General features: G+C 42.6%; 3 protein-coding genes across 3 annotated transcripts; 2 read left to right on the top strand and 1 right to left on the bottom strand.

Moving 5' to 3' along the window:
- The first annotated feature begins 7,924 nt into the window (after positions 1 to 7,924).
- Positions 7,925 to 49,099, top strand: pmpcb (peptidase, mitochondrial processing subunit beta). The gene is made up of 13 exons (XM_084331134.1): positions 7,925 to 8,022; positions 8,686 to 8,823; positions 9,346 to 9,432; positions 11,749 to 11,878; positions 14,306 to 14,504; positions 19,305 to 19,384; positions 23,305 to 23,417; positions 28,754 to 28,897; positions 34,247 to 34,407; positions 39,735 to 39,820; positions 44,812 to 44,900; positions 46,886 to 46,961; positions 48,611 to 49,099. The coding sequence occupies exons 1-13, from the start codon at positions 7,945 to 7,947 to the stop codon at positions 48,673 to 48,675; spliced, it is 1,446 nt and encodes a 481-aa protein (XP_084187260.1). The 5' UTR covers positions 7,925 to 7,944; the 3' UTR covers positions 48,676 to 49,099.
- Positions 49,100 to 49,121: 22 nt separating this feature from the next.
- dnajc2 (DnaJ (Hsp40) homolog, subfamily C, member 2) lies at positions 49,122 to 92,563 on the bottom strand. The gene is made up of 16 exons (XM_084331133.1): positions 92,382 to 92,563; positions 91,654 to 91,844; positions 89,778 to 89,853; positions 89,366 to 89,464; positions 87,086 to 87,308; positions 86,412 to 86,477; positions 86,199 to 86,290; positions 84,521 to 84,642; positions 76,850 to 76,999; positions 69,113 to 69,201; positions 66,257 to 66,326; positions 56,732 to 56,913; positions 54,958 to 55,058; positions 52,801 to 52,911; positions 50,927 to 51,075; positions 49,122 to 49,259 (listed from the first exon to the last, which is right to left on the bottom strand). Exons 1-16 carry the CDS (start codon positions 92,434 to 92,436, stop codon positions 49,194 to 49,196), a joined length of 1,842 nt encoding a protein of 613 aa, XP_084187259.1. The 5' UTR covers positions 92,437 to 92,563; the 3' UTR covers positions 49,122 to 49,193.
- Positions 92,564 to 110,242: 17,679 nt separating this feature from the next.
- Positions 110,243 to 125,150, top strand: psmc2 (proteasome 26S subunit, ATPase 2). The gene is made up of 12 exons (XM_084330815.1): positions 110,243 to 110,388; positions 110,885 to 110,922; positions 111,023 to 111,104; positions 112,060 to 112,159; positions 113,029 to 113,160; positions 113,357 to 113,429; positions 113,816 to 113,911; positions 116,067 to 116,231; positions 116,845 to 116,932; positions 117,510 to 117,712; positions 119,356 to 119,452; positions 124,703 to 125,150. The coding sequence occupies exons 1-12, from the start codon at positions 110,319 to 110,321 to the stop codon at positions 124,858 to 124,860; spliced, it is 1,302 nt and encodes a 433-aa protein (XP_084186941.1). The 5' UTR covers positions 110,243 to 110,318; the 3' UTR covers positions 124,861 to 125,150.
- The last annotated feature ends 1,750 nt before the right edge of the window (positions 125,151 to 126,900 follow it).

The following is a 126,900-nucleotide window of genomic DNA, read 5'->3' as shown; positions in this document are numbered from 1 at the left end:
TGGCTGGATGTACCATCTCCCCACTAGCCTTGACCATGGCAATGGAAGTGGTCATTCGAGCTTCCAAGTGGGTTGTGGGAGGAGAACGTCTGCAATCTGGACAGCGTCTACCTCCTATTCGCGCCTACATGGATGACATGACCACCTTGACCTCAACCATAGCATGCACCAAACGTCTGCTGGGAAAGCTTCATGCCAACATTACATGGGCACGGATGAAGTTCAAACCCAGCAAATCCAGGAGCATATCCATCGTCAAAGGAAAACTCGTGGACCAGAGGTTGCACATCAAGGATACACCCATTCCTTTGGTGTCAGAACTGCCAGTCAAGAGCCTAGGGCGATGGTACAACGCGAGCCTCAAATACTAGAGTGATCAGCTGAGGGAAGAAACCATCAAAGGTCTTATCAGCATAGACAAGACCTTGCTCCCTGGAAAGTTGAAACTGTGGTGCCTGCCGTTTGGATTGCTCCCCCGCCTGATGTGGCCTCTAACGGTCTACGAGATCCCCATGACCAAAGTCGAGAAGCTGGAGAGGACAGTCAGTTCATACATCAAGAAGTGGCTTGGCCTCCCGCGTTGCCTCAGTATGGACACGGGGCCCTGGAATTGCCTCTCTAGCCTCATAGAGGAGTTTAAATGCACCAAAGTGAGGCTGAACATGACCCTGACCGAGTCTCAAGATGAAGTGATCCGAGCGGCTGCTCCCAGACTGGCAACTGGGAGGAAATGGATCCCATCTGAGGCCGTACAGCAAGCTAAATCTGCTCTCAGGCATGGAGACATTGTAGGACAGGTGCAGCATGGAAGAGGTGGGTTTGGACTTGGGACAAGTCGACCCACAAGGCAACATCAACCCAGAGGAGAAAGCTGGTGGTGGCTCAGGTTCGGCAACAAGAGGAGGCAGACCGATGCGCAAAGGCAGTCTCACAGTCCAAACAGGGCCAATGGACTAGCTGGGAAAACCTGGAGCATCGTAAGCTCACATGGAATGATCTTTGGGAGATGGAAGGAAGCCAAATCAGCTTCATCATCAGAGCCACCTATGATGTTCTCCCCACGCCCAAGAACCTAAACCAGTGGTTTGGAGAAGATCCTTCTTGTGCGCTTTGCCAAACCCCCGCAACACTGAGGCACATCCTCACCGGCTGCAAAACCAGTTTGTCCCAAGGGCGCTACACCTGGAGACACAACCAGGTCCTAAGACAACTGGCAATCACCCTGGAAGGAAGGAGAACTACCAACAATGCCCTCCCTCCCCCAATGCCTCAAACCAACTCAAACTCAAACACCACTTCTTTTGTAAGAGCAGGACAGCTCCCAGCAAAGCCATCTGCAAGAGTGGAGGCAACCCTCCTGGACACTGCCCGGGACTGGAGAATGCAGGTTGACTTGGACCAGAAACTAATCTTTCCGCCTGAGATCATTACAACTAACCTCAGGCCGGACCTGGTCTTGTGGTCAACCTCCCAGAAGTCTGTATTCATTGTGGAACTAACTGTACCATGGGAGGCTGCAGTTGGTGAAGCATATGAACGTAAACGACTGAAGTACTCTGACATAGCAGCCGAGGCAGAACGCGGCTGGCGTGCCCAGGTGCTTCCGGTTGATGTTGGATCTAGAGGATTTGTTGCCATGTCCACAACCAAGCTTCTCAAGGGGATGGGAGTGCGAGGACAGGCGTTCCGACAAGCTGTCAAAACACTGTCAGAGGCTGCCGAACGAAGCAGCAGATGGCTATGGATTAAGAGAAAGGACCCCAACTGGGCTGCAAAATGACCATCAATGGGTAAAAGCAGAGGGGGGCACACCTGGGACGCCAGGTGTTGCCGTTGAGCCCTTCGGAGGTGTCGTGGGCCTGTCAACGAAACACCAATGAAGGAGGGTGCCCACCTGAAGACCCCAGTGAAGCTTTTACCACTACCCCATTCAATAAAAAGTGTTGATTATCTAAGGGATTGTAATATCTAGTCCTATAAGCTCAACTGTTAGAGCACGGTTATCAATACAAGTGCTATTCGTATTAATTTATTTTTTATCTACTTTTTCTCCCATTTTCTATTTTTCTCCCATCCCAATTTCGTATTGTCCAATTCTACCCTCCCCTGTCTCGAACGCTGTTAGGCCATGCCTCCCACAGGCCGGCTGCAATGTGGACGAAGCCTTGCATCACGTGTCCCCTCCGGTACACGAGGAGGCAGCCGTCGCATCTTTTCACCTGAACAGCGCGATCTCTCAGCGGCGAGGGTCTGCGTGGGAGGGTCACGCCGCCCCCGTTGCTTCCTGATTCTGCTGCGCAGGCGCACCAACCGACCTGTAGGAGTCGCTGTCCACAACGTCCGATCCCCACCCACCAGCTTCCCACCCTCTAATACTGCCAATTGCGTTAGTATGAACGAACAGCCAAGCTGGTAGCAATGTCGAGAGCTGGGCTCGAAACCCAGCACCTCCTGCATTAGTGGCGAGCGCCTTGCCCACTGCGCCACTTAGCCGCCCTGCTATTCGTTTTTTGTGATAAAATGTGATATAATCAAGACATGAATAAGTCATGTTTATCTTGGAAAAATTATGAAACAAGGTGGAGGCAGACAGTGAAGGAACACAGTGAACCTTTTTGTTTAATTTTTATCACATTTACTTGACCTGAACACCACTATGTACTGTATATGTAATATAAATGTGTAGGGGGGGGCACAGTGTGCACTCAATGAAAATGTGTTCTTTTATATGTTCTTCACATAAAATGAGCCACAAGGTCAATGAGTCTCAGGTTGAAAAAAGTATTCATTGTATCATTTCTCTTTTTAGTAAACGTTGAAAATGGGTCCCACAGACCAGAACACCACACAAGGGTTAATGGACAGCATTGTCCTTCTACGTAGAGAGTTGGACGTTCCACTGACAAACATCTCCGGTCAAAGAGGAAGTAAACTAACCAGTGCTGCCTTTACTCATATTATTATCCCTTAATGCAGTGTTTCCCATTAATTACCTAGACTGTGGCGGCCAAAAATAAAGCTTTATAAAGTTTTATAATGAACCGAAAATATAAATTTTATTATTACATTTCTTAAAAAAAATAAAATGTATATAAAGTTTGCCAATAGGGATGTATCAGTAATATTGGCAGTGGTAGTAGTCGTAATAGTAATCCAGTATATATCTTTGAATTTTCTAAAGAAATAAACATCAACACAGGTAACCACTTTTGCTTCATTTCTTTGATGGCTCAAATGTATGCTCTAGTGACGATTTTGTGTTTTGAGCACAAAGTTCATCATAGATCTGGGCCCTATTCCCCGTACCTGGTTCAACTAAGTCGATCAAAAGTCCCATTATCCAGATTCAATTAACCCGATGTTTGAATCCAGGCTTTCCCTGTTCCTCGAACGCTGATTCAGTCTCGTTAATTCGAACCAGACTTGATACTCAGGATAATTGCGCGTGGCCGCCTCACCTGAAAAGGCGTCATATGTCGATCGCAGAAATCCTGATTTTCTAACGGTATTGATTGATTGAAAACTTTATTAACAGATTGCAGAATGGGTACAATACAGTACGGCTCAATAGCCTCGCCGACAAGTTAAATGCATAATCTATAGGTTAATTTTAAATCCCTCATTACCCCAATCAATCAGATTATATTTCTTTAAATGTGCCTGCTGGCAGTAGGCTTAATGGAATGAATAATCGAATCCCTGCGGGATTCACATTTGCAATGCTCCAACGTTATTAAAATAACCACATAGTGTGTATATCGCACCTCGCGAGCGCCGTATATATGACGTGCATTATTTAGAACAAAGTAAATCCATAGGCTGAATATGATTTATTATCAGCATTTTAGGTATATTATTTTACATTTCAAAAGCCCCCTCTAGAAAAACGAAGCACAAAAACATAATTCAGAATGGTATAATGGGATCTAGACTGTGAGAATTATTTCAGGAAGGGAGCTATGATTTCTTTGCGAGGGCGTGGCCATGGTTTATCCAGCTAACTGAACTTAACCCTGCCCTCGACCAGGTTCAAACTTTTTGATCTGTTGCCATAGTGATTTAGAAAATCGCACGTCGGGGAACCGAAAGGTCTAGTTTAAGTCAAGTTATCCTGAAAAGTATCCAGCTAACTCAGTTAGCTAGGTACGAGGAACAGGGCCCTCTTTATTTTGCTCTCAAAGTGCACCAGATTGATGCATTTAACTTTAAAATGTACCAAAAAAATAACAATTCCGAGGGACCATGCCCCCGGACCCCCCTAGAGGGTCAGAGGTTCACCCACCACAGTCTCACAAAATCATGTGGGAAACACTGCTTAACGTATTGAATAAATAACATTATATAGTATACCTATTTCTTTGTCTGTGTCCATGGAAAACGACAATGGACCTCATTCTCGAACATGTCCGTAACTATCTTCGTAAAAAGTTTGTACTAACGGATGCCTGAACGCGTGAAACGGTCTTCGTAAAGTGGGCAAAGTGACCGCAGCTGGGTTCCCATGAATGAAGAACGTCACTCATTCTTAAACTGGAAGCACGTTCTCGTACACCTGAATTTGCATACAGACACGCCCCACCAGCTCCTTATAAGGAGAGGCTAACCATTGTGTCTGGGGGAAATATTCAACAGGTAGCGCGAAAACTAATTTACGACTGATCAAAATTAGATTAGATTCAAAATAATGTATTATTATCAAGTACAATACAACGAAAAGAAGTTTGGCATCCAACCAGAGTGCAAATGTTACACACAATGTACAGGTGATTAAACTGGTTAAAGGCTTCATTTGGGATAAATCATGGTGATTGTGTTCACTTCGATTCTACAGACATCCTCGGAATTAAATAATTATAATAATAATAAATACGACAATATTTGATCGAAAAATTATTCATACGACAATATTTGTATCATTAACAATTACGTTTTAAATGTATAGTCATGACTCAACGAGGCATTGTGAGCACTACACGAACACTGCAAATGACAGTGAAAAAATAAATAAGAACTTGTTCTAATATTGTTATTATTTATTGTTGGTTTTATTTATTTCTTACATTGCTTATTGCGCACATTGTAAGAGCCAGTGGAGAAACATCTTATTGTTCACGAGTTGAACCCACACAAATGACAGCAGACACAAAGGATAAGTAACTAATTCCATATAAATCGATAGCTTATTAACGATGCAGCATAAATGCAGATGAATACGGAGCTGTGCACTGGCCACCTGCGCTCAGCGAGCACACACACATACTGTATACCATCATGTGCATAATGAATCGTTCCAGCAACAGTAGGCTTCTATTATTCTAATGACTTGTTTTATTAGGAGAGCTGGGTTTTGTTCTTATTTATTTATTCACTGTCATTTGCAGTGTTTGTGTAGTGCTCACGATGCCTCTTGAGTCATGACTAAATGTAAAACATATTGTTAATGATACAAATGTTGTCGTATTTATTATTATGATAACTCTTTTTCCGAGGATGTCTGTGTAATCGAAGTGAACACAATCACCAATGATTTCTCCCAAATTAAACTGTTAAAAACACGGACGCACACCAGACTGTCCAACTTACAACTGCCTTTTCGAGTTTGTAAATCCTGTTCGTAGCTATCGAGTAAAATCGAGTTACAAAGAAATTTGTTGGTAACTTTCTTGTAAGTCCGTTCGAGAATGAGGTCCAATGAATGCAGCCATAAAGGTGTGGTTTCCTTACGCAGAGACGACAAAACCATAGTCTGTTTACTACATCACTGCATAATTAATTTGGTCATGGGTGTCCACATTTGGTAAAGATTTTGTGTCCTGGGCAGAGGTGTTTAACATGTTGTAATGTACAGATGTAGAGACAGAGGTGTTTAACAGGTTGTGATGTACAGGAGTAGAGACATAGTTTAGCATGCTGTGATGTACAGGCATAGAGAGAGAGGCGTTTAGCAGGCTGTGATGTACAGGCGTAGAGAGAGGTATTTAGCAGGCTGTGATGTACAGGTGTCACTGTAGAGACATAGTTTAGCATGCTGTGACGTACAGGATTAGAGACAAAGGTGTTTAGCAGGCTGTGATGTACAGGCGTAGAGACATCTCTGCGTAGGAGTGTGAATGACCAGTAGCCATGGTAACCTCATCATCAGACCCTTCAGTTCCCACCAGTCTACTCTTATTTTAGGGCTGTGACTCCAGAATCACAGGTAGTATATTGGTTCCAATGCACTGTTTTTTGTTATTTTATTGTGGCCTTTTCACCAGTTATGACGTTTGGTTCACTGTCATGTATGCATTATGTATTCATGGTGTCTCAACCTCTGCTCCTTTGTTATTTTGTTCCTTTGTGTCCCAAGTTGTCATACAAGCATTAAAAGAACATTAAAATGTTTGAAAGAAGATTTATTTCCATCTGTTGTTTCCTGCCCCCCCCCCCCCCCCCCCTCTCTCTCTATCGGTCTGTCTCTCTCTTTCTCTCTCTCTCTTTAACTCTCCTCTCCCTCCCTCTCTCTCTCTCTCTCTCTCTCTCTCTGTCTCTCTTTCTCTCACTTTGGGTTGCAATTCTTATAAAAGAAAGGTGCTATACAAATAAAGTGTATTATTATTATCAAGGATGGATGACATGAAGCATTGATGTATTGATGGCCGAAAGGCAAACTCGGTGCAGAAAGACGGAGCTGGCAGCAGTAAGGCTGTCTGTGTAGAGTAGACGCAACAAGCATGGGAGATGCAAGTCAAGTCAAGAGTTTTATTTGTCACGGCATACAAGTATACAATGAAATGCGGGTGGTTTTGCCCGCAACGATGTGCAATACAGTAGTAACAACATAAATAATAGAATCCAATAAAACAATATTGTGCAATAAACAGGTAACATAGTAGGGCATATCGGTATTTGTACATAAGTTATTTACAGAGCATGGAGGACATGCTAGGTCCTTTGGTAGTGCAATACACTGTTACTATACTATTTTTAAAGTGACCTTTCCTTAGTGGCCATAAGTGTGGGCGTGTGCAGCATGAGTGTGTGCTTGCTCATGTTAAAGTGGCTGCTAGTGTGCGAGCGTGTACAGCGTGCATGGTGTGTGTGTGGAGAGTTCAGTGGTCAAGGCTCTGATGGCCTGGGGGAAGAAGCTGAGCCGAAGTCTCTCTGTCCTAGTAGCTGGGGTTTGCAGGCGTCTGCCTGACCTCAGCAGCTAGAACAGGCTGTTGTTGGGGTGGTAAGGGTCTTTCATTATTCTGCAGGCTCTGGATTTGCACCTCTTGTTGTATAGAACCTGCAGGGGAGGTAGTGCAATACCCGTGGTACGCTCGGCTGAGCGCACCACTCTCTGTAGGGCCTTCTTGTCCTGTGCCGTGCTGTTTCCATACCAGGCAGTGATGTTTCCGGTCAAGATGCTCTCTACAGCTCCTGGGTAGAAGGACTGGAGTATCTTCCCCGATACTCTGAACTTCCTTAACTGTCTCAGACCGGTAGAGGCGCTGTTTCGCCTTCTTTACTGCCTGCCTACTGTGTCTATGTGTGTTGACCATGTCAGATCCTCTGAGATGTGGACCCCCAGGTACTTAAAGCTGCTCACCCTGTCCACGGTAGCCCCGTTAATCATCAGTGGTGTGTGTGTCTCCTGCTGTCCTCTCCTATAATCCACGATTTGAAGTTGTCTTTGTGGACGCCTAGGTTCTTGTAGTATGCTCAGTGTAACAGTCTGTAAAATGATAAAACAACACAGATCCATAATGACATGATAATATATTCCACGACAACACATAGCTGAAAGGGAAAAACATACGGCCGTGTGCTAAATGTGTGTGTACTCTTGTAATGTTATTTGTGCGTATCTATTATAATCATTATGCGTTTATAAAGCATCTATGGGTTTTACGGTAAATTGCGTCATCACACTACTGCACTTGCGCACATTGGTCGTTCGTTGTGTGTGTGACAAACAATATGGCGGCGTCCTTACAGCGTCTTACCGGGAGATATCTCCTAAAAAGGAATCTATTAAAGACAAATGCTTTAACGAGGGTAAGGATACATTTACAAGATGATATTTATATTGATTGCCTGCTAAATAATTACCCGTGTTGTCAAAATGGAGTCTAGAAATGATGTGACAATACAGAGCATGGCCTGACATGGCGAGTTATCTAACCTGGTTCAGTAACTTTCCAGTCTGTTAAATTATTCTTATAGCTAACCAGCTAACATTAGCTAAGCAAGCAACATGTATTAATCTCTCTGTTGGCTTTGCTTAATATTGTCATGATGACAAATGAACTGTGTGGATGAGGATCAATTCACTCTTGATTTGGCCGTGACAGAATGATGTATTTGAAAAGTCACTGACTCATAACAGTACTGTATATTTGGATATCATATATGTCACAAGTGTAACAGTACTATATACCTGTATGTCATGTATGTCCCTATGCCATAAATGGCATGTATGTTGTGTATGTCATAAATGTCACTATGAATTGAAAATGGGGGACCCTGATGTAAACAGACAAACGTCTTTCTCTGGTCTGCATCCCGTTAACAATTGTGTGTATTGAGCCGTACTGTATTGTACCCATTCTGCAATCTGTTAATAACGTTTTCATTCATGCATTCATTCATTGTCTGCCAGGCTCCAGCTAGTTAGCTAATATACAGTATATATATATCGTTTTGTCATTCGCCCTGTAGTCCATAGTTGGATCACAAAGGCTGTTGTCAACTCAAGCTGCCCACCAAGTGGTCCTCAATGTCCCTGAAACCAAGTTGACAAATTTAGAAAATGGACTACGCGTTGCTTCTGAGGACTCTGGTCTCTCCACCTGTACAGTAAGTCGATACCTTCTCAACTCTGAAACTGCTTGAGATTAGATTCGATTAGCACAAGTACAGTACAATGCAAATAAATTTGGAATCCAACCAGAGTGCAAATGTGCAATAGTAATATACAATATACAGGTGATTAAACTGGGTATAAAATATATAAAGTAGTGCTAATCAGATGTATGTACAGAGTTGTAGTATTAATAGGTATAAACTAAGACACTATGGTTGTAAGTTATACTGGCCAGCAGTGTAAGTAAGAGTACAGATATAGATATAGTATCTACAGATATGTAAAAATGATTCTATGCAGGTATGTATATATATATATATATGGTAAGAATACATATATAGTATATACAGCATTGTTGTACATGCAATCATACAGAGTTATATGCAGGTGTACAGTATAAGTAGGTATATAGAAGGATTATATGCACTGCAGGTATATTCAGACTTGATGCGTCATCCTCCAAATCATCAAGTCTGATCAATATTGAGAGTTTTCCCTCTGTTGCTGATTGACAGGTGGGTCTTTGGATCGATGCTGGCAGTCGTTATGAGAACGAGAACAATAATGGCACCGCCCACTTCCTGGAGCACATGGCATTTAAGGTGAGATAAGATATTCCTTTATTGATCCCCTTGGGGAAATTCTGGCATCATAGTAGTATGGGGGAGGGGAGGTATGGGCAGGGTAATAGTAGAAAGACATAAATATTATAAGCAATAAAATTGTATCTAAATATAAATATATATATTAAATTTTTTTTATTTTCCTTTCTCATGAAAAAACAATATAGTGTAAACAATATAATTAACTCTGAATATAAACATTTGAGAAAAAATAAACAGTATAAACAAAGGTGCAGATGAGGGTCTGTATGTCCTATCAGTTATATTATACGTTACTCTCAATAAATATAGGCAATAAATCATTTGAATCTGAATGTATACTATGAGTCAAAGTAAACAGTATACACACGGTACCCTAACTGGCATGATATACTGTACATCATATGTTGTAGTCTGTGCAGGTTTTGGTGGTTAAGAGTCAGACACACTTAAGTGGTCAGACATTCCAGAGCACTAACTGCTGCTACTGATTCAGATAATTTTATTGTTGCACTTTTTTTTTTTTTTTATCCACTTTTTCTCCCATTTTTCTATATTTTTCTCCCATCCCAATTTCGTATCATCCAATTCAACCCTCCCCTGTCACGAACGCTGTTTCTTGCCTCCCACAAGCCGGCTGCAATGTGGACTAAGTCATACATGGCACAAGTCCCCTCCGGTACTTGAGGTAACAGCAGTCGCATCTTTTCACCTGCGCAGCTCGATCTCTCAGTGTCGAGGAGTAACGCGTGGGAGGCTCACGCTGCCCCCGACACTTCCTGATTCTACTGCGCAGGCGCACCAACCGACTTGTAGGAGTCGCTTGTTCACAACGCCCGATCCCCACCCTTCAGTTTCCCTCCCCGTAATACGGCCAATGTGTATTACTGCGGACGACCAGCTAAACTGAAAACAATGTGGAGAGCTGGATTCGAACACGCGAATCCTAGCGTCTCCACACTGGTGGCGAGTGCCTTGCCCACTACACCACCTAGCCGCCCCTATTGTTGCACCTTTTTTAAATGTACATAGATTCAGAAAAACGTGAGATGCTTGTTTTTCCCGGCTCCTCAACCATAGTAGATTTGTAAACATAATACACAACATATATTCTATCTATACAAACTATAACTATAAACAAAATAAACTATAAGCTATAAACTAAAACTATAAACTAAACATAATACACAACATATATTCTGTCTTTACAAACTATAGAATACAAGGTATATGTTTCTTGTTTTTTAAAACAAGGTAAAAAGCAGCGGATAAATGAGTTACTTACTTAATTACAGTGTACTTACTGTGCACTTTAACCTCTTAAGCCCTAGCCATATTTTCTGAAAAATTGCCTAAAAGTACATACCCAAGTAAATGGAAGATTGCTTCATTAGCATGTTCTTGGTATCTAGGGACATCTATGGACCTCGGGGAATGTATTCCCAGTGTCAGAAATATTGTGTCTGCTACTTTGCTTGAGTAAATTGTAATGAACCAAAGGAGAATATAAATTATTATTATATATATTTATTTTTTCATATTTGACGGTGAATAACACCATGCTAACATTGACCAGATGTGAGAAATTGCCACTGAGCTCATTCAGCACCTTCTTGAGATCGAGTATACTAAAACTCTAAGCAAATGAATAAAGGGCAAATGATTTACAGGGTTTTTTGTAGATACAGTACTGAATTTTGCCATCCGGACACATGCAATTTGAAATATGAATATAGAATATCAGGCATATATTATGACCAAGTCATACATCGGGCCAAATCTCCTCTTTCCAATGGCAGAGTTAAATCTGGATTTAGTATCACCACGCCCGTTACAGGGCAGCAACGACTGTGAATGAAATCTACTGTAAGTACAGTTACTTTTGTATAATGTCCATAGCTCCGCCATTTTTCACCGGATTGTGACACTTTTTATTTTCTAGACGTTCACAGAAAGGTAAAGGAACAATATACGTTGTATTTTATGGCAATAACGTTGAGATTTGTTCGACCCGTGAGATATAAACATGAAAATCACCTCAGAAAAATTACGTGGAAAATGGTTGGACTTCCGTTTGTCGGCGGCTGGTGTGAGCTGGGTAGTGTAGTTTTATGAAATTTCGATGTCCATCGAAAGCCCTGGGTCTAGTTAGCGTTTAATCACGCAGACCTCCTCATAGACCAGACAGAATAACCATCATATAGCAAGTGCTCACTCCCTGAATTGATGTAACTGAACGTGAATTCAACGGACCCCTCGCTGGTTATTCTGTAAATATTCCTGATGTAACCATCACCCGTCTGTGTGTCTCGACAGGGTACAAGAAAGCGCTCGCAGCTCGATCTGGAGTTGGAGATAGAGAACATGGGAGCCCACCTGAATGCCTACACCTCGCGTGAACAGACCGTCTACTATGCCAAGGCCTTCTCCAAGGACCTTCCAAGAGGTGTGATGGAAGAGCTGTTGTTTTGAGTTGTGCACGAGGGAACTGTATTAATGCCGCATTCTGTTTAAAATCGGGAGGTCGGAAGCTCCCAGGTGTGCGATGGGAATAGAGACCCCAGTGCGTTCCAGCGCCCAGCTTGAAAAGAAACGCTGTTGCGGCAACATGTAGGCTGTCAGAAGGAGTATAAACCAGGGTTCGAACACAAGGTCCTTAAAGTGCTTGATTTTTGACAAAGAAAAGTCAAGGCCTGGAATTCCTTGAAAACAGCAATTTTTTAACAAGGTGCTTAAAAAGTCCTTGAAATTCAAATCAACCATTCGCATTGAAAGTTTTGTTCATCCAGGATAAATAAACACGAATAAACACGTTTTTGGGATCAATATTTAATTTCTTCGCCATGGCATTCATAATTCATCCAGCCTCCCTCCGGGACTGCAGCTGGACCCTGTCTGATATTGCAACGCCTCAATACCGCCGCCTGGTGGATGATCGGGCGAGTTACACTCCAAGCCAAACCGGAAGTGGCGCTGGTGCATCGAGGAAATTCCTCCGGCAGTAATATCTTGTAACGTGGGTCTAGAATGATACACACTCGAGTGCATGGGATCGCTTTCGAAACGCAATAATATATATGATTTCGGCGTTTATTGCGTCATACAAACGGGAAATGGATCTAGCAGATCGACTATTATATTATTATATATATTTTTCCTCCAGTCTCATCGGCGAACGGTAAGAGGAATATAACGTTATTTTCAGCCCGATTGTTTATTAATTTCACTGCAAACCATCTGATCAACATATCAACCCATATCAACCCATACTAAATAAAGCCGTTACTGACGATCAAGGAATTATAAACGACCCCCCCCCTTTCCTTCACGCATGATGAAGGATAATGTATACCGATCATATACATTTGAATTTTTTAATATAGCGTGTATAGGAAAGAAACGGCAATCGATAGGGCGGTTAGGTGGCCGAGCGGAGATTGCGTTCGTCACCAGCCCCGGAGCTGTGAGCTGGATTCGCCTGTTCGAATCCAGCTCACAGCTCCGGGGTTGTCACCAGCTTGGCTGGCCGTCTGCACTAATACAATTGGCTGTATTAGAGGGTGGGAGAAGCTGGCGGGGTGGGTCCGGGTCGTTGTAAACAGCGACTCCTACAGTTCGGTCGGGGCGCCTGCTAAGCGCGGATAGGACTCGAGGGGGATAGTGTGGTCCTCCCACACGCTACGCCCTCTCGATGAGAATCCGCGCTGCCAGGTGAAAAGAAGCGGTGATTGGCTGGACGTGTGTCGGAGGAAGCACGTGGTAGCCTCCACTCTCCCAGATGATCTGACTGTGGGGGGTAAGTGCGCAGCGACCAGGAAGGGACTGGGAATTGGCATACGACTAACATTGGAATGGGAGAAAATCGGAGGAAAATGGAGGGGGAAAAAGACAAAAAAAAAAAAAAGAAACGGCAATCGATAATCTATCATTATGCTTATAACTTGCGTTTTTGGAATTACAGCAGAAAACCTTAAAAACATACTTATATTCTCAACGGTATTAACACAACAATGTATGAATGAAAAAATATAACGTTCCCACATCCGGAACGATAGATACCCGATGTTTAATGGGCCATAGTAATGTCGATATAGCTATAATATTTAAAAAGTTATAGCCCTGCAAAGAAGGTAAACATCTCCATAGGGTTACAGCGCTGGCAGACTGGGCATAAGGATGGGCATACTGCGTGGCAATCAAAGTGTTAATTGACCTGCCTGGTAATAGGTAAATAAAGGTTGGTCACACCGACCTGCCCTATTTTGTAGTCCCATGTTCACGCTTGTGACACAGAAACAACTTACTTCCTGCCTAGTAATAGTTGAGCGAGCTTCCTTTGTGAGGGAATATAGAAGGGGTACATGTACATAATGGTGGGGGTGGAGCTAGACTCTCTGGCGGTGGGGTTGGAGAGGAGGACTTTCCACGCCATCATGGACAACCCCTCCCACCCACTACACACAGACTTGGTCGATGATTGAAGGAGCACGTTCAGTGTTAGACTCAGACTCCCAAGATGCAGCACTGAACGGCACAGGAAGTCCTTCATTCCGACAGCCATCAGACTGTATGACGCCTCACTGAGCACAGAGTAACAGTATAAATCCATGTATATCTTCCTGTACATTTTTATTTACATTTTACTGCACATTCTACTGTATAATATTGCTGTATATTTTAGAATGTATATACATATTTTAGAATTAATAAGGACTTTGTTCTTATTTGAGATTTTTGACTACCTAAATGTTTATTGTGAGCGATCTGTGGTGCTGAATTTCCCCCGGGATCAATAAAGTACTACTATTCTATTCTATTTTATTCTATGGTGTTTTAATTTAAAAAAAAACTACCCCCCCCCCCCCCCCCCCAGCTGTGGAGATCCTGGCCGACATCATCCAGAACAGCATGCTGGGCGAGGCCGAGATCGAGAGGGAGCGAGGGGTCATCCTCAGGGAGATGCAGGAAGTGGAGACCAATCTGCAGGAAGTAGTGTTCGACTACCTCCACGCCACGGCCTACCAGTCCACCGCGCTGGGCCGCACCATCCTGGGCCCCACGGAGAACATCAAGTGAGACGGCTTTCCCTTTCACGTTGGCTGCATTTACTCTATTGGTTAACACCCTTTCACTGCCACGCTACCAAAGGGTTAACCCGTTCACTGCCACACTACCAAAGGGTTAAAACCCTTTCACTGCGACAATACAGACGGTTAACCCTTTCACTCCCACACGACAAAGGGTTAACCCTTTCACAACCACACTACAGAAGGTTAACCCTTTCACTGCGACAATACAGATGGTTAACCCTTTCACTTCAATGGGACAAATAGTTAACCCTTTCACAACCACACTACAGAAGGGTAACCCTTTCACTACCACACTACAGAAGGTTAACCCTTTCACAACCACACTACAGATGGTTAACCCTTTCACTGCCAAGGCGACAAAGGCTTAAAACCCTTTCACTGTGACAATGCAGACGGTTAACCCTTTCACTGCTATGTGACAAAGGGTTAACCCTTTCACTACCACACTACCAAAGGGTTAACCCTTTCACTGCGACAATATAGACGGTTAACCCTTTCACTGCCATGCGACAAAGGGTTAACCATTTCACAAACACACTAGTATATGTGTACGTATGCACTAGGGCTGTCTTAAATACTTCGAAGCTTCGAAGCTTCGTTCGATGGCACAAGCTATCTGATTCTCTCTCTCGCTCTGTCAAACCCCGTTTGGTGCGCTACAACCACAGAGCCAATCGGATCACTGTCCGCTTACCCAGCGCCACACGACGTCAGCATGCGCCTCAAATCAGAATGACCTAATTAAATTAGCAGGAAATGGTCTGAGCTGAATGAGAGCAATCCGCCAATATGGTATTTAGACACAAAAACACATTGATACTAACTCCTATTACTATAATACAATGCTAGAGATTGAAAAATGACATTTATAATGCATGTTACCTTTAATTAATTAATCCAATCCACTTTATTTATAGAGCACATTTAAAAACAACAATGTGTACCAAAGTGCTGTACAAGTCCCACAACATAAAATAAAAAAAAATATATATATTATTACATTTATTTTGATTTTTTGATTTTTCTCGAAGCTTCGAATTAAAATTGAAGCTAGGCCCGAAGCTTCGATTGCCAAAAAAAGCTTCGAAGGTCAGCCCTAGTATGCACGCTGGGGCCGCGAGCTGAAAATCGATTACCTCATTTCCTCAACATCACACACACACACACACACATGGGGGACACGTTGATATCTCAGCAAATACAACTCTGATTATCCCAAGACTGGTCAAATAGATTCCTTACCTCCGATCGGATGTTCTCCAAAAAGATCATTCCAATTCCTGATCGCCATTCCAAAAGTCGATCACTACTGTCTACTATCGATTGGCTACTGTGAATATATATTCCAGGCTGATTCCCATCCCGCGATCACTTCCATGTTGAGCAGACGGCTTGCCAGCTCCAGGGAGCCAGCTGGCCCCGCCTCTACATATCACTGATCCCAGGTCAGTCTAAGCGTCTGACGTGCAGTTTTCAGGGATAGATGATAGGGGGTGCTTTTTTTCCATTCTGAGCTGCTGATGGGGCTGGTGTACAAACGGGAGACTCGGTTGATGAAATATGAATTCAGAACGCTAATAAAAAAATAAAACGATAATTAGCGTCGTGGGCATTCAGGGGGGGGCTGATAAAACGTTATATCACATCGTGGGCACTGAAAGTGTTAAAGGCCAACTTGCAGGTTGTATTTTTGTTCAATAAACAATGTGACTAGGCCAACGGTGACTTTCATGAAGAGTTTTTTTTTTTCTTTTCGAAATTGACCCAGTTTTAGCGTTTTTATCAAACATTTTGTCGACCCAAACACAACCACAACGCACGTGGATATTTTAATCCATGGTTCATAACGTGCGTGTGTCATCTTAATGATGACGTCACATCAGGTGCAGGGCAGCGAGGGGCTCTGAGAGTCACAGGCAGGTAGTGGCAGGAAGCAGAGAGCCTTGCTACTACTAGCCGAGGAGTGAATGAATGAACATTTTTAAATGTATCTGTTTCACCTAACACTATTGCTCCGTGATCATAGCCATTCATCTCTAAAGCTAACCACTATTTGTAAAAGCCACAACTACATTACCATATTTGTAATAATGTAAATCATTGTGTCGTTGTACATATTGTGTGTATATAACGTTAGTAGCTAAGTTAGCTAGCTTGGTAGCCAGCATTCTCGAAACTCCTAACATGCCCCGATTTAAAATGGTTCTCTCCTCTTTGTATACAAGTATTCTGCCAGGGAACTTATGGACACGACAATAGTAGTAGTTATAAGGTGTTTGAGCTTGTAACGTTAACGTTAGTTAGCTAATAGCTATTGTGGTAGCCCGTTTCGTGACTGTGATGCACCGAGTGCTATCCGAGGGGCTACTATCGTATCAACATGCCGTGACGTGTAGCTTGCTAGCCGGCATGATGCGTGTGCAGTGCTTTGCCCCACAGGTCTGAGAAGAGGACCTGCACATTTTACTCGTTCCCAAAACTCTTTTACATACCCCGATTTAAAATGGTTCACGACAGTAGACATAATGCTAACGTTAGCGGGGTAAACCATATAGCCAGTAGTACTATGACCCGGACGGGCATAAGGCATAAGTCGCCTGAAGTGACGTCACGGCCCTGCTAGCGTCTGATAAGCTTTTTCATTTGCTCCGTACATGTTATTCGTGCGTGGACCTTTTTAACCCTTTCTGAGTGGCATTTCCGGCGTCAAATGGAAAAAAATAAATAATGAAATTAGATACCAATGATGTAAACTACCCATAATTGAAGAGTATGGTTTAACCTGCAAGTGGCACTTTAACACTTTGATTGCCAGCAGGGGGTGCGTTATTTATCGCTTGAGTGCCAGCGCTTTAGTCAATGAGAGGACGGGGATATTTGCGAATGCATAAACTATATCTTAAATTATGGCTATGTGTAGGGGTGGGAATCACCAGCTTCATCACGATACGATACGATATCGATTCTTTGGACAACGATACGATATTTGCCGATATCACAGTCTGCCACGATACGATATGATTCGATTCAGGTGCCTGCGATCGATATGAGACGATATTATGTGCCCATTTAACACAATAACGTGAGGCTGGATTGATGAAAAATGAATGGATATCGCTAATAAAAGAAATAACGGCCATGGCACTCAATGTGTTAAAAGACTCTGCAAGTGGTCTTTTCTTAAGTGGTCTACATGTTAAAATAAGTGGTCTACATGTTCAAATAAGTGCCTACATGTTCAAATAAGTGTTCTACATGTTAAAATGAGTGGTCTACATGTTCAAATAAGTGGTCTACATGTTAAAATAAGTGGTCTACATGTTAAAATAAGTGTCTACATGTTAAAATACGTGTTCTACATGTTAAAATGAGTGTTCTACATGTTAAAATGAGTGTTCTACATGTTAAAATGAGTGTTCTACATGTTAAAATAAGTGGTCTACATGTTAAAATAATAGCTCTACATTCTGACTGAGACCCATGTTACTGACCAGACACTCTACATCAGTGATGACTGTCTACCGCAGAGCGGAGGGACTGGGAGACCCATGTTACTGACCAGACACTCTATATCAGTGATGGCTGTTTACTGCAGAGTGGAGGGACTGGAAGACCCATGTTACTAGCCAGACACTCTACATCAGTGATGGCTGTTTACTGCAGAGCGGAGGGACTGGGAGACTCATGTTACTGACCAGACACTCTACATCAGTGATGGCTGTTTACTGCAGAGCGGAGGGACTGGGAGACCCATGTTACTGACCAGACACTATACTAGTGATGGCTGTTTACTGCAGAGTGGAGCGACTGAGGGACTGGGAGACCTATGTTTTAAATTTTACTCTCTTGCTAGCTTTTATGTTCTTTTACAATGTAGCGCTTTTGGATTTGCTCCACAACTATAAAGCGCCCTACAAATCAAATATTATTATTTTATTATTAAAGCTAGTGCTCTGGTCATGCATCCACTCAACTCATAGAAAATACAGCATCAGGCTATTCTAAAAGTATTGATACTGATACTAATAAAAAAGAGTATTGAACTGTTTTTAACAGCTGGGTATCGAGATACCTTTCTAGTATCTTCTGTATCATGCAACACTAGTAAAGACATTTATTTCGACATTCTGATTTAAGAACTTTCTAAATAAAAGTTAATTTATCTGACTGCTTGTATTAATTGATGAAAAAGTAGCCATGTGCAGTAATATAGATTATAAAATTGAGGATGTAATATATTATTGAGCTGCATCGAGATGCATCGTAGAATCAAATCAAATCGAATTGCGGACAGCTGAATCGTGATCGAATTGTGAGGCCAGTGAAGATTCACAGCTCTAGCGTGCATCCCCGGAGCAGAAAGGAACGTAATCCTGGTCAGAACAATGGGGCAGACTACAATATATTTGCATTTGTTAGCCATGCTAGCGATCTAAACAATCAATCCATGCCAAAGCTATATGTAAAAGGTGAAAGACTAGTCACAACTCACAGCCATGCTGATTTGGCAAAATGACATTCAGCCGTTTTCGTTTGAAACTACTTTTAGTCTGGGGAGTGTCATGGTTTCTCCATAGAGCCGCATCGTATTCTTTTAGTGCAGCAGCTCGCGCAGGTCCGGGGCAACTTAGTCACGTGACTGAGTTGGTATTGCTGATTGGCTCGAACACGGTGTGTTTGTATACAGCGAACGGGTCTATAAAACTAGCTGCTGCCCTCCCACCACTCACACTCCTGGCTTGCTGTATGTTATATCGTATTTTGTTCTGTGTGTCTGGTCAGGTCCATCAGCCGAGGGGACCTTGTGCAGTACATCACCACTCACTACAAAGGCCCCAGGATCGTGCTGGCTGCAGCAGGAGGTGAGAGACATGTATTAGAGTTTATTCTAAAGGCTGTCTTCTCCAGAGTCTGACAAGAAGATGGAGACCAATTTCCTCTCTGTGCATTGAGTACGTTTACATTTAGTCATTTAGCTGACGCTTTTATCCAAAGCGATTTACAAGTTCTGTACGACAAGTCATCAGGAAGGGCACAACTCTATCAGCTGAGTAACAATGTTCATCAAAGTGTTGAGTGCTACAGTGTAGGTTAGTTTATTAGGACAAGTGCATGACAGTAAGGTTAGTTAGGGTTAGATATATATATATATTTTTTTTTTTTCTCCCCATTTTCAATTTTTTCTCCCATCCCAATTTCGTATTATCCAATTCTACCCTCCCCTGTCTCGAACGTTGTTAGACCATGCCTCCCACTGGTCGGCTGCAATGTGGACGAAGCCTTGCATCACGTGTCCCCTCCGGTACACGAGGAGGCAGCCGTCGCATCTTTTCACCTGCACAGCGCAATCTCTCAGTGGTAAGGAGTAACGTGTGGGAGGCTCACGCTGCCCCTGATACTTCCTGATTCTGCTGTACAGGCGCACCAACCGACCTGTAGGAGTCGCTGTCCACAACGTCCGATCCCCACCCACCGGCTTTCCCACCCCCTAATACTGCCAATTGTATTAGTGTGAACGACCAGCCAAGTCGGAAGCAACGCCGAGAGCTGGGCTCGAACCCAGCATATCCTGCGTTAGTGGCGAGCGCCTTGCCCACTGCGCCACTTAGCCGCCCTATATATATATTTTTTGAAATTATTATTTTTTGAAATTCAGATAATGGTTGAAGAAGTGCGTCTTTAGTCGACGGCGAAAGATTGGACGGGTTTCGGCTGTCCTAACTGGGGTGGGTAGTTCATTCCACCATTGTGGGGCAAGGACTGAGAATAGGCGTCTTCTCTTTGATGATCCTCCCGGAGCTTGGATAGGAGTAGGTCTGAGGCGGCCAGAAGATGCAGAGCGTAGGGGTCTTGAGGGTGTGTAGTTAGAGACCATTGACCGGAGGTAGGCGGGAGCGATTCCCTTTGCCGCACGGTATGCTAGGTCGAGGGCCTTGAAGCGGATTCGTGCAGCAATGGGGAGCCAGTGCAGGTCCCTAAGAAGTGGGGTGACATGGGCCGACTTCGGTAGGTTTGAGATCAGGCGGGCCAATGCGTTCTGAATGAGTTGAAGAGGCTTGGTGGCAGTGGCCGGGAGGCCAGCGAGCAGGGCGTTGCAGTAGTCGAGGCGGGAGATGACTGTTGATTGGACGAGGAGTTGGGTGGCTTCTTTTGTCAGGAAGGGGGCAGATCCTTCTGACGTTGCTCAGGAGGAATCTGCAGGTTCTGGTTGTCGCTGCGATGTGAGCAGAGAAGTTCAACTGGTCGTCGAGGACAACACCAAGGTTCTTGGCGGTCGGGGACGCGGTCACAGCTGCATTCTCGACTGTGATGGAAAGGTCGGTCAGGGGGGAGGATTTGGCTGGCAGGTGGAGCAATTCTGTTTTGCTTAGGTTCAGTTTGAGGTGGTTGGTCGTCATCCAGGCGGAGATGTCGGACAGACAGGCCGAGATCCGCGCCGAGATGTGGATATCTGAGGGAGGGAAGGAGAGGAAGAGTTGAGTATCGTCGGCATAACAATGATACGAGAAGCCATGAGACGTGATAATGTTACCCAGTGATTTAGTGTAGAGGGAGAAGAGAAGGGGTCCTAGAACCGAGCCCTGGGGGACACCCGTCCGCAGGGGGCGGGTGGCCGTCTGGCCGACAGGGTCCCTCTCCATGACACTTGGTAGGAGCGGTCATTGAGGTATGATGTCAGCCATGTCAGCCATGTCAGCGCAGAGCCAGCCACTCCCATTCCTGCGAGGGCCGCGAGGAGGATCTGATGGTTGACTGTGTCGAAGGCTGCAGATAGATCTAGGAGAATCAGGACAGAGGAGAGGCCTTTCGCTTTAGCTAAGTGAAGTGCCTCTGTGACCGCAATGAGGGCCGTTTCTGTGGAGTGGCCAGTCCGGAAGCCAGACTGATTAGGGTCTAGGAGGTCATTCTGTAAGAGATAAGCAGTAAGTTGGTTGGATACAGCACGTTCAAGTGTTTTAGAATTGAAGGAGAGAAGAGAGACAGGACGATAGTTGCCTATGACGGTGGGGTTCAGGGTTTTTTTTTTTATGAGTGGCGTGACTCTGGCTTGTTTTAGGGTGGTGGGGACCACCCCCTAGTTGAGTGAGGAGTTGATGGTTGCAGTTAGGAATGGGAGGATGTCTGGTGCTATGGTCTGGAGGAGTGGGGAGGGTAGCTGGTCCAGCTGGCATGTAGTCGGACGGTTCGACGTTACCAGTGTCAGGGTCTTGGCTTCTGTAATGGGAGAGAAAGATGACAGAGTGAAGGATGAGGTTCTCGATTCAGCATTTGGAATGGGTGGGGGTTGGGAGAAGGAGCTACGGATGTTCTCCACTTTTTCCTCAAAGAAGATCGCGAAGACTTCGGCAGAGAAAGATGAGGGAGGAGGGGGTGGGGGGGGTGAGGAGGGAGGACATGGTAGCATGCAGTTTGATTCTTGGCAGAGGCCTCGATCCTATGGTGAAAGAAAGAAGCTTTGGCATTAGTATATGGTTTTGGAGAATTTTAACAAGAGGTTGTGATATGTGTCGATGTCGGCAGTGAGGCGTGACTTTCTATACTTCCTCTCAGCCGCTCTCAGTACCTGTCTTTGTTCTCTCACTGGATCTATCAGCCATGGACTGGGTGGGGAACGGCGGGCAGGTTTCTCAATGAGGGGACAGAGCGTGTCGAAGGAGGTTGCAAGGGCTGAGAGGAGGGTGGAGGTTGCCATCTCTGTGGGGAGAGCAGAGAAGGTGTCACTCAAAGGTAGAGCGGATAGTATGTCAGAGGAGAGGGTGGAGGGGGATATGGAGGGCAGGTTGCGTCTGAGTGAGACGGTTTGAGTTGGGGTGAAGACCTTTCGGTTAAGCATGAGAGTTAGTGAGAAGGATATGAAGGAATGGTCAGATACATGTAGGGGAGTTACCGTGGTGTTAATGATGCTGGGGTTATGGGAAAATATGAGATCCAAGGAGTTGCCTGCTTTGTGGGTGGGAGGCATGGCAGTGGGAGTCAGGTCAAACGATTGTAGGAGGGAGACCACTATGACCGACTGAGATGAGTCAGGCAGGTTGAAGTCGCCCAATAGAAGGAGAGGGGTACCATCTTCCGGTAAGGAGCTTAGAAGCATGTCCAGCTCATCTGTGAAGTGATCGAGCGGACCTGGAGGGCGATAGAGTGTAACAATGGTGAGATTGAAAGGATTAGAGACGGATACTGCATCATATTCGAGAGAGGAGAGTGACAGTTCAGGGAGTGGTGTTAAGTTTGTAGCCCATGAAGGAGATGTCATGAGGCCAGTGCCTCCACCCCATCTGGAAAGGAGTAGAAAGCCGTCCGGCTGCAAGCTAGCCTAGCTTAGCACAAATTAATGGAAGCGGTCACGAATACATAAGACTGGCTATGACCACCAAGGTAGGCTAGTGGTCCTTATCCACTTCCATTAATTTGTGCTAAGCTAAATTAGCTTGCAGCCGGATAGCTTTCTACTGAACGTCAAGAAATCACATTTTCTTTCTTTAAATGTATGTTTCAACCTCCAACATAACCTTCCCCAGAATTGTGATTTCACCACTGGTTTGAGGCTTATATTGTACATTATTTTGCAAGCAACTGTTGGCTTTAGACTGAGTATATTTATATATATGTATATATATATATATGTATATATGTGTGTGTGTTCAAAGTGTGAACTTCAAGTTAATGAAAGCAAGTTAAACTTGCTGTTAGCAGTTAAACCTGGTGTCATGAGGCCAGACCACAATGTCACATGAAACAGAACATGTGAAGTTTAAACCATGTTTTATGTTTGTTTGACCAGGGGTTTCACACAATGAGCTCATTGATTTGGCAAAGTACCATTTTGGGAAACTCCCTTCCCGGTACAAGGGAGAGACGCCGGCCCTCCCAGCATGCAGCTTCACAGGAAGTGAGGTAAGGGCTACGAGCAGGAAGTGAGGTAAGGGCTACGAGCAGTAATGCAGCTTCACAGGAAGTGAGGTAAGTGCTACGAGCAGTATTGCAGCTTCACAGGAAGTGAGGTAAGGGCTACGAGCTGTAATGCAGCTTCACAGGAAGTGAGGTAAGTGCTACGAGCAGTATTGCAGCTTCACAGGAAGTGAGGTAAGGGCTACGAGCTGTAATGCAGCTCCACAGGAAGTGAGGTAAGGGCTACGAGCAGTATTGCAGCTTCACAGGAAGTGAGGTAAGGGCTACGAGCAGTATTGCAGCTTCACAGGAAGTGAGGTAAGGGCTACAAGCAGTAATGCAGCTTCACAGGAAGTGAGGTAAGGGCTACGAGTAGTATTGCAGCTTCACAGGAAGTGAGGTAAGGGCTACGAGCCGTAATGCAGCTCTATAGGAAGTGAGGTAAGGGCTACGAGCAGTATTGCAGCTTCACAGGAAGTGAGGTAAGGGCTAAGAGCAGTAATGCAGCTTCACAGGAAGTGAGGTAAGGGCTAAGAGCAGTAATGCAGCTTCACAGGAAGTGAGGTAAGGGCTACGAGCTGTAATGCAGCTTCACAGGAAGTGAGGTAAGGGCTACGAGCAGTAATGCAGCTTCACAGGAAGTGAGGTAAGGGCTACGAGCAGTAATGCAGCTTCACAGGAAGTGAGGTAAGGGCTACGAGCAGTAATGCAGCTTCACAGGAAGTGAGGTAAGGGCTAAGAGCAGTAATGCAGCTTCACAGGAAGTGAGGTAAGGGCTACGAGCAGTAATGCAGCTTCACAGGAAGTGAGGTAAGGGCTACGAGCAGGAAGTGAGGTAAGGGCTACGAGCAGTAATGCAGCTTCACAGGAAGTGAGGTAAGGGCTACGAGCCGTAATGCAGCTCTACAGGAAGTGAGGTAAGGGCTACGAGCCGTAATGCAGCTCTACAGGAAGTGAGGTAAGGGCTACGAGCAGGAAGTGAGGTAAGGGCTACGAGCAGTAATGCAGCTCCACAGGAAGTGAGGTAAGGGCTACGAGCCGTAATGCAGCTCTACAGGAAGTGAGGTAAGGGCTACGAGCAGGAAGTGAGGTAAGGGCTACGAGCAGTAATGCAGCTTCACAGGAAGTGAGGTAAGGGCTACGAGCAGTAATGCAGCTTCACAGGAAGTGAGGTAAGGGCTACGAGCAGTAATGCAGCTTCACAGGAAGTGAGGTAAGGGCTACGAGCAGGAAGTGAGGTAAGGGCTACGAGCCGTAATGCAGCTCCACAGGAAGTGAGGTAAGGGCTACGAGCAGGAAGTGAGGTAAGGGCTACGAGCAGTAAAGGCCACTTTGTGCTTAGGGCACTCCACACTTTTGACCACTTTCGCTGAGATTAGGGCCTTCAGGTCATTCATGTATTAATATTAACCCTTTCACAACCACACTACAGAAGGTTAACTCTTTCACTACCACACTACAGATTGTTAACCGTCTGTAGTGTGGTAGTGAAAGGGTTTGATTGATTGATTGAAAACTTTATTAACAGATTGCAGAATGGGTACAATACAGTACAGCTCAATACACACAATTGTTAAGGGGATGCAGACCAGAGAAAGACTTTCGTCTTGTTTACATCAGGGTCCCCCATTTTCAATTCATCAGGACATATATGACATACATGACATACAGATATTCAGTACTGCTACATCTATACATTTATGACATACCAGATTTGCAAATACAGTACTGTTTGTGATACAGAAGTAGTCAAGAAAAGGGAGTATATACATTTGACGTAGAAACTGTACATTGGAGGAGGTTGGGTGGGGTTGTGTGGGGGGGTTTGGGTACATTGGGATATTGTCAACCATACTGGGTAATTTACATTGGAGGTGGTTGGGGGGGGGGGGGGGGGGGGTTAAACTGTATTGTCGCAGTGAAATGGTTAACCCTTTGGTAGTGTGGCAGTAAAAGGGTTAAATGAGGAATTGTGGTCCTGTGTAGTCTACTCAGTAAAGTGTGAGTCTTGCACTGCTGTGGTCAGGTTTGAATCCTTTGGAGGGCACTCATTAAAGGGGCACGAGGTCCAAGAGGCCTCAACAGGAATACAAAACAAGTAAAAAATATATATTAATAATTAAATAAAAACACAGTTAAGAATAAATGTGTATGCAAACAGATGTGTGTGTATAGGTACAAGTATGAAGATGAATGAGTGCTTGTATGTTGTGTGTGAGAGGGTGTATGCAAGTGTGAAACTGAGGTATCAGTAAGAGCAGGAGGGATCTACTAAGAGCGTGTTCAGTATATTGTAGCAGGACGTCCAGTCGAGCAGAGTTGAAGAGACGGTTGAGGGAAGAGTGTCTGCTCTCTCGAGGTCTGCTCTCCTCCCGGTGACGCCACCCGGAGGAGGCTCTCGGTAGAGCGGTCGTCTGGTAATCCGGGTTTGATTCCCGCTGTCCTTGAGCAAGACACTTAAAGGAAAACTCCAACATTTTGGGAAATTTGCTTATTTAACATCTTCCCTGGAGTTAGACAAGAAGATACATACCTTTTTTGTCTCTGTGCATGCATTAGGCTTAGGGAACAGACGCTCCGTTAGCGTAGCTTAGCTTCATCCCTGGAAGTGGGTCAGAGTTGTAGCCTGACGTTCCCTACAGTCACGAAATACACTCCAAATACAACTCCAAAACGTTCCTGTAAACATGTTGTGACCTGTGTATTTACCACGTGGAGAAATAAAAAATAATTTAATTCGACAATTACGTTTTCTAAGCAAATATACTCTGAACTATTCTTTGCCTAACCACTCCTAGTCTGGGCGCAGTCAGTGATTTCAACGTGTCGCCGTGTTTGTTGACATTCTCATTCATTCAAAGGATCCGAACCGATTGAAGTTTATGGATACCATGACTTAAAATCCTCTTACCTTGACGATTAAAAGCCTCCCCAATTTAGAAAACAGTATTCCAATGGCTGGTCTTGATAGGCTGCTAGCTAACGGAGCTAACCAACAAACACAGAACCGGGCGGACACTAAAGTAAATAACGAGAGCAATGACTTCCTTTCTGGGGGGTTTCAAAATAAAAGAGCGACGTCTATAGCAGCGGAATACGTTTATTTTGTACATTATCTAACGTTAACACGAACCTAAACTAACTTTAGGTTAGTTGTAACGTTAGTTTAGGTTCGTGTTAACGTTATATAATGTACAAAATAAATGTATTCCACTGCTATAGATGTCGCTCTTTTATTTTGAAACCCCCCAGAAAGGAAGTCATTATATTTGCTTTAGTGTGTTTGTTGGTTAGCTCCGTTAGCTAGCAGCCTATCAAGACCAGCCATTGGAATACTGTTTTCTAAATTGGGGAGGCTTTTAATCGTCAAGGTAAGAGGATTTTAAGTCATGGTATCCATAAACTTCAATCGGTTCGGATCCTTTGAATGAATGAGAATGTCAACAAACACGGTGACACGTTGAAATCACTGACTGCGCCCAGACTAGGAGTGGTTAGGCAAAAAATAGTTCAGAGTATATTTGCTTAGAAAACGTAATTGTCGAATTCAATTATTTTTTATTTCTCCACGTGGTAAATACACGGGTCACAACATGTTTACAGGAACGTTTTGGAGTTGTATTTGGAGTGTATTTTGTGACTGTAGGGCACTGTAGGGAACGTCAGGCTACAACTCTGACCCACTTCCAGGGATGAAGCTAAGCTACGCTAACGGAGCGTCTGTTCCCTAAGCCTAATGCATGCACAGAGACAAAAAAGGTATGTATCTTCTTGTCTAACTCCAGGGAAGATGTTAAATAAGCTAATTTCCCAAAATGTTGGAGTTTTCCTTTAACCCCCCCTAAAATGAGCAGGCCTTTGCCATCGTTGTGCATGTGAGGAACAAAATTGTAAAGCGCTTTGGATAAAAAGAGATATTATAAAATGCACCATTTTTCTTTTCTTTTTTTAAGACGTTCGTGAGTGTCTGATTATCACATGGCCTGATTATCACATGTCTGATTATCACATGTCTGATTATCACATGTCCTGATTATCACATGTCCTGATTATCACATGTCCTGATTATCACATGTCTGATTATAACATGTCTGATTATCACATGTCCTCATTATCACATGTCTGATTATCACATGTCGTGATTATCACATGTCTGATTAATTTAACACATGTCTGATTATCACATGTAACACATGTCTGATTAACACATGTCTGATTATCACATATCTGATTATCACATGTCTGATTGTCACATATCTGATTATCACATGTCTGATTATCACATGTCCTGATTATCACATGTCTGATTAACACATGTCTGATTATCACATGTAACACATGTCTGATTAACACGTGTCTGATTAACACATGTCTGATTATCACATATCTGATTATCACATGTCCTGATTATCACATGTCTGATTAACACATGTCTGATTGTAACACATGTCTGATTAACACATATCTGATTATCACATGTCCTGATTATCACATGTCTGATTAACACATGTCTGATTATCACATGTCTGATTATCACATATCTGATTATCACATGTCTGATTATCACATGTATGATTATCACATGTCTGATTAACACATGTCTGATTATCACATGTCTGATTAACACATGTCTGATTATCACATGTATGATTATCACATGTCTGATTAACACATGTCTGATTATCACATGTCTGATTAACACATGTCTGATTATCACATGTCTGATTATCACATGTCCTGATTATCACATGTCTGTTTAACTCATGTCATCCTGATTATCACATGTCCTCCTGGCAACAGAACCATAGACTTAACCTGTTAAGCTGTAGACCCTGCTGTTTGTCATAAATCGATCAATACAGATTACAGACTATATTAATTAATGTTGTGTGGCAGATTTTCTAAAAATAGGGCTGCAGCTTAACAGGTTAAGGTTGATCATTGGGGGTTGGATAAAATAAGATGTTCCTTTATTGATCCCCTTGGGGAAAATCCGGGCGTCATAGCAGCATGGGAGGGGGGGGGGGGGTAGAGGTATGGGCAGGGTAATAGTAGAAAGACATAAATATATAATAATACAATTTGACTTGAATATAAAGATTTGAGATGAATACACAGTGTAAACAATAAAAGGTACTCAGAATATAAAAATGAGAAAAATAAACAGTGTAAACAATATAATTTACTCTGAATAGAAGGATATGAGAAAAATAAACAGTGTAAGCAATATAATTAACTCTGAATAGAAATATGAGACATTTTTTTTTAAAGTTTAAACAGGTGGATTATATCGTGCTGTAATGAAGAGGTTCTACAAATCCGAATGTTCTGTTGCTCCTCAGATCCGTGTCCGTGATGACAAGATGCCCCTGGCCCACATTGCCATCGCGGTGGAGGCTGTGGGCTGGTCCCACCCCGACACCATCCCCCTCATGGTGGCCAACACGCTGATAGGAAACTGGGACCGCTCCTTCGGTGGCGGAGTGGTGAGTTAACCTCTTATTAACAGTCCTGCAAATCTTGCATAAAACGCCTGTCGATTTCCATACCCAAAGTCATTTGAAAGCTATTCTTTTTATTTTTTTTTATCACATTTCTTTTTTTGATCAAACACAATATCTACATCAACAGTAACAACAACAATAATAATAATAATGAGAAAACAATAAGGAATAATAAATACAGATCTAAACTTAAAGGGGAGATGAAGCGTTAAACAATATGAGCCTAGTTTGTTTGTTGTGTACCTTGGGTAAGACATGGTCCTATAATCAAATGTGAAATCCTGCTTATTTGTCTGAAAACTCAAATGTAATTTCCCCGTTTTTGCCATGGGCGCCGCCATTTTAGATTTAGCTGGATGGTGACGTCACGGTGATGGTTTGGGCTGGGTCCCGGTTTACAGTGCTGGTTAGATAGCTACGTAAATATGGAGTGTCGTGAAAGTCAGTCAGTAAATTGTCAACCAAATGTAACGTTACCTACAGAAAAAATATATATTATATAATTATACTATTGTATTAGCTGTGAGACATCCCCCCTCCACAGTCTGAGTCAGAGCGATAGTTCAACTTGACTAACAGGGTGAAGTAGATATCAGTTTCCTTTTTTTCCTTCCTCAATAATGTTATTTATGTACGTTATCATTATGTAAACAAATGCACATATGGATTGTTTGCTGCAACGTTTCTGAATGAATTGAAGCATTAATAAATAAGCAGATAATTAAATTAGATGTCCATAACATTTGTGTTTTTAATTAGCATAGCCTAAATAAATATGAATTCAAGAAGTTAAATACTGAATTAACGACACATTTATTAACAGGCTGAAAGTTAAAACGAATAAAAAAACAATTAGCCTATTTAATAGGCTAAACACTGCGTAAAATATAGGCTAAGGGTGGTAAAAGGCAACTTTTATTTTTTAGGCTATAGCCTTCTAAAACAGGCTAAACTTCGTTTTGGCTTCTTGAGTTCACATTTCTTTGGTTTGCAGTAGTGCATCTTCCAATTTATTGTTCGCCCGTATATGCTCCTTGTATCGCCGCTGCTTACAGCGCGCATTGGAACAGAGACAAAGTTATACCGTTAGGTTTGTATACAGCCGAGCCACTCAACACATATTGAACGGAGAAAAAGATAACCGTTAGTTGACGGCGACGGGCAGGGGATAACAGAGACAGAATAGACCTTTAGACTGAGTTCGGTTGAGGCTGAACTCATATAGCAACCAACAGACTTTAGGTGATAGCCTAATCTATACCTTTATGTTGCACTCATTCTAATTATTAATCTGGACCTTCAGAACATGCAGTATTATTAATTTGCTCAAATGTCGTGGCCTCACACAGTGCCAATTGCAGGTCTCGCCATCTCAGGTGCCAACTTCAGGTCTCGCCATCTCAAAGATGACAGAGCATACATATGCAGCATCCCCCTGTTGGGGTTGCTTAATGCTGTAAAATATTACATAAATGTGTTTTTATGAATAACGATATTTGAGGAGCCTAATAATATTGCTACAGCATGCAATTCTCTGAGGTGGGAGGCTCCGCCTCCGGGCGAAACCATCTCCGTGATGTCAGCAACAAAATGGCGGCGCACATGTTTATTTATGCTACATAAATGGACATAACAAATCGTTTTTTCTTAAACACCTTATTTTTATAACATGATTTTTTTCTGTGGTTTATCTAAATACTAATTTGATGCTATGACTATGTTTATATCGCTATGCTTCATCTCCCCTTTAACTAATAAATACAAAATACCAATCTACCAAATAAAAATTTAAAATAAAACACACCACAAACACAAAAGACATTAGACAGACATTCTCAACAACCCCCCCCCCCCAATACCGCGCATTCCCCAGGACCAACACCCTACCCCCACTCCACCGCTTCATGGAACCTTTGATCAACTCGGCCGCCGCAGTGCACATTTCAATACCCGCCTGTCCTACCCCAACCACCCAAGCAGTTGATATATCCAAATAAATAATGTCCAGCAATGTCAGGGACCGGATTTGAAAGCTATTCTTGAACCATTTATAGCACATGCGTGAGTCTGGCCTCTTTTGAAAGGAAACATTCTGAATTTCCTTCCACAACAGGAAGAATCACTCAGGAGTCTGGTCATATAACCCGCAATTGGAAGCACACAATAGGCCAAGTAGGGTGTCAACCAAACTGCCATTTTAGCTTTCAACCGATGTTATACAAACCTGACCTTTTTGTTTTCTTCATTTGATGGATTATTGTTTTATTACCCTCGTAGAATTAGCCCCTCGCAAAGGAATAATCGGTATCAAGAAATTAGTCTGAGGTAGGTTACATCTTCTATCCTGCACTCTTCCACCAAATCATCTTCCTTGTCTATATTACTACCTACTATATTACTAACATGTCTCTACTACTACGCACTCAAGACTGCAGCACACAAGTTTCAGCACTGTTTGATGATCATTGTTACCCAGCTGAAAGAGTTGTACCCTTCCTGCTGACTTGTTGTACAGAACTTGTAAGTGGCTTTGGATAAAAGCGTTCAGCTAAATGACTAAATGTAAACGTTACATTATACTGTGTCAATGACATGCTTTTACCCATTATCTGGGACACTCTAGCTTGTTTATTCTGACCCTGAGAAATCTGAGTTTCATATAATCTTTTATTTATATTGATTTTGCTGGTCAATGTTGTTGAAGGAACGCGCCAACATTATGGGAAATGTTCTTACCGTCTTCTCCAGAGTCAGACAGGAAGATGGATACCAATTTCCTCTCTGTGCGTTCAGTAGAAAGCTATTCGGCTGCAAGCTAGCCTAGCTTAGCACAAATGAACGGAAGTGGTCACGCATACAGACTGGCTAGCTGCCAAAAACACCAAGTGTTTGAAAGTGGTCCTTATCCACTTCCATTAATTTGTGCTAAGCTAGGGTAGCCTGCAGCCGGATAGCTTTCTACTGAACGCACAGAGAGGAAATTGGTATCTATCTTCCTGTCTGACTCTGGAGAAGACTGTACGCCATAATGTTGGTGTGTTCGTTTTAATACAAGAGTTACATAATCTTGGGGTGCCAGGGTGGCTACACGGCCGTCCCGGGTTCGACTCCCGGACCCGGCGGCGTGTAGCTTATTGCCAGCGGAAGAGTGCAAGAATGCTTCCGCATTCGTCACCGCACGCCAGTACGGTAATGCGCATTTCCTTTTCCTTCGCCCAGGTGCACCGGCGTGCTCGCGAGGTGCCAGCGAGGTGCTCGCGCCGCGCGTACATTAAATATAGTAAACTACCTTTTATCAAAATATTAACCATTAAATAAAGGTTGTAATTCCTTCATAGTTAAAGACAGTAGAGGTTATACTTTATTATCTAAACATGGTAAGTTAGAGTGCTGTGTTCACTCATAGTTAAATACAGTAGAGGTTGAATACTTCATTATCTAAAGATGGTAAGTTAGAGTGTTGTGTTCAGTCAGACAGTAGACAAGTAGAGGTTGAGTACTTTATTATCTAAACATGGTAAGTTAGAGTGTTGTGTTCACTCATAGTTAAATACAGTAGAGGTTGAGTACTTCATTATCTAAACATGGTAAGTTAGAGTGTTGTGTTCACTCATAGTTAAAGACAGCCGAGGTTGAGTAGTTTCAATCTGATATCACTTTCAAACTCCAAGTGATTTAGATCCAAAACATTTTCTAACACAGATTCATAATGGTTCTTCAGTGCAAGGGTTCAATTTACAATCAATAATCCATTGTAGGAAAATCCAGAACACTGTTTAGTCTGTGACGACGCGTCGCGATAATATCCATGTATTCCATAGTAAAGTACAGTTGACAGCTGCGTTAACGTTACAATGTGTTGTGTTCACTCATAGTTAAAGACAGCCGAGGTTGAGTAGTTTCTTCTGATATCACTTTCAAACTCCAAGTGATTTAGATCCAAAACATTTTCTAACACAGATTCATAATGGTTCTTCAGTGCAAGGGTTCAATTTACAATCAATAATCCATTGTAGGAAAATCCAGAACACTGTTTAGTCTGTGACGACGCGTCGCGATAATATACATGTATTCCATAGTAAAGTACAGTTGACAGCTGCGTTAACGTTACAATGCGTTGTGTTCACTCATAGTTAAAGACAGCCGAGGTTGAGTAGTTTCTTCTGATATCACTTTCAAACTCCAAGTGATTCGTTGCAATGTACGCGGAAATGCTGCGTTGTGTTGCAATGTACTACATGCATTTGTCTGAGCGGGGCGAAAGGAAAGGCGCATTACCGTACTGGCGTGCGGTGACGAATGCGGAAGCATTCTTGCACTCTTCCGCTGGCAATAAGCTACACGCCGGCGACCTTTGCTGAATGTCTTCCCCCTCTTATCTCCCATACTTCCTCTCTTTCTGCCGGACTGCCAGGAGAAAAAAAAACTATAAAAATCAATCCAAAAATGGATTGATTTTAAAACTGCAAATACACAGGCTGTCCGAAATTATTTCAAAACAGACTTATATGCAGTGGTGCGTTATTGAAATCATCTGGGCTTGCACGCACCACGTGCATGCGCGCTCCCGGCGCGTGCGCACGCTCCTGCGAATGCGCATTTAATGTCCCCTCGCTTGAGCACAGACTAAAGACAGTGCCTAATTGCTTCTACGAATGGAATGTAACACATGTCTTCACAACAAGTTAGGTGTGAATGTATCTGAGAACGTATTTAACACACCTGACGACCGGCGCTATTGATATGCAAATAGCGAGTACTTATCTGGGGTTGCAACCCGTCCCATGAAGAACGCATGCCTGCCTATATGGTTCTTCAGTGCAAGGGTTCAATTGTCAAGTACCTGTTATATAACATATCCTTCATCTAAGACTGACATTATGATCTGTGGTTACCATGGCAATTGGGGTACCCTGTGTATACTGCACCATGTGCATACTCCCTGTGTACTTTTACTCATAGTATATATTCAAATTCTTTATTGCCATATTTATTGTAATTTGTCTAATTTCCCTCTGGATTATTAAGGGATTTCTATTCTAACATATAATATAACCGATAGGGCATACAGACCCTCATCTGCACCTTTGTTTACACCGTTTTTCTCATCTTTTTTTATTCAGAGTTAATTATATTGTTTACACCGTTTCTTTTTCTAATATTTCTATATTCAGATAAAATTGTATTGCCTATATTTATATCTTTCTACTATTTACCTGCCCTTTGCAAATTTCCCCAAGGCCGGGGATCGATAAAGGAATATCTTATCTTAATCTAAGACCGATCTGTGGTTCCCATGGCACCTGTCATAAGAGTCTCTCTCCTTCCCAGAACCTGTCTAGTAAGCTGGCTCAGATGGCCTGCCAGGGGAACCTGTGCCACAGCTTCCAGTCCTTCAACACCTGCTACACGGACACAGGCCTGTGGGGTCTGTACATGGTGTGCGAGCCGGGCACCATCAACGACATGATGCACTTCATGCAGCTGGAGTGGTGAGGAACTTCACAGGCTTAGAAACGCTTGTGTTAAATTGTATCTCTCCGTCAAAATTGAAAGTGTATATCTCCTCAGCTAGCTACGGAGATATCCACTTTCAATTTATTTATTTATTTGATTTATTTTAGCATTTTTACAGCTTTATTCTGGTCAGACATGACCGACAGAGCAGAGGAGAGGAAGAACGGGAGAAGATATTTCTCTGAATATTTTCACACCGCCAACAAAGTAGCCTACTGGGTCCATTGTCTCGGAATGGATTTGGTAGCCGTCATTTCAGCGCGTCTGTCACCTGAGACTGAAAGTACTCAGCCCCTCCCCTACGACACAACTGTAGTTCTTTAAAGGAAAACTCCAACATTTTGGGAAATTAGCTTATTTAACATCTTCCCTGGAGTTAGACAAGAAGATACATACATTTTTTTGTCTCTGTGCGTGCATTTAGCTTTGGGAACAGTCGCTCCGTTAGCGTAGCTTAGCTTCATCACTGGAAGTTGGGAGCCTGACGTTCCCTACAGGGTCTTACAGTCACCAAATACAACTCCAAAACGTTCCTGTAAACATGTTGTGACCTGTGTATTCACCACATGGAGAAATAAAAAATAATTGAATTAGATAATTACGTTTTATAAGCAAATATATTCGGAACTATTTTTTGCCTAACCACTCGAGTCTCTGGGCGCAGTCAGTGGTTTCAACGTGAAGCCGTGTTTGTTGATATTCTCATTCCTTCAAAGGATCCGAACCGATTGAAGTTTATGGATACCATGACTTAAAATCCTCTTACCTTGACGATTAAAAGCCTCCCCAATTTAGAAAACAGTAATCCAATGGCTGGTATTGATAATATAATACTAACTACTGCACGCTCGGAGCTAACCGGAGCTAACACAGAACAGGATGGTAAAGCAAATATAATGACTTCCTTTCTGGGGTTTTCAAAATAAAAGTGCAACGTTTATAGCAGCGGAAAACGTTTATTTTGTACATTATCTAACGTTAACACGAACCTAAACTAACTTTAGGTTAGTTGTAACGTTAGTTTAGGTTCGTGTTAACGTTAGATAATGTACAAAATAAACGTTTTCCGCTGCTATAAACGTCGCACTTTTATTTTGAAAACCCCAGAAAGGAAGTCATTATATTTGCTTTACCATCCTGTTCTGTGTTAGCTCCGGTTAGCTCCGAGCGTGCAGTAATTAGTATTATATTATCACAACATGTTTACAGGAACGTTTGAGTTGTATTTGGTGACTGTAAGACCCTGTAGGGAACGTCAGGCTCCGGCCCCCCCCCACTTCCAGTGATGAAGCTAAGCTACGCTAAAAGAGCGACTGTTCCCAAAGCTAAATGCACGCACAGAGACAAAAAAGGTATGTATCTTCTTGTCTAACTCCAGGGAAGATGTTAAATAAGCTAATTTCCCAAAATGTTGGAGTTTTCCTTTAAACAACGAGGGAAATGATATGGCCGGACAAGTTAACAATAATTAACACATTTACAAGTCGTATTAAGTTTTGCAAAAAAGGAAACAGACGGAGAACACTTCAAAGCACAAAAAAATGCCAATATCTCTATTTCGACCTATTTCCGAATCGCGCAACGTTTTTGGCTTTTCTGAAAAATCTTCTTTGCCAGCACAATCCGACCTAGACTGTGCCGAGCGAGCCCAGCAGTTCGTGGCACAAGTCTCCCTCTTGTCATTTCAGACTTTCTTTTACAGATTATGAAAGTACAGAATGTAAACTTTTGAATGATGTGTCGTAAAAAAAATTAAAAAAAAATTGAAGATATATGCTTATTTGAATCTAGTTAAACCTCAAGTCTCAAGAAAAACTGAGAAAATCCAATCTAAAGTTTGGCTGCATTTTTAACACCTTGGCAGTGGTCAGTTAGTGTCACAAACTGCCTTTTTTAAACAAAGGTTTTTACTATTTAGAGCTACTATAACTGTTAGCTATTATAGTAATTATGTTCTTAGACATTCAAACTGTAATAATATGAAAAGAAAAACATTTAATAAATTTTCTCGCGATCTGACTTCCATACATGAGTCTCTGACCGCTGGGCCCGGTCACATATAGGCGACACAACTGTATAGTCTGAAGATGCTCCGTGGTGCACAAATTAGTTAAAGGAACGCGTCAACATTGTGGGAAATGCGCTTACATACCCTCATCTCGCACCTTGTTGCCCATATGCGGATGTCCAGAGTCAATTATATTGTTATATTGTTTACGCTGCCTTTTATTCTATTTTTATTTTTAATTCTCCACTGTACTATAATTCTGTGACCTGTACCATGTCTTCTAAAACCTGTACCTCCCATCCCCCCTCCCCCATGCTGCCTGAATTTCCCCAAGGGGATCAATAAAGGAATATCTTATCTTACCGTCTTCTCCGGAGTCTGACAAGAAGATAAATACCAATCGCATACAGCTGCAGAACTCCAGGGCCCTCATTTATCAATGGTGCGTACGCACAGATATGTGCGTAACCCGTGCGTACGATCATTTCTAAGCAAAGTGTGTGACTTATCAATTTGACGTGTGCTTGACTTTGTGCGTATATTTACGCACAGCTCAGAGCATGCGTACCTGGCGCCCAGCGGTAGAATATGAATATTGCAACGCGGAAATAAGCTTCCGTGCATTAGTTTCAACACTGGCGTGTTCTGTACGACCCGTAATTCATTATAGTAAATTGTAAAATAGCGACAGTAGTGTAATTATAACAGGCTCACGCGCAAACAAGAGGTTGGCCTGCTTGTTTGGCACGGGGGCAGACGCAGAACACCCACCTCCAAAACGTGATTAAATATTGTTTAAAATAAAAAGCTAAATACTATTATTTTGTGTGTCATGTTTCCATATAAGATTGGTCACAACGAAATGCTTTCTACTTCAATTTGTTGGTTAGAATAGATGACCTCTGTTGAAACTTCACTGAGACTAACAGTCTATTTGTGAGCTCCCGCACAGACATGATTATAATAATAATAATATAATAATAATAATAATAATAATAATAATAATAATAATAATAATAATAATAATAATAATAATAATAATAATAATAGCTTCATTTTATATAGTGCCTTTCAAGAGACCCAAGGTCGCTTTACATAGGGGGGGGGGGGGGGGGGGGGGGGGGAATAACAAAGTAACAAACATAGTGGACAGACACAACATATACGTAAATATGATGATGGAATTCAAGTTCGCGTTTTTATTGATCACATAGGCAGGCTATACATGGCGTAGGCTACATGGCAGTGAGATTCATTGTTCTTGTACTCTCGTATTATTGTTTAGTATATGCTATTGTCAAGAAGGGAGTACATTATTTTCAATCGTGGCTTTAATTCGTATAGCCGAGAAGCAGTCTCCTATCAGCTTCATTAATCCCGACCCATCTCAGCCACAGCATAACTGAGACCGGCTATGGAAACAAATCATAAATACTGTAAATAAAATAGCCTATCACACCCCCACCCCCTCCTAATACAGTCTCCTCCCCACCGCATGTATTCTCTCCCCACCGTATGTATATTTCTCTCCCACCCACCCACCCCCTCCTAATGTACAGTCCCCTCCCCATCATACTCTGTCAGGATCTATGGGTAACAGTACTGTATATTTGCATATCGTATATGTCACAAATGTAACAGTACTAAATACCTGTATGTCATGTATGTCCCTATGCCATAAATGTCATGTATGTTGTGTATGTCATAAATGTCACTATGAATTGAAAATGGGGGACCCTGATGTAAACAAGACAAACGTCTTTCTCTGGTCTGCATCCCCTTAACAATTGTGTGTATTGAGCCGTACTGTATTGTACCCATTCTGCAATCTGTTAAATAAAGTTTTCATTCATTCATTCATTCAGGATATAGGCTATAGCAGGGGTTCCCTTTCTTCCCCGAGCCCCACGATTCCTTGGAGACATATAGGAATATGATATAGGCTATACATGGGTCCGTCAACGGAGATTTAGCCATTTGATAGGCTATGGCCAAACGAGGGCCTATAGCCTATAAATATTATTAAATGTTTTCATAAGCGTAAAGATACAAGGACAACAGTTATATTAACGATAAGTTAGTTTGTTTGCAGGCTTCGCGGGGCTCCGTGTGACATGTCTGTGCCATGCTGCGTTATGCGCAAATTACTGTTGCATAATGTAGGCTATGCATATATAATTTATATAGGCTATACCTAATACCGACATCAAAATAGATTGTATGTCTCTACAAATCATATTAAACCATGCAGGTAGAAAATTGACGGGAAATCCGTCGCGATTTGGAATCAAATTGACGGAGAACTTTAATCCCTGGGTATTAATCGAACGAAACGGAAAAAGGCAGTCATATTCCAGCATGGTTATTAATGACACCAACGCCAAACAGTGGTTAACGGTCTTTATTAGTGTTTGCGCTGCCCAGGCAGCAATGGTTTTTAGGAAGTTAATAGATATCATATCCGACATATCTCCCATAACACGCTTCGCCCGGCTTAGTCCACTTTTCCACATTTCATGGGGGTGTTTCATTACCGTATATGGTTAATTACGGGCGGTGCTATATGCAAATACTTAAAATCATGCACGAGCGTGGAGCGTAGAACAAATGGCATTTATCAACACTGAGTGTGCGTAGAACCTGTGTACGCACGTTTGATAAATCCAGATTTTTCTGTGCGTAGAGACATTCTAAATTCTGTGCTTAAGAACGAAAATAGAACACTTACTAAGCATTGTGTGTCTGACTCTTAACCCACTAAAACCTGCAACGTATGACGTATATCATGTCAGTTAGGTTACCTTGTGTATTTATCTCTTATATTCAGATCTAATATCTAGTCTTTCTACTATTACCCTGCCCATACCTGTACCTCCCCTCCCCCTCCTATGACGCCTGAATTTCCCCAAGGGGATCAATTAAGGAATATCTTATCTTATTTCCTTTCTGTGCGTTCAGTAGAAAGCTAAACGGCTGCAAGCTAGCCTAGTTTAGTACAAGTGAATGGAAGCGGATACGGACCACTAGCCTAGCTTAAATCTCCGGGTGTTTCTGGTGAACAGCTAGGCTAGCTGGTCCGTATCCACTTCCATTAATTTGTGCTAGCTTGCAGCCGGATAGCTTTCTACTGAACAAGAGGAAATTGGTATCAATCTTCAGAGAAGACGGTAAGCGCATTTCCCATAATGTTGCCGTGTTCCTTTTAAGACGCGTAGGTCGTCTCACCGTGCAGGCTGCCGGTATTTTAGCCAAACAGACTAGTTGTTTAATGTCCGTCGCTGTCGTTCACCACAGGATGTCGCTCTGCACCAGCGTGACGGAGAGCGAGGTGGCGAGGGCAAAGAACCTGCTGAAGACCAACATGCTGCTGCACCTGGACGGTAAGGTCGGCTTTTTAACCATTATTTTGCCAGATACAACATTAACCCTTTCGTCTTTGTCTCGAGTGTAAAAAAAAGATTCTGGGTAGAGGAGCCATAGCCTGAGACGGGAGAAGAAAGGGATGGGCAAGAGCGAGTAATTCAGAACTGTACCTTAGAACAGGGGGAAAAGGTAGAGTATACGAGAAAGATCCATAGGACTCTGACAGCTCTAAACATTGAAATTAGGGATGTTAGATATTGGCTTTTTTACCGATATACCGATATTGTCCAACTCTTAATTTCCGATACCGATATCAACTGATACCGATATATGCGGGGTTTCCCCCCCCAAAAAACACAACATTATGCATACTTTTCACAATAAATAAAATAATAATTTGTTCTTACTTGCTTGCCTGGGTAAATAAAGGTTAAATAAATGTAAAAACTTTTTTTTTAACCGATATTACCGGTACATTTGAACCCTTTAATCGCCAAGGACGCCGTAACACGTCATTCTCCGCCATTCGTAATCTGCCAATGACGCCGTAACACGTCATTGAGATCAATATTTAAAAAATCTGTGATGGCAATCTCCCAAGGTTCAAGAGCGCCATCTGGTGGCCGATCGGCGGATCGCCCAAACAGCAAACCGGAAACAGAAAGTGGTGCTCATCCAAATTCGGTCCGACCACTCGCTATAGCTCCCGGGGCTCCATCTCGACACACTGGATAATCAATCGCTCGCCCTAACTCAATAAACAACGTTATTTGGACGTATATAGTATTATACAACCTGGAAATGGTTCATCTAGATCAACATCCCATAATAGCAAAATGTCTACTCCAAGCTGATCGCCCAACGGCCCGAGGAGACTGGGGTAAGTTTCAGCGTTTATTATTACCGTGTTCGATACAAACTGCTCTGATGATCATATCACCCACACTACATGAATCATCTAACGTTGGCCACGGAATTATAATCTAATCTGTCTAATCTGCCTGTCGTTTATCAATGACTTGTTTGCAGTCAACATTGTCGAAACGGATTGTTTTTTTTAATCGGTTCATTTTCGTTTGATAGCATTTTGAAAAGCCCTCATTTTTCAGGAAAATATATACCGTACTTTTCGCACTATAAGCCGCACCTGACTATAAGCCGCAGCAGCTAAATTGAATGATGTGTACATATATAAGCCGCACTGGACTATAAGCTGCACGTGTTTTAATGTTTAATTACCATATGTAATTAGCATTGGGACACAATACTGTCGGACAAATAACAAGAATTAACTCATTTACAAGTTGTATTAAGTTTAGCAAATAAGGGAACAGATAAATAACATTTCAATGCAGTCAAAAAAGCAATATTTTGATTTTTACATTTTCGGGTTTGGTCACGCTGAGTCACATATAAGCCGCACCGTTATATAAGCCGCAGGGTCGAAAAATGGGGGGAAAAGCCGCGGCTTATAGTCCGAAAAGTACGGTAGATTCCGTGATAAAAGACATTTACTGGAATATTCTAGCATACACAAACGTTATCATTTTTCGGCCTATTTATGAATCGTTTTCAAATAAACGCTAGATTATCGATATGTGTACTTATGCACGCTATAGAGGCGGGCTGAAAAATCGATTCTCTCATTTCCTCATCAGCGATAACAGCCACACACACACACACACACGCATAGGGCATACGCTGATATAGATATAGGTGAAAACAGCTCTGATTATCCTAAGACTGGTCAAATAAATTCCTTACCCGAGATCAGATGTTATCCAAAAAGATTATTCCAATTCCTGATCGCCATTCCAAATATCGATCACGCTTATTGATTAGTGTTGGTACTGTAAATACATAATCCACGCGTTTTCCGGGCCGGCGAGCACGGAAAAGTAAAATGAGGAAACTGGCCACCCCCCCTGCATCAGTGTAAAGTAATGGGGTGCAGTTACACAGGGAGAGACGATAGGGGGCGGTATCTTCCCAATTGAGCTCAGAGAGACTCTGCAGCACTAACCCGAGGCTCGATTGATGAAATATGAATTCAAATCGCCAATTAAAAAAAAACGCCAACGCTATATAGCGTCGGGGGCACTCAACGGTCGGCATGAACTAACGACAAAACGCGTCCGTGGCACTCAATGTGTTAATGCCAAAATCGGCCGATAATATCGGACATCCCTAATTGAAATGTCTGTTATGTGTATCAGTGATAATTTAAACGTAAACAAAGAGGCCCATTAACACTATGGCGTCCGTTCACGAGTATATACGTGTTTCGAAAAAGAGCGTTGTGGACCAGAGCCACGTATATACTCGTGGCAAGTTGTTATTGTTTTATTCCATATTTATACCGCTTATTAGGTACCCGATCCACTAGCAGGATCTTTTCACATATTTGATTTTCGAAACATGCAGTACCGGCCAGATCCGCTTAGGAGCGCCATCGCTCCACTGCAGTATCATTGATGGGATTTAAAAAAAAAAAAATGCAAGTACAGTTCTGTGGGCGGATCATAGATCCTTGATTCCAAAAGAAGACCCTCCATCTTGGATAAGCTTGCCGAACGTTTTTTTTCAGCGTGGAATAATGGGATTTATGATTAGCCAATGTGCATATCGATCTACCAGAATCCGATGACTGGTGAGGAAATGCTGCCGGTGATCACATGGCCTGACGGTAGGATAATATTACCCCAAATTACAGCTGGATTGGACATTGTTTTATAACGTAACGTGATCGATCAGTGAAAATGCTATATTGAATGCACACTGTATTGCTAATCAATAATAGTAATCGGTGTTCCCCGCCGCCCCCATTTCATCCATAGATGCTCTGTAATAGTCCGGATGCTACGCAGTTTGTTTTATTTCATTCGTATATATACAGCAGAAATGGCGTTTGATATAACGGCGCCAACGTTTCGCCTTTTTTGCAGCCTCCTGCAGAAACGCCTAGACGAAAAGCGCGATATACCTTATATTCACGACGCTATAAAATGACAACCAACCGATGGATTTTTATTTTCTTGAAGCCATTATGAAGGCACGGTTTATGCACTCAAGTGACAATGAGAATGGACAGATAGCAATACTATAAATGATATATAAAGCTCTTAGAAAGTACATCGGTTTGTTTACAATCCGCTGTCCTCTGAGGCCTAAATCGCCGCGCCCCGCCGGTCGCCATAGTGTTAACACATTGACGACCAGCGTGTCGCGCTGATTTATAGGCCAGAGGACCGAGCGTTGTCAACAAACCGATGTACTTTCTAACAGCTATATATATACTTTATAGTATTGCTATCTGTCCATTCTCATTGTCACTTGAGTGCATAAACCGTGCCTTCATAATGGCTTAAAGAAAATAAAAATCCATCGGTTGGTTGTCATTTTATAGCACCGTGAATATAAGGTTTATCGCAGTTTTCGCGTAGTCTTTTTTCTGGGGAGCTAGATAATAGGCTAAAGGCTAGTCACGTTATATCAAGCGCCATTTCTGCTGTATATATACGAATGAAATAAAACAAAGTGCGTAGCATCCGGACTATTACAGAGCATCTATGGATGAAATGGGGGCGGCGGGCGACGCCGATTACTATCATTGATTAGCAATACAGTGTGCGTTCAATCAGCCATTTTCACTGATCGATCACGTTGCGGCTGTAATTTGGGGGAATAGTATCCTACCGTCAGCCCATGTGATCGCCGGCAGCATTTCGTCAGTAGTCATCGGAATCTGGTAGATCGATATGTCCATTGGTTGATCATAAATCCCATTATTATTCCAGGCTGAAATCTGCGTTCGGTAACGGGATCAAAGATGGAGGGTGTTCGTTTGGAACCGAGGCTCATATGAAACGCCCAGACAGTAAATATTTTTTTCAATCGCCCTCAATGATACTGCAGTGGAGCGATGGCGCTTCTAAGCGGATCTGGCCGGTATTGCATGTTTCGAAAATCAAATATGTGGGTAGGTCCTGCAAATCGATCGCGGACGTTAATAGCGTTATTAATATGGAATAAAACAATAACAACTTGCCACGAGTTAACTCGTGGCTCTGGTCCACAACGCATGGCACCGAAACACGAGTTAACTCGTGGCTGGTCCCTATAGTGTTAACACATTCCCTGCCACGCTTATATCCATCAATGTATGATCACTGCCACCAGTCTAAGCCTATGGAGATGTTTACCTTCTTTGCAGGGCTATAACTTTTTAAATTGTATTGCTAAATTGACATTACTATGGCCCATTCAACATCGATTATCTATCGTTCAGGATGTAGGAACGTTATACTTTTTCATTCATATATTAATACGAAAATACCGTCTAGAACAGGGATCGGCAATAGGCGGCCCGCGGGCCGAAATGGGCCCGCCAGCAAGTTTTTATCGTTTTCTGCAGTAATTCCTAGAACGTGAGCTATAGGCCTAAACGCATATATAGATTATCAACTGGCGATACACGCTATATTAAAAAATTCAACTGTACATGATCCTAAACGTTATGACTTATCATGCGTGGATGAACGGGGGGGGGGGGGTCGTTTATAATTCCGTGATAGTCAGTAAATGCTTTATGTAGTATGGGTGATATATTGATCAGAGCAGTTTGCATTGATAATAATAAACAAACAGGCTGACGTCAGCGTCCTCTTACCGTTCGCCGATGAGACTGGAGGAAAAAGATCCAACTTATTTGACGGCGATCTCCTAAATCCATTTCCGGTTTGTATAATCATAATAAACGCCCAAATCGTACCGTTTCTGGCGGTGGATGTGTTAAGATGTTAGATCCTAATATGAAAAACGATGTGATGTTCTATGCCTTACCTTGACTTTGTCTATTTTGCTGCTGTCTATTTTATGCTCGTTTTATACTTAAATCTGCCAATGTTGGGCTCATTTTGTGCCCATCTTTTGTACTGCTGTGAAGCACTTTGAGCTGCAATTCTTGTATGAAAGGTATCATTATTATTATCCGGTGCTTCTGCTCCAGGCTCCACCCCCATCTGCGAGGACATCGGCCGGCAGATGCTGTGCTACAGCCGCAGGATCCCACTGCACGAGCTGGAGGCCCGGATCGACGTGAGTCAACGCGGCCAGACCGCGCGCAAGGCGTGAATGAAGGCCAGATTATACTTCCGCGCGTTTGTTTATTTATGGATCCATCCATGGGTGAAAAACTATTCTTCCTGGGGTCCTAACACACAACATTACAGTACATTACAGTAATAAAAAAACTAAAAACATAAACACCTTAGCCCAAGCACATTCTCAACATCTTCAAAAACACACAAGAAGGCTCCAACCACAAATACAATACCAACTAAACTAACAAGACTAACTAAATAAATCAGTAACTCAATTGTATTTCACCATTCATAACAGCATCCTTCAACTTTTTCTTAAAAGTTACAATTTGTTGCTGATCATCATCTTCGCAGGACGTATACAATTCCAGTTTGCAGCAGCTCTATACATTAAAGTGCATTTGTACTTGGTAGAGGTAGAGTAAAATGAAGACCCACGGCGTGTCTGGTGATATAGCCATGTCTAGTATTGGTGGGTTGTAGTTCTGACCACAAAGACTTAAGTTTACCAGTTTTATAAATATGAAACACAAATGTTACAAGGCTGCATGCCAGCCTCTGATCCACTCTAAGCCAAGACAGAGCGGCATGCATTCCCTCAACACTGCTCCTCACAGAGCAGCGGAGGGCGAGACATGCCGCTCTGTTCTGAGCGAGCTGAAGTTTCTCCAGATCCCGCTTTGAAGCGCTCTACCAAATTGTTGGGCAGTAGTCCAAGTTGGATAGGACTAAAGCTTGTAACATTAGTTTAACTTGTCTTCTCATTCAATAGATGAGCACACCTTCTGATCATTGAAATACTCATACTTATTTTAGCCACTATGTTATTAATGTGCCTTGACCAAGCAAGCTATTCATCAATAATCACACAATAACAGCATTGGTATGAGTGACGTAGATTTCACTCTGCATGGGTGTCCGCGTATAAAGTCTACCGCGTAGTTCACCGGCGGCCATCTTGCTTGAGTGGACTACTGCTTTAAGGTGATTATCTGCACAAACAAAAATACTCTTAACTCACTGAAATCTTGATGGATTTACAAACGGTTTGGTTTATTACAAACGTTATTAACATGGCTATGATTCTTGCTTGGGAGAATTTTTTTCCCATATGAAAGTCCATTATAAGTATGCAGTATGATAACTACATCTCGTTTTTAACAAACCAAACGGTTGAACATTTTGCAAGCTATGGTTATTTCAATCATACATGCATGTTATGAGTGGGCGTGTTCCACCCTCGCAAGATGGCCACCGCCATGTGGCAACGTCGGTCAGCAGCGCGGGTAAGTCATCTAGTGATATATATATCTATGATAAACACAGCACGCGACGCTGACGGCTCCTGCTGGAAAATGTACTATAAACAGAGCCGCGTACGCGTCAGTTTAGACTAGAGTATATAAGAGCCTTGATGGTGGCTCTCGGGAGGTAGAGCGGTCGTCTGGTAATCCGGTTCGGTTCCCACTCCTGTCGATGTGTCCTTGAGCAAGACACTTAACCCCTAACTGCTCCCGATGAGCAGGTCGGCACCTTGTATGGTCACCTCCGCCATCGGTGAGTGAGTGAGTTGGTAAAATGTGAAGAACAAATTGTAAAGCGCTTTGGATAAAAGCAGTTATATAAATACACCGTTTACCATTTGATGGGGGGGGGAGACGGCGGCTCAGGAGGTAGAACGGTCGTCTGGTATTGAGGTTTACGGTTCCATTCCGACTCCTCCTGGCAGCGTGTCGATGTGTCCTTGAGCAAGACACTTAACCCCCGAACTGCTCCCGATGAGCAGGTTGGCACCTTACATGGTCGCCTCCGCCGTCGGTGTGAATGTGAGGCAAAAGTTGTAAAGCGCTTTGGATAAAAGCTCTAAAAATAGAATGCAGTGCATTTACCAGTAAAAAAGATGGAAGACATTGGAAGAATGTAGTGGGAAATTATTGCAGTGTCTTTATTTTAAAATGTTTGTTTTTCTCTCTTCGACAGGCCATAGATGCAACGACCATCAAGGATGTTTGTACAAAATACATCTTTGATAAATCTCCTGCCATCGCAGCCGTTGGTAAGTTGGAGTTGTTTCTTCTTGACATCAACAAGGGCTTAAAAAACAAAACATATTCCACATGTGTTCAACATTAAACACACGCCTCCATATTAGTTCACAATCGGTCATAAACTAATATAGGGGCACGTTGGTTCATGATCAGTCAACCACTGAAAGCTTTGTAAATGGACTTGCGATCACAACGGATGTTTTGGCTTTCTCCAGTCACTTTGCATACGCTTTGTTGAAAATCATCTTAATACTTAAGGTGCTGTAAGTGGAATTTGTGTGTTAAGATAAGTGTTAAATAGCTCTACATTCTGACGGCCAACACCGATAGTGTGTCTGGTCAGTAACATGGGTCTCCCAGTCCCTCCACTCTGCAGTAAACAATACATTTTCTGGTATCCGTTCCCACTTTTTCCAATCAGGAGAGAGAGCCCTAGATATTTTTTACTTATTTCAAGAAATCTTGCCAAGCCAAATTTGCAGATTATTGTACCATTGTTTCAAGGACACATTTTCTTAAAACTAGTTTGCATTTCTTATTTTTGTAGGGCTATTATTTCACCATGTAGACTTATTCTAACCAACAAAAGAAAATACCTCTTACAGCAACCTGAACCCTATGTCTAGGGTCATAATAGCCACACTAAATGGCATTAGTATTAGTGCAATACCTCCACCCAACTTGCAGCTGTGGTTCGTTTACAAAATGTATGTATTGTAAGTGAATGGATTAAAAACAAAAGGCTAAATCGCTGTGGTACCGAGGATGTCTGGACCCGCGGATGGCTTGTAGACTGTTGACACTCAACGAGAATTTTGTTCTACAAAGTTACTTCAAAATGCATTTATTTGGGATTTTTCTTTCGTTCGTGTACAATGCAAAGTACTCGATATTATTTCAAGGGGAATGGCCTATTATTCAGGGGGTAATGTGAGAAAAAAGGCCACACTTTGTACTCATGTCTGCACATTCATGGAGAACGCACGTCAGAATCTTGTGGTGAGAGCGTCAGTCTGCACCGCCCACGCTGTCCAGCGAGTACTCACAAAATCAACCACCAAACTCAGAAATGTTAGTTATACCAGTCTTAGCTTACTAGCCGAAAATGGTACTCATCCTGTTACCGAATTTGTATTTTCGCTTTCATTCCGTGCTCAATTAATGTCCTCGCTGAGATTCCGGTGACGACGCCCTCTCCAATGCGAGGTTTAAGGTGCGTTCTCTGTGAATGTGTTTTTATCAACCAGTAACTAGGATAAATTAAGCAAGGGGGTCAATTCTCATGCGAAAGATGTTATTTTGATCAAATATCAAAAAGATCTTGCACAAAAACCCAAATAAAAGCATTCATAGAGGACTTCTAAGAGTCCAGAGTACTTCTGCAACCCCCCCCTGTACACGCCACAACTCAGAACACTGAGTAGAAACCTTCCATGTCCAACCAAAGTGAAATAAGGCTTTATAGTCAACAAGCCTTTTACAATCATTTGGCTTTGTGTTCAAATTAGGCCATTCAAGACAACAAAATGGATTTTCTTTCAATAAATATGTACACCATCATTGTATAGTATTGCACTAATTCAAGACTAGCATCTCCTCCTCCTTAACTGGATTTGAAGTGCAGTATGAAGTACAGTATGATTCTTTCCCTTTACAGGTCCAATCGAACAGCTCCCTGACTACAGCCGGATCCGCAGTGGGATGTACTGGATGAGAACCTGAGTGCAGGCTGAGGAGAAGTCAGCTAGTGCTCGTTCGGTTGTTAAATCGTGACGTATCCACCTTCCAGTAAACAGTTTCTGGGGGGGCCGAGCTTCCTGCGTTTCTTTGAGGCTCTGCTCTTTCCAGCACGCCTCAGTGACGTGTGACCCTTGTTGTTTTAACCCCTTCACTACCACACTACAGAAGGTTAACCTTTCACTACAGACGGTGTATGGTAGTGAAAGGGTTAACCCTCTGTATTGTCGCAGTGAAAGGGTTAATAGATCCGAGTCATAAAGAACCGTTTGGGGTTTGTGCTCCTGGTATCTCCCGCTGTCTGAGAGGTGTTTGGCACCCAGACATGAAGATACGTCAGACTTAACAACCGAATAGCCCACCTGTACAGCATAAACAAACTTTACAAACTCAATATTTAAGTCTTTGTGTGTTTTTTTTTCTCCTTTAATTTTTATTATAAAATAAAGACCGACACAATAATGTTAAAATAACATGGGGACTATTTGTTTTTGTGATTCTTGTCATTTTTTTGTCTTTGCTGCGTGTTCCTGGGCTGCTTTCTTGGCCTTGACCATCTCCACCAATTCCTGTTACGGGGAAACACATCGCAGTTTTGTGTAAAAAGAAAAGTTTCACTTAGTGCCACCCTCTCCAAACGGAAACAATATTCAGGTCATCTGCAGGTTTCAACAAGTTAAATTTAAGACCTCATTAATACCACAAAATTGAATAACAATTTCACAACAATACTAGCAAAATAACAAACAAAACGCATAACGACACTGGCGGCTGCCAATTTAAATTCTTGCGTGTTCCATACAAGCTCTCGCCAGACACCAAGCTCCCGGTAGCTCCGCAAAAAAAACTACATGAATACAAAAACATTTCATATATTTAATGTTATTTCATCTCCCAACAGCCGGGCTGCCCCCCCACCAAATGTTATACCTGTGCAAAATAAACGTAATTAAAAGAAATGTAATACTTTCATACCCTGCAAAAATGTGTTACCAGGTACAAAAATCACACAATTCCTTATCAATAGACCTCTCACACAGTCATGTTATGACATAAGCCCTGGTGTTACCCTGTTGTGTTTTACTTTACCAGTCATGTAGTCCTTGATGCTGCATGTGGGGTTCATTTCACCAGAAGGATTTTATGTTTTGTTAACGTCCCCAATTTTTTTTAACGCAACGACGCTGGTGAAGTCAGGTGACCAGACCTGCAACGCTGAGCTAGTTTTGGCTAGAAATCCCCTGCCTCATATCAGAAGGCTTTGTTCACGGGACCACAGATTAAGCTAGGAGCGATCTATTAAAACAGTGGTGGAAAGTAACTACCGGTTAGTACTTTTACTCAAGTACTGTACCCTGTGAGGCCCTCGGCTATTTAAAAAGAGTCTAAATGTTTATTTAATTTCTTTTAGCACATTTACATGTAGTCAATGGGTCCTGTGGTTCAGCCTCACAATGCTATTGGATAGTAAATATGTTTATAGGTCCCACATTCTGACCTCTGAAGTTGCTAAATGTCAATTTAATTTGGGCCTCACAAGTACAATCTCAAGCTACTTGTACTTTACTTATATTCGACTACATTTCAAAAGAAATATTGTACTTTTTACTCTACTACATTTATATGAACTAGTTACTTTGAAGAAAAATATTTTGCATAGAAAACATGGTAAACATTTATGAAGATTATCTATATACTTTAACATTTGAAGCCCATCAACTTCAAGAGGACCTGATCAGAGCAGCATAACTGGACCACAAACCACTTTAACATAACCTTTAAATCAGAGCAGCATTACTGGACCACATACCACTTTAACAACCTTTAAATCAGAGCAGCATAACTGGACCACATACCATTTTAACATAACCTTTAAATCAGAGCAACATAACTGGACCACATACCACACTACAGAAGGTTACCTTTCACTACCACACTGGACTTCGGAAATCTGTTTTTTTTTTTTTATTTACCGTTCTGTAAAAGTCTTGTCTAATGTAATGTTTTGTGTGGACCCCAGGAAGACTAGTTGTTGTCATACAACAGCTAATGGGGATCCTAATAAACTACAGACGGTAGTGTGGCAGTGAAAGGTTTAACCATTGGTAGTGAAAGGAGACCCTGCCTGGGCGCAGCCAGCGAACATGTCACCTGTGAGAGGTCTATCAGGAATATTTAAATCCATCGGAAATTAGTCAAAACGGCCCCCAAGTGGGGGGTGGGGGCAATAGCTTACCTTGTACCGCTTCATACATTCCTTCTTGGTTCGCCCCGGCACAGCGACGGCTATCTTCTCCCAGCGCTCCGCGGTGCTGACCGGGTAGGTCTTCAGGGCCTGTTCCAGCAGCTTCTGCTCCTCCGTGGTCCAGGCCACGTCACCGGCACCTGGAGGGAGGGGGGAAGAGAGACAGGCGCCAGGTGCTTTTATTACATGGTGACGACAAGTAGGGCTGGGACTTTTTAGTGCTATTCGAAAATCGCTGGTTCTTAACCCTTTCACTGCCACACGACAGAAGGTTAACCCTTTACTATCACACTACCGACGGTCGCCGTGTGGCAGTGAAAGGGTTAACATTCTGTGTATTGTCGCAGTGAAAGGGTTAACACATTGAGTGCCACGCCCCTTCCAGGAAGTGCATAGGCCATGCCACCCATTAACCCCATGTAATCGCTCACCTTGTTTGTAGAGCTAAACCTATATTTTATATTATAGCTATGGATCCAATAACGCCGTCGATTGTCAGTGGGTTTCTTCCGGTTAACATGCAAAAAAACTGATTATTTTTTCATCAATACATTTCCGTTTTATACCGTGGTGAATATGAGTATAGTTGTAGAGTGATCCTGTGTAATCCCAGGGAACTCCGTCAAACAGCCCTTTAGTGAAATCCACTAAACACGTTGCCATTTCTCGCCTGATTATTGAATCATCCTGAAATCAACGCTAGATTATCGGTGTTATGTTTCATCATGCATGCACGAAAGGGAATGGGGGTCTATGATGTACTGCAAAAAGAATAATCCAATTATCTGATCGCCATTCCAAATACTGGTCGCAGTAGTGTGTCCCACGTTTACCACCAAAGAAAATTAACGGGCGGGCGGTGGAGCATCGTTATGAGCGCTTGCCTTGCTGGAGTGTTTAGGCGTTAGGCCGCGGTATCGCACCGTTGCGGTCTCAGACAGAGTGCAACACAGTCCTACGCAGGATAAATTATTAATGGAAATAGCGAATAAAAGAAATAACGATCCAATAAATTCAGTTAAAATGTTCAGTTTCAGTTCAATTCAGTTATTATTTTTAATAGAATGGATAATTAAAAACAAAGGGCATTGCACATAAATAGGCACTTCAGATGAACGTTCATCGGCTCAGCTGACCGACAATAAATCAAAATGACACCGTTCACCATCGTAGCCTATACGATGCATTACATTGGCCGGTTTTAATAAACAAACAAACAAACAGTAGCATGTGCATCTTTTAGAGATTATCAATCTTGGGATTTTATTAATCGATAAATGAAGATAGATTCAGAATCTGGAAATCGATTTTTTTTAACCCAGCCCTAACGACAAGTGATCCGTTAAGTGGTGGAACCGGACTCGTCGAGGTCTTTGTGATAAATATAGGTTTAATAGAGAAACACTACAAAGTACATGTAGGTGGAATGAGCTTTGGCTAAGAGGAGTAAATGGTGCATTTATTATCCAAAGCGCTTTACAATTTTGTTCCTTACATTCACCCGTTCACTCACACACCGATGGTGGAGGAGACCATTCAAGGTGCCAACCTGCTCACCGGGAGCAGTTAGGGGTTAAGTATCTTGCTCAAGGACACATCGAATACTGGGAATCGAACCGGGAACCTTCCGACTACCAGACGACCGCTCTACCTCCTGAGCAACTGTCGCCCCCTCACGAGTGCTCTCATCCTGGCCAGCTAGGAGTGCTCTCATCCTAAGCAGCTAGAAGTGATCTCATCCTAAGCAGCTAGGAGTGATGTCATCCAGCTAGGAGTGCCCTCATCCTGGCCAGCTAGGAGTGCTCTCATCCTGGCCAGTAGACTCTGTTGTCCACTATCTGGCCCGGTGGCTCCAGGCGACTCACCGTCGAACCTCTCCGAGGGCACGGCGTTGTCCACGGTGGGAGGAACGTATGCATGCTCCTTCTTGAACTTCTCAAAGGCCTTCTTGTTTATCTCGTCTTTCTGCCCGGGGTCTGAGGAGGACAAGGAGGCACGTTTTATTCAATTAGTATCACTATTACTACCGTCTGATTGAATCCTGCCACTCACTACTGTTCACTACTACTACTGTTATCATTATTATCACTATTACTACCGTCCGAATCCTGCCACTCACTACTACTACTGTTATCATCATTATTATCACTACCGTCTGATTGAATCCTGCCACTCACTACTGTTCACTACTACTACTGTTATTATTATCACTACCGTCTGAATCCTGCCACTCACTACTGTTCACTACTACTATTGTTATTATTATCACTATTACTACCGTCTGAATCCTGCCACTCACTACTGTTCACTACTACTACTGTTAACAATATTATCACTTACTAGTACCGTCTGATTGAATCCTGCCACTCACTACTACTACCATTATTATCACTATTACTACTGTCTGATATGTCGCATATTTGGATTTCATTGTGGTTTTTGTTCTTGATCTATTGTGATGTTTCTTCTCGACCATGGGGGCAATTCCATATGATCTCGGGCTATACAAATACATTTGATTTGATTTACAGTCTGATTGAATCCTGCCACTCACTACCGTTATCACTATTAACTATCTATGTACCTACCCCATCTGTATATCCCCCCATGCTGCTATGCCACTTGCATTTCCACAAGAGGATTAACCTAGTGTGCACATTAATACAGTGATGTCATGTAACGGGTGGTTTTAACTGTAGTGTTGCACATTAATACAGTGATGTCATGTAACGGGTGGTTTTAACTGTAGTGTTGCACATTAAGACAGTGATGTCATCATATAACAGGTGGTTTTAACTGTAGTGTTGCACATTAATAGACAGTGATGGTCATCATGTAACAGGAGGTTTTAACTGTAGTGTTGCACATTAATACAGTGATGTCATCATGTAACGGGTGGTTTGAACTGTAGTGTTGCACATTAATACAGTGATGTCATCATGTAACGGGTGGTTTTAGTGTTGCACGTTAATAGACAGTGATGTCATCATGTAACGGGTGGTTTTAACTGTAGTGTTGCACATTAATAGACAGTGTTGTCATCATGTAACGGGTGGTTTTAACTGTAGTGTTGCACATTAACACATCCACCGCTGTAAACGCTTTAAAGAGTTATTGCCCGCCATGCTTTGACTGCCAGACCTCGCTGTACAGCGACACCCGCGACGCTGCAGCTGGACCCTAAAGGTGAAGGCAACGACGGCTCAATACAGCCGCCTGGTGGATGGTCGGGCAAGTTACACTCGCTTACAGGATATGGCTGCTGTGCGTCGATTAAATTCATCCGGCCATCACATATCGTTGCAAGGCTCCCGACAGACACAATGTACATAATGGATCGCTTTATAAACTTAATAATCTATATGATTTCGGCGTTTATTGCGACATACAAACCGGAAATGGACCTAGGCGATCGACGTCCTATACTTAGGATCTTTCACCGCCAGTCTCTTTGACGCACGGTAAGAGGACACTAACGTTATTTTCAGCCCAATTGTACATTTCTTTATTTACAAACCATCTGATCAATAAATCAACCCATACTACATAAAGCAGTTAGTGACGATCAAGGAATTATAAACGACCCCCCCCCCCCTTTCCTTCACGCATGATGAAGCATAACTATACAGATCATGTACATTTGAATTTTTTAATATAGCGTGTCTAGGGAAGAAATGGCAATCGATAATCTATATATGCGTTTAGGCCTATAACTCACGTTCTAGGAATTACTGCAGAAAACGATAAAAACACTTGTATTCTAGACAGTATTTTTGTATGAATGAAAAAGTATAACGTTCCCACATCCTGAACGATAGATAATCGATGTTGAATGGGCCATAGTAATGTCAATATAGCAATACAATTTAAAAAGTTATAGCCCTGCAAAGAAGGTAATCATCTCCATAGGCTTTCAATGGTGGCAGACTGGGTACTTTGATGAGTACAATGGCTGGCAGTCATTGTGTTAATAGACAGTGATGTCATCATGTAACGGGTGGTTTTAACTGTGCACTGCTTACCCAGCCGTTGTAGATTCTTGGCTTTGCTGATAACGTCTTTGGCAGTCCTCTTGATGCCACTGCCAGAGTGCAAATTCATGTAGTTGGCAATGACTTCCCACCTGCAAGAGTTACTTTTAGATTAGATTCAAATGTATCGTCATCATACAGCACAAGTACAGTACAATGAAAATAATTTAACAGTAAAGTGCCCTAGAGGGGCCGAGGTTCACCCACCACCACCACAGTCTCACAAAATCATGTGGGAAACACTGGTTGTAGTATTAATATGTACAGTAACACAGGTATAAAGACACTATGGTAGCAAGTCATACTGGCCAGCAGCGTAACTAGTAAGAGTAGGTAAGGGATATGTACAAATATAGATATAGTATCTACAGATATGTAAAAGGCCTATGTGCAGGTAAATACAGACAGGTGTGGATAGATATATATGCAGTGAGAATAAATATATACAGCATTATTGTACATGCCATCATAAGTTATAAGCAGGTTTATAAGTAAGTAGAGGGGTTATATGCAGGTATATTGAGACAAATATGGATATACACAGTAAATAAAAACATAAATATGGTATATACAGCACTGTTGTACATGCTAGCATACAGAGTATATGGGTATACGGCAGGGAACAGGTTTAGAGGTTGGGGGCCTAAACCTAGCGTTGGTCCCGGCAGGGAACATGTTTAGAGTAGAGATGTTCCGATACCATTTTTTCCTTCCCGATCCGATACCAGTGCATACATTAAAAATAATTATATTATATAAATTATTAAACTTTTTTTTTCATTCTTTTTTTACAGCTACAGATACCGTTTTATATATACTGTTTTTTTTTAGTAATAACTAGAAAGTAATGGTATTTATTCAACAACAGGTGATTGTATAGATTAGTATTAGTATCATTAATTGACAACTATGCTCAATGAGTTCACCCACGGAACAGTTGTTGGGACATGAGTTCCGCACGGACGTTATACGTTGTTGCACTTCCTATCCAGTATTCTCCGGTTCAGTTAGCTAGTAGCAGAGGCTCTGTTGTGATTTTTAATGCACAATAGATATTCAACATTCTCTTTTGAGACTCCGCCTCAGACTCTTGTCCTTTGGCACTAAAAGCTAGACATTGTCACCGGTATGGCTGTCCGCAACATGTCATTAATTGTGTGCATGTGTGGGAGAGGTCAATCAGTGACGACACTTAGGTTAGCCACGTTAACGTGAGCTAGATGGAAAGAGATGGAAAGACAATGTAACGTTACTGGTGAAGAAGTGATTTACCTTGGAATACTCCTTTGCCAACTTGCTGTACTTTGCTTGCAGGTCTGCAGCCATTATTGCTGGATTATGGATAGTCCCAATTTTAGCCAAGGTAACGTTAAGCTAAAACTAGCTCTTCAGCTAATGCTAAATAACACCAGCAAGCGAACACAGAGCTCCCCGTCAACAGCGCTCTGTCGGGACGATGGCATTTAAGAAAGTATCTGCTGTTAAAATGACAAACGGCATTGACACTTTAATTCACGGTCGATTAAAAACACGTTTGTTTTATAATGCTCACTCTCAGCAGGAGGATACCGCACGTGTTGTTGATCAATTACGTCATAGTATCGGAGCATAGAATTACAGCGTACTCACCGATACCGATACCAGCATTTTAGGCTGTATCGGAGGCATTTCCGATACTGGTATCGGTATCGGAACTCTAGTTTAGAGGTTGGGGACCTAACCTAGCGGTGGTCCCGGCAGGGAACAGGTTTAGAGGTTTACTCACCTGGCGTTGGTCCCGGCAGGGAACAGGTTGACCGCCTTGATGAGCAGCTGGAGGTCGTCCTCGCTCCAGCCCTTGGCCCCGCTGCCGCCCCCTGCGCTGGTCTGCTCCGCCGTGCGCGCCGCCTGCCTGGCCTGCACCTCCGCCTCCCTCTCCCTCCGGAACAGCGCGTTCACCTCCTCCACCTGGACGGACACGCGGCGGCGTTAACCCTTTCACTGCCGCACTACCAAACGGTTAACCCTTTCACTGCGGCAATACACGGAAGGTTACCGCTTTCACTTGCCACTGCCGTGAAAGGGTTAAGGACATGCGGGAGGACATTCCGATGACTCTGCAGTCAAATGTAAGGTATACCCATAAAACACGCCAACATTTTGGGAAATTAGCTCACAGTCTTCTCCAGATAGAGACAAGAAGATAGATACCAGTTTCCTCTCTGTGCATTCAGTAGAAAGCTATCTGGCTGCACTTTAGCCCTAGCACAATTAATGGAAGCGGACATAGCCGGTTAGCCTTCGGGAGAGGTGTTAGTTGGACAATGCCTAGGCTAACCGGCACTGTCCGCTTCCATTCATTGTGCTAAGCTAGGCTAACGTGCAGTCAGATCGCTTTCTACTGAACGCAGAGAAAACTGGTATCCATCTTCTTGTCCCTCTCTGGAGAAGATGGTAAGCCAATTTCCCAAAATGTTGGCGTGTTCCATTAAAGGTGTACTATGTAAATGGTCTGCGTTTATATAGCAGCTTTTATCCAAAGTGCTTAACAGTTTCATACCTCACATTCACACACCGACGGCAGCGACGGTGACCGTGGAAGGTGCCTACCTGCTCATCGGGAGCAGTTAGGGGTTAAGTGTCTTGCTCAAGGACACTTCCGACACACTGCTGGGAAGAGCGGGACTCGAACCGGGAACCTTCCAATTACCAGACTACCTCCTGAGTAAAATATCTACCTTAATTACAATCAATATTGTGCTGTCAGAACAGTAGAACAGTATTATATTTGTAGGTTGAGTATTTGTATATTGACCATTGTCACCTTGTTCAATAACCTTGTCACTTTGTTCGCAGTGAACTCTAGTAATCTTTACTTGAATATTTCTTCCCCAGCGTGATGTCTTTATAATCTTCTTTTGAGAGAGGGAGAAAGAGGTGCATGGTTTGTTCATGTCTCGCTGCTGCCCTCTAGTGGTCAGAACACTAAGTTAGCATCTCCAATGGTCGTGGTCGGTGGCTATATAAAGCCACCATATAGCCACCTATATAAAGGCTAGATGACTCAACCGCGCTGCTGACCAATGGAGACAGACATTGCCACATGGCGGCCATCTTGCCACAGGCAGCACGGCCACTCATAACATGGATGTCTATGGTGCATGTACTATTGAAATAACCATAGCTTGCTCAATTTGCAACCGATTTTCAAACAGTTTGGTTTGTTATAAACGTTAGAGATGTAGTTATCATACTGCATAATGGACTTTCATATGAAAATTATTTCAACATGTCCAAGCACCATCATAGCCACGTTAAAAACGTTTGTAAATTGGTTGAAATTTTGCAAGCTATGGTTATTTCAATAGTACATGCACCATAGACATTCATGTTATGAGTGGGCGTGCTGCTTGTGGCAAGATGAACTAAGCTGGAGACTCCGCCTTGCGCCATCTAGTTATATATATCTATGGCCGACAAGTGTATCCCTGAACGGCCTTTTGACCATGGCCATGTCAGAGCCGCTGAGGAAGAGTTAATGACTTCAGTTTCATGAGGATAGCGCCACCATGAGGCCAGATGACTCAGAACTTCACAAGCCTCCTTGCCCATTGTAAGGCATACTTGTCAAGTTTTGGCAGAAATTGGACAGTGTGTTCACAAGTAACTAAACACTTCCTGTTTATCATGTGTTTTTCCAAAACGTGGTTGGATCTCGCTGTCATATGGTTTGGCCAATTATCCAAATGACACATTTAAAAGATGCAAGTCACTGGATTCCACACAGCGAGTTTGGTGAGAATCGGTTGAACGGGCTAGGGGGGTACATAAAAAAAAATTGCAGAAATTCCAATATGGCAGACTTAATCGGTTCTTATGGCAAATGGATTGTAAAAGGTGTCACGACAGATTCAAGGCTTTAATACTTTTTAATGACACTCCGACTGAAATTTAATACCAATTTCACAATAACAAAATGGCAAAAATCATGCAACGACACCAATTAGTTTAAGTTCAGGGACACATTGGTCCAAAGATGTTTATTAAAACATAAAGGAGTAACTGGATTGGATGAAACAAAGGGGTGACAAAACATAAATATCTCTCAGTCTCTCTCCCTCTCTCATGTCAGAAGTCACCTCGCTGGCAGACTGCCGTCCCTCTCTCTCTCATGTCAGAAGTCACTTCACTGGCAGACTGCCATCCCTCTCTCCTGTCTCTCTCTCTCTCATGTCAGAAGTCACCTCGCTGGCAGACTGCCGTCCCTCTCTCTCTCCGTCTCTCTCTCATGTCAGAAGTCACCTCGCTGGCAGACTGCCGTCCCTCTCTCTCCCTCTCATGTCAGAAGTCACTTCACTGGCAGACTGCCATCCCTCTCTCTCCTGTCTCTCTCTCATGTCAGAAGTCACCTCACTGGCAGACTGCTGTCCCTCTCTTTCTATGTCTCTCTCTTCAGGGGTTTTGCTGCCACTTCCTCCATTAGAACAGATTAGATTAGATTCAAATGTATTGTCATTAAAAAGCACTTAGTAGTTGTACAGTACAACGAAAAGAAGTTTGGCCTTCAACCAGAGTGCAACTGTAACAGTACAATGTACAGGTGATTAAACTGGGTATATAGCATATTCATTAGTACTACTATTGAGTAATAGTGCTAATCAGATGCATGTACAGAGCTGTATTAGAGTAGTATTAATTAATGTGTACAGTGATACAGGTATAAAGACAGACACCCACCCACCCCCTCCTAATGGACAGTTTCCTCCCCATCATATGTATATATTTTCTGTTAGGATCTCTGGGTAACAGTACTGTATATTTGCATATGGTATGTCACAAATGTAACAGTACTATATATACCTGTATGTCATGCATGTCCCTATGTCATAAATGTCATGATGTCACGTACAGTATGTTCAGTTGTGTGTCATAAATGTCACTATGAATTGAAAATGGGGGACCCTGATGTAAACAAGACAAACGTATTTCTCTGGTCTGCATTCCCTTAACACATTGTGCGCCATAAACGGCGTAAGTCGTTATTGCCCACCATGCGTTGAACACCAACAACGGCGTAAATCGTTTTTGGGATCAATATTTCATTTTTTCGCCATGGCATTCATAATTCATCCAGCCTCCCTCCGGACTGCAGCGGCACCCTGTCTGAGATTGCAACGCTTCAATACCGCCGCCTGGTGGATGGTCGGGCGAGTTACACTCGCGTCAAACCGGAAGTGGCGGTCGGTGCATCGAGGAAATCCCTCCGGCAGTTATATCTTGTTACGGGACTCCAGACAAACACTAGAGTGCATTTGGATCGCTTTCGAAACGCAATGATTTCGGCGTTTATTGCGCCATACAAACCGGAAATGGATCTAGGAGATCGGCGTCAAATAATTGGGATCTTTTTCCTCCAGTCTCATCGGCGAACGGTAACGTTATTTTCAGCCCGATTGTCCATTTCCTTGTTTGCAATCAGTCTGATCAATATATCAACCCATACTAAATAAAGCCGTTACTGATGATCAAGGAATTATAAACGACCCCCCCCCCTTTTCCTTCACGCATGATGAAGCATAATGTATACCGATCATATACATTTGAATTTTTTAATATAGCGTGTATAGGAAAGAAACGCCAATCGATAATCTATCATATGCGTCAGGGCCTATAACTAGCGTTTTTGGAATTACAGCAGAAAAGCTTAAAAACACTTATATTCTCGAAGGTATTAACACAACAATGTATGAATGAAAAAATATAACGTTCCCACATCCGGAACGATAGATAATCGATGTTGAATGGGCCATAGTAATGTCAATATAGCAATACAATTTAAAATATTATAGCCCTGCAAAGAAGGTAAACATCTCCATAGGGTTACAGTGCTGGCAGACTGGGTATAATGATGGGCACATTGCCTGGCGCCCAATGTGTTAACAATTGTGTATTGAGCCGTACTGTATTGTACCCATTCTGCAATCTGTTAATAAAGTTCTCATTCATTCAAGTCGTACTAGCCAGCAGCGTAACTAAGAGTAAGTAAGATATATGTACAGATATAGATATAGTATTAATAGGTTGAATGAATGAAAACTTTATTTAACAGATTGCAGAATGGGTACAATACAGTACGGCTCAATACACACAATTGTTAACACTTTCAGTGCCCAGCAGGGGGCGCACATTTAGTGATTGAATGCCCACCATCGACTGCAATGTTAGCATTAATATCGCCTAATCTATGTTTTAAATTATGGCTATGTGTCTAATCTGCCCGTCGCATTATCAATGACTCATTTCCAGTCAACATTGTCGAAGCGGATTGTTTTTTTATCGGTTCATTTCCGTTTGATAGCATTTTGAAAAGCCCTCGTTTTCACGGAAAAATTTAAGATTCCATGATAATCGCCCTGTACTGTAATATTCTAGAACGTCATTTTTCGGCCTATTTATGAATCGTTTTCAAATAAATGCTAGATTATCGATAGTATATGTGTACGTGTGCACGCTGGTGCCGCGCGCTGAAAATCGATTCTCTCAGTTCCTGATCGATCTTACAGTCAAACAGCCATATCACATTATAGGGGAAAAGCTTATATCTCCGTGAAAACGGGTCTGATTATCCTAAGACTGGTAAAATAGATTCCTTACCCGAGATCAGATGGTATCCAAATGGATTATTCCAATTCCTGATCGCCATTCAAAAAATATATCCTTTTATTGATCCCACGCGTATACTGTAAAACACATATTACACGCTGTGCTGAGGGTCCAGAATGAATCTGATCTGCTCCGGTTACATGCGTGAGAAGTAAAATGTGGATTCCGGAGTTTTTATTTCTTATCAATTTTCATTGAGTCCAATCCAAAATGGTGCATTACCATCTGGGAGACGATAGGGGGCGCTTTTTTCACATCCGAGCGCCTGGCGGGGCAGGATTACCAACGGTAGACTCTGTTGATGAAATAGGAATTCAGATCGCTAATATAAAAAAAAATCTGAGAATTCTCGTGATGGGCATTCAACCCGCGGGCTGATAACCTGAGAAATCTCGTGATGGGCATTCAATGTATTAAGGGGATGCAGACCAGAGAAAGACGTTTGTCTCGTTTACATCAGGGTCCCCCTGAGATGGCGCAGCTGAGGTGGAGGCTGCAGGGGCCGAAAATAAATGCGAAATACTAGTTTGCAGGCGGGTTTTGTTAATAGAGGTATGCTTAGAGCTCAGCATGTGCGACTCGACTGCTTTCACTCCCACCGTCCCCAGTTTAAAATCTTGTTTTGCAGCGTTTGCAGCAGGCTTCGCTGCTAACTAGGGCTGCAACTAACGATTATTTTGGTAATCGACTAATCTGTCGATTATTTTTTCGATTAGTCGACTAATCTAACGATTATTTTTGTCACACCCTCAATCTCTGCTTCCTGTGGGCATGGCTCCTTCTCCAATGCATGTTTTACCTCACATGCTCAAGTCTGCACACCTGTGAATGTCACCCTGTTGTCCAGTCCCTCTGCCTTAACAGTTAACGTAACATAACATAACATGATGATCCCATAGCAAATTAAAATAATGACTCATGAAACATTTGAATTTGGATCTTAAGCAACTTTAAATCAAAATGTATTTGAACAATACAACAATCACTCATAACAAGATAAATAAATTAAATACAAATTAAAGTGGAAGTGTTTAACAAAAAAAAATTGCAGACTTCTTAGCTTAACATCCCAGGGAACTAATGGGATAACTGGGGATGTTGTTTGCTCCTGACAAGAGTCTCAAAGTCTGGGGTGATGGTAGACAAAACAACTCTGAGGTCATGCTCAATGTCCAAGCTGTTCCTCTGCTTCGTCTTCAGCTGGACCAGAGCTGAGAAGCCACTTTCACAAAGATAGGTAGTGCAAAAAAAAATAAAAATTTTATATATTTTTAACGACTAATCGACGCAAACATTCTGCGTCGACAAGTTTTTATGATCGACGTCGTCGATTATGTCGACTAATCGTTGCACCCCTACTGCTAACGTTATGTTAGCTATAGCCCCTTTCGTGACTGTGATGCATGCCAAAGCATATTGGCGTGCATCAGTCACGAAAGGGGCTACGTTAGCTATAGACTCTGTTGCTGAAATAGTTCCATGATGCAAACACTGGGTTGTCGAGCCAGTTCTCGTAAAATTTGCACTTTCCCATAACTAAACGCAACGTTAGTGCTTGCTAACGTTAGCTATAGACTCCGTTGCAGAAATAGTTCCCGACAAACATACCTCTGTTGGAAGGTTAGGATTCAAGGAAGATTCAATTAGGTGTTTTAAAACACTATATACAAGACCCACAGAGAGAATAAAAGTAAACGGTCGATTAACAAATCCAATCGCCCTAGAACGCGGTACACGCCAAGGTTGTCCATGTAGCCCCGCACTGTTCGCGATTTTCATTGAACCGCTAGCCCAAGCAATTAGGGAAGACCCCAATATAACAGGTATTAATATAAAAGAAAGAGCATAAGATAGCATTATACGCGGATGATGTCTTAATTTACTTTAAAAACCCTAGTCTGAGCCTCCCTAGACTAATGGACCTTATTGAAACCTATGGTCAACATTCGGGATACAAACTAAATATAGGAAAAACACATACTTACATATAACTATACTACCCCCCCCCCCCCCCCCAAGAGAAATAAAAGAAAATTACAATTTAAATTGGAACATGAAGTCCATAAAATATCTGGGAGTAAGGCTGACTAAGGACTTAACAAAATTATATGAAGCAAATTACCAGCCCCTAAACACACAAATTAAAAAAGATATAGAAAGATGGTCATTAGCCCCCCTTGATTTCACCTCCAGAATACTCATTAAAAATGAACGTAGTCCCTAGACTACTATATCTTTTCCAGTCCTTGCCGGTGGAAATCCCTGCTAAACAGTTTAACGAGTGGGACAGGATGATTTCTAGATTAATATGAAGCGGGGAAAAAAACTAGAATTAGGTTCCGGACACTCCAACTCCCTAAAGAGATCTGAAGGAGTATTATTATGCAGCGCAAATAAGACCTTTGGTCTGTTGGTGTGAAAGGGACTACAAAGCGAAGTGGAAGGACATTGAAGTGAAATCAATTGATATACCACTCCAGACAGTAATTGGTGATAGACAGCAGGCCAAGACCCTATATAGAAACTTAAACCCATTTATTGTACACACCTTACAGACATGGTTCAAAATTGTGAAACAATTCAAGTTAGAAAAAAGGATTAGGATCTTGAGGTGGTTTGCCTTCGATTTAGGATTTAAACCAAGAATGTATGATCAAACATTTAAGGAATGGGCTCTCCGAGGTATTACCTCATTCAGCACAATGGTAGAGAATAGAGAACGTGTGAGCTTTCAAACCTTGAAAGATACATACGGTTTGGATAAACACGACTGCTTCAGATACCTACAACTACGCCAGTACTTTCTAAAAGAGGTAAAGGTGTCTGAGCCCAATACCCCAATAGACAGTGTTATTCAGATATTCATTCAGGCATACAAAGACAAGATGAGTAAAACTGTCAAAATTATATGTAATAGCTTTGTTCAGGCCAGAACTGACTCCACAAGTTACATTAAGACAAATTGGGAAAATGAATCAAACATTGAAATAACTGAAGACGAATGGGAGAACATGTGCAGAACTCAATGTAGCTTGACTAATTCAAAAACATGGAAAAACTTGACTAGATTCTTCATAACTCCCAAAATCAAATCCCGACAAGTAGGCATAGAGCAACCATGTTGGAGACAGTGCGGCCAGAGGGAGGCAAACCACTCTCATATCTTTTGGAATTGTCCAGGTATTCAACGTTATTGGCAAGATGTTCACTCCACCATGCAGGTTATATTGAATTTTAAGATACCGGAGACCTTCTCCTATTTGTACCTGGGTAACTTACCTGAGGAATTGGTAAGAGGAGACAGATATTTGATAAAAATATTTTTAGCAGCAAGTAAGAAAGCGATCACGCGTCTCTGGTATCAACAAGAACCTCCAACAAAAGAAAAATAGTTGGCCATTATAGGTGAAATATACACAATGGAAAGACTTACTTTTATTCTCAGATTACAGGAAGAGAAAGGTTTGAAGTACTGGAAAAAATGGGACTTTTATACGTTAATTACGACAAACAGTGGATGATGTATAGTTGTAAAGAATATTCACCATACCTATAGTAAAGAATATTCACCATACCTATAGGGAAAGTAAGAGAATTGAGAACTCCGCATGTGAAAAGTATATTTTTGTAAAGTGACACTAATAATGCAGCCCAGGATTGTGTTTTTGTTATGTCTTGTTGTTTGTGATTGTTTGCTTATTGTGAAAAACAATAAAAAGAAAGTTATAAAAAAAAAACATACCTCTGTTGGTTCCGCCCCATTCCGGTCTGCGTAAATAAAAAGTCTGACTTTATCTCCCATTAACCGTTTTTCCCCAGATTTCATAATGAAACATAAGATGACATGGCATTTTATCTTTCCTATCTATGGCATTTTTTAAGACCTCTGAAAGATGGATTTAAGACATTTTAAGACTAATTAAGGCCTTAATAGTTGATAAACAAATTTAAGACTAAGACTTTTTAAGGATCCATGGATACCCTGTATATAACAGCTTTTATCCAAAGTGCTTTACAATTTGTTACTCACATTTTACCCATTCACTCACACATTCACACACAGACGGCGGAGGCGACGATGTGAGGTGCCGACCTGCACATCGGGAGCAGTTAGGGGTTAAGTGTCTTGCTCAAGGACACTTCGACACACTGCCCGGCAATCGAACCGGGAACCTCCGGATAGGGCTGGGCGATATGGCCAAAAATTGTATCACGATATAACATTATCATATCACTCGATAATTATTGATATTGTTATAAGTTATCATTTTTATACATCTTTTTTGGTGGACAAACCACCGCACATGTGCACCGTGACTCACGACTGGAGACTAGCTCTGCTAGAAAGCAAACAAAATAAATGGACAAGAGAAAAAGAAATCTCAATTTGGTCAGTATTGTCATTTGGACAAGCAAAGCCATTACTTTAAGTTTCAGGCAAGAAAGACAAGTTCTGGTTTTAAAACTGCCCTGTTGCAGGTCACACAATTTTTTTTTCTTTTTCTATAGATATATTTTTTTTATTATCAATCGATGTCGATTATTGAAATATATCATGATAATTATCGTTATCGTTTTATCGCCCAGCCCTACCTCCGGATTACCTCCCGAGACTGTCGCCCCCGGTCTAGTGGTTGTACTGACTCACCTGCTGGTCCACCGCTACCTTGGCCTCCTCTCGGGAGCCCGAGGACAGCACCTCATTCAAGGACTGCAAACTGGAGACCGAGACAAAGACAATAAGGACAGATTACTAGGACGTTACCAACCAATCAACAACGTCTCCAAAGCACCTGTATAGTCATATCTGGCCTCACTAGAGACCCATATCACTGGACTATCTTGTGTTTGTACCTTTTTATATATATATATATTATATCGTATCTATACTTTAAGTGTATATAGATACTGGACTGTATAGGACTGTGAAGCTATGCATCCCCCACCCTGTATCCCCCCCCCCCGTGCTGCTTTGACACCCGAATTTCCCCAAGGGGATTATTAAAGGATCATCTTATCTTATGTAAACACATTTAACATAATTTTACGTTTTATTCACATAAGGCCTAAAAGAAAAAATGGTTCGTTTCCGGTTGCCGACCGACCCTGCTGATTTATGTGCGACCCAATTTATTTATGTTTAAAAAAAAATCTTTTTACAATAAAGTTTCATAGAAATCTTAGTCAAACCTTTAGTATTATGGATATTAAACATGCTGGCAGAGTACATGCATCCATGTTATAAACAGTTTAATTAAATAAAGAAATTCCCTATCCATAGTCGCCGTGGGAAAGAATAAAATAAATAAATTCCCTACCTACCCATGGCAGCGTTTCCGTTAGCCGGTAATTACCGGTATTTGTCCGGCAAAATCTCCTGAAGTCCGACATATTTAATTTCTCCGGTCTTAATGTCCGGTGAAAATAATTCCCTGAGTCTAAGCACAATTTGATTATTTGAATTGTATTAAAATAGGCTAAAATTAAATAGCCTATGCGATGAACGAAACGATCATTACATTTGTTTCCTCGTTGCTTCTAATAATGACAACGACGTTGTCAGCGAGAGCTTTAAAAACGTAGGTCTCGGTTCGCTTCATCGGACCAAACGCGAACCAAATATAGGAAGTGATTATTATTACCACTGCTCGCAGCACTCACTGCAAAACAAGCACACTGCATCTAATCTCTCTATCTATCTATCTATCTATCTATCTATCTATCTATCTATCTCTCTCTCTCTCTATGTCTGTGCATCTTGGGAAGAAGGAAGAAAAAACGCGGCTTATTATTATTACCGAGGCGCGCGGCTTATTATATTATTAAAACGGCTACTTGTGGGCACTCATAAAAACACCGTGGTCTACAAGTTGTTTAGCGAGAGGATGGTGGTAGGTAATGTGCTTCAATAGAACAATGGATCAATGCCATGTCAAAACTCGGCTCCGCTGATCTGGGCTCCGCAGTACACACACAGACACACACACACGCGCGCGCGCACACACAGGATCGCAGCCACACACACATTTCCACTGTCCAATAGACAAGCGCCCTTTTCGACCGCGTGAATGAGGTGGAGAGAGTAGTCACGCAAACCACGATAATGTTGCAGTCTCTCTGCTTTCTCAGTTCTTCGCTTGATATAATTAATACAAATGTCCAATATAACGGAATTCGTTAGCTCATAAAAATGTGATTATAACAGACTGCTGTTCAGTGTCGGACCGACTGCCACATACGCGGTCTATTTTATTTCAAATCAGCAGCAGCACGGAGACGGAGTATCGAGGGACTTATTTTATTTGGAATATATTAATGACTGTATACGCAAAAGTAGCCTAGTTTTAAGTAATAATATTATAAATCTACATGCCTTGAGGATGACATGAGCCTGCCTATCAATTGTTTTAAAGCTCAATAAACTATGACCGGAATTAATCTCATTTGTCCGGTAGTTGAAATCTTGCAGGTCACGGAGACCGGCAACAATTTTTTCTAACGGAAACCCTGACCCATGGCCTTAACTGACAACCAACAGGAAACAAACAATATTTTCTTTTATGCCTAAGGACAATGATGGGAGTAGCCACACTAGGGCTGACCCCTATTAGTTGATTAGTTGACTAATCGGTCGAAAGGAGCCATAGTCTACTGCCAACCTCTTAGTCGAATACAAAAAATATATACCGGTATATATATTTATAAATGTTTTTATTTTATTTGATTTCATTCTTTCCAAAAGAAAGAGGCCTAGAAGCGTGGCTAACGCTAATGGCACGGATACCAGAGGCTAACTGCCTAAGAAAACAGGCACAGAGGCACTGAAAGAGGATTTCACCCATCTAATGAACACTCTAGACTAGACAAATATCAAGATGTATCCATCAGTGGTCCAATTGCATGCTTTTGCAGAGGACAAGAAGCCTTCAGTCGACTCCTTTCAGACATTAAGCACCCCCACAGCCCAAATGGAATGATAAAAAAAATAAAAAATCTTTGTTAGTCGACTAACGGCAAATGTTGGCCAATCATAGTAGACTATCCAAATCCTTAGTCGGGGACAGTCCTAAGCCACACTATCATTTCTAGGCCCGTTTTCATCAGCCGGGACAAAACCTCCCCCATACAGGTGTGCGTTTCACCTACTTCAACTGTCGTTTCTAGGGGTGTAACGATTCGACCTCACAACGATTAGATTCGATTAGGATTCTTCAGGCAACGATTCAATGAATCATGAAATCTCTTCATTTGACCACAATTAGATAAATTTTCTATCAGTTAATTCCCCCCAAAAATGTTGAATACACAAATGTGGCTGGGGGAACTGATTCACTCAGCATGAATGGACTATAAGTCAATAAAAACAATACACCCAACATTTTATTTTTTATTAAATTAATTTTATTTTATTTCAATTAATCGATTCTAACATTTTCAAATCGATGCAGTCGAATCGTCACATTAGGATTGTTACACCCCTAGTAGTTTCATTAATGAACCTCACCTGGCGAGCTCCAGGCGGTCACACAGCTTCTCCACCTCCTCCATCATCTTCACACTGTCCGACTCTGCGTCGCCGAAGTAATTCCAGTTCTGTGCCGTAGGGAGAAGGCAATGAGGCATGAGTAGGGATGTCCGATATTGGCATTCAAATGTAATATCGGAAATGAACGGTATCGGTTTAAAAAATATATATATATTCTTTTTTATTTTTTACATTTATTTACCCAAATATATCGGTATCGGTTGATATCGGTATCGGAAATTAAGAGTTAGACAATATCGGTATATCGGATATCGGTAAAAAAGCCAATATCGAACATGCCTAATGAAGAGTACCGGTACATCATAGTGCAATGTGCATGACATCACTATATGGCAGGAAGAGGACGCTTTAGTGCAATATGCATGACATCACTATATGGCATGAAGAGTACATCATAGTGCAATGTGCATGACATCACTATATGGCAGGAAGAGTACACTGTAGTACAATGTGCATGACACAGGGGTCCCAGACATTGCAAAATTAAAATCAAGGACTTTCAAGTACTTTCCCAAGCGCTATTTTTCATTTTAAAAGGGCATTTAAAACGATCCAATTCACTTTTAAATGCTGTTTTTTATTGGGGAAAAAATCTGATCCAATATTTATGGCTTAAATCCAATTTCCCACAAATTAGTTACACTTTAGATTTAAAAAATATATATTTCTTGATTCAGAAAATTTTTATCATGGATGAACAAAACTTTCAATGTGAATGGTTGATTTGAATTTCAAGGACTTTAAGCACCTTGTTAAAATAATTGGCTGGTTTCAAGGAATTCCAGGCCTTTGCTTTTTGGGTAAAAAATCTAGCACTTTAAGCACTTCCAAGGACCTTGTGCGAACCCTGATGACATCACCAAATGGCAGGAAGAGTGCGTCATAGTACAATGTGCATGACATCACTATATGGCATGATGACTGCTTCCAGCAGCTGGAGAACTAAAGGCTTCAGAACTCCAGAACTACTAGGAATGTCTGACTCTTAACCCATTCAGTGCCAACCACGAGTATAGTCGGGTTAACTCGCCATCGCTTGCGTGCCAATCACGAGTATAGTCGGGTTTTAATCGTTATTTCTTTTATTAGCAATATCCATTAATTTTTCATCTATCCAGCCTGACGTTATCATTGGGAATGGGTCTGAGATCGCAAAGGGCAAATACCGCCGCCTATCGTCTCCCGGATGGTATTGCACATCATTGGATTGGATTGGCTGAGACTGTGCATCAAAAAAATAAGTCCGGTCCAGGTTTTACTTCTCGGGCATGCAGCTGGATACTATTGCATTGAGTCCCCCCACTAGGAGCATCGTGGATTATGTGTTTTCGACTATAACGTTGGATAAATGGACGCAATCGATATTTGGAATGGCGATCAGGAATTGGATTAATCTTTTTGCATGACATCAGATGTGAGGTAAGGCCTTTATGTTACGAATCTTGGGGTAATCAGATGTTCCTTTCTCCGCCATCGGAGCGTGTGTGTGAGGTTCGCGCCGACCAAAGTACAGAGAAGCGATTTTTCAGACCCCGCTTCTCTTCGTACATGAGGACACATACTATCGATAATCTAGCGTTTATTTGAAAACGATTCATAAATCAGCCGTGTTTTGTAAAGGGCTATTATCGTGTCTTTCTCTGGAATTACTAGAAATCTCCAAAACTATACTCTTATTCAAAACAGTATAAAGCGGAAATGTACAGATGAAAAAACAATCCGTTTGACTGCAAGCAAGTCATTGATAAGCGACGGGTGTATTAGACCCATAATTTAAGATTAGGGATGTCCCGATCCGATCACGTGAATTTCATAGGATAAAAAAAAATCTGTAGTAAATTAAAAAAAAATATTATTCAACAAACATGACCATGTTCACGTCTTAAACTCATACTGAGGCCTTAGTTTTAAATTACATATCATTCATTTATTTATTGTCACACAGAGCAGAAGAATTCGCCAAAACAAATGCATTTCCTTTGATTTACACCGTCGCACGACAGTGACGTGGGCCGAAAATAGGAGACCTCACAACGCGTCGCTCCCAAAACACACATCTCCTGAACACGGTGCGAGCCATTCCTAATCGATCAGAACTAAATCGGCAGCGAAAAGCCAGTTTTTAAGCAGCTAATCCCCATGCACATGCGCAGATTGCCCACGGATTGTGACGCAACGCACACGCGCCCTGGACTGTTCCATCAGAGGGGGGAGCTTCGTGGCCAGTGTGAGTGGCTACAGACCACTGCACTTAAATATAAACATTAGTCTACCTGGAGACTCAAATGAGGTAATTGTAGATGTCGCCATAATACACGTCTGGTCATTTAGTGGGATCATTGTTTCATTATCCTGTTCGGCTGAACGGACACTGGCCACGAAGCTCCCCCTCTGAAGGAACAGTCCAGGGCGCGTGTGCGTTGCGTCACAATCCGTGCGCAATCTGCGCATGGGCATGGGGATTAGCTGCTTAAAAACGGGCTTTTCGCTGCCGATTTAGTTCTGATCGATTAGGAATGGCTCGCGCCGTGTTCAGGAGATTCAGGCGCATACAAGACTATTCGATCATGTCTCTAGCACCCCCACAGGCGTATCTGCAACCACTTACATCACAGCTCTCATCCACATTCATTCATATGCTCCCCCCGCTCTCTCCTCCCTGATTTCAATGTAACGCGGAACTGTAGTGGTCTATGGTAGACAAAGCAAGTCTGAGGTAGGGCGGCTAGGTGGTGTAGTGGTCTAAGGCACTCGCCACCAGTGTGGAGACGCTAGGATTCGCGTGTTCGAATCCAGCTCTCCACATTGTTTTTCAGTTTGGCTGGTCGTCCGCAGTAATACACATTGGCCGTATTACGGGGAGGGAAAACTGAAGGGTGGGGATCGAACGTTGTGAACAAGCGACTCCTACAAGTCGGTTGGTGCGCCTGCGCAGTAGAATCAGGAAGTGTCGGGGGCAGCGTGAGCCTCCCACGCGTTACTCCTCGAACACTGAGAGATCGAGCTGCGCAGGTGAAAAGATGCGACTGCTGTTACCTCAAGTACCGGAGGGGACTTGTGCTATGTATGACTTAGTCCACATTGCAGCCGGCTTGTGGGAGGCAAGAAACAGCGTTCGTGACAGGGGAGGGTTGAAATTGGATGATACGAAATTGGGATGGGAGAAAATATAGAAAAATGGGAGAAAAAGTGGATCAAAAAAAAAAAAAAAAGCAAGTCTGAGGTCATGCTCAATGTCCAATCTGTTCCTCTGCTTAGTCTTCAGCTAGACCAGAGAAGCCACTTCACAAAGATTGGTAAAAAATTATTTATTTTTTTACGACGCATCGACGCAAAAATTCTGCGTCGACGAGTTTTTATGATCGATGTAGTCGATTATGTCGACTAATCGTTGCAGCCCTAACTGCAACAGATTGAAACTTTGCATATTTCTCTCACTATGAATTGAAAATGGGGGACCATGATGTAAACAAGACAAACGTCTTTCTCTGGTCTGCATCCCCTTAACAATTGTGTGTATTGAGCCGTACTGTATTGTACCCATTCTGCAATCTGTTAAATAAAGTTCTCATTCATTCACTTGTATGGTGAATGTAATGCGAGCCACCGCGCTCGACTGGGGCTATTTCAAGGGAACAGAGGGGCTTGTCTCAAAATGCGTCAAATTGGTTACTAATGTGAAAGATCGAATCGGGAAAGATCGGTATCGACAGATACTCAAAATCACGTGATCAGGATAGGAAGCAAAAAAAGGCGATCGGGACATCCCTATTTAAGATAGTTTAAGCGTTCGCAAATATCCCCGTCCTCCCATTGACTAAAGCGCTGGCATACAAGCCCTAATTTGGTCATATGAGCGTGGCTCTGAATGAGTTAACCACCAAAACCTACAACGTAGGATGCATTTCATGCCAGTTAGGGTGCAGACCCTCACCTGCACCTTGCGTTTACTTTCCTGCACCTTGCGTTTACTTTCCTCATATTTTTATATTCAGAGTTAATTATATTGTTTACACGGTTTATCTCTCATATATTTTATATTCAGATCTAATTTGATTGCCTATATCTATGTATTTCTACTATTACCCTGCCCATACCTGTACCCCCCCTCCCCCATGCTGCCCGAATTTCCCCAAGGGGATCAACAAAGGAATATCTTATCTTACATCACTAAACAAATAACCACTACAGGCCAGTAAGGGGCAAGTTGGCAGTTAAGGCTGCGGTTAGACTTTCGTTTCATTTTCAGATGATTTTCGCCGCAACGTAGCGGGAGGCGAGTCACACTTTTGTTTTGTCACCTGAGCACAGTGATGTAGTACATTGCCAAAGCAGTAGGTGGCAGTAGGTGGCGAACATGAAGGCAATTTTCAACCAATAAGAACTTGAATGTGCCAATACACTTCCTGCAAAGAAAATGTCAACAAGGCGGGCGCCGCCATCTTTGCCTATTTACCCAATGCAGCACTTCTTTTTCAGCAAAGTGTAATAAAAGTGCAATAAACAAAACGGATACATTCACTGTGTGTTCTGCCTCTCATTTGTTGATGAAACAAAACTAACATCAACACAAGTGACCACGAAGAGCGGATAGTTTAGTCTCAAAAAAGATCGGTGACGTTGTTAGCTACATTGTTAGCTGCATGCTAACGTGAATGGAATATGCCATTATAACAGTATAGGATTGTGGCTAGAAGCTAACGTTAGCTCACGCTAGTTAGCCAGCACCAAACTGATGGATATCGGGAGCTATCAGTAGCTAGATAACATTAGAGACAACACCGTGTGTATTAAACAAAGGTGAATAGATGACTGGGCCATTTAGTTTAATGCTTGTTAAGATGGGTAGAGGCGGCTAGGTGGTGTAGTGGGCAAGGCACTCGCCACCAGTGTGGAGACGCTAGGATTCGCGTGTTCGAATCCAGCTCTCCACATTGTTTTCAGTTTAGCTGGTCGTCCGCAGTAATACACATTGGCCGTATTACGGGGAGGGAAAACTGAAGGGTGGGGATCGAACGTTGTGAACAAGCGACTCCTACAAGTCGGTTGGTGCGCCTGCGCAGTAGAATCAGGAAGTGTCGGGGGCAGCGTGAGCCTCCCACGCGTTACTCCTCGACACAGAGATCGAGCTGCGCAGGTGAAAAGATGTGACTGCTGTTACCTCAAGTACCGGAGGGGACTTGTGCTATGTATGACTTAGTCCACATTGCAGCCGGCTTGTGGGAGGCAAGAAACAGCGTTCGTGACAGGGGAGGGTTGAATTGGATGATACGAAATTGGGATGGGAGAAAATATAGAAAAATGGGAGAAAAAGTGGATAAAAAAAAAAAAATGCTTGTTAAGATGGAAAGAGGAGCTCTGAGCTAACAGGGTCTGATAGCTAACGTTAGCCAGCTGCTTATGCAATCGGTAATGCTAGCAGAATGAATGGATGTAAACTTTATTTAACATATTGCATAATGGGTACAATACAATACGGCTCAATTAGGGCTGGGCGATATGGCCAAAAACGTTATCGCGATAAAATTATAAAATTATTTTCATATAACTCGATATCGATAATTATCGTCGATATAATGTCTGTCAAGTTTAATTAACTTATTATGCCCGGCGCCGATGGACGGGCTATTAATAGACTTGTTTTGCTGCTGTGAATGTCTCGAGAGTCGAGTTGATGTCGTCATCAGTCCGCGCACGTTAGCAGTTAGCCAAAGCAAGCGGAGTATCTCATGACAATGTACTAAAAATGACCCTAAAATACTCTGTTCCGCCCAATTCATTGCAACGACGTCCACCGTATACCCCACACTACTATAACAGTTACCGTCAGAATTCAAAACACACACCAACTCGGCAGGTAACCTGTAAAATAGCGCCGTGCAAGCTAATTAACCCTAGCCAGCCTCGTTTCCGAGCGGAGTATCTCATGACAAAGTACTAAAAATTACCCTAAAATACTCTGTTCCGCCCAATTCATTGCAACGACGTCCACCGTATACCCCACACTACTATAACAGTTGCCCTCAGAATTCAAAACACACACCAACTCGGCAGGTAAACTGTAAAATAGCGCAGTGCAAGCTAATTAGCCCTAGCCAGCCTTGTTTACTGAGTCCTACCTCCGGGTCTCCTTCCGCTATCGGCCATCTCCTTCACTAATTGGTTGTTAGTGTGCGTGCTCATATCAAAGCTTGGAAAATCGATATATCGAAACTTTGCGACCACGTTTCATGTTTATTTCGAGGAAATAATTTATCGCGATAGTTATCGTTTTATCGCCCAGCCCTAGGCTCCATACAAACAATTGTTAAGGGAATGCAGACTGTTGTAGCTTGGACTGGGGTCCTATAACTTAACAACACATGGTAGCTGCAGCTATTTGGGACAGCTCTGCTGTCACCGGAAGGGCACGCAGATGGTATCTACTGCGCATGGGCGTTTTCACAACAACGGCTCTGTGCAGATTACACACATGTTGTCGGCGAGTTTTGCCGCTACTCCAAAACAGAAAACACAATTTAGCGTTTTCAGTAGGGCCACAACATATCCGGCAAAAACGGCATTTCTATGTAACAGGGACAGCAAACGTATTCAAAAACGTATAAAAACGAGCACTAAAACACTGAGTGTAACAAGGGCCTTAGAATATCTTGCAAATTAGGTCTGGATGCAGGAAATGTTTATCACAATAATCACAAGGAATTTCTTTCGACATCGACACCTTAACACTTTAAGTGCCAACGACGAGATTTCTCGTTAGTTCATGCCAACCGTTCAGTGCCAACAAAGAGAGATCGCATTTTTTTTTTTTTATTATTAGCGATTTCCATTCATATTTCATCAATCTAGCCTCCCGTTACCACTGGAACTCTCTGAGCTCCATTGGGAAAATACCGTCCCCTATCGTCTCTCCGGATGGTACTGCACCCCTTTGGATTGGATTGAATGAAACCCATGAAAAAAGAAAATCCTGCTTCCACATTTTACTTCTCAAGCATGCAACTCGAGCCGATCGGATTAATTGTGGACCATCAGAACAGCGTGGAATCGGTGTTTCGACCACCCAGCGTTGGATCAATAAACGCGATCGATATTTGGAATGGCGATCAGGAATTGGAATAATCTTTTTGGAGAACATCCGATCTGAAGTAAGAAATCTATTTTACCAGTCTTAGGATAATCAGAGCTTTTTTCACAGAGATATCAACGTGGGCCCTATGTGTGCGTGTGTGCTGATCAGGAAATGGATAAACAATTTTTCAGCCCGCTTCTATAGCATGCATAAGTACACATACTATGGATAACCTAGCGTTTATTTGAAAACGATTCATAAATAGGCCAAAAATTTTGTGTATTCCAGTGTATTCCACTAAAGGGCGATTATCACAGAATCGTTATATTTTACTGAAACTTTCAAAAAACGAGTTTTTCAAAATGGTATAAAACGGAAATGAACTGATTAAAAAACAATCCATTTCGACAATGTTGACTGCAAACAAGTCATTGATAAGTGACGGCCATATTATACACATAGCCATAATTTAAGATATAGTTTATGCATTCACAAATATGAGAGCTCTATCATTGAAGTGGGCGTTGGCACGCAACGGGGTTCCGGGGCACCGGACCCGTGGCATGGAAAGTGTTAAGGCCCTACTGTGAGATGTTCCTGTTGAAGATGAACAACAGACAGACCTTGCAGGTGGTCCTGAGCTTCTGCCTCTCCTTCTTGAAGGCCTTCTTCTGGATCTCCTTCTCCTTCTTGGCCAGCTGGGCCACTTGCTTCGCCTCCTCGTCCTCCTTCTCCTTCGCCAAGCGAGCCGCCTCCAGCTCAGCCTGCCGGGCCTGAAACACATAGATGATGATGTACCTCACATAGATGATGATGATGTACCTCACATAGATGATGATGTACCTCAGATATTAATGATGTACCTCATAGATATTAGTGATGTACCTCACATAGATGATGTACCTCACATAGATGATGATGTACCTCACAGATGATGTACCTCGCATAGATGTTAGGGGTGTAACGATGCATCGATTCTAATCTTTTTTTTTATGTTTTTTTTTTGTGTGTATTGTTTTTATTTACCTATAGTCTATTCATGCCGAGTGAATCAGTTCCCCCAGCCACATTTGTGTATTCAACATTTTTTGGGGAATTAACTGATTTCATGATGCATTGAATCGTTGCCTGAAGAATCGTAATCCAATCGAATCGTTGTGAGGTTGAATCGTTACACCCCTAGGAGGAGAACTGCCTCTCCCTGAACTTCAGCAAAACAAAAGAGATGATTGTGGACTTCAGGAGGTCGGGGTCAGGGACTACAACCCCCTCAGCATCGACGGGGCACCGGTTGAGAGAGTGAACAGTTTCAAGTACCTCGGAGTCCACATATCCGAGGACTTGACATGGACCACACACATTGACAGTGTTGTGAAGAAGGCACGGCAACGCCTCTACTTCCTCAGGCGCCTAAGGAAGTTCCAAGTCAGTCAGAAGATCCTTAAGAACTTCTACTCGTGTACAATAGAGAGCATCCTGACTGGCAATATCACCTCCTGGTTTGGGAATAGCACCGCACAAGACCGTAGCAGACTACAGAGAGTGGCCCGTTCAGCCGAATGCACAATTGGAGGGGGGCTTCCCACTCTCCAAGACATTTACAACAAGCGGTGCATGGGTAAGGCTAAGAGAATAATCAAAGACTCCAGCCACCCAAACAACTGCCTCTTTGAACTGCTGCAGTCAGGCAAGCGATACCGGAGTCTCATGGCAAGCACAGAGAGACTAAGAAGAAGCTTCTATCCTCAGGCCATCAGAATGCTAAATGACAATAACACTATGCAACAACCATCAAATGCACTCAAATGCAAAAAGAATCAAATTGATGTTAGCAAGGAAGGTGCCACCGGGCCAAGCACTGCTGCACCGGGGAAAAGTGTTCGTCAAACTACAATGTTTGAGTGCAACCGAGGCAAGCCCTTCAGCACAGCTTTATCAGCCAAGCTAACTAACCTCCTAGCCCAGTGGATTACAATCAATTGCCGGCCTATCAGCATGGTTGAAGATGATGGACTCAAGCTTCGTCTCCGGGCGGCAACAGGCGACCCGTGTTACAAACTGCCTGCGAGGCGAACTATCATGAGGAGAATCCATGACCAACACGCCAGAGAGAAAGTTGTGAAAGATGAGAAGTTGGCCGCCGCGGCGTGTGTAGCACTGACTGGGGACCATTGGATATCTGTCAGCAACGATAACTACCTAGGCGTTAGGGATGGGTACCTTTCACATTTGAACCGATACCGGTACCTGTGAATCGATACCGGTACCCAACGGTACCTTTTTTCAGTACTTTAGTCTCAAGAAATTTAATTGACCTACCTCAGTCGAAAAAAAAAAATCCAAACTTCAAATAACTACAATTTCGACAGTTTTCGGCTCGTCATTGCTCCGACTGCTTTGTTGTTGAATCAAGTCAAATCCTAGGTAAGCATATATTGTGAGTGTGAACGTTGACATGAAAAGAAAAAAGTAAAAAAAAAAAAAAAAAAATTTTTTTTTTTTTTTATGTTTCTCACTTGATTCGATACTCTGTAGTACCGACGTGTTTCGGTTCGGTACCTCAAAAGTACCGAATTCGGTACCCATCCCTACTAGGCGTTACTGTACACTTCATTGATGCCAGCTGGGAACTCCACTTGTTCACCTTGGGTACATTTTGGAATCGGGAGATGGGCTCATGGTGTAATGGGCCACCTGGCCTGAGAAACGTAAGGAGAAAAAAAGAAGTAAGGACTTACTTCTGGTCATTATTTTTATTTTATTTTTTATTTATTAATTTTTTGCCATTTTAACCCTTTTTCTGCCACGCGTATATCCATCCTTAAGGTGCTCCCATAGTCGAGCAGACTGTACACAGAGCAGACTCCGCGGAGGTCCGCGCGGACTCTGAGCTTTTGATCTCAGCGGACGTCCGCGCGTCAGAAAATAGGAGCTTCGCACTTTGCACTCTGCTGTGGGTCTGCTTTGAGTCCGCGCGGACCTCCGCGAAGTTGCTCTGTGTACAGTCTGCTCGACTATGGGAGGGCCTTTATACCGTCCTCTGCCAGCTCTATTTGTCTATGGAGATGTTCCCCTTCTTTGCAGGGCTATAACTTTTTAAATTGTATTGCTAAATTGACATTACTATGGCCCATTCAACGTCAAGTATCTATCGTTTAGGATGTAGCAACGTTCTACTTTTTCATTCACATATTCATACTAAAATACGGTCTAAAGTATAAATATGTTTTTATCGTTTTCTGCAGCATTCTGCAGAACGTGAGTTATAGCCCTAAATACATATAGATCATCAAATGTAGTTTGATACCGATTGACGTCAGATAAAAAATTTCAATTGTACAAGGTCCTACACGTCATGCCTCATCATCTGCTGGTGACCGGGGGGGGTTTATAAGTCTGTGGCCGACGTTAAATCATTTATTTAGTATGGGTGATATGTTGATCGGAGCAGTGTGTATGTTTAATAATAATCAAACACGCTGAAACTCACCGCAGCTTCCTCGTAGCGTTGGGCGATCGGCGTGGAGCAGAAAGTTCGCTATTATGGGATGTTGATATATGCGATCCATTTCCAGGTTGTATAATACTATATATGTCCAAATCATTTTTTTTTTATCCACTTTTTCTCCCATTTTTCTATATTTTCTCCCATCCCAATTTCGTATCATCCAATTCAACCCTCCCCTGTCACGGACGCTGTTTCTTGCCTCCCACAAGCCAGCTGCAATGTGGACTAAGTCATACATAGCACAAGTCCCCTCCGGTACTTGAGGTAACAGCAGTCGCATCTTTTCACCTGCGCCGCTCGATCTCAGTGGCGAGGAGTAACGCGTGGGAGGCTCATGCTGCGCCCGACACTTCCTGATTCTACTGCGCAGGCGCACCAACCGACCTGTAGGAGTCGCTGTCCACAACGCCCGATCCCCACCCATCAGTTTCCCACCCCCTAATACGGCCAATGTGTATTAGTACGGACGACCAGCTAAACTGAAAGCAAATGTGGAGCTCTGGGCTCGAACTGACGAGCCGAGCGTCTCCAGCATTTCGTGGGGAGCGCCTTGCCCACTACGCCACGTAGCCGCCCATATATGTCCAAATCATGTTGTTTATCGAGTTATTGGCAACGGATCGCTATCCAGTGTATCAAGCTGGAGTCCCGCTAGCGATAGCGAGTGGCCGGACAAAATATGGGTGAGCACCACTTCCGGCGCGTCACTTCCGGTTTTGGTGATTCGCCGATCGGCCACCAGATGGCGGTCTTGAACCGTTGGAGAGTTGAGAGGAGATCAACAGCAAGTCTCAAGTCTCCGTGGGTGAAATATGACAGATGACATGACAGATTTTTGAAATATTGATCTCAAAGACGCTGTACGACGTCATTGGCAGATTACGCATGGCGAGGAATGACGTCTAAAGTCGTCCTTGGCGATTAAAGGGTTAATCTAGATTAACTCCAGGATTGCAGATAGATTAATCTAGATTAAAAAAAATGTATCTATGCCCACCTCTAATATATAGTAATCTACAGATATGTAAAAAGGATTATATGCAGGTATGTACACAGATGTGGATATACCGGTAGATATATGGTAAGAATAATTATACAACGGCATGCAAATTTCTCGATTCTGATTGGCCATTCACACGTCTTTATTGGTAACAATCCACGGTCCTGGGCTCAGGACCCGCCCACAACCAAATCACATAACCCTCCCCGGCTCACTCCGGGAGAAAACAGGATCGCGGAGAACAAATGGTTATGTTGAAAGCACCATAACGACTAAATATGAAGCGATTCTGTCAAGGGGAATGTGTTAGTATTTTAAACAATGTTGGATGATGTAATTGATGGGTCTTGACTCAATCTAGAACAAAAGAAAAATCGCGGATTGATTGATAGATTAATTGATTGATTTAAATTTCTTCCTTCCTACTTTCCGACTGCAGCGTTCTCTCTCACACTGTCCGACGCTGGCGTACCCACAAACACACACATACACACACACACACACACACACACACGCACACACACACACACGCACACACACACACACACACTCCTGTCTGCAACAGCGGGGGAGTCAGACTGAGAGAGAAGCAGCGCTGTTTTAAGTGAGCATGGTCTATTGAATTGATTGATTGGTTGATTGCTAATTTTATTACTGTACCCCTGGTTTCCAACTGGTTAAGTTTAGGCTAAAAGAAATAAATAAAAAAATAGGGCGAAGAAAACGTTTTTTTCCTATAGGGCAAAGAAAACGTTTTAATAAATGTTCAATCAATCATTCCAATAATACACAGTTGGATGTGTTAGTTGGTTGGATGCACTTCAAGCTGCTTCCACATGAGGCAACTTCTCTCAATCATTCCAATAATACACAGTTGGATGTGTTAGTTTGGTTGGATGCACTTCAAGCTGCTTCCACATGGAGTTGTGGGAACTACTTTTTCTGGCGGATGGTTTTTTCAATAAATCTTCGATTAATGTGTGTTTATTGTATAGAAATAAGGTTGGATGAATCTGGCAGTTGTATAAAAGCTTTACATCACACGCAGGAGTGGTTTGTGACCAATAAACCATGCCTAGGGGGGTCTAACGACCCTCGGCTGCGCCTCGGGCCTAACAACCACCCCTAGGCATGGTTTATTGGTCACAAACCACTCCTGCGTGTGATGTAATGCTTAAATACGCATATATATATATACATATAGGCATGCACCCCCGGATTTTTTTTTTTTGGGTACATTTTAAAGTTAAATGCATCAATCTGGTGCACTTTGAGAGCAAAATAAAAGAGGCTAGATCTATGATGAACTTTGTGCTCAAAACACAAAATCGACTAGAGCTTCCCAATCCTCTCCTCGAAGCACCCCAGCCGTTCAATGTATTTGTTAAATTCCAACACCAGCACACCTGATTCAATTTAACAAGCCCTTCATTAGTTGAATCAGGTGTGATGGTGGTGGAATTTAACAAATGCATGGAACGGCTGGGGTGTCTCGAGGAGAGGTTTGGGAACCACTGGACTAGAGCAGGGGTTTCCAAATCAAAACAAAAAGAAATTATGCAGTCAGGCCACTGAACTTAGAAGCAGGCCAGGCCAGTGTTTCTAGTTGCACCAGCGCAATAGTTAGATAACCTAGGTGGGGAACAACCAGGAGATCACTGCAACTCACACAAGTTGGAGAACTATCTCTCTCTCTCTCTCTCTCTCTCTCTCACACACACACAAGGGAGCCGCATGTTATTGGTGGAGGCGGGACCCTTACAAAAAACTGCTAATCATTGACACATGTTAGCCTGTAATAATCCCCCCCAGAAAAATCTACTTTGCATTTGATATATTGCAAATATATGCCATCACACACACACTGGCATTTAAAGGGTTAGAATTATAAAATGAATATGTGGTGTTATGATCAGGGCTGAAGTTGAATAAGATTTTTTTTTTTTTAGAAAATAAAATATACTGGATTACTATTACAACTACTACCAATACTACTACTAAACTTTATATTAAAAAAATATATATCTAAAAAATATACAGCATTATTGCACATAGAATAGAAAGAAATACTTTTATTATCCCGTGGGAAATTTGACACTGCAAATCGCTCAACATTTAGACAGAACAGGTCACGAATTAGAATAATAAAACAAATCAAGTTGCCTAGGATAAGAGTAGAGTAAAATAGAATAAAAATGGAATAAAATATACAGTAAATAAATACAGTAAAAATATACTGAGACACATCATAGCAGCATGGGGGAAGGGGTACAGGTAGTAAAAAAACACAAGCAGTGTAAACAAATGTCAATATAATTTACTATCTAACTAACTGAAATATATATTCAGTGTCACATAAGGTGCAGTATGCATCAGGTAGTGTTATAATTTACTATCTAACTAACTGAAATATAAATTATTCACAGTATCCACATAAGGTGCAGTATGCCTAAGGTAGTGTTATTGTCCTCCTTGGGTTCCTATTAGTCCTAGGTCAATGTCTGGCAGCAGTCGCTGCCCCCTGTTGTGGAGTCTGGAGGCCGCTAGTCGCGGCCTCCTGCCACTATGGAGCTGCCACTCTGTGCTCAGTGATGCAGTGAGGCACAGTGATGCATTGATGCATTATATAGTCTGATGGCTGTTGGAATGAAGGACTTCCTGTGTCGTTCAGTGCTGCATTTGGGTAGTGTGAGCCTAGCACTGAACATGCTCCTCCTGTCAGCCAAGTCTGTGTATAGTGGGTGGGAGGAGTTTTCCCTCCCACACATGCTATCATACAGAGTTATATAGGTTATATGCAGGTGTATAAGTAGGTATATAGAAGGATTATGTGAATAAAAGGAGTTTGTTAGCGAATGAGTTTAACCTCAAGTTGAAAATTTTATTTCTAAGACATCGGGCCACAGTTGTTGAAATATTTATTCTATAATTCATATCAAGATCACCAGGCCTCCTCCTTCAGCAGCACATGTGCAGCACTGACCAGCCTCTGACACAAGAGGATAAATATAGCCCGAGCACCTCCTCCCAGCAGCTGGAGAACCAACGGCTGCAGAACTCGAGAACCATTAGGAATGTCTGACCACTTAATAGGCCTTTCACACCGGCCGGGCTCCGTGCTGGAGCGGGTTCCCGAACCAGCCGGCGCGTTCACACACCGGGAATAATTGGTTCGGGAACATGAAAAATCGGTGCTCAGTGTTTTCTTAGAGGGCCGAACTAAAGCCTCTGTCATGTTCCGAACCAATTATTCCCGGTGTGAACGCGCTGGCCGGTTCGAGATTACGTTCGGGAACCGGCTCCGACACGGAGCCCGGCCGGTGTGAAAACTCTAAGTGTGTCCGACTCTTAATCCACCAAAACCTATATCATGCCAGTTAGGGTACCTTGTGTATCTTACTCATAGTGTATATATATATATATATTCAGATTAAAATCTTTTATTGCCTATATGTATTATTATAGTATATTATAACCACTATCACAACCAAATTTCCCCAAGGGGATTAATAAAGGAATAAGTTATCTTATAACGACAATCACATTATCAGGGTATCTGCGGGTTTCAGCCAGTTAAATGTAAAGAATTTAAGACCTTTTTAATACCACAATATAATTTCATCTTCCAACAGCTGCCCCCCCCCCCAAAGTTTAATAGCTGCACAAATTAAATGTAATACTTTTTAATACCACGCAGATGATGCCCCGATTATCAACACTTTTTAATACCATACTATTATATACTATTTGAGCCAGGCGCGTCAGACGGCTGCGAGAGAGGCCTACCTTCTCCTTCTCCTCCTGCTCTCTCCTCTTGGCGTCCACTTTAGCCTTCTTCTCAGACTCCTTCCTGGCCTTCTCGTCGTCCTTGAACTTCTTTATTCTTGGGTCAAAGCTGTAGGCCGTGTCTAAAGAGAAGCAGAGTGTCACAGATTATTTCACTCATATTTTTTTATTCAGATTTGATTGCCTATATTTATGTCTTTCTACCATTACCCTGCCCATACCTCCCCTCCACCTCCCGGACGCCCGAATTTCCCCAAGTGGATCAATAAAGGAATATCTTATCTTATGCAGTGACCACATTAAGCCAACATTCCAGAAACAGGGAAGGTACAATTTGTCGTGTGGCAGTGAAAGGGTTAACCTTCTGTACTGTCACAGTGAAAGGGTTAACCCTTTGGTAGCGTGGCAGTGAAAGGGTTAATATACACATTTGTTGGCGGCAAAAACGGATGAGTAAAAATATTTTTAGGAATCTCATGAAGGCCAATGAGGACGGCCCAACTGAAGTCTAATCTTGTGGTGCAACAGTAGTTCAGGAGGTAGAGCAGTCGTCTGGTAATCCGGAGGTTCCCGGTTCGATTCCCTCTCCTCCCGGGCAGCGTGTCGAAGTGTCCTTGAGCAAGACACTTAACCCCTAACTGCTCCCGATGAGCAGGTCGGCACCTTGCATGGTTGCCTCTGCCATCGGTGTGTGAATTAGTGCACTGCAACCTTGCCCAGGCCCGACGGGGCCCGGCCCGGCGGGTTCGGGCTGGGTAGGGCTTTTTTTTTAATAAATAATTCGGGGTCGGCCGGGCCGGGGCACCGCCGTTTTTTTTTTCTTCCCTTTGTTTTAAGATTCGCTTTCTCTTTTGCGCCAGAGAAACATTTGGATGTAATTACTGCAGCGCGCAGAGAGAACTCAGGGGACAAGTTCAACTCGATTGGTTGTGTTGGAATATAGCCAGTTGGCGAACGTTTTAATTTGTTCTTGGGATGTATGTAGCCGGTTTTGTTAACGGTGTTCAACGCGTTGCTGACGTCTGGTGAGTGATGTTTACCATTTGCTGGGTCGCGACTGCTACTTGTTTTGTTGTGATTTTCATTACGTTGCTCTGCTCGAAATCTGATTTCTGTTTTCTGTTTGTTTGTTTGACTGAGTAGGCTATCGTGTGTCGTGTGTGTGTGTGCGCGTGTGTCAAAGAAGATTCTATAGCCTTCAATACGTTTTACGAGGCTGATGTGTGACAGTGTGAGTCAGTCTATATACCGGTAAGCGAGCACTGGGAGAGACGGCATTGCGAAACAGGCTATGTAAATGCTTCTTAGTTTTGTTTATTTATTACGTTCATATAAAACCGTGTTTCGAATATTTAAAACAAATACAAAAAATTTAATATTTTAATAATAATAATAATAATAATAATTTTTTTTCAGGTTTTCACACGGGCTAGGGCTTAAAATATTATTTACAGTCAGGCTTATTTTCGGGCAGGGCCTGAAGTTCAAGGGCTCGGGCAGGGCTCGGGCTTTATTTCAAGGCCCTTGCAGACCACTAGTGTGAATGTGTGAGTGAGTGAGTAAAATGTGAGGAACAAATTGTAAAGCGCTTTGGATAAAAGCGCTATATAAAAATGCAGCCATTAATCTTTATTTGACCAAGTCATCAGTGTTATATCAGATATAGATCAAACCTTACCAACTAATGTTCGCATTCTGTTCATCTCTTCTTTTTTCCTCTGATTTCTGGAAGAGCGATTCTGCTTTTCAATCCATCTCCTCTCGTCTCGACTGTGTACAAGAGGTTCAAGTAGAACAGGTCAGACATTAATAGACAACATTAGAGAAATGGAGGGGGGAAAAGCATAATGGTCCTCTGGGTGGTTATTGTTGTTGTGGTGATATTGCTCACCATTCAGCCTTCTCCTTTTCCTCTTCATCCAGATAGGAGAATTCTCTCCAGGAATCAAAGTTGTACCTTTATTGAAAATAGACAACATATCTCTTGAGCAAAAACCATAATTCTGTCTTCCGCTCATTCCAGTTACTGTACGTTTAATTAGCATTTCTGTTTAAACCCATTAACTGAAGATTCTCTATCAAACTAAAAGTACTGTCCTTCTCCAGTGCCCATGTGAAACCGGGGGGGCAGCTGAAGACAGCCTTGTCGCTCACTCAGGGGTAGCCAAAAAAACTCTGGGCCCTGTGCAAATGGTGTCAGTTCCACCCCCACCACACACAGAGCGGTGGCCTAAAGGTTAGAGAAGCTGGTTTGTGACCGGAAGGTCGCCGGTTCGAACCCCGGGACCGGCAGGAAATAATCTGGGCTGGGGAAGTGAATTCATAACTATCACCCATCCCCCTAACACCAACCGCTGAAGTGCCTTTGAGCAAGGCACTTAACCCCCAACTGCTCCAGTGGAGTTGCTCAGTGGCCAATGGTGTCAGACTGTGGTTGTACTGGGCAGCTCCCAGGTGTGAATGTGAAGCATGGCATTTCTGAAAAAGAGCATCCGTGCTCAGCGAACCTACCCTGGGTAAATAAAGGTTAAACAAACAAAAAAACACACTTCTACACCCACTTACCAAAAAGAGTAAAAATTATCCACTTCCTCAAAAGTGGACTCCAACGTTCCTAATTTGGGCACATGTTTTTTGGAAGACCATCTGGCGTTTCGCTCGAATACAGGAAAGTACGCCTCGAAAAAGTTATCTTTGCCTTCTCCCTTGGAAGGCACGGCATTGTCGAAGGTGGGGTCGATGCTGTCGAACGCTCTCCTCTTCACAGGGTCCGACAGAGTTTCAATAGCTGGGAGCAAAGACACAAACAAACCATCAGATTCAAGAGGTTTATTTATCACATACATACCAGGGCATTACAGTGAAATGCATGCCTGCTTCGATTGTGCAAGAATACAATAGTAAATAAAATAAGTAGAAGATAATAAAATAGACATAAAATAGACATGATGAAATAAATAGACATGTTAAAAGTCCTGAGATAATAAATGCAATACAATTTTAGCTATGAATTAAAGGCACTAGGTCCTATGTACACTAGTATACAATATACAGTTTTACTCTATGTCCCTATGCTATACTTGCTATTACTAACTATACTATACAAGAACCAGAGGAGTTCTTTCCTTAAAGGGACCTTTTTCTATCGTTTTCTGCAGTAGCGTTTGGCGTTTCTTCCCTCACGCTATATAAAAAGATTCAACTGTATATGATCGGTATACGTTATGCTTCATCATGCGTGAAGGAAAGGGGGGGGGGGGGGTCGTTTATAATTCCCCGATCATCAGTAAATGCTTTATGTAGGTTGGGTGATATATTGATCAGATCGGTTTGCTCACAAGGAAACTCACAATCGGGTTGAAAATAACGTTATATTCCTCTTACCGTGGGTCAAAGAGACTGGCGGTGAAAGATCCCAATTACACGACGCCGATCACCTAGGTCCATTTCCGGTTTGTATGTCGCAATAAACGCCGAAATGATATCGATTATTAAGTTTAGAAGGCGATCCATTATGTACATTGTGTCTGTCGGGAGTCCCGCGACGATATGTGACGGCCGGATGATTTTCATCGGCCACATCCTGTAGGCGAGTGTAACTCGCCCGACCATCCACCAGGCGGCGGTATTGAGCCATCGTTGCAGTCACCTATAGGGTCCAGCTGCAGCGTCGCGGGTGTATATATGAATTATGAATGCCATGGTGAAAAAATGAAATATTGATCTCAATAACGCTGTACAGCGAGGTCTGGCGCTCAACGCATGGCGGCCAATAACGCTGTAACGCGTTTCCGGCGCTGGATGTGTTAAAGTGTCCTTTTCTTATGTGTTTAAAGTGACCTGTGGTGCGCTGGTCAGTTAGATGTAGGTTTAAAACCGGCAGGGACTTTATCATGCCAGTTAGGGGACCTTGTGTATACTGTTTATTTTTATCCATAGTATACATTCAGATTCAAATTCTTTATTGACTATATTTATGTAACTTATAATATAACCGACAGGGCATAGACCCTCATCTGCACCCTTGATTACAGTTTATATTCAGAATTAAATTATATTATTTACAGTTTATTTTTCTCATATTTTTATACACCGATTACATTTGATTGCATATATGCATGTCTTTCTTCCATTATCCTGAACATACCTGTACCTCCCCTCCCCCATGCTGCTATGATGCCTGAATTTCCCGAAGTGGATTAATAAAGGAATATCTTAAAAAGAGACCTAGGGAAAAGAACGAGGCGAGGAGTTCATTGTTGTAAATTTCGAGACCCTGTTTTGAATGTAAAGCCTTTATAAATGTTTGATTGTCCATGGAGACCATTACCTTTAGTTATACACGTGAAGTAGTCGTTGGAGACCATTACCTTTAGTTATACTGTATATTATATTGACGGAAGGATCATACGGATCATATGGATCCCCAATGGTTTGATTTATTTCACGTTTCATAATATGAAGGAAAATATATTGTTTGATATTTATCACGCCTTTTTCAGAGGTGCGCTGCTTTGTATAAATGTCCATTCTATATACCGTGAACGTTCATTAATTTGATCTTGCTCCGAGAGACGAACCCCATTCTGAGAGATTGAGAGAATACATTATTCTATTTGTATGCTGGTGTAGTTTGTAGTAGTAGTGTGTGTAGTAGTGGTGTAGTTGGTGGTTTAAATAAATCACCTATAGCCTACTAGTTAGTCTCCCGTTGTATTGGTTTGCCCTCTTGTGGACATAATGCGCAACAATAGATATTCGAATGGTACGAACCTATGTTTTTATTTTTTAGGGAATATTCTAATGTCATTTTTGGCCAATTTTGACAGCCCTAGAGACCATTACCTTTAGTTATGCAGGTGAAGTAGTCGTTGTCTCCTTCTACGATCTGCTCTCCAGCTGCTTTCCTTTTGTCAGGGTGGTGTTTCAACACCATAGCTTTGTCTGTTGACAAACAACTCATATGTTGACATGCGCAGTAATATACGGGTCTTAGTCAGGATACTTGAGTATTCCATTCATGTCAGTCGTGCATGTGAAGGACATTACTTTTATAAATGTAATATATAATAGAATACATAATATATAAATGCACTAGTAAATGCTGCTCTCAATGACAATATGATGAAAATTGTATTACAGCAATCTAAAGAAGGGCTAACCTTCTGTCGTGTGGCAGTGAAAGGGTTAAACCAATCAAAGAAATCCAACAAACAGTAATGAATACATAATGTATCCTGTAGGGGGAGCTACTCACGGGCAGCTTTGATTTGTTTCTGTGTTGCCTTGTATCTCATGTGGACCAATCCCAAGACGGCGTAGTGGTCTTGATTCTGGAAGTGAGAAGATTCAGATTCGTTTATCGTCACGTATTTACATTGTCATTTAGCTGACGCTTTTATCCAAAGCAACTTACAAGTTTTGTACAAAAAGACAGCAGGAAGAGTACAACTCTATCAGCTGAGTAACAATGTTCAAAGTGTTGAGTGCTATTAGTATATTAGGACAAGTTCATGACAGTATGGTTAGATTTTTTTTTTGTTTTCATTTCAGATAATGATTAATGGTATTTTCAGTACCTTACAGCAACATTTATTAAAAGTCTATTCTATTCTAAAAAAGAAAAGTGAAATTCGATTTGTTGTGGTCCCTCGACCGTAGCAGCTTCCAATAATATAAATACAATAAAATAATCATAGAATAATAAAATAAGATAAATTGACTAAAATAAAGATGACTATATACAGTTCTAAAAAGTGTGCAGTGCAGATAACAGGATGAGATATTATACTATATAACATTTAAATAGTTATATAAAGTATGTTGTGAAGAGTTGACGGTCGTATGGGTAGGGTTGCCATGGTGATGTGAAATTGCCCACGACAATAAACTCATGAGACCAGACATTTTACAAAATGACGCTCAATATGTGTAGAGTGCTTACTTTGATATTTAACATTACGTGGCTACATTGATCCACTGTGTGTCCGTCTACATCCCCTTTTCGTTCATTTTCAATGACTACTAGTATCCATTTTTGGACAGACAAGAGTTGACGTTAGGTTTCGAATTTAAAAAATAAACCAACGGACAGTAATGCCTTGCCGTTAATTTTCTATCTATTGATTGACGGATCAATGTAGCTGCAGACTTATTTACAAACATACTATTGCTGGTCTGGACTGGTCCTCATCTCCTCTCCAGTCGAGCTGCTGCACTCGACTAAACTAAATCTACTCTAAATGAAAGTGAAACTTGAGCTACTCTGTACTGCGACCTATACAATAGATCTGCTGTCCACGCAGACATGTTCCGTTTATAATGTTGTCTGACTAAGTATTGAGAACACACTTAGTATTTCAGTTTCAGTTAATGTTGTCTGACTAAGTATTGAGAACACGCTTAGTATTTCACAAATTAAGGTTGTCATTTATTTTTATGGATGTGGGAACTGATATGTGAAAATTAACTGAATGGGTTTTATTTCTATAAAGAAAAGCAAACACCAGTAGGCAAGTAATGTACTCAATGGAGCCTGAACGCAGAGTAACACCGGTATCACCGACTACCACAGGAAGCCTACATAATGGCCTGTGTATCACTGACTAACACAGCAAACCTACACAATGGCCTGTGTATCACTGACTAACACAGCAAACCTACACAATGGCCTGTGTATCACTGACTAACACAGCAAACCTACACAATGGCCTGTGTATCACTGACTACCACAGCAAGCCTACAGAATGACCTGTGTATCACTGACTACCACAGCAAGCCTACACAATGGCCTGTGTATCACTGACTACCACAGCAAGCCTACATAATCATTTGGCCTGTGTATCACTGACTACCACAGCAACAAGCCTACACAATGGCGTGTGTATCACGGACTAGTACCACAGCAAGCCTACACAATGGCCTGTGTTTTGACCTGCATATCATGTATCTTTAACAGTAACTCATCATATGGTGTTTTACCTTCTAATAAGCAGCTATTTCATAATCACAAATAATATGTCCTAATAATAGAATGTTAAAGTAAGACATTACATGTAATGTATGTGTGTGGCGGGGTCAAGGGTCATGGGTTATAGGTCAGCATCCATCCATCCATGTTATCTGGCCTGTACCTTCCAGTCTTTCGGATCCAGCATCCGGAGCTGCGGGTACTCCTCCAGCTGTAGCTCTTCATCCTCAGACTCCTCCGACAGCTCCTCCTCTTCCTCCAGCTCCTGGAAGGAGGCAGACACATTCCTGGTTCTCCTCTTCACAAAGGCCTCAAACCATCTCCCCACTGGCTCCACCTGGATCTGCACGGAGGCTGAGAGAGACAGAGACAGAGAAAATAAGGTGAGCGAGGTTGTCAATCACTTCAACTCAGCATCCTGTTTGGTGGCGTTAGAAATAACAGATTTCAACTGATTATAGTAACAGACAGCAACAGGTGTTAGGAAATAATAACACAGGCAAATACCGTTAACGAATTCTGCAATGTAAAGTCAAGTAAAAGCATGTAGAATACTGTAGAGTGAACTTTTATGGTATCAACTGAAATCACTGCAGGAAGTGCATTCATTCAGTTGGTGCCAGCTAGCCAAATGAACGCATGCCAACACAATTTCCAACCACCTCGTTTTTTCCCCATGTGTTAAAATGAATATCCGATGACTAAACTAAAATGAATGAATCACGCATAAGGGGGAACACTCGGCGACCATGTAATCCGCCAGTTAGGCATAAAAATCAAGTGCACCGCCTCAAGCCTTGTTAGTGATAGCTTGTTAGCTGCAAGCTAACGAGTGTCACACAGTGGTAACACTAGCTAGCCGAATTTGGCCTCATTCAATGCTTAACTTACCAGCAATGGCATTGCAGACGACTGTTACGTCCCCGTCCAATGCTTCTAATAGCATCTTAAAAATCGAAAACTACACAAACATTCAGATGCGAGATTTATTTAGTTAGCGGTCTCTAAAGTGCCGGTATGTCGCCGCCTGTATTAACACCACATGGGCCTCAGTGTCTCTGCTGCCTGTGACTGAGAGGGGAACTCTGGTGTGACCACCTAACCAGTCCCCTTTCTGCTTTTCTATCAGCGTTTGTGTTCCGGGCTCGATAATCGAGTAGGGTCCAGCTGCAGCGCCGGAGAATCCTCTCAAGGGGCAAGCCTGTGTGGCAGCCACAGAGAGCGCGCTGATTGGCGGAAAGTACGGACGTTTCTCAAAGTACTCGGAGGTGCATGCCATCTAAGAATGAAGTGAGCATGTGTTATTGGAATGATTGATTGATTGATTGAACATTTTATTAATGTCCGCCTTGTTTCTAACTGGTTATGCTTAGGCCCTTTTTCGAAGTCGGTTATGCTTAGAGTTTATCTTTAGAGCAGGGCGATAGACCACCAGCCCTGATTCCAAACTCTAAGCATAACCGACTTCGAAAGAGGGCGACTTCGAAAGAGGGCCTAAGCATAACCAGTTCGAAACAAGGCGGACATTAATACAATTTTCAATCAATCAATCCAATAACACACGCTCACTTAAAACAGCGCACCTCCGAGCTGCTTCTATAGAAACTAGGTCCTAGAGGCAAATCTTTCCTGTGACAAAATGGCATCCAATGTAATAAAAAAAAGTCAACCAACGAACTAGATTCTTGTACCGGATCTCCTCTCTGGTAAACAAGAATACCCTGAAGACTCTGGCAGGAGCACTCATTCAAGGGTACTACGACTATGCTTGCACCTCATGGTACCAAAGCACCTCAAAGGCGCTAAAAACAAGATTACAAACATCACAAAACAAACTGGTCAGACTACTACTTGACCTTACTCCTAGAACCCACCTCACCCCTGCCCACTTTGACTACCTAGGATGGCTTAGAGTAGACGACAGAGTACAGCAACTTGCAATGGGCCTGGTCTACAAGATACACTATATACGACTAAGTAGGTACCCATGTACATGTCAAAATACTTCCCAAAGGTCAGTGAATACCACGACCACAACACCAGAGGGAGCTCAACAAATCATGTTAAACCCAGATTCGGCTCAAACAAGGGACTAAACACGCTTCGCAATTATGCCACATCAATGTGGAACGCCCTACCCACAGCTGTAAAGGAATGTGAATCCCTACCCACATTCAAAACCGCTCTTAAAGAGCACCTACGGGAGGCTGCAATTCGAAACTGGCCACCGTAAATGTCCAAACCCCCCTGCGTGCTTACGAAACCAAGCCGCATTTCTCTGAGACGCTCTATGATTGGCACTGACTGACGCTCTCTGATTGGCCACTGACGCGTTTGCCCAATCCGTGACGAGCTGTGTCTTTGCCCATTTCCACGCCAAACAGCCTGCAAACTACCTGGTGTTCTATCGCCACGCTCTAAGACAAACTCTAACCTTAACCAACTTCGAAAGAGTGCCTAAGCGGCGCGGTTAGGTGGCGTAGCGGAGATTGCGTTCGTCACCAACCCCCGGAGCTGTGAGCTGGATTCGAATCCAGCTCACAGCTCCGGGGTTGTCACCAGCTTGGCTGGCCGTTCACACTAATACAATTGGCTATTAGAGGGTGGGAGAATCTGGCGGGGTGGGTCCGGGTCGTAAACAGCGACTCCTACAGTTCGGTCGGGGCACCTGCTAAGCGCGGATAGGACCTGAGTGGGATAGTGTGATCCTTCCACACGCTACGCCCTCTCAGGGAGGATCCGCGCTGCCAGGTGAAAAGAAGCGGTTGATTGGCTGGACGTGTGTCGGAGGAAGCACGTGATAGCCTCCACTCTTCCAGATGATCTGACTGTGGGGGGTAAAGCGACCAGGAAGGGGATTGGGAATTGGCATACGACTAACATTGGGATGGGAGAAAATTGGAGGAAAGGGAGGGGGAAAAAGATCAAAAAAAAAAAAAAAAAAAAAAGAGTGCCTAAGCTTAACCGTCGAAAGAACTTGCCGTCACGCTCTAAGACAAACTCTAACCGTAACCTTCGAAGAGTGCCTAAGCTTAACCAGTGTAGAAACAGGCGTCGGCCAATCAGAGAGCGTCTCCGAGAAATGCGGCTTGGTTTCGTAATCACGCCTCCCCCCACCCCCTCCTAATGTACAGTCTCCTCCCCCACAAATATACAGTATATATTCTCTCCCCACTGTATATTTCTCTCCCATCCACCCACCCCCTCCTAATGTACGTCTCCTCCCCATCATATGTATACTCTCTGCCAGGATCTATGGGTAACAGTACTGTATATTTATGTCATGTATGTAACAGTACTATATACCTGTATAGTGGCGGTTCTAGACCCTTTTTAGGGGGGCTAAATGTAATATTAGCCCCCCTAAGATAAAAAGAATATTGTAATAATTTTTTTTTATGTTTTATTCTTGTTTTATTATTATTATTATTATTATTATTATTATTATTATTATTATTATTATTATTATTATTATTATTATTATTATTACAGACATGGATTGCCGGTAGTAGCCTGTTGACCTCATTGGTCAACTATAAAAAAAATTATAATAATTTCAAAGACGTTGGTAATGTCATGTCAAGTCGCAGTCCGATATTCAACACAAGACGTGGAAGCAGATGTAGCTAACTACCTACTGTAACTAGTTTAGTAATAGTGCATTTGCCAGTGCTGATGGGCAACAAGACAAGTATGTTGAAACGTTAGCTAGCACTATATAAAATTACTGACTATTCTGACAGAGAACGTTGTCAAATTGGTCATTAGTTCCATGGTGTTGGTGTAATCAGAGGTGCGTTGCTCATGGGACGCCTTGGGACGGGGTTGCACGCCGGGCAACCAAGCTTTTGTGAGCAGAAGCGTGTGCACGCACATGCATGGATGTGTGCGCGCATGTGCGTGCACGCAAGAACGCGTTGCACTCGACTCGTCGTGTGTACCTGGCTACCGGCATAAGCATAACAATTCATGGCAATCACATTCACAGGTTTGGTGTGAACGTGCTCTGCCTGAGTCAGACCATCATTCACACCAAACCTGAGGAATGCGCTGCACTCGACTGATGCGCCAACTCGCTAAGTACCCACCTGGCTACCTTGCATAACAATAGCTCAGGTCGTCAAGTGTGTTAAAAAACATTCACACAAAACTTTTTTTTTTATCCACTTTTTCTCCCATTTTCTATATTTTTTCTCCCATCCCAATTTCGTATCATCCAATTCAACCCTCCCCTGTCACGGACGCTGTTTCTTGCCTCCCACAAGCCGGCTGCAATGTGGACTAAGTCATACATAGCACAAGTCCCCTCCGGTACTTGAGGTAACAGCAGTCGCATCTTTTCACCTGCGCAGCTCGATCTCTCAGTGGCGAGGAGTAACGCATGGGAGGCTCACGCTGCCCCCGACACTTCCTGATTCTACTGCGCAGGCGCACCAACCGACCTGTAGGAGTCGCTGTCCACAACGCCCGCTCCCCACCCTTCAGTTTCCCTCCCCGTAATACGGCCAATGTGTATTACTGTGGACGACCAGCTAAACTGAAAGCAAATGTGGAGCGCTGGGCTCGAACTGACGAGCCCAGCGTCTCCAGCATTTCGTGGCGAGTGCCTTGCCCACTACGCCACGTAGCCGCCCCATTCACACAGAACTTAATGCGCGGGAGTGCGCGCACGCACCCGGGAGTGCGCGTGCACGTGGCGTCATTAAAACACTGTGCAGCCAGTCAGCCAATCAGCAACGCATGCCTGGGTGTAATAATAATGTCAAAGAACATTAGCTAATGTTAGCTAGCTGATGCTATTCGCTAGTTAGCTATCAAGCTAATGTCAGTTCAGCTAATTTTAGCTAGCTAGCCCAGCTAATCTGCTTTCTACAAAGGCTTATTGCTGCCACGCAAAATAGTGTTTTGTTACCTCAAAATGTATTTAGTTACCTCAAATTAATCAATTTTGGGCCTCAAAATAATATTTTGTGGCTTCAAAATAGAAAAATATTTTGTGGCCTCAAAATAGTTACCTCAAGTATTTTGTTCCCTCAAATTAATAAATTTTGTAGTATTTTGTAGTATATGAGGGAACAATAGTATTTTGTTCCCTCATGATTTGAACAAACCTTCACTCACTGGAAATGTCTTTTTCCCATAGATGGATACAGGGGCGGACTGGGACACAAATTAAGCCTGGGACATTCAGATGCACCAGCCCACACACCGGCCCACGCACCGGCCCCGAAACCGGCCCCGAAACCGGCCCACACAACGGCCGTTATGAAACACTCGTCCAGTATTAAACAACCCAAGGCTGTGGCTAAGGAGTCAACATCCGGGAGACAAAATCTACACCCCGCTCCTAGATGTGCACTTGTGCACAGTGCACGCACACACACACACACACACACACTACACAATTTCAGTTAGATTAGATTTATTGTCCTTTAATTTTGCACTCATGACATTAGTTGCTTGCCGTTTAATCAACATCGAAAGACCCCCCCACTTCCTCCCAGACACCCATTCCAAGAGCCTGTTCGCTTTCCAGGTCTCTCTCTCTCTCTGTCTGTGTGTGTGTCTCTCTCTCTCTCTCTCTCTCTCTCTCTCTCTCTCTCTCTCTCTCTCTCTCTCTCACACACCTTTGTAAAACACTCATGAGACCAAAAAGAAATGCATTTGAAAACAATATGTAAAGATATTAGTGCTGTCAATAGATTAAAAAAAATTAACTAATTAATCTCACAATTTTATTAGATTAGATTAAAAATAGCCTTTTTCTACTTAAGACCGAAGCTTGTAACAGATATTTACTTGAGTAAAATCATGGAATTAATGTAAAATCAACACAAAGAAAGTATATTTAGATTCAAAGACTATTTTAATAGCTTTCTTTGAATACAGTTTCTCTACTGTGAATACAAATGTTCAACAAAACCATCAACATTGACTCAGCTAGACCTCTTTCTTATATCCACAGCGCTAAAATTGAGGATTTTTCACTCCATAGATTAATCTAGATACATTTTTTTTTATCCACTTTTTCTCCCATTTTCTATATTTTCTCCCATCCCAATTTTCGTATCATCCAATTCAACCCTCCCCTGTCACGAACGCTGTTTCTTGCCTCCCACAAGCCGGCTGCAATGTGGACTAAGTCATACATAGCACAAGTCCCCTCCGGTACTTGAGGTAACAGCAGTCGCATCTTTTCACCTGCGCAGCTCGATCTCTCAGTGGCGAGGAGTAACGCGTGGGAGGCTCACGCTGCCCCCGACACTTCCTGATTCTACTGCGCAGGCGCACCAACCGACCTGTAGGAGTCGCTGCCCACAACGCCCGATCCCCACCCATCAGTTTCCCACCCCCTAATACGGCCAATGTGTATTAGTATGAACGACCAGCTAAACTGAAAGCAATGTGGAGCGCTGGGCTCGAACAGGCAAGCCCAGCGTCTCCGTCATTCGTGGCGAGCGCCTTGCCCACTACGCCACGTAGCCGCCTCTAGATTAATTTATTTTAATGCTTTAAATTATTTAAATTAATCTCCAAAGTTAAAGCATTAATTTTGACAGCCCTAAAAGATATATAAGATGGTATACATATTGTTCACACTATGGTGAGGCATGAGACATGGTGTTTACACATTCAAGTGGTTAGGGCTGGGCGATATAACGATAACGATAATTATCGTGTTATATTTTAACACTTTCAATGCCCAAAACGACATAACACGTGTTCTGTATCGTTAGTGGCTTAGCTTGGCATCGCTACTGCACTATCTCGCGTACGTGCACGCGTACTGAATAAACCACAAATGTACCTCTAATACCAGTATTAGTCTGACCACACCCCTCATCAGCTTACCTTCATAAGCAGGTGTGTGGTCACCTGCTCTCCTCCTTCTCGCTTTCACCACAAGGAAGAGGTGCCTCGGTAGATCCCCACACTTGACACCATGATGGAAGAAATTGGATTAGGAACAGCTTGGGAAACAAGGATACGTTGACATCATATCTTTATTTTCTCTCTCACTATTTTCGAGAAAATACGGCGATATTGTCTTCGTACTGGAGTGTCTAGAAGATGATGATCATTCTAAAAACCCTCCACCGGTTTTCGTATTGGGAGCACGCCGCTGCATGCTTCTCAACTGCAGTTCCTTGCTGTGTTTGTTGGGGTGAAACCTGTCAGGCCACAGCTGAACTGTCGGACATGCCGCTGTTGTGAGGAGCGGTGCGTTCCAGGTTGGGTGAGTAGTGTTTGCTGGCGGGCTCCACTTGTCTGTTAGTGCTATGGGGGCTACTTGACAAAGTTTATGGAAACCGGCCCCAGGCTAGGGTCCTTTGTTTAGCCGCCTAGGCGACAGAAGGCCTTGGTCTGGCGACCATTATAGTTTTAACTAGTGGGCCGCGACCATTGACACTGGTGATCCCTGTGTGTTCTGGACGAGTGGATTCTCTCTGTCACCGTGTTAAGACCCCATCTTTCATATCCAAATGAGAGTATTCCTTCACGAGGGGATATGTGCATGTAATGTGCGATAGCGGCAGATTCATGTTCAAAGTCAGCTATACAGGCCAGTTGGTACTGTGCTGATTCCGCCGGACGTGGTAATGTCACCGTTGTGAAGCGGTGTTGACGTCTTGTTTTCTCTTTTCTCTTAAAAAGTGAGGAGGGGTTCAGAACGGCGGCCTGTCTGGGTGAGTGTTATGTCATTGTTTACATGTTCATGGCTTACGGTTAGCCGGTCAGTGGCCTGGCGCGGGGTAGCTTAGCTTCTCGCGCGCCGCCGGGAGCTCGCTTCTGATCGCGTGCGTCGTTAGATCGGCGTCTCGCGAGCGGAAGCAATAGCACCCGAACGGTTGGAGCAGCCGTTAGCTTGATGCTATTCTGTTGAACGATTTTAACATGTTTTACACTCTTGACCACGACGTCATCCTTGACAGGGGATGTTCGTCGACCCTGCCCTGTGCCTGGACGGGGATTGCGTCAACAAAGAGGACTGTAGCGACTGGTTGGAGCGGCGACGCTGCCCGGATCGAACAACACAGGACGGCTGTGTTCTACGGTGTCTTGTGACTGCACTTCGCTGATCTGCGTTCCGGGTAGGTACGGGGTTGGCCAGACCTCATAACACGTCTTCTGGTTTTACTTTGCTAAATGTATTGTGAATAACGGTGTTTTTTCCCAAAACGTGTGTTGTTGCAATGCATTTGGGATACGTTGCGGGTTATGTGTGAGCTGTTTTTGTCACTGGCAGTTAGCTTCTCCGTGCAGATCGTGATGTATTGATCTGGTTGTTGTGTGAGGAACATCATGGTGTTTATGTGTACCGTGTACTCACTACTAAGGCAACTAACCTATGAAGCTATGCTTGGTGACAAGTGAGTAAAAGAATGTTCTTTCTCAGACTGTAATGACAATGAACAGTGAGTTCACACATTAACAGGTTTTCCTGTTTTAACTGGCCGTATTGAGGGTAAAATAGGAGGATTGTGTTTTTCCCCCCCGGTTCCCTGGGGACTTTATCACCTCCTATCAGACATGTTGTGCATTAATTGTGTCTTTTGTGTGGTAGGGATACGATGTAACTCTTAGCTTGATTGCTGAGGTTGTGCTAAATCTGCTGGAGAAACTTATTTCCTAAAGGGAAATTGGTTTGGTTGCTGTCATGTGTGCTTAGCAAGGCCTGTGGTCGATACTAATCAAGAATGATGTATTCTCTCATTGTGAAAAAAACGGCGTTCCTCTGTTGAGTGTTTTTGCCATTTTTTGTAGGTGATGATGGGTTGTGTGTGTCATGTGACCTACAACTGGGTTGTACTGGCCACAGAAGCACGTGTGTATGTTGGACCGGGGTTCTTAGAGCCCTCTCTATTCTGTGTTTTTCCTTAGTAAAAATCAGATAGCAGGTTAGCTCGTGCGCTGTGTGGAGCTGTGAAACGCTTCATAGAGCTGACTATGACTGTGTCATATTCTCTTTTTGTCGTTACGTCGTATCATGGGTGTGGGGTCGTAAAGGGGTGAACTGGTAACCTTTCCTCTCCCCATTGTTCTGTCGGTCAGGGGTACACCCCCTGTCCTTCAAGGTTCCCGTCACGTGGCGGTTCGGCACGTTACGGGGGGGGGGGGGGGGGGGGGGGGAGGGAGTTCCTGGTCCCACGGCCTGGTATATTGGGCGTGTGCACCGCAGGAATTCCCCCGCCATAGAGTACGTCACCGTGCGCGTCTCTGTTGGTAGGACTTCCGTGTGCTGTTCAGGTCCATGTGATGGATCTGTTTTCAGGGGGGGTGGTCAGGGCTCCTCCTCACCAAGCGCCTACTCAGGCCTTCTGTGAGTTCGGACTCCTTCTTCCATGTGAGGAAGCCTCCATCAGAGTACAGAGCCTTCCTCCTCAGATTGTCAAAGTGAGTGGACCCTCTAGAAGGGTCCTTTTCTATTGTATGTATATTCGATTCAATTCGTTTATTGAGTGTGTATGGGTTCGGTGCCTCTTCCCCGGAGGCCCTAAAACCAGTTTTTTACATGGCTCAAGGTGCAATATATTCTTTTCAATCTGTACAGCTCGCGTGGGAAGTCTCTCTGGGGATCCCCGTCTCTTTCCTATGGGAGGGTGGTGGGATGTAAAAATGTGAACATTTTTTACCCCGGCTGTGTAGACTGGGATACATACTGTTGATGCTTCCTTCTTTCTATTCCAGAAGTGTTGGAGTTAGGGAGTGTCACACCCCTCTTGTCGTTCCCCTGGGCGCCTTGGGGATTCAATGACAGGTCTAAATAGCCTGTTCATTGATGGGGGTGTGTCCCGACGCACGTATAGTGCTAGCTCGCTGTAAACAGGCGATTGACTGGCACGCCTTGGTTGCTTGTGGTTGAAACAGCGTTTTTATAAAGCAACTGAGATGGGGGTTTTTCCTCTTCCGGCGACCACATCCCATGACCTGGGTGGGTTGTCGACGGATTCTCGTTCATGTCTGGGGGATGATGACGGGATGGATCTGAACATATGTAGTGGGGTCTCACGCCCTTGGGGTGGGCCACCAGGCGCGGTTCGTCCGAACGTCTGGGTGGCGCCTTCTTTTCATGTTAAGATCAACACGCATATCTGCCCTTCTCCTGGAGTAGGCATGTCGGCGTGGTTAGGGCACGGGACTGGTTCTGGTCACGCTGGTCCAGATCAGTTGAACCCGTTGTCCGCCGGGGATGCAGATCTGCTGTTCTGGTACCCTGAGGGACTTGGGCTTTTTTCAGGGGGAAAAATGCCAGGTCGGTCTGGGTGTCACAGGGTTAAGCGCTATGGAGACCCTGGTTGGGTATGTTTTTACTCAGCACTGTCGTCATGGCTTACAGCCATGCCATTCTGTACGCGCTCGATCTCGTCGGATCTCGGCCGCTACACAGGTTGGTCCTGGTTAGTACTTGGTTGGGAGACCGCCGGGGAATACCAGGTACGGTGTGCTTAGGGGCTGGTTCTCCATTATTTTTCGCTCCTCTCTCACGCATGGCGAAGAGGGGCCTGTGGGGGTGGTTTTTTGACCTCCTCTGGTGACCCTGTGCTTCCCGTACCGCCAGGCCCGGTCCGAAGTGATGTTTGCGACCCGTAGGCCTGGGTTAACCCTTTTTGGAAACTGAAACACTTGTACTGCGGTATAGCCGGTGTATACCCGCAGGTGTGTTTTGGGGTTTTTTCTTGAGGGGTTATAGGAACAACCACCGCATTGGGTAACACAGAGGTGGTTGATTCCCTGGTGTGTTGGAGCAGTGTCAACTCCCGGGTTCACCGTTTGAGGGTGCCCCTGCACGTTCATGACGTCTGCCAATCGTGTCAGCCTTCTCTGCCTCGACCCCTCTGGGTGGGGGTTGTTAAATGGAGGCTTGGTCATGCAACACCGCCAGCTTACGCTCCTTCCGCCGGGGCGGCTGTGTTCAGCTGTCCCCTCTGGCGCCTGTCTCGTCCGCAGTCTCCAGGCTAGGGTTAACAGCCTGTTGCCTGGTTTTTCCCCGGTGCGCTGCCTGCTTCCGTTGGTTAACCTTTTTTGTGTGCTTACGGCCATGCTGACTGCCTATTCTGCAGGGTCAGTGTGCCAGGCGGTGTACTATTGGGGGGACGGGGCCCGCTCGGCTTACGGCCATACCGACCTGAACACGCCCGATCTCGTCCGATCTCGGAAGCTGGGCAGGTTCTGGCCTGGTTGGTTCCGCCTGGGAATACCAGGTGCAGTAACTGAGGGGCCTTTGTCCGAATACGCTGGCGATGTGGGGGGCGGGGCACTACGTGCCCACCTGGTGGGGTCTTGATGCTGGCATCATGGACTTCTCCGGGCCCCCATTCTAGGGAGTCCAGTCCTTTTGGTGGGTCTGGGTCTTCCTTCGTGCTCCGCTGCTACGGCCTTGCCACGGGGTTGGGTTTGCCCTTGACCCCGTGATTCTGGGGGCAGTAACGAGGTTGTTCCTCCGTTCGTTCCCGGGTGGCATGCGGGTTGTGCGTGTGTGTAGTCGTGGGGTCAAGCCACGGTCTGCTCACCCTGTGCGTTGAGTTGCTTGAGTGCCTCTTCGCACGGTCGGGTCCGTCGCCCTCCCGTGACGTCCCTAATAGGGGGGCTACCCTCCATTAGGGGGGGTCGGGGGGGCTCGGCCCTCCCTGTTCTGATGGTTTTGGGGGGCTGTCAGCGGGGTGTATTTGTCAGCCAAGTGGCTCCGCTTGGCCTCCCTTGTGCAGTAGCGATGCCAAGCTAAGCCACTAACGATACAGAACGTTAGGTTATGACTATAACCAAGTTCTGTTAGTTAGGGGCGATGCTTGGCATCGGACGGCCGCTGCAGCCCTTGTCCTCACCTTGTGGTGAAAGCTTGGGAAGGAGGAGAGCAGGTGACCACACACCTGCTTATGAAGGTAAGCTGATGAGGGGTGTGGTCAGACTAATACTGGTATTAGAGGTACATTTGTGGTTTATTCAGTACGCGTGCACGTACGCGAGATAGTGCAGTAGCGATGCCAAGCATCGCCCCTAACTAACAGAACTTGGTTATAGTCATAACCTAACGTTATCAGCCCAATGACTGAATGCCCACCACGACAATTAGCGTGTTATTATTTTATTAGCGATCTGAATTCATATTTCATCAACCGAGTCTCCCGTTGGTATGCAGCCCCTGTAGGAGCTCAGATGTGAAAAAACCGCCCCCTATCGTCTCCCAGATGGTAATGCACCCTTTTGGAATGGACTCAATGAAAATGGATGAGAAAAGAAAAATCCGGAATCCACATTTTACTTCTCAGGCATGTAACCCGAGCCGATCGGATTCATTCTGGAACCTCAGAACAGCGTGGAATACATATGTACAGTATGTAGCGTTGGATCAATAAAAGCGATCGATTTTTGGAATGGCGATCAGGAATTGGAATGATCTTTTTGGAGAACATCTGTTCTGAGGTAAGGAATCTATTTTACAAGTCTTGGGATAATCAGAGTTGTATTCGCTGAGATCTCAGTGTTCGCCCTATATGTGATGGGTCTGTATATGTGCGCGATCGCTTTGAGGAAATCAGAGAATCGATTGTTCAGATCGCCTATATAGCGTGCATACGTACACATATACTATCGATAATCTAGCGTTTATTTGAAAACGATTCATAAATAGGCAGAAAAATGACATGTATTCTAGAATATTCCAGTAAAGGGCGATTATAATGGAATATTTATATTTTCCTTGAAAACGAGGGCTTTTCAAAATGCTATAAAACGAAATTAACCGATAAAAAAACAATCCGCTTCGACAATGTTGACTGGAAAACGAGTCATTGATAAGCGACGGGCAGATTAGACACATAGCCATAATTGAAAACATAGATTAGGCGTTATTAACGCTAACATTGAAGTGGATGGTAAATCAAGATTAAGCTTGGGCGTTAATAATCGATATCGGAAAAAAAAAGATCGAAAAAAATATCTGATTTTTTATTTATTTTTTTTTTAAACCCAGAGACAGTGGAAATACTTGTCTTTCTTGCCTGCAACTTAAAGTAATGGCTTTGCTTGTCCAAATGACAATACTGACTGAGATTTATTTTTCTCTTGTCTATTTATTTTGTTTGCTTTCTAATGTAAAATACAGTTTGAAACCGTCTGTACACAGTAGGCTATGTGTGCTAGCAGAGCTGAATGAATTAATGAAAACTTTATTTAACAGATTGCAGAATGGGTACTATACAGTACGGCTCAATACACACAATTGTTAAGGGGATGCAGACCAGAGAAAGACGTTTGTCTTGTTTACATCAGGTACATTTTTCACGAGTCACAAGTCACGGTGCACATGCTGTGGTTTGTCCACCAAAAAAGCGCCAAAAGATAGAAAAGAAACTAGCAGAGCCAGAACTGTTCAACTCCCCTGGTGCTACAGCCAGCAGAGAAGCCTGTTTACTTTTGCTTTCAAACCAGCTGCAGCCTGAGAACTGGAGTGTGAGGGGCTGTAACAAAGATGGCGGCAGCGACAAAGAATTGCTGCAAAATAAACATACATCTGTTGTTTAATTTTTTTTAATATATATATATTTTTAATACTTATAACAATATCGATAATTATGGATATTGCGTGATATGATATTGTTATCGATATCGTTATCGCAATATCATTTTTGGCCATATCGCCCAGCCCTACAAGTGGTTATAGTGTAACAGAGTATTTTCTGTTTCCCAAATAATAGATTCTTATCAAACTGGTGAACTACACGCCTGTAGCCCCTAAAGCTGCTAAAATACACATTTTGTTCACTGTTTTGTTTCTAGAAGTAGAGCAGGTTGGAAACCCTAAGTATTACTCTCCCCAAAACCAAGACTTCTCCCCAAGCAGAAACTATTTATGAGTAACGCATACCTACTCCCATTATGGGCGGTAAGTGTGTACACAAAGTTAAAACACAGATATACACATTCTCTCCTCAAGTAGATAATGTTTTTTTTGGGTTATCAATGAATACATTTTTTTTTACATGTATTAACTCTAGAATTGCCACAGTTATCTACAATAGCAACGATAAAGAAGTGCCAACCACATATTATTATAATAATTCATCCAGTTTTCTTTTAAGTGTTTTGGTTAATCAGAGTGTTTACCAATCGTATATTATCATATTTTTTTGTTCCAAGTGTTATTTTTGATTACATCACTAACAAAATAATAAAAGAAAAAAGACTAATTTAATCAGATGAATCACTTTATTCAAATTGAGGATTTAGTTTGAGGATATAAAAAATTAAAAAAAAAGATTTATTTAAAAAAAAATGAGAATTATCTTTTTTTATTTAAATTCTTTAATTAAAAACGAAGGTTCGAACGTCCGTTCGAAAAACCCTGACGAAGTTTGAATCACTTTATTCAAATTGAGGATTTAGTTTGAGGACATAAAAAAGAAAAAGAAAAAGAAATGTATACATTTTTTTTTCTTTTTTCTTTTTTTTTATTAAAAACGAAGGTTCGAACATCCGTTCGAAGAACCCTGACGAAGTTTGAATCCCAAAAACAGGCTTCGGGGACAGCCTTACCATACATATTATTTATATTATTCAAATGGCCTCTCAAACATGTTCCGTTGTGATGTCACAGTATGATGTCATAATAGATCATTCTAGAACATTTGTGATGTCACAGTATGATGTCATAATAGAACATTAAATGTTCTAGAATTGTTGTATATATAGAACACAAAAAATGCGTCTACACTGCCGGAAATTCAAATAAGAAGAAGAAGAAGATCTCATTGTGCATCTTGAGACAGGATAGATGGACTGTCTATCCTACAACACATAGACTGAAACCTGCATTTCTCAACCAAGGTGTCTTGCGTTTTGCTGTGGAAAGGTGAGTGTCCACAACGGCTAGCTAGCTGTTCTACTTGAATACTGAATGTTAATATTGAATCAGACAATATTGAATACTGAATGTTAATATCAGACCATATTGAATACTGAATGTTAATTCAGGTTGACAGTTGACATCATTTGACAGTTGACAGGGGGCTGGAAAGTTGATTTAAAGGGGACATGCATTATAAATGCCTTTTTTCTGTGTTTAGCATGGTTTTATAGTAATACAGGTTAGTATCACATGGGTCTGTGTCTCTAATTACCATATTGACTCATCAGTCTAGTCGGCGGGAGGGACTGCAGAAGTGTGTGTAATGTGTGTGCGCCATCTCTCTCCCTCGTCGGGGACACACACATACACAAACTTGACTGCGTGTGTGTCGGGGACATAGGCATAGTGTAACCCGACACTTCCTCAAACGGGGTTTGACAGGCAGAGAACTAGCGAAGAGAGGGAGGGAGAGAGAGGGAGAGAGATAGAGAGAGAGAGAGAGAGAGGGACGGCGGGAGGGACTGCAGAAGTGTGTGTAATGTCTATACGAAAATGTGAGTCTCTCTCCCTCTCTATCTCTCTCTCTCCCTCTCTTTCTCTCCCTCTCTCTTTCTCTCGAACGCAGTGAGCGCTCCGTAATATGATCATGATCATTATGATCGACTGGAATAAAAAATAATAATAATAGGTTTACTACTTACATACTGTAGTTGTCTCCTTAATACTGTAGTTGTTCATTAATGTTACCTAAATGTCATAAGTGAATTATATAGAAACAACTCACCAAAATTGACTATTGCACAACTGACCTCCCCTACCCCCCCCCCCCCCCCCGCACCCTCCCTTGCCTGACCATGGCACTTAGTGAAATTATGCTACTGCTCTAGGGGCCGAGCCCCCCTAAAGGTCTGATGCTAGAAACGCCCCTGCCTGTATGTCATGTATGTCCCTATGCCATAAATGTCATGATGTCATGTTGGGTATGTCATAAATGTCACTATGAATTGAAAATAGGGGACCCTGATGTAAACAAGACAAACGTCTTTCTCTGGTCTGCATCCCCTTAACAATTGTGTGTATTGAGCCGTACTGTATTGTATCCATTCTGAAATCTGTTAAATAAAGTTTTCATTCATTCATTCATTCATTCATTAATTCATTCATTCATTCATTCATTCATTCATTCATTCATTTATTCATTCATTCGTACTTTACGCCACAGGTGCGTTATTTTTTTCCGTAGCCGCATTTCTGGCAAGACGCTCTCTGAAGTTGGTTAATTTTAACCTGTTAATCTGTAGACCGTTTTCGCCCTAAAGGTACATGTAAATGGCAGATTGCTCCACTTCTGCAAGGTCAATTTGCATGTTCTTGGTATCTAGGAACATCTAGGGACCTGGGGGTATGTATTTCCAGTGTCAGAAATATTGTGTCTGTTACTAGGCTGAGTAAATTGTAATGAATAAATTAATTATGATTAATTATGATTTATGATTTTGATGATGATGATCAAAAATTGATACGGGGCACGAGAAAATGCTCACTGAGCTCATTCACCACCTTATTGAGATCATGTGTACAAAAAATCTAAGCAAATGAACCGCGAGAAGATGATTAAACAGAAGGATTTGTAGATACAGTAATTAATGAAAATCGACTTTAATTATAAATTCATATTTGACCTTGAACTTGACCTTGACCTCTATGGATCTATGGATAGGGAAAATGCTCCTCTTTCCAATGGCAGGGTTGAATCTGGATTTAGTAATTTCTTGCGGTTTTTCCGATAATTAGCATTTTCCGATAAATTTGTATTTCCGATAAAACATATAAAACATCTGTAAAAATGAAAATATACAATTTGACTACTGTTTTTGATAGGGTTATGGCCTTTACTCTTGGCTACAAAAAAAAATATTTAAAAACATTGACCTCTTAACATCCAAGGGCCCACATGTGGACGATTCTTTGCCGACCTCTAGTGGCTCGGTGTGCATTTCTTTTAATACAATATATGGATAGAATTAAAGCCCTATTTGTTGCCTGTCGATTGCCCTTTCAGGTGATAAAATCCGCTCAGCGGTTTTCGAGTTACATGCCGATATGTGAGGCGTGCCCCAAAGTACGCAAAAGTACACATTACCACCCCCGACTCCCGGGGCTCTAGCTCCGTCAATCATTTGGCGATCTCGAAAATCTTTGCACAGGGTTGTAGCCAATGAGTGTGGCTTTCCAATGATACCCCATGATATGATAATTGGGGATCTAATACAGTCTCTATTGATCGATTTATGATAAAGAAAAGCAGGGTCCCCCTATTAACTGCCACGCACTTTCAGCATCTTATACCATTCTCTGCCAGTACTGTAAGTCTATGGAGATGTTCACCTTCTTTGCAGGGCTATAACTTTTTAAATTGTATTGCTAAATTGACATTACTATGGCCCATTCAACATCGATTATCTATCGTTCAGGATGTAGGAACGTTTTACTTTTTCATTCACACATTCATACAAAAATACCGTCTAGAATATAAATATGTTTTTATCGTTTTCTGCAGTAATTCCTAGAACGTGAGATATAGGCATAAATGCATATATAGATATCAAATGCCATTTGTTGCCGATCCACGCTATATTAAAAATTTCAACTGTACATGGTCCTAAACGTTATGACTGATCATGCGCGGATGGACGGAGGGGGGGGGGGGTCGTTTATAATTCCGTGATCGTCGTTAAATGCTTCATGTAGTATGGGTGATATATAGATCAGAGCAGTTTGCATGGATCATAATAAACAAAAACGCTGAAAGTCACGGCAGCCTCCTCTTACCGTTGGGCGATGATACTGGAGCAAAAAGATCCCAGTTATTTGATGGGGATCGAGGCGATCCATTTCCGGTTTGTATAATACTAATACATGCCCAAATCATGTCGATTATTGAGTTATGGCAGCGATCCATATCCACGGTGTGTGGCTAGAGTCCTGCAACGATATGCGAGTGGCCGGATGTATTTAGGAGACGCACCGATATCCAACCGGCATTTCCGGTTTGGCAACTCACCGATCATCCACCAGGGGGCAGTATTGAAGCGTTGCAGAGTTGTGCCGAGTCCCACAGCATCAGACAAGGCTCTGTGAGGGAAATATGAATACCATGGCGAAAATATGAAATATGATCACAATAACGTTGTACGCCGTGATTTGGCAGAATTAGCATGAACTTGAAACACGTCGTACAACGTGATTGGCGCAGGATGTGTTAAGGCTTAACAGGTTGAGTTTGTCTTAGAGCGTGACGGCAAGTTCTTTCGACGGTTAAGCTTAGGCACTCTTTAGAAGTTGGTTAAGGTTAGAGTTTGGTGATAGAACGCCAGATAGTTTGCAGGCTGTTTGACATGGAAATGGGCAAAGACACAGCTCGTCACGCGATTGGGCAAACATGTCAGTGGCCAATCAGAGAGCGTCAGTCAGTGGCCAAACTGGCCAATCAGAGAGCGTCTGCCAGAAATGCGGCTACGGAAAAAATAACGCGCCACAGGCTTGCACCGTGAGAGGATTCTCCGGCGCTGCAGATGGACCTTATTGGAGTAGTCCAATGTAATGGAGCAACATATTCCAGTTAGAGTTATCGCATTTCGCCACACGAATTTACAACAAGTGTATATCTAATATTCTGGGAAGATTTGTTTTTAGATTTATATAATAAACGCGTTTGTCTGATTCGGTCCGTCGACAGTAAACATCCATTGAAGAAGAAAGAAGAGGGGAGAATGGAAGACTGGCCCGATTTCCGGGTCGGTAGGTGGCGGTAAATGCCCCATTTATGGTGGCCGTCCGCCGTAAAACACCAAAAAGAAGAAGAAGAAGAAGACAGTAAACATCCGTTTCCGGCGGAAGGACAAACCTGCTGTGTAATCGTGCAGCTCAGAACATAACCGTGAGACGTGTTTTATTATTTATCCATATTCAGGTGAATTATGCCGGATCATCTGGGAAGCGAACAAAGGAAGGTGAAGGAGATAGAAAAGGAAGATGCGCCCTTCAAATGTAAGGTTACTAATACTATATTCTATAACTCTTGAAAGCGATTCAGTGAGTGAGTCTACTAAACGCTAAACGTCTACTAAACGCTGACAGCGTTAGCTTAGCAGCTAGCTTAGCAGGCTAACGAAACAATAGTTTGATTAGTGCTGCTACTTTTAATATCAATTTTGTTTTCATTTGACGTTAACATTCGGGGAATATAGTGCGTCTAGTTGTCTATTATGGTTAGAAACTAACGTTAGCTGGCGTCCAAGGAAAGGTTTAGCTCAATTGGACCATAACGACCATTATGTTGAATTGAACATTTATGATGAATTGAACATCTAGGCGACCCTGATGTAAACAAGACGAAAGTCTTTCTCTGGTCTGCGACAATTGTGTGTATTGAGCCGTACTGTACTGTACCCATTCTGCAATCTGTTAATAACGTTTTCAATCAATCAATCAACGTTAGCCTCCTTCTCAGTATTCTTTGTTTTTTTTATCTTCATCTCAACAGCTTTGGACGAGGGGGACATTGCTCTCTTGAAAACCTATGTAAGTACAAACTACGTTGGTGAATGAGATGACGTGTTTTCCTGTGGAATAGGTCTTAATAGATGTAATGATGGTATTTATGTATGTTATTTGTGTGCAGGGCCAGAGCACCTACTCCAGACAGATCAAGCAAGTTGAGGATGACATCCAACAGCTGCTCAAGAAGATCAATGAGCTAACTGGTATGTGGATATTTATTATCAACAAATTAACAAACCACATGTTGTTTTATTACTATATATACTATATCTGTACATATACCTTACCTATTCTTACTAGTTACGCTGCTGGCCAGTATGACTTACTACCATAGTGTCTTTATACCTGTATCACTGTACATATAATACTACAACTCTGTACATGCATCTGATTAGCACTATTACTCAGTAATACTCATTTATATATTTTATACCAAGTTTAATCACTGTATATTACTATTGCACTTTACTGTTACATCTGCACTCTGGTTGGATGCCAAACTTATTTTTGTTGTACTGTTCTTGTGCTGTATGATGACAATACATTTGAATATAATCACGTTTTTCCTGGCAGAAGATCTGCTATTTCACACATTTTCTAAGTGAAAGGTTTATGATTTTGTATGGTGGTAAGTTGGTGTAGGTAACCTTAACCCTTTCACTACCACACTACAGAAGGTTGACCCTTTCACTACCACACTACAGATGGTTAACTGTCTATAGTGTTATGGAATGAACTACCCACCCCAGTTAGGACAGCCGAAACCCGTCCAATCTTTCGCCGTCAACTAAAGACGCACTTCTTCAACCATTATCTGAAATAAAAAATTCAAAAATGTAACCCTAACTAACCTTACTAATTACTATCATGCACTTGTCCTAATACACTTACCTACACTGTAGCACTCAACACTTTGATGAACTTTGTTACTCAGCTGATAGAGTTGTGCCCTTCCTGATGACTTGTCGTACAGAACTTGTAAGTCGCTTTGGATAAAAGCGTCAGCTAAATGACTAAATGTAAATGTAGTGTATAACCGTCCGTAGTGTGGTAGTGAACGGGTTAACCTTCTGTGTTGTCGCAGTGAAAGGGTTAACCCTTTGGTAGAGTGGCAGTGAAAGGGTTAACAGTTTTCCGACTGTTTCCCGGTTCCGCCAGGTATCAAGGAGTCTGACACAGGCCTGGCTCCACCAGCCCTCTGGGATCTGGCTGCTGACAAACAGACTCTGCAGAGTGAACAGCCCCTCCAAGTGGCAAGGTATATAATAATAATAATAACTTTATTTATAACATTCTTAGATGTGATTTATCTGGAGATCGCCGTTATAACTGACAGCTTATGTGTAAATTAAAGAAACTGGCATGGACCTACATGCAGAACGTTATTGAGGGTATGTGCAGAACCTTATTCGGGGTATGTGCTGGGTATTAAAAAGTCTTACATTTAATTTGCACAGGTATTCAATTCTTTGGGGCGCAGCCTGACTGTCGCGAGATGAAATAATATTAAATATATGAAATGTATTGAAGCTTGGGGCGTCTGGCGAGAGCTTGTATGGAATGTGCAAGAATTTAAATTGGCGCACAAGGCAAGTGCAGCCGCCAATTCAGTGTCTCTGTTTTAGTTTTTTTGCTAGTATGGTTGTGAAATTGGTATTAAATTGAGCTCTTAAGTGGTATTAAAAAGGCTGAAATGTAACTTGTTGAAACCTGCAGTTACCCTGGAATGATTTGACCCTTTTAAGGTTTAAATTTTGATCTTTGAACACACACGGTTTAAGTTTTTATCGTTACACGCCCCTAATCAACACGCTTGGCTGCGCGTGGTGAATAAAAAGCACCTACAGCATACGCCCGTTCTCTTTTAAACTGTTTACTTTTACTCAATAGTATATATTCTATTGCCTATATTTATTGTAACGTATAATATAACCGATAGGACATACAGACCCTCATCTGCACCTTTTGTTTACACTGTTTATTTGTCTCATGTTTTTATATTCAGATAAAATTGTATTCCTATATTTATGTCTTTCTACTATTACCCTGCCCATACCTGTACCTCCCCTCCCCCAGGGATCAATAAAGGAATATCTAATCTTGAAAGCGTTCTATTGCTCTTGACAGATGTACGAAGATCATCAACGCCGACTCCGAGGACCCCAAGTACATCATCAACGTGAAGCAGTTCGCTAAGTTCGTGGTGGACCTGAGTGACCAGGTGGCCCCTACTGACATCGAGGAGGGCATGAGAGTCGGGTGAGAGAAAACGCATGCGAATACTTCATACTAGTTAGGCAGCATCACGGTGATGTGCATCGAGGAGGGCATGAGAGTCGGGTGAGAGAAAACGCATGTGAATACTTCATACTAGTTAGGCAGCATCACGGTGAAGTGTGTCCCTTCTGACTTAGTACCCACTATTTAACCCGCGCCGTGTGCTCATCTCCTCCAGTGTCGACAGGAACAAGTACCAGATCCACATTCCCCTCCCACCCAAAATAGATCCCACCGTCACCATGATGCAGGTAAGGAACACACAGTAATGACACTGTCTTGAGTATTGTATGTTACCGAGTCATCCCCACAAGGTTAAACATGAGATATGGGGGACTTGATTGTAGATTAGTTGATGGTGTAAGTCATGGGTTGGGGTGGGGTGGCTCGGGGGGTTAGAGCGGTCATCTGGTAATCTGAACGTTCCCGGATCGACCCCGGCTTCTCAGAAGTGTCCTTGAGCAAGGCACTGAACCCTTTAATCGCTCCTGACGAGCGGGTCGGCACCTTGCAGGGTCGCCCTCCGTATGTGAATGTGTGGCATGAGTTGTAAAGTGCTTTTTAGATAAAAGCGTTATTTGAAATGCATCGTTCCTCCGACTTGAGATGATGAAGCGGCCTTCTCCACGTCTCCTAGGTGGAGGAGAAGCCTGACGTGACCTACAGCGACGTGGGTGGATGCAAGGAGCAGATTGAGAAGCTGAGGGAGGTGGTGGAGACCCCCCTGCTCCATGTGAGTACTGTCCACGTTCCCTCTTCTTCCAGAGGACGTTACAGAAGCGTGTCCTGATTTGACGTCAACATCGTGTCAGTTTCCAAAGCGTCTACATTGCACGATAACATGCACAGGGCTTTCCCCAGGGTTGGTGCGGAGTCTCAGCTAGGGGGTGGTCCGGAGGGGGGGCTACGCTCTCCACCTGGGATGTGAAAACATTTGCAATGAAGAAAGCCATTTGCTGTAATTTCCTGTGACTTAAAAACATTAAGTACAGTGTATAAGATTGCACAATAGTTTAACATTGAATACGAAAACACACACACATGCACACACACACAGTGGAACAAAGGACCAAGCAATCGCGTATTAGACAATGGTGTGTCTGTTTCTAAGCTGGCGCCAAGCTTTCACTGCAAAAAAACAAAAGAAAACGGAACAGGGAAAGTCCTGATACATGTATATCAGTCCCTCCAGCAATTGGCAATCATTTATTTATTCTCCTTTTTTGTGTCAAATAAGTAGTTCAAAGCAAATCGTTCTCTAATCCTTCATAGAAAATGTCAGGGACCATCATTTTACAGATGATTGACTTACTGCATGTCGTTACATTCGACCATACTGCAGGACAATAGTCAAGATTTGACAACCAGAGCTTGAATTACCTGTTTGATAGAATTTAGTGGTAACAAATGAGCACATCTTTTAACAACAGAAATCCCTCTTCCCATTTTCACTACTATATTGTTTATATGGTGTGACCATGACAATTTACTGTCTAATGTTACCCCTAGGAGTTTAGTCTCCTGGACTTGATTAATTACCACATCACTTATCAAAAGTTTCACGACTGGGTTCGTTCTTAGAGTATGGTTTGAACCGAAAATGATGCTACTTGTAACAACGAATAAACTGAAAAAATTGCAAATGGTACAAAACAAAGCAGCACGTATAGCGCTTCGCTGTGAGTACAGAACTAATGTTGCAGCGATGCACAGTTGTTTAACTTGGTTACTTGTCAAACATAAATTACTCTGCTCACTCCTTGTATTCACTAGGAATATTCTTGTTACAAAGATCCCCTCAATTTTATATAACAATTTATCTATAAGTCTTGACAGACACAACCATTCCACCAGACATGCTTCTGCACAAGGTTTTACACTTCCAAAAGTGAGGTCGAATGCAATGAAGCAAACTGTCATGTTCCGTGGTATGCAGGAATGGAACTCTCTTCCCAGACATGTTAAGCAGGAGAATAGTAAATGTCGTTTCAAAATCGTGGTAAAACAACATTTTCAACCAAAGAAATTGACATTCCCTAATAGATAGTGTAGTGTATACATAAATGAAAATGTATGTGTCTGATAAAGAGATAGGTATATATAGATGAAAAGGTATGTGTCTGATAGGGATATATTATTAAAAGATTGTATAATTGGCTGATATGAACATAGATAATGTATGTAAAAGCTAAATAGTATATTATGCTGTATTGTATTATGAATTTATTATGAGTAGGTATTATTGTATTGTATTATGAATTCATAAGGCGTATATATTGTTGTATTGTATTATGAATTTGATTAGGGTTTTTATTGTTTTAATTGTCTATGACATGTGAATGTTGTGAGTGTATAAGTCTGTAACTATTTTACGTGTTATGGACCCCAGGAAGAATAGCCCCAGCACTGCTGTGGCTAATGGGGATCCAAATAAACTTAAACTTAAACTGCATGTAACTGTCTTTCAGAAAATGAGTAGACATCATTACAAACTGCCTCAGAAATCAGCCCTCCTAATCACTACATTGCAATAAATAATCACAGAAAATTTGTTAAATTAGATTCAAATGTATTGTCATCATACAGTACAAGAACAGTTGCAACTAAAATAAGTTTGGCATCCAACTAAAGTGCAACAGTAATATACAATGTACAGGTGATTAAACTCTAAGATATATAAATGAGTACTACTGAGTAATTGAATAGTGCTAATCGGATGTATGTACAGGTGTATCAGTAGGTATATAGAAGGGTTATGCAGGTGTATATAGAAGTATTATATGCAGGTATATTCAGACAGATGGATATACATTTAATGGATATAATGGTAAATGTAAGCGCATAACATGCAACACTTTTCTCTGTCTGTTTTCCGTCTCCTCCTGTAGCCGGAGAGGTTCGTGAATCTGGGCATCGAGCCACCGAAGGGCGTGCTGCTGTTCGGACCCCCCGGTACCGGGAAGACGCTGTGCGCCCGGGCCGTGGCCAACCGGACCGACGCCTGCTTCATCAGGGTCATCGGCTCCGAGCTGGTCCAGAAATATGTGGGAGAGGTGAGTCTGACGCTGTGCCTCGTGTGTGACGCCTGATGAGAGACGAGTGGCTCAGGAGGTAGAGCAGTGTCGTCTGGTAATCAGAAGGTTCCCGGTTCGATTCCGGCTCCCGTTGGCAGTGTGTCGAAGTGTCCTTGAGCAAGACACTTAACCCCTAACTGCTCCTGATGAGCAGGTTTGAATGTGAGGCATATGTTGTAAACTGCTTTGGATAAAAGAGCTATATATTTTCAGATTCTAAGTGCTATTGACCATATTTATTGTAACGTATAATATAACTGAGGGCATACAGACCCTCATCTGCACCTTTTGATTACACTGTTTACTTGCTCATGTGCTTATTTTCAGAGTTAATTATATTGTTTAGACTGTTTATTTTAATCTGTACTATAATTTTATTGCCTATATATGTATTTTTAGTATTGCCATGCCCATACCTGTACCCCCCCTCCCCCATGTTGCTATGACACCTGAATTTCACCAAGGGGATCAATAAAGAAATATCTTATCTTATATAAATGCAGTCCATTTACCATTTAGATGCAATCGGAAAATGTTCAGTTCTCTCAAATTGACCTATCTCAAACTCTGCCCTCTTTTCTTTTGTCCTCAGGGAGCCAGAATGGTGCGGGAGCTGTTTGAGATGGCCAGGACCAAGAAGGCTTGTCTGATCTTCTTTGATGAAATCGACGCCATTGGAGGTAAACATCTGGTTCACAACCACTTCCTATTAAAGCCTTTTCTACACAACGAGGCTCTCAAAGTCTACACCACAGATGCAGCGCAACGCTTGTAATCCTTTTCTACACAGTATTAATATGTACAGTGATGCAGGTATAAAGACACTATGGTAGTAAGTCGTACTGGCCAGCAGTGTAACTAGTAAGAGTAGGTAAGGGATATGTACTGATATAGATATAGTATCTACAGATATGTAAAAAGGATTATATGCACGTATGTACAGACAGATGTGGATATATATATGGTAAGAATATACCGGTGTATATATATATATATACGGTATATACAGCATTGTTATTCATGCTATCATACAGAGTTGTATGCGGGTGTATAAGTAGGTATATGCAGCTATATTCAGACAAATATATTAGCTAGCAAGCTGAGAAGATGACATTATGCTCAAACAAAAAGTGGTGATTTACTGCAAAGTCAGTTAAATCTCTTTAGCAGAGTGGGCGTATCCCTTCAGCAGAGTGGGCATATCCCTTCGGTCCCATGTGACTGGGAAGCCCACCAATCGCCTCTCGACCTACACAGGTGCTCGCTTCGACGACGGCGCGGGCGGGGACAACGAGGTCCAGAGGACCATGTTGGAGCTGATCAACCAGCTGGACGGTTTCGACCCGCGAGGAAACATCAAGGTCCTGATGGCCACCAACCGGCCCGACACCCTGGACCCCGCCCTCATGAGGCCCGGACGTCTGGACCGCAAGATCGAGTTCAGCCTGCCGGACTTGGAGGTGGGTGTCGGGGTTCACACAAGGTCCTTGAAGTGCTTAAAAGTGCTTGATTGTTGACAAAACAAAGTCCAGGCCTGGAATTCCTTAAACGGCCAATTTCTTTTTAACAATGTGCTTAAAAAGTCATTGAAATTCAAATCAACCATTCACATCGAAAGTTTCTGAATCAAGAAATACAATTATTTTTTATTTAAAGTGTAACTAATTGTCGGAAATTGGTTTTAAGCCATAAATATTTGATCAAATTTTTGACGGAGACGCTGGGCTTGCCTGTTCGAGCCCAGCGCTCCACATTGCTTTCAGTTTAGCTGGTCGTTCGTACTAATACACATTGGCCATATTAGGGGGTGGGAAACTGATGGGTGGGGATCGGGCGTTGTGGACAGCGACTCCTACAGGTCGGTTGGTGCGCCTGCGCAGTAGAATCAGGAAGTGTCGGGGACAGCGTGAGCCTCCCACGCGTTACTCCTCGCCACTGAGAGATCGAGCTGCGCAGGTGAAAAGATGCGACTGCTGTTACCTCAAGTACCGGAGGGGACTTGTGCTATGTATGACTTAGTCCACATTGCAGCCGGCTTGTGGGAGGCAAGAAACAGCGTTCGTGACAGGGGAGGGTTGAATTGGATGATACGAAATTGGAATGGGAATATAGAAAAAATATAGAAAATTGGAGAAAAAGTGGATAAAAAAAAAGGAAAGTACTTGAAAGTCCTTTTAATTTCATTTTGCAATGTCTGTGGGAACCCTGAAAAACACACTACTTCAATCAATATCTGAAATAAAGAGGGGGGAAATAAACTAACCTTCTACTATCATGCACTCTTCCACTAAATAATCTTCCATGCCTATACTACTACCTACTATGCTAATATGTCTATACTACTATGCACTCAACACTGCAGCACCCAAGTTTCAGCACTGTTTGATGAACATTGTTACTCAGCTGAAAGTACCCTTCCTGCTGACTTGTCGTGCATAACTTGTAAGTCGCTTTGGATAAAAGCGTTCAGCTAAATGACTGAATGTAAATGTGTTGTACTCAGGTTTTAGGACTTGCATTTAGTAATTTAGCTGACCGCTTTTATCCAAAGGGTATAGTAGTATAGACATATTAGCATAGTAGTAGGTAGTAGTATAGACATAGTAGGTAGTAGTATAGACATAGTAGATATTAGTATAGACATATTAGCATAGTAGTGTAGACATGATATTAGTATAGCCATATTAGATAGTATAGGCATAGTAGATACTAGATAGTAGTATAGGCATAGTAGTATATACATTAGCATAGTAGGTAGTAACATAGGCATAGTAGTATAGACATATTAGCATAGTAGGTAGTAATATAGACATTAGCATAGTAGGTAGTAGTATAGACATATTAGCATAGTATGTAGTAATATAGACATTAGCGTAGTAGGTAGTAATATAGACATATTAGCGTAGTAATATAGACATAGTAGCATAGTGGGTAGTAGTATAGACATACAGTATTAGCCTAGTAGGTAGTAGTATAGACATATTAGTGGGTGTGTGTGTGTAATGATGTAATGGTAAAAAAAAGTCGTAGCCGCTGCAAACTCACGTTTGTTCAAATACAAGAATGAAAAGAAATGTGACAGTGTTTTGCTCCGGTGTCTCAGGGTCGCACGCACATCTTCAAGATCCACGCGCGCTCCATGAGTGTGGAGAGAGACATCCGCTTTGAGCTGCTGGCTCGCCTCTGTCCCAACAGCACAGGTGAGACTCCGCTCCACAGCAGCACCGGTATCACAGCCGCCTAGATCAGTGGTTCCCAAACTGTGGTCCGTGGTCCGCGAGGGTATTGCAAGTGGTCCATGGAAAAAAGCTAAATAAAATGGAAAATGTATATAATATAATGTGTAATATAAAACATGGTATTATAGTTTGTTCTCTCAAATTAGGCTAATCATTATCTGTAAATAGTGGCGCTTGTGCGTTACGACAGTTTTAACCTCTCGCGAGCGCACGTCCCATCTCCGGTCTTTACTTCATATATAGGTTTGATGTTTATTTATTTGTACTGTTTGCATACGAGGTAGTCCGCGAAAGTTCTTGATAACAATCTAGTGGTCCGCATAAACAAAAGGTTTGGGAACCACTGGCCTAGACTACATCTGTCATCATGCGGCACAAGTACAGTACAACCAAAAAGAAGTCTGGCGTCCAACCAGAGTGCAAATGTAACGGTAAAGTGCAACAGTAATATACAAAGTACAGGGGATAGTCCAGTAAGGTCCAGTTGACCGACCTCAAGCCCCACCCTCTGATTGGAGGATCAGGAAAAGAGGGTGGGGCTTGAGGTAGGTCAATTGCATCTCTCTCTTTCTCTTTGATTAGATTACATTCAAATGTACTGTCATCATGCAGCACAAGTACAGTACAACCAAAAGAGGCATTTGGCTTCCAACCAGAGTGCAAATGTAATGGTAAAGTGCAACAGTAATATACAATGTACAGGTGATTAAACTGGGTATAAGATATATAAATTAGTACTACTCAGTAATAGTGCGTATTAATATGTATACAGTGATACAGGTATAAAGACACTATGTAGTAAGTCATACTGGCCAGCAGTGTAACTAGTAAGTAGGTCAGGGATAAGTATAGATATAGTATCTACAGATATGTAAGGATTATATGCAGGTATGTACAGACAGATGTGGATATATATAATATACAGCATTACTGTACATGCTATCATACAGAGTTATATGGGTTATATGCAGGTGTATTATAGGTATATAGAAGGACAGATATATACTTATATTTACCGCATACAGTATATCTATAAGTATATTAACACTTTGAGTGCCAGCAGGGCGCGCCAGAATTGGCGCTTGAATGCCAGCCTTTTTAGACTGATTTTCCGATATTTCATGATTTTCGTGGAGCTATTTCTATATTCTATATTATGGCTATGTGTCTAATACGGCCGTCGCTTATCAATAACTTGCTTGCAGTCAACATGTACGAAACGGATTGTTTTTTCATCTGTACATTTCCGTTTGATACCGTTTTGAAAAACAGAAGTTATATCGCGATAATCGCCCTTTAGTGGAATACACAGAACACGTTGTAATTTTTCTGCCTATTTATGAATAGTTTTCAAATAAACACTAGATTATCGATAGTATATGTGTACTTATGCATGCTAGAGAAGCGGGCTGAAAAATCTATTTCCTGGTCAGCGCACACGCACATATAGGGGACACGTTGAGATATATGAAAAAAAAACGGATTACCCCAAGACTGGTAACATAGATTCCTTACCTCATATCAGATGTTCTGCAAAAAGATTATTCCAATTCCTGATCGCCATTCCAAATATCGATTGCGTTTATTGATCCAACGTTAGGTACTGGAAACACATAATCGACGCTCCTCTGAGGGTCGGCGATGACTGCAGTAGTCTCGGGTTACATGCCTGAGAAGTAAAATGTGGATTCCGGACTTTTCTTTTTCATTCAGTCCAATCCAATGGGTGCATTACCATCCGGGAGATAGGGGGCGGTATTTTCCCTGTTTGAGCTCAGAGACAGTCCCAATGATAACGTAAGGCTAGAATGATGAAAAATGAATGGACATCGCTAATAAAAGCAATAACGATTAAATAACAAGATTTCTCGTCCTTGGCACTCAACGCATGGCATGAAATAACGAGATTTCTCGTGGCTGGCACTGAATGTGTTAAAGATGTCTCCCAACACATCCTCTTTTGCTGTTGGCTACCATTAGTGCTAAAATGAGCAAAAAACAGCTACCAAATGTTGCGGCTAACACTAGCTACTGTTAATGAAAGACTATATAGCTTTACTATATTAGCTATAATATTTGGTAGCTGGCATAGCACCTCTAATGTTTGGTATACATTTTAGTGATGATGCTCATAAGCCAAAGAGGATGCTACTGCTAGATGCTTTGCATTGTGGGATGGACAATATTTCATTAAAACATGGGGACAGCTCATTGTTGTTCTGATAGTTGGCCACAAGGGGGCAATATAACTCCTGATACAAATGTAATTGTTCTAATCTCCACATAACACCCCTTCCTGACAGGCAGCGACGCGAGCGAGCGTGATTGCGAAAATGATTAAAATGTATTCGTTTCAATCAGACTATCCTGATCTGCCGCGAGCGACAGCGAACTGAGCGGCGATGTCGTTCCCCCCTCAAATATTCGCTCGCTGTGTCTCTAGTTGAGCGATTACGCGTCCGAGTCCCGCCCCTAAACACTTTTTATTGGTCGAGAATCGCAGGCTGCTTTGCCCCCTGTTCCTGGTAACACACAGAGACACACTCGGACACGCGCCGCGTCATATCAGGACAGTGTCGCGCGCGATTTCGTCTCCAGTTGGCTCGCTCGCTGCCTGTCAGGAACCGGTGTAAGGAAGATGAGCTCCTTTTTCTCCTCCCAGGAAGTCCAAGATAACAGGAAATATGAATAATTTTTCAACTGTATATTGCACTACGATAATTATTGCCTGTTGTAACTAAAATAATGTAACATAATTGGGGATGTTTATGGATACAGGAAACGTTAAAGTCAGAATTGTAGAACATTTTTAATCAAATGAGTGCAAAGGCAGGTAAGAATGCAGCGTTTCCTCCATATAAGTATTTTTTTTGTATTTTATTTTTTTATTATTTTTTAAACACATATAAACAAACATGACAACACATGATAAGATACACAAGCATTAATACAGTGTATATCCAACGAAATTACCATTTATACCAATGTCTTATACAGGATATACCCCTAATACCTGTTATCTAAAAACCTACACACATATGCTCCAGCTCGAACCCCCCCCTCCCGGACCCCTCTTTGGATAGTACCTCCATTATCCCTCGCTCCTAACCAGACACTACCATTATAAGCTAGCTTTTATTCTCTCCATATAAGTCTATGGTGGTGGACCACACTCTTGTTTCTCTATGTATACCTACCAGTGATGGGCAAGCTACTTGGAAAATGTAGCAAGCTACACTACAAGTTACTCTCGATTAAATATAGCTCAACTACAATGGAAGCTATCCCCAGATAAATGTAGCAAGCTACACTACAAGAATATGGCAAAAATAGCTAGCTACATCGGCACTACTTTTTTTTTTTTTTTTTTTTTTTTTTTTTTTTTTTAACTTCGTGACCAAGTTTCCACCAAACAAATAGGCAGGAAAAAAAATTCTCAGTTTGATTGTTTATTATAAAACTGAAACAAGCCCTCGGTCTGGCTTTTTGTGTCATCCTTTTAACATGCACTTGTATTACACACTTCTTCAATATCTGAATTGTTTTACTTCATTTTACTAGTATTATGCTACCATGTATATACTACTACCAGTACCAACTATGCTAATATGTCTATACTACTACAGTATGTACTCAGAGTATAACACTCAAGCTTGACACTGACAAACAATACTACTTATCCTTGGCTGCTAGATATGTACCACTCCTACTGACTTGTTGTACACAATTTGTAAGTTGCTTTGAATGAAAGTGTCAGCTAAATGACCAAATGTATTTAAATATGTAACTCACAAAACATTCCATGGCCCCAAAATCATGTGGGGACCGCCCCTGGGGGTCCTGTCCCACAGGTTGAGAACCACTGCTTTTCCCTCTTTTTTTCTTTTCTCCACCCCAATAATATTGTTCATTTTCTGCCTACAGTGAAACATCATGATAGCAGCTATCTTAGTTAAAGCTGTTGACAAAGTGTACTGACTTGTGTGCTGTTTGGGAACAGTTGATTTTCATCAGCTCACCTGAATGTGTCTTCAAGTTGAGAGCAGCATAGTTTTAGCCGTTTTTTCAGTCAAACTCATAAATGTGTCCCAGATAGGGCCATGGAGAGTCATTGTTGTTATTGACATCATCATCTTCATCAATGCCATCGAACCCCTCTGCCATTTCGCTCAGACTGGTTCTTGTTCATGTAATCCGTTAAATTGCATTCATTCAATACGTCTGTTTTGATTTTCACTTCCTGCTTTGCGGCTGGAGTCCCGCCCTATCCTGCCTCTGATTGGCCTACCCATAACGTTTTGGCCTACCATACCCAATCGTGAAGTCGTCACTCATATCTAAATAAACCAAGCAACCAATCATAGTGGGTTTTTTACGGGGATTTTTTTTTCTCCTCGCAGATATTCTAGTGAATGAATGAATGAATGACTGTTTCTCTCGAAAGTAGCGTGTAACGTTTCTCGTCGCTACGTTACTACTTCGTTCTATAAAGAGCTCCGCTACAGAGACTGCTACCCTTGTTAAAAAGTAGCGAGCTACCAGCACGCTACTGAGAATTGTAGTTAAGCTATGTAGCGTCGCTACTTGTAGCAAGCTACTGCCCATCACTGATACCTACCGACTAGGGGTGTAACGAATGCATCGCTTAATCGAAATGCATCGATTCTAATGTGTTCGATTTTTTTAAATGTTTTTTTTGTGTGTATTGTTTTTATTGACATATACCGGTAGTCTATTCATGCTGAGTGACAGTTCCCCCAGCCACATTTGTGTATTCAATTTTTTTTGGGGGAATTAACTGATAGAAAATTAATCGAATCGAATCGTGGTCAAATGAAGAGATTTCATGATGCATTGAATCGTTGCCTGAAGAATCGTAATCGAATCGTTGTGAGGTCGAATCGTTACACCCCTAGTACCTACTGCATTCTACATGCTACACTGTAATCATAACTATCTAACTACTGCTTTCACTTTGAGCTGCAACTCTTGTCTCAAAGGTGCTATAAAAATAAAGTGTTATTATTATTACCAACATGGCGTCGCGTGGCTCGTTAGTCACGGTTGTCACGGTTACCTGTTGACTTGATTCACCACCACCTGTGGTTTGTCATCAGCGATGTAACGGAACACGTGTTTGTCCTCAGGTGCCGAGATCCGCAGCGTGTGGTTTGTCATCAGCGATGTAACGGAACACGTGTTTTTCCTCAGGTGCCGAGATCCGCAGCGTGTGCACGGAGGCGGGGATGTTCGCCATCCGCGCTCGCAGGAAGATCGCCACCGAGAAGGACTTCCTGGAGGCCGTCAACAAGGTCATCAAGTCCTACGCCAAATTCAGCGCCACCCCCAGATACATGACCTACAACTGAGACCCCAGATACATGATCTACGACCCCAGATACATGACCTACGACCCCAGATACATGACCTACAACTGAGACCCCAGATACACGACCTACGACCCCAGATACATGACCTACAACTGAGACCCCAGATACACGACCTACAACCCCAGATACATGACCTACGACCCCAGATACATGACCTACAACTGAGACCAGATACACGACCGGATCATGTCTTTTGTTGTTTTTTCTTTTTCCTCGTCAAAGGAGCTGAAGTTGTTCCAGATAATCTACAAATAAAAGTTTATTCCATACTTTTGCATTCAGAGTCTCAGTCATTACGTACCGTGTAAAATATCATTTATTTGCAATTTCTTTTTAAAGGCATACTGTGTGTAGTTGCGTCAATTGTAAATCAAGAAATTTCTATACATGTAATAGAAAAATATTCATGATATACTCAAAATACACATTGAGGTCTATGGCCAAAAAGGTTCAACACTATATCGCTGGATTGATGAATACAGTGTAGGGCTGTCTTAAATACTTCGAAGCTTCGTTCGATGGGCATGGGATTCGAATATGAAAATAAAATTAGATTATGCAAAAAAAAACGGACAGATTTGTGTTCATTGTGCTGCTTTTATAACGCCTCAAATGACGGCTTAAATAGTTCATGAAAGCAAAGTGTTTAGTTTGTCTAAGATTTAAAAAGGTTTAAACTTTACAGCACTGACTAAGTTGAACAAAGTGCTGTACAAGTCCCACAACATAAAACAATTTTTTTTTTTTTTTTTTTTTTACAATTCGAATCTCGGCCCCGAAGCTTCTAATTCCAAAAAAATTATCGAAGGTCAGCCCTAATACAGTGTTGCACTGATAGTGACTTTAACCCTTTCAATACCACACGACAAAGGGTTAACCCTTTCACAACCACACTACAGAAGGTTAACACTTTCACTACCACACTACAGACGGTTAACCTTCTGTAGTGGTAGTGAAAGGGGTTAACCCTTTGTCGTAGTGAAAGGTTAACCTTCTGTAGTGTGGTAGTGAAAGGGTACAGTAGTTCTGTATACCGCTATCTAAACACATACAGAAAGTTGCAATTGTAGGATATCCTATGTTGTTGTTTTTTTTCACACAACAAAACTACCATCAATGTTACTTTATAGTACTATAAAGTAACATTGATGGTAGTTTTGCTGTGTGAAAAAAAAACAACAACATAGGATATCCTACAATTGCAAAACAGCATAATATTCAGCAAGAAATCGCTGATCGCATCTCAGTAACTTTGAAACATTCGCAACCAGCAGATGAGACACTAAACTTCTCGGTTCGGGCCGTGGGCCCTAACGGTCGGTAACGCAGACAAAGCGCTGGTTCTGCTCCGTCGGGCTTCAACGTCGCCACTAATAGGGAGGTGTAGTCTGACGTCGCTGGTTGTTCCACCCGTATAGGGATTTATCATTGGGAAAATGGCTTATCGGCTATTGTAACAATTCTGCCACATGGAAATTGAAAAGCTTTCCATTTTTGCACAAAATGAGTTCCCTTCTATCACTACCATTATTGTTTAAGCATTTTTGGTTGAAATAAAATTTGGCGATTTTTTTTATGATTCATTTCATTGTGAATATTTTCATGTTGAGCTATATATTGTAGATGAATAAGCACAGAAAGGTACACCATGCAAATGTTAATACTTTATTTGTTTTAAACTAGACGATTTAGAAATGGGCAATGGGGAAATACATTGTGTTGGACAGAGGGTGGAACACGAAAAACGTCAATGACGTAACCACTACACCTCCCTGAAGGCCCGTTCTTGAGGCCTGGGACCCTGAGATCTGAAGGGCCGTTCTCGAGGCTTCGGACCCCAGCAGAAAAAGTGCAGTAAATTTCTTTTTAAAAACGACTAGAAAAAAGGAGATACATAAATTATTAACTTGCAGCGTGCACGCTGCCGAGAAGACAGCGGTCTGTCGGAATGTTATTGAGAACGGCAAACTACACCCCCGGTGGAATAAGTGGGTCCACAGGAAACGTTCCCCTCGGGTC

Source organism: Notolepis coatsorum (genome assembly GCF_963971535.1).
Source record: "Notolepis coatsorum genome assembly, chromosome: 15".
Taxonomy (NCBI): Eukaryota; Metazoa; Chordata; class Actinopteri; order Aulopiformes; family Paralepididae; genus Notolepis; species Notolepis coatsorum.
Note: the sequence above shows the minus strand (reverse complement) of the source record. Positions and strands in the feature narration are given on the sequence as shown.

Coding starts and splice junctions, on each gene's coding strand:
- dnajc2 (XM_084331133.1), bottom strand. CDS start 92,436: ATGCTATTAGAAGCATTGGACGGGGACGTAACAGTCGTCTGCAATGCC. Junction 66,327..69,112: donor GACCGCCTGGAGCTCGCCAG/GTGAGGTTCATT, acceptor CTCGGTCTCCAG/TTTGCAGTCCTTGAATGAGG. Junction 51,076..52,800: donor GCCCTCGGAGAGGTTCGACG/GTGAGTCGCCTG, acceptor CCCTCCCTCCAG/GTGCCGGTGACGTGGCCTGG.
- pmpcb (XM_084331134.1), top strand. CDS start 7,945: ATGGCGGCGTCCTTACAGCGTCTTACCGGGAGATATCTCCTAAAAAGG. Junction 11,879..14,305: donor CTCCAAGGACCTTCCAAGAG/GTGTGATGGAAG, acceptor CCCCCCCCCCAG/CTGTGGAGATCCTGGCCGAC. Junction 34,408..39,734: donor CACTTCATGCAGCTGGAGTG/GTGAGGAACTTC, acceptor CGTTCACCACAG/GATGTCGCTCTGCACCAGCG.
- psmc2 (XM_084330815.1), top strand. CDS start 110,319: ATGCCGGATCATCTGGGAAGCGAACAAAGGAAGGTGAAGGAGATAGAA. Junction 113,912..116,066: donor TGGAGACCCCCCTGCTCCAT/GTGAGTACTGTC, acceptor CTCCTCCTGTAG/CCGGAGAGGTTCGTGAATCT. Junction 116,232..116,844: donor TCCAGAAATATGTGGGAGAG/GTGAGTCTGACG, acceptor TTTTGTCCTCAG/GGAGCCAGAATGGTGCGGGA.